The 107,260-nt window shown below is 42.7% G+C and overlaps 5 protein-coding genes across 15 annotated transcripts; 3 read left to right on the top strand and 2 right to left on the bottom strand.

The window, feature by feature from the left end:
- Positions 1 to 1,772: 1,772 nt before the first annotated feature.
- On the bottom strand, positions 1,773 to 7,789 carry MED19 (mediator complex subunit 19). Of its 2 annotated transcripts, XM_003421338.4 has the most exons (5): positions 7,436 to 7,781; positions 3,114 to 3,370; positions 2,837 to 2,933; positions 2,427 to 2,521; positions 1,773 to 2,226 (listed from the first exon to the last, which is right to left on the bottom strand). In XM_003421338.4, exons 1-5 carry the CDS (start codon positions 7,701 to 7,703, stop codon positions 2,158 to 2,160), a joined length of 786 nt encoding a protein of 261 aa, XP_003421386.2. In that variant the 5' UTR covers positions 7,704 to 7,781; the 3' UTR covers positions 1,773 to 2,157. The 2 variants fall into 2 exon arrangements, 1 of the variants encoding a protein (XP_003421386.2); XR_010322433.1 differs by lacking the exon at positions 1,773 to 2,226 and having other exon boundaries at positions 2,759 to 2,933; positions 7,436 to 7,789.
- Positions 7,790 to 8,055: 266 nt separating this feature from the next.
- TMX2 (thioredoxin related transmembrane protein 2) lies at positions 8,056 to 18,027 on the top strand. 2 transcript variants are annotated; one of them, XM_003421339.4, is made up of 8 exons: positions 8,058 to 8,297; positions 14,113 to 14,173; positions 14,406 to 14,519; positions 14,811 to 14,887; positions 15,273 to 15,379; positions 15,550 to 15,615; positions 15,709 to 15,838; positions 17,113 to 18,027. In XM_003421339.4, exons 1-8 carry the CDS (start codon positions 8,109 to 8,111, stop codon positions 17,257 to 17,259), a joined length of 891 nt encoding a protein of 296 aa, XP_003421387.1. In that variant the 5' UTR covers positions 8,058 to 8,108; the 3' UTR covers positions 17,260 to 18,027. The 2 variants fall into 2 exon arrangements, with proteins under 2 accessions (XP_023396310.1, XP_003421387.1); XM_023540542.2 differs by lacking the exon at positions 17,113 to 18,027 and having other exon boundaries at positions 8,056 to 8,297; positions 15,550 to 15,604; positions 15,709 to 15,833.
- A 111-nt stretch (positions 18,028 to 18,138) lies between these two features.
- SELENOH (selenoprotein H) lies at positions 18,139 to 20,661 on the top strand. The gene is made up of 4 exons (XM_003421379.4): positions 18,139 to 19,003; positions 19,084 to 19,229; positions 19,362 to 19,492; positions 20,479 to 20,661. Exons 1-3 carry the CDS (start codon positions 18,879 to 18,881, stop codon positions 19,460 to 19,462), a joined length of 372 nt encoding a protein of 123 aa, XP_003421427.2. The 5' UTR covers positions 18,139 to 18,878; the 3' UTR covers positions 19,463 to 19,492; positions 20,479 to 20,661.
- Positions 20,662 to 21,064: 403 nt separating this feature from the next.
- On the bottom strand, positions 21,065 to 29,156 carry BTBD18 (BTB domain containing 18). The gene is made up of 2 exons (XM_003421341.3): positions 27,448 to 29,156; positions 21,065 to 23,907 (listed from the first exon to the last, which is right to left on the bottom strand). Exons 1-2 carry the CDS (start codon positions 27,569 to 27,571, stop codon positions 21,863 to 21,865), a joined length of 2,169 nt encoding a protein of 722 aa, XP_003421389.1. The 5' UTR covers positions 27,572 to 29,156; the 3' UTR covers positions 21,065 to 21,862.
- A 6,443-nt stretch (positions 29,157 to 35,599) lies between these two features.
- On the top strand, positions 35,600 to 81,554 carry CTNND1 (catenin delta 1). Of its 9 annotated transcripts, none has more exons than XM_023540545.2 (20): positions 35,600 to 35,837; positions 58,107 to 58,224; positions 59,488 to 59,777; positions 62,061 to 62,132; positions 62,870 to 63,022; positions 63,436 to 63,971; positions 67,146 to 67,609; positions 68,842 to 69,025; positions 70,191 to 70,308; positions 70,776 to 70,929; positions 71,742 to 71,810; positions 72,788 to 72,915; positions 73,018 to 73,168; positions 74,099 to 74,291; positions 74,651 to 74,765; positions 75,342 to 75,429; positions 77,793 to 77,855; positions 78,517 to 78,620; positions 79,011 to 79,097; positions 79,395 to 81,554. In XM_023540545.2, exons 3-20 carry the CDS (start codon positions 59,583 to 59,585, stop codon positions 79,401 to 79,403), a joined length of 2,883 nt encoding a protein of 960 aa, XP_023396313.1. In that variant the 5' UTR covers positions 35,600 to 35,837; positions 58,107 to 58,224; positions 59,488 to 59,582; the 3' UTR covers positions 79,404 to 81,554. The 9 variants fall into 9 exon arrangements, with proteins under 9 accessions (XP_023396313.1, XP_023396311.1, XP_023396312.1 ...); XM_023540543.2 differs by having other exon boundaries at positions 79,392 to 81,554; XM_023540544.2 differs by lacking the exon at positions 58,107 to 58,224 and having other exon boundaries at positions 79,392 to 81,554.
- Positions 81,555 to 107,260: the final 25,706 nt, after the last annotated feature.

The raw sequence follows: 107,260 nt of genomic DNA, 5'->3' as shown, positions 1-107,260 counted from the left end.
TTACTAAGCAAATAGCACCCCCTGTTGTTGGTGCTAAGTGATCAGGAAAGAAGCCCAGGAGAGGTGAGCCTGGAACTTGGTCAGAGGATGGGAGGACCTGGAGAGGAGAGTTACTTTTCTAGGCTCATTGGCACTTAGTTTGCCCAGGAAAGGGGTCAGCCCCATGACATTGGTGGTGGTGGTGGGAGAAGATCAGGATAAGAGGTTGGCCTAGCTCAAGAAACAGTATCGAATCATTCCCCCTTCTTGGGTGAGAGGGCTTAGAGTGGGCTACTTCAACTAACCCCTCAAAGCCTCCCCCTAACTCACACAGTTAACATTATTTTTAAATCCAAGGCCGGAAGAGAAGATTCCAAAAAGCAATATTTTTCATCACATGCCAAAAACTGGGGATAGAGAGGAGTGGCAGGACTAGGCCCCTCCGATTGTCTCTTGGAGGTTACCCCTCAGCCCACCTCAGTACGGTGCTGGGTAGAGGGGGTACCAAGGTTCTAACCTCTACATAGGGGAGACCCCAGCCTCTAGACAGAGGCCCTTTTATTTTTTATTCTGATTAGCCATTTTAAACCAACAAGGAATAAAAAGAAATCCTGATCTAACCAGCTCCCCCTGACTTGCGTTATTTTGTCTGGTTAAGCAGGGTGAATGATCTCTGGTGTGAAGTCACAAAACAAACTTCAAAAGCTTTTCTGTTTGGACTCAGCTTCAGGCAGGACTGTCGTGCAATGAACTACTTAAAACAACAGGTCCTGCCTTTATTTGGAAGATTTGCCTCAGAAACTGCAGAAACATCTTTCACTTCAAAGCTTCTTGTCACTTCAAAGCTTAGAGAACTTTTGACTTGTACCACAGTTGCTCCTTAATAAGAGACTTTCGTCTCTGGAAAGTAGAGGTCATTTTTTTATGGAGCCAAAGGTGAGGTAGTGGGTGATCAAAATATGAAAGCCTGTTAAACAGGCTGACTGGACATAGTGGCATTACAATTAGATCTCTCATGTCTCTTCTAGCCTGTGCTCTCATTTTAAGTGAGCATCTTCAGACACTAGAATACAGATCTCTGAAAACCGGCCAGAACTCTTATTTTTTCACTGTCCGTAAAGCTTAAGTATAACATCTTGCTATGATACAAGATTAAAATGAGTTGAATGAGTGGTTTTCCACCTACTAATCTAGGAACAACCTTGGCCCAAAAACCTGTTCTGTGTCTTATTTAAAAAGTCAGATGGCATCAGTTCAGGTTTAATTATATTTTCAGTTAACTAGTCCACAAAAATTAAAGGGATTATCTTACATTTTGTTGGCTTAGGCTACCTTTTGTTATCTTAGGAGTTCAGAAATGTTTTCGTATCAGCCAAAGAATTTCATGGTCTTAACTAAAGGAGGAGGCAGGTCGAAATGTCTTTTAAAGAAGACGTTGCTTGCCAGAGGTTCATGCCAATTGATCTCAGGCTTCACACCTAAGAACCAACCTCGCTGAAATAAACTGGTGATTGTGGGTGCTTTTTCAGTTGGCTATTTTGTTTCTACACAATGTTGACCTAGAACACACAGTTGAGCCTGAAGATCACCCAGGCACTGGGTCTTGAATGACACTGTACTCTTTAACCTCAACATTATGGTTATGAGCAGGGTGTAATTGGCAAGCCCCTCCTCATCCTGGAGGTATTAACTTTTGGACCATGTTCCCAATCTCACTTTGGTTGTTTCCCTGCCTGCTAATGACAAGACCCAAATCCCCTCAGATCTTAGCAATGCCTAGGCTGAAACACTGATTTTCACAGGAAGGCACTTACGTCTTAATAGGCAGCCACACTTCAGTCAGTTTGATAAATGCGTTTTTTGTTTTTTTTTTTTTAAAGAAAAATCTTAACAAACCAGATCAAATTCTAAATCAGACAAACTGTACAAAAGAGACAGGGAACAAAAGCTTCCTGGGAAAGGAAGAAGAGATGTCCATGAGAGAGCCAACTGGGTTGAGCCTTACAAAAGCATGGCCCTTTTCTAATACATTGACCTCATCTAAGCACAGCAGGAGTCGGCCTCTGCCTCGGCCATAGGGGATACTCCCAAGGCAGTGTCCAAGGGGCTGGGAGGCAGCTTTTGTCAGCAGGTTCAGTACAACAGGAAAAGCTGTCCCAGCAGAGTCCAGTGGTCCTGTCAGCGAAGGCTGCTGCTGCTGCTGGCCTGGGAGCTGCCCATGCCTGGGTGGTCTGGACTGTGTCGATTCTGGGGAAGACAAAGAAGGAGGGCTAAGAGAACAACTAGAATCTACGGGCCGTGACTAAGGCTGTACAGGAAGAAACTGCAACCTACCCTGGGTTTTCAATCTCAGGTCCAACTTGAGTAAAAGAGGCCTTGACCTTGACTCAGGACAGGGGGAGACATGGGGAACCTCACTGGGCTGCAGTAATAAGCCCCTACCCTACCTTCTTTTTCTTCTTCTCTTTCTTCTTTCTTTTCCGTTCAGGATCCTCTTCTTTTTTCTTTTTCTTCTTTTTGTGATCCGAATCAGATGGTGTTTCTGTAGGAGACATTAGATGACTATCACCCGCAGAGCTCAAAATTCCCTACTGCTATGAATTCTTGAGACTACATGAAACCCTTGAGTCAGGGCCCTTGCTTTTCTCCAAATGGCCAGAAGGGCGACAGTGGCGCTGCTAAAGCCCTTGACTCACGTCCCTGCTTGCCCAATAGACCCCAGTACACTGGTTTCTTCTTCAGAAGAATTTGGGAGGCCAAGGATCCGCATGGAACTTACCGAGGGTTAGCTGTGGCAGGTTGAACCAGATTCAGGAGGTCAGGTTTGCTGGCTTTGACTAGAACCACCGCTTCTTACCTGGGGGGACAGGATCCTGGGTACGGCTCTGTTTATGCTTGTGCTTATTCTTCTTCTTGGGAGGCTGAATATGCATCAGACGACACTGCTCCGGCAACTGAAGGAACCAAAGGAAGGTCCAGGTGAGTAGAGGGATGAAACCCCCTGCTCCAATCATCTCTTCTGCTCAGTAAGTTACAAAGAACACACTTGGACAGAGAAAAACCACCTCTATACCCTTTAGAATTCCCCATTTGCCTTTTTCCTCCCCGGCGGGGGAGGGGGGGTGGGTACTCACCGGGCCAGTGTGGAGGCGGAAGCCAGCCAGCATGGTCCCTGTGATAGGATTAAAAGAGCCACCAAGAATAGGGGGCTTTTCAATGAGGGAGCGGAGGCTGCTGTTATCATGGGAACCAGGCAGATCAATCATCCCTGGCAGGTCAGGCAGGAAGTTACTTAGCTTCTCTTTCACCTTCTTTCCACAGAATTTATTATAGGCATGTTCCAGGTTGTAGTGTGTGATCAGATTGGTGCTGCCTGTCAGCTCAGTGTTGCCTAGAGGACACAGGGAGAATAACAAAAAGATTAGTTCCAAGGGAAGAGAATTTAAGTCACTGATGCAAAGGGAAAGCGAAGGACTATTTAAAAATAACCCAAGTAAACGTTCTTTTACGTGAGAATTACAAAATTTTAAATTTATTTTTAAAGTAAAAAAAAAAGGCAAAAATAAACATTAACTTATATATAATAAAACCCTAAAAAGATAACACTATAGAATGGTAGGTTGAGGTGGAAAGGAGAAAAAATAGAAACAAATCCAAATACGGCAGAGCGGCAAACTGCTGTAACCCAAAGGAGAGGCTCCGTTCTCCTCAGCCTAACCAGAACAGTAAGTGGTGCTTAGCACTCTGTGCTGAACACGGTTCTGAGTGCTTTTCATAAAACGTACCAGTGAGAAATTATATCCTGTGACATAACCAGGACAGTATTACCTCACAGCTCAGCTGTAACCAAGCTAAGGGCAAGATCTGGCCCAGTGGCTTGAGGGTCTTGCCAAGGACCTTCATTTTTTTCCACTAGCAAGAAGCGCTAATCACCTTTACATAGAAAAACAGCCAGATATTTTTAGCTACTATTGCCTTCCTCATGATACCCAGAAGTATAATGCTTTATCTAAAAGAAAGAAATATTTAATTACACGATGGGGAATTCTATCCTGACTGTCCTCTATGCCTCAGTTTCCTCTTATCTGTAGAATGGGTAATAGCTATCTTCAGTACACATTTTTTTCCAAGGTTCAAAGGCAAACATTGAAAAGTATGAAATATTATATAAATGCAAGGCATTATCAGTATAACTACTGCATGGCTTACGTTTCTCAAAGAATATAAACTTGCTAGTAGCTTAATAAGCAACCAGTGACAAGGGTGGAAATAATTAACCTGTGACTTCATATATAGTTAAGATGAACATGCAGGGTACAAATGTCAAAAGTGGTTGGTATATAATCATTCACTTGGGGAAACTCAGGTTCTGAACTGCGAGCCCCTTGAAGGCAGAGATGGTGTCTTGATTCAGATATTGCTTATTGCCAGTACAGTACACACACTGTTGTTAGCTGCCATTGAGTTGGACCCTGACTCAGGTGACCCTATGTGCTACAGAGTAGAACTGTTCCACTGAGTTTTCTTGGCTGTAATCTTTACAGAAATAGATCATCAGGACTTTCTTCCACACAGCCGCCCGGTAGGCCTGAACCGCCAACCATGAGGTTAGCAGCCGATCACAAACTAGGTGGTCAATAAGGTATTTCTGTCTCTGTAGCTCCAGACCTTACCTCATTCTTTCCCTTTTCTTCACAGCCAAGCTTCTCAGAAGAGTGGTCTACTGTGAAGGGAGGAGACTCAGTACCACAGAACCTCTTCTCATAGTCTCTGGGCGCTGTATCCTGCCATTACAGTACCCTCATTTTTCCCCTCTCTGCCAGTTCTCCTCTTTCCACATGGTTATATTTAATAATGAAGACCAAAGATGACAGCCTTCAGTATAGATTACACTTCAACATAAAGAAAACAAATATTCCCACAACTGGACCAATAAGCAACATCATGATAAATGCAGAAACTAATGACATTTTTGAGCATTTCATTTTACGTGGTTTCACAAGCAAAGCCCATGGAAGCAGCAGTCAAGAAATCAAATGACATACTATATTGGGCAAGTTTGCAAAAGACCTCTTCCAAGTGTTAAAAAGCAAAGACGTCACGTTAAAAAGCTAAGGTGCACCTCACCCAAACCATGGTGTTTTCAATTACCACATATGCATACGAAAGCTGGACAATGAATAAGGAGGACCAAAGAAGAATTGATGCCTTTGAATTATAGTGTTGGCAAAGAAAACTGAATATACCATGGACGGCCAGAAGAATGAACAAATCTCTCCTGGAAGAAGTACAGCCAGAACGCTCCGTAGAAGCAGGGATGGGGAGACTTAATCTCATGTACTTTGGACATGTTATCAGGAGGGACCAGTCCCTGGACAAGGACATCATGCTTGGTAAAGTAGGAGGCCAGTGAAAGAGAGGAAGACCCTCAATGAGATGGACTGACACAGTGGCTGCAACAATGGGCTCAAACATAGCAATGACTGTGAGAGGATGGTGCAGGACCCGGCAGTGTTTTGTTCTGTTGTACACAGGGTCGCTATCAATGTGAACTGACTCGATGGTACCTAATGCTTACTGCTCAGGTGAGAAGGCACTTTCTTTTTTTTTTTTTTATTAACTTTTATTAAGCTTCAAGTGAACGTTTACAAATCCAATCAGTCTGTCACATATAAGCTTACATACATCTTACTCCGTACTCCCACTTGCTCTCCCCCTAATGAGTCAGCCCTTTCAGTCTCTCCTTTCGTGACAATTTTGCCAGCTTCCCTCTCTCTCTATCCTCCCATCCCCCCTCCAGGCAAGAGATGCCAACACAATCTCAAGTGTCCACCTGATATAATTAGCTCACTCTTCATCAGCATCTCTCCCCAACCAATGACCAGTCCCTTTCACGTCTGATGAGTTGTCTTCGGAGATGGTTCCTGTCCTGTGCCGACAGAAGGTCTGGGGAGCATGGCCGCCGGGATTCCTCTAGTCTCAGTCAGACCATTAAGTATGGTCTTTTTATGAGAATTTGGGGTCTGCATCCCACTGGTCTCCTGCTCCCTCAGGAGTTCTCTGTTGTGCTCCCGGTCAGGGCAGTCATCGGTCGTGGCCGGGCACCAACGAGTTCTTCTGGTCTCAGGATGATGTAGGTCTCTGGTTCATGTGGCCCTTTCTGTCTCTTGGGCTCTTAGTTGTCGTGTGACCTTGGTGGCACTTTCTTTTTAGTACTTTCTTTAATCTGTGTGTTCACCCAACTTCTCTCTCCCCAGCCCTTACTTTTCTCCTGAAAATGAATCCTGCATTTCTAACTTCCAGTTAGTCAACTGCATGTGGATTCAATTCTTATTTTTAAAACTCCAAATCTTCCCAATTTCACTCATGGCTTCTCTGTTTCAATCTATGGTACTCACATTCTCCAGATACTTTTAGAAAGTAGTACTCCTCAATTTAATAATCTCAATTCCTACTGTCCTTGAGGAAGGCTCAAATTCCTTTGACTAGCACTCAAGACTAAACTCATCTTACTTCAACTTATCTTTAAGGCCTTACTAATTACTATTCCTCTATGCAAAAGTTATGATCCAACTAAATGGGTCTCCAACACGTCTTTAAAAAACCATTTTTCATATTGTTTCCTTTTAGAAAAATTCTTCCCAATTTTCCAAACAAATATTAATTCTTCAAGGTCTACCTCAAGCCACATCTTATTCATGCTATCATTTTGGACAACATGGAACATATTTTGAAAACCACCATGTAGTTCTCAATATTGTTCACTAAGTTACTGTTAGTTGCTGTGTGAGAGGCATGACCACAAAGTAATGAGACTGGTCTTGACAAAAAATACAGTCACATTACTTTATCCTTAAACCACATCTTTTGGATCCCCAGCCAAAATAAGTTCTTATAAGCAAGGACCAGTTATTAATTTCTCTCCCCTTGCCACTACACGCCCCCCCCCCCACTTAGCATTTGCACAGAACAGGTGTTCAATCACTTGTCCACTGATATAAAAAGGTACACTCAAAATGAGTAAAGCAAAAGAAAGGTTAAAGAAACTCCTGGTGGGCATCAACTACTAACTAGCCAAAGGGAAATTAGATTCTTTAAGCTTCAGCTTTTTCACCTAAAAGATGCAAATAACAATGCCTGCCGAAAAGGACCATTCTAAATAAACTTCCACGTACTGCACCAAACGCAAACCCTGAACCATTTTTAGGAAGCCATAAACCAGTGTCAGGGTCAGAACCCGGATACAGACTGGAGGTTGGTCGTGGAGATGCACCAGCCCACGAATTCATGCCATCCCAGGAGTTGCCGATGCTCAGAGCCCTTCCGGCTTTGAGCAACTGTGCAGTGGCACGCGTTGCCTAGGTTACCTCGCACCTCCGCCGGCCGGCTTATAGCCACGCCCATCATCCCCTCTCCATGATATGATTGGCTAGTTTAGGCCAGGCTTACTACTCACCTGGCAGTTCCCGCATTAGGTAGAAGGGGCCACAACCAGCCGCTGACTTATCGGCGCCAGGAGGGGCTGTGGCTGCGGAAGGGGGCGGGGCCGTGCCGGGTCCTCCGCCCGGCGGAGGAGGAGGCGGAGGCGGAGGCTTTCCGGGACCGAAGCTGAGTGCGGCTGGAGGCGGTGGTGGGTCAGCCTGAGCTCCAAAGAGCGCTGTGAAATTCTCCATCGTCCCCTCTGCCCCGACGGTGCCTCGGCTTCTGGCGTTGATTACTTTCATTGGACAATCCCTTCACGGGGCAACGCCCTCCACCTCCAGGAGCAGTTTATCACTGGATGCCCTAGGCCCCGCCTACGTTCTCCCCGCAACTACTTCCGTCGCTTTATGCGAACGTCCGGGAAATGCTATGTAACCGTATTAATTCTTCTCTGATATCTCCACCCACCGCAGTCAATATCCAATAACATGACTTAAATGGAAAGAGCGGCAGGTAGATTGACCAATAAAGTGTCAAATCCCTTTTTTCAGTCCCTTTTTACCTACCAGCAGATCCAATAGACATCTATTTCCGGGTCAATAGGCGGTGCATCCGAGACTTGGTCCAATGGGAACTTCAAGTGGTGTGGGGGCGGGTACCAGACCAGCATACGCCGGTGAGCAGCGGGCGCCGCAAGGGCCGAAAAGATGGCGGTCTTGGCGCCTTTAATTGCATTGGTGTATTCGGTGCCTCGACTTTCACGATGGTTGGCCCGACCTTACTATCTCCTGTCAGCCCTGCTGTCCGCCTCGTTCTTACTCGTGAGGAAACTGCCGCCGCTCTGCCACAGTCTCCCCACGCAACGCGAAGACGGCAACCCGTGTGACTTTGACTGGGTGAGCGACCCCTGCCTGGGACCCCGCGACCTTGAAGCTCCTTGCCCCAGCGGCCACATTTGGGAGTCCCAGGCTTCACCTTTTTGAGGACATCTGAGGTCCCGAACCTGTCACGGACTTATAGGCTATTAGAGCGTAGGGCCCGGACCGTCATTGAGTCTAAGATGGGAGTACAGGAAAGAATGACGTCTCGGAGTTGTACAGTCCGTTAGTTATAGAGCCTGCCCAGCAGCCCAGACTCTGGTCCAGGGTTTTTTCCGTCTCACTATTCATAGTCGTTAACTGCCCTGCCAAAACTTTTACAACGTTTTACAGTTTTTAAAGCTCTTTGCTGCATGTGATGTAAAGCCTCTTATTTGGGTAGATGAGGCAAGTAATAGTATTATGTTTTATTGGTGTAGAAATTGGTCTCAGCATGGTTAGGCGACTTGTCCAAGGTCATACAACTACTGAGTGGCTGGCCTTGAAACCACTCTTCTGTCCATAGTACTTGCACAGTTTCTTAACAACAACAAAAAAGCTGCCGTCAATTCCGACTCATAGTGACCCTATGGGACAGAATAACACTGCTGTCGAGTCGATTCTGACTCATAGCGACCTGATAGGACAGGGTAGAACTGCCCCATAGGATTTCCAAGGAGCAGCTGATGGGTTCAAACAGCTGACCTTTTGGGTAGCAGCTGTTGCTCTTAACCACTGCGGAACTGGGGCTCTGCATATTCTGTTAGTTATTTCTGAGTTTTGTAAACAGTTCCAGAGTTCATATTGGCGTTTGGAACCCACCGAGCGCGGATCCATGGGAGAAGGACCTGGCGATTTGCTCCCGTAAAGATTACAGCCTAGAAAACCTTGTGGGGCAGTTCTACTCTTTCACATGGTGTCACTATGAGTTGAAATTGAACTCCATGGCACCCAATAGCAACAACAACATACAATGTACCAGGCACTATTGCTGGGTCCTGAGAGTGCAGAGACAAAACTGTTAGGCTTCATGTAAAGGGAACGTGAAAAGTACGTTGGAAAGCAATATAGAAAGCCTCTTGCTGTGCTCTTGAGTAGGATGGAGGGACTGCTCAGAAAAATGAGTTAAAGCCTTATGCCCACTGCTGTATATATAGCAGGATATGTGTTCTGATGAGGGAGAGTCATCCTGAATTTTTGTCTTTTTTCCAGTCCCCAAAATGAGTCTGGACCTTTACCCAGCACCCATTCCCTTACTTTCTCCCTCCGTCCTGTTTACTCTTTTATGTTTCCTTTGCCCTTTCCAAGACTGTATTATTGATTAGTTCAAATGTGCCTGTGCTGTTTCAAAAGATCTTATTTTTATCTGGTACTCTATACCACTTAAACAAAAATGGGACTGAAAAGGATAAGAGAATAGTAGTGAAGATTTTAATAAACATGTTGTTAGTTGCCGTGGAGTTGATTCCAACTAATAATGAAGGACTCTATAGGACAGAGTAGAGCTGCCTCACAGGGATTCCAAGGCTGTAATCTTTACGGAATGCCATATCTTTCTCCCATGGAGGGGGCTGGTGAGTTGGAACTGCTGATCTTTCAGTTAGCAGCTGAGCACTTAACCACTGCACCACCAGTACTTTTTGAGGTACCTCTGGGTGGGTTCAAACCACCAACCATTTGGCTAGTTGTCAAGCGTTTAATCATTTGCGCCACCCAGCCACTCCTTTAATAAACATAGAGACCTTTTATACGTAGTAAGTCCCTGGGTTATATGAAAGTCAGACTTACTGACAACTCATACTTCTGGGTTATGATGGTCAGACTTACAACTTGTGCTTGCCCTTTAATGTTGTGTAAATTTGCCCTCACTTTGAAATGATTGAGTCAGCTCTTACAACAAATTCTTCACCATAGTCACCTTTGCTCATGCAACTTTCAAATCACTGAAAAGACTTTGAGCGTTTACTTGCACTGAAAAAAAAAAACACCCAAACTCGTTGCTGTCGAATTGATTCCGACTCAGAGTCTATAGGACAGAGTACAACTGTCCCATAGGGTTTCCAAGGAGCAGCTGGTGGATTTGAACTGCCAACCTTTTGCTTAGCAGTCGAATTCTTAAAAGAACCATATGTACCTGTTCTCACTTACCTACAAATTTGACTTAAAGACACACTTAGGATCGGATCTCATTCATAACCCTGGGACTGCCTGTCTCTCTAGAGCGTTGTCTGATAATAACAAAATACTGGAAGGTTTTATGTTCTATTATTACTCTGCCAGAATTTCTTTTTTTTAGTCACTTGACTATAATAGCCCTCCTGGCACAGTGGTTAAGAGCTTGGCTGCTAACCAAAAGGTTGGCAGTTCGAACCACCAGTTGTTCCTTGGAAACCCTATGGGGCAGCTCTGCTCACTCCTGTAGGGTCACTATGAGTTGGAATCGACTGGACAGTAACAGATTTGTTTGTTTATTTTAACTATAGTTGCCAGTTTTTATTTTCTAGGATAATTCTTGTTTTACTGATTTATCTTGGTGATTGGGAAGTTAGAGTATTAGAATAATATTAGCAGCATTAACAGATAAACTTCAAAGTTCCAGTGGTTTAACAGAATAAGAGTTTATTTCTGTTAATTAAAGGGAAAGAATCAAGCATTTATTTTGCCTTTCCTGTATGTCATGTCTTTTAGGGCAACCAAAGAATCGATAAGGGAAATTTGATTTTTTAATAAAAGAATTTGAGTTAATACAGAAGGAATGATAGAATTTAAAAATCATCTTTTAGCAACCCTGAATGAAGTAATGAATCTAGGCAGTGCTCACCTGTGGATGCTGAAATCATCAGATAAAAAGTCGATGTGTCTCCTGAAGTGATGTACCACCTGTGATGTATTTTTGCCAAAAGATTTGGATTTCACTGTATTCAGACCTCGAGATCTCATTCCCACTTTATAAGAAATATGGCAGATAGGGGATCATTATCAGAACACATGCCATGAGTCCAGAAAGTGGCAAAGTTGACAGCATCAGTGACTGAATGTCATCCGCAGATACATAGCATGGGGTAAAAAGGGAAATTAAAGAGATCAAAGAAACATACCAGTTAAATGCCATGTGTGCATGTTGCTTGAATCCTAACTTGAACAAACAACTGTACAGACATTTTGAGACAATCAGGATCCTGTGAATAAGGGCCAAGTATTAGATGAAAAAAAATTTTTTTTTTTTATTAGATGACAGCAAGAAACTATTATGTTAAGTGTGATAATATATTGTGGTTTTGTTTTTTTAAAAAAAGTCCTTATCTGTAAGAGATGCCTGTTGATGTATTTACAGGTAAGAGGATAGAGCTGGAATTTCTTTCAATTTCCCCTGCAAAAGAAATAGGTAGCATGGATGAAATAGAACCAGATTAGCAAAATGTTGATTACTGTTGAAGCTGGGTGATAGGAGTTCATTAAAGTATCTGTCATTTGTGTATGTTGGAAAATTTCCATTCCGAAAAGTTTAAATGTAAGGAACACACAACAACCAAGAGAGCTTTGCTTCACTTAGTCAGTTTGAGACCTATGCTCCTTCTGTGGAAACCCTGGTGGCATAGTGGTTAAGACTTCAGCTGCTAACCAAAAGGTCCGTGGTTTGAATCCACCAGGTGCTCCTCGTAAACTCTATGGGGCAGTTCTACTCTGTCCAATAGGGTTGTTATGAGTTAGAATTGACTCCACGGCAGTAGGTGGGTTTCTTTTTTTTTGGCTGCTTCTGTTTTCGGTCAATATAGCCTTCAGGTCATCCCGCCATCACCCAGCCAGCAGATGAAAAAGGAAAGCTGGAACGTGAGGACATGTTGTCTCTACTGCCAGGGTGTGGAAGTGACATATCACCTCTGCTCACATTCCATTCAAAAGCGCTAGTGAAGTAATCCTACCTGGATGCAAGGAGATTGGGAGATAAAGGATAGCTGTTGTATGCCCAAGAGGAAGGGAAATGGGGTTTGGAGTACGTGTAGCCAGTCTTTGCCATAGACCCCATTCTCTATCTTTAGGGAATATTCCTCTGGCTGTTGGTTGACTCTGGGTGATGCAAACGATTAAGCACTTGGCTACTAACTGGAAGGTTGGCAGTTTGAATCCATCCAGAGGCACCTCAGAAGGAAGGCCTGGCAGTCTATTTCTGAAAAATCAGCCACTGAAAACCCCATGGAGCATAGTTCTTCTCTGATGCAAATGGGGTCACCATGAGTCAGAATCTACTCAATGGCAACTGGTTTTTGTTCCTTGGTTGACCACAGTCCCTGCTCTTTAAATTCGTCTTTCCACAGTTTTAAGTTCCAAGTCTAACCCATCCAATTTTATTCATGAAAACCCTTCCTATGTTTCTTTAAGGTGTAATGTTTACCAAGGCCTGTCATATTCCCCCGCTTTACATGTCCATATCTAAATCCAGTTTTTTTTTTTTTAATTAAGGCTGAAAACCTTTTTTTAAAAACCTAAGCCCCCTGAATCTCAGCTGTAAATCAGTCTGAAGTAATGATTTGAATCCCTGTATTGTATTACACAGGAGCCCTGGTGGTGCAGTGGTTAAGCGCTCAGCTGCCAACCAAAAGGTTGGTGGTTCCAACCCACCAGCCACGTCTTGGGAGAAAGGTGTGGCAGTCTGCTCCAAAGATTACAGACAGCCTTGGAAATCCTATGGGGCAGGTTTACTCTGTCTTACAAGGTTATTGGAAACCCTGGTGGCGTAGTGGTTAAGTGCAACGGCTGCTAACCAAAGGGTTGGCAGTTTGAATCCACGAGGCGCTCCTTGGAAACTCTACGGGGCAGTTCTACTCTGTCCCGTAGGGTCGCTATGAATTGGAATCGATTTGATGGCACTGGGTTTGCTTTTGGTTATAGGGTCGCTATGAGTCAGAATCGACTCTGTGGCAACTAGCTTATTATATACATGTAAAACCAAAAAAAAACAAACCCAGTGCCATCGAGTCAATTCCGACTCATAGCGACCCTGTAGGATAAACGTGGCAAAGAAATGAACAAGATAATTCCAAAGAGTGATGACTACAATGAATACCAAGAACTACATGTATATGTAGTATATATACTACATACATATACATGTGTATATGTAGTTCTTGTTATGTATGTATAGTGTATATACTACATATATGTACATGTATACATGTAGTTTTTGTTGTTCATTGCAGTTATCACTTTGGAATTATCTTGTTCATTTCTTTGCCGTGTTTATTGTCTGCCTCGTGCTCACACAGGGCTTATATTTTAGAGGGTGAGAAAGAACTGTAAACCGAAGGTATTGAAATAGGCCTTAACAAGCTCTGAAAGGCACCTTTCAGTTCTCGAATTATAATAGAGATGCAGATTATCGCTATGGATATCGCGTGGAGAGGAATGACTTAATCAAAACCAACAAATGGAATAGCCAGATATTGTATTAATGGGATATTACCGATAAAGTTTCCCTAGAAAAGTTTTATTTTATTAGAGTCCCACTAATTTGGTTAAAATAGTATCTTACATGTGTACACCCTATCATACTTTATACAACCCTTTCATATCCATTGTCTCATTTAATCCTCACAATAGCAATTTGAAAGATGCTATTCAGTTGAGGAAATCAAAGCTCAGAGGTTAAGTGATTTGGTGAAAGGCGCCCAGTCAGGTTGTGGCAGGGTGGAACCTGAATCTAGATCTTCTGTCCAGTGTTTTTCCAGCCTCACCTGAGCTGACTCCCATTATCTGGTAATTTGGATCTCTGTTGGGTTTTATTCCATATTTGACTGCCTTGTCTTTTGGTCAGTCCTCTCGTCACGGCATTTCTGTTGCTTTGATTCTGTTGCAGAGAGAAGTGGAGATCCTGATGTTTCTCAGTGCCATTGTGATGATGAAGAACCGCAGATCCAGTAAGTGTGGCTGGCTTCTCAGTCTCTCGGGGAGGAGAGTGCCCTCTGGAGGTGTTTTCCTTTGTGTTAGGAGAGGGGCGTTATATGGTGAACTGGTCCCACGTTCCGTGCCAAGGCTGAATTTGATTCTTGGGCTTCCCACCCCCTTTTCAAACTGCCCCAGGAAGAGGGACAAATAATGGGATGTAGGCACGTGCAGCTCAGCCTGACCTGTGACATTTCTGTGTTTCAGTCACCGTGGAGCAACATATAGGCAACATCTTCATGTTTAGTAAAGTGGCCAACGCTATTCTTTTCTTCCGCCTGGATATTCGCATGGGCCTGCTTTATATCACACTCTGCATAGGTGAGGAGACTGCCTTTGTAAGATTACGTTGGATAGAGGCTTGGTTGTGGGAGCCAGATTCCAATCCCAATCCAGTTTCTCCGCACCCTTCTTGCTTTTTTCTTGCACCTAATTAATGATGTGTGTAGCTCAGATGACTAGAGCCTGCAGAGACTTAAGAGAAAAGGAATGTATCCTACATATGTTTACAAAGTATATTCTTTGGTAGCTGAAATCTTTGAGTTGGTTTGGAAGTAAACCCGCTGCCCAAGGACTTACTGGTTTCCTCTGCCATCTTCTTTTTGTCTTTAGTGTTCCTGATGACCTGCAAACCCCCCCTGTACATGGGCCCTGAGTACATCAAATACTTCAACGATAAAACCATTGACGTGAGTGCCCTCCTCCCTTCTCTGTATTGGGCCCTGGTGGGTGATTTTGTAATTGTGCTCTCTGTTCACTAGGAGGAGCAGTGGTTCCTCAGGATGGAAGTCAGGGGCAATGCGGCTTATCATGTGAGCTAGAGAAGTGGGTTAAGTGCTGTAGCTGCAAACCAAAGGGTCGGCATTTCGAATCCACCAGGCGCTCCTTGGAAACTCTATGGGGCAGTTCTACTCTCTCCTATAGGGTCGCTATGAGTCGGAATCGACTTGATGGCACTGGGTTTTTTTAGAGAAGAGGGGAGAGGGGAAGCCAGAATGAGAAATGGAACGCTGAAGTCTGAGCTTTCACAGGAGCCTGTGTGATCCAGCTCACTCTCCCTTCCCTGTGTGGCAGGAAGAGCTGGAGCGGGATAAGAGGGTCACTTGGATTGTGGAGTTCTTTGCCAATTGGTCCAGCGACTGCCAATCATTTGCTCCTATCTATGCTGACCTCTCCCTCAAGTGAGTAGTACAAGGGAGAGAGATTATGATGGAAATTGAGATGCTGCACCTCCCCGCTTATTGTTTTTGGCCTTGATTTTGTACATTGTCGCCAACCAGAGTTGTCCCCCTACCCTTCCCTTGAGCCGTTCTCTTTTCCTTCAGTATGTTAAATAATATATTCTTCTCAGGTACAACTGTACGGGGCTAAATTTTGGGAAGGTGGACGTTGGCCGCTACACTGATGTTAGTACACGGTATGTAAGGACCTGGGCAGAGGGTCTGAGCAGGGAATCTCTTTGCCTGATGTACATAGATGCATTTTATGGAGTCCTTTCTGGGCCCTGTAGGTACAAAGTGAGCACATCGCCCCTCACCAAGCAGCTCCCTACCCTGATCCTGTTCCAAGGTGGCAAGGAGGTAATGCGGCGGCCACAGATTGACAAGAAAGGGCGAGCTGTCTCTTGGACCTTCTCTGAGGTACTTTGAAAGGATGGGCATCTCGTCTGGAGAAGGGTGTGGGACAGTAGATGGAACTCAACCTGGGTTTGGCTGTCAGTTCTGCCACCTGTCCGCTGGCTTTGAAAGCATGGACTAGTTACTAGACCTCATTCGTTAATTCACTTAGCAAATTTATATTATGCTTCTACTATGTGCCAGACTTACTAGTACTAAAATCCCCACTGCTGTCAAGTCGATTCCGACTCATAGCGACCCTATAGGATAGAGTAGAACTGCCCTGTAGAGTTTCCAAGGAGCGCCTGGCGGATATGAACTGCTGACCCTTTGGTTAGCATCCGTAGCACTTAACTACTACAACACCTAAAGGAAACAGTTATTAGTAAGACTCAGTCCCTGAGGCTCTGCACCTATGACATGTAGGCCTTAGGTTCCTCGTTGGTAAGTCGGGGACAGTAACACCTGACTCAGGGTCATTTTGCAGATTGCATTAAGTAATGTACATATAACTCTCGGCACAGTGATTGGCACATAATTGTTGTTGTTGTTACATGCAGCTAAGTCGGTTCCAACTCATAGTGACTCTAAGTACGATAGAATGAATCATGGCCTGGTCCTGTGCCATCCTCACAATTGTTACTATGTTTGAGCTCATTGTTGCAGCCACCATGTCAGTCCACTTATTGAGGGGCTTCTTTTACACTGACCCCTCTGCTTTACCAAGCATGATGTTCTTCTCCAGGGACTGGTTGCTCCTAATAACATGTCCAAAGTACATGAGATGAAGTCTTGCCATGTTTACTTCTAAGGAGCACTCGGACTGTACTTCTTCCAAGACAGATTGGTTTGTTCTTCTGGCAGTTCATCGTATATTCAGTATTCTTCACCAACACCAGAACTCAAAGGCATCAGTTCTTTGAATTGACTAATTAGGCACATAATAGGCACTTATTAGTTGACTTTCCCCAGGTACCCAAAAAAGATGAAGGTTTAGGGGAGGTTTCTGTCCTTTGGTTCCTTCTTCCCAAAAGTGTGTCTAAATGGAGTCCCTGCATGGTGTAAACGGTTCATTTGCTCTGCCGCTAACTGCAAGTTCACTCAAAGATGCCTTGGAAGAAAGGCCTGGCCATCTACTTTAGAAAATCAGCTTTGAAAACCCCTTGGAGCACAGTTCTGCTCTAACACACAAGGGGTTGACATGGGTCAGAGTTCATTTGAAAGCACCTCGTTCCCAAGAGGGGCTCTTAACTCTCCCTTCCAGACTGAACCCTGATGGGTGCATCTCTTTTACACAGGAGAGTGTAATCCGAGAATTCAGCTTGAATGAGCTATACCAGCGGGCCAAGAAGCTGTCAAAAGCTGGAGACCACATCCCTGAGGAGAGGCCTGAGGCCCCAGCTCCCACAACAGTGCCAGATGGGGAAAATAAGAAGGACAAATAGGAGCCCTGCCTTGTTAGTGCCTCTCTCCATCCAGCTCCTTCCCAGGCACCACTGAGGCCCTGAACCTCTGCATCCGCCACCCTTGCCTGAGGCCGTGGCCTTTGTTGTTTGTGCTTCCCCTGTTGGGTTGTGCCTGGGTGAGGCAGGGTGCTGCTTCTGATTTTAAAGAGGCAAGCAGGGAATTGTCATGCATTGTCCAGGGAGGCTTCCCCTGCCATGGCCAACTATCCATTTAATGGAGGAGAAATGGTTTCCCTTCAGGTTTGGATTTCTTTTTGTTTGTTTCTTTTTATCCCTGGCTTGGATCAGTGTGTCAGCTGTTGTCCAGCAGTCACACATCTCTACTGCGCTGTGGTCTCATTATGCCTCTTAGTGGACCCATACAGCCTACTTAGATTAAACACTAACATATGATACCGGGGTACAGAGTCAGCGCTTAAGATTTTTCCTTACAGGTCTCAAGGACCCTTGCTTCCCTAGGCCCTTCTGGCTTGGTCTATGGCCTTCATTAAAAAGCATAAGCCTAACTTTGTCACTGCTCCCGAGGAAAGACCTTTACTCACAGAGTTTTCATCTTTGAGGGTACTATTGAATAATGCCTCAACTTCATGGGGGTTGGAGGAGGGGTATAGAGGCTTTGTATGGTGGGGCCTAGGGGAAAAAATCCTGGGCAGGATTGGGGTTTCTATTACCTCAACAACCCAATTTCGATTATCCCACCTTCATTTGACGGTTTTCCATAATAAAAAGACTGAGGTTTCCTTTTGATTGGCGTTTGTGTGTTTCTCTTGTATTAGAAAAAAGGACAGGCAAAATCTGATTCCATCAAATGCCGGGCCTTTGTCTCCAGGATTGATAAGAGTAGGGGAAAGCTAATACCTGTAAGGGAGCAGCGGCGGTTCAGTGGTGGAAATCTTGCCCTTCCGTGCGAGAAACCCGAGTTTGATTGCCAGCCAGTGCACCTCATGCACAGCCAACCCCACTCCCAACCCCCTCAGTGGCGGCTTGCCTGCGGAACAAGTTTCAGCAAAGCTCCCGGACTAATACGACTAGGAAGAAAGGCCTGGTGATCTACTGAAAAGCAGCTAATGAAAACCTTATGGATCACAGAGGTCTGATCATGCGGGTGGTACGGGAGCAGGCAGCTTTTCTGTTGTGCATGGGGTGGGTTACTGTGAGTTAGGATGTCAGTCAGCTAACAGTTTCCTTAGTCCAGAGTTCAGACCGCCTGGCGTTAGGAGGACTAGGCTATTGGCGGGTCCACGGTTCCCAGGGAGGAGGGCTTGGGGACACAGGGTTGTGGCACATACGGTGTGTTTTCACTGCCAGACTTGCCTTCAGAGCTACCTAGTCCCAGTCCCCTTCCTCTTTGTGCCTTCCCGGCACCCCCCGCCTGCAGAGTGGTTGTGCCCGAAAGTCCCGCCTCCAGACCTCACGTGTGCGCCGCAGGCCACGCTTTCCGCCGCCTCTGCAGCGGCTTCGTGCTCCGCAGCGGAAGTTTCTGCCCTTCGTCTGGGCTGCAGAGCGAGGGCCTCCGTTGTCCCGTTCTGCTCAGCGGTCAGTCTCGTGTACCCCCTCTCCCCACAATCCGCTTTGTTCCCCGCCGGGCTCCAGGCGCCATGGCTTCCCGCGGAAGGAAGCGGAAGGCTGAGGCGGCGGTGGCGGCGGCGGCGGCGGAGAAGCGGGAGAAGCCGGTTGGCGGCCAGGCGGCAGCGGAGGAGGTGGTCGTCATCATCGAGCATTGGTGAGGCCCTGGAGAGTCCTGGGGGGCCGGGAACGGCGCGGACCGAGGGCCCCGTCCCTGACCTTTCCGTTTCTTCGTAGCACAAGCTGACGCGTCTACGGGCGCAACGCCGCGGCCCTGAGCCAGGCGCTGCGCCTGGAGGCCCCTGAGCTTTCAGTGAAGGTGAACCCCTCCAAACCGCGGAGGGGCAGCTTCGAGGTGACGCTGCAGCGCCCGGACGGCAGCAGTGAGTGCGGTCCCGGGGGGGAAGGCACGGGGTCCGAGCGAGGAAAAGCTGGTCTCAGAAGCCGCGGCCACCTCGGGGAGAGAGACTGGGGAACCAGTCTCACGGTAACTGCTGTGTTCGGCCCTTTCCCAGGTGCGGAGCTCTGGACTGGCATTAAGAAGGGGCCCCCACGCAAGCTCAAATTCCCCGAGCCTCAGGAGGTGGTGGAGGAGCTGAAGAAGTACCTTCCGTAGGGAGGTTTGGGCAGAACGCCTCAAGCCGAGGTTTGAAATGGGGAGCGAGGAGGGGGAGGGGGATGTTGATGGGGTGGCTACTTGCAAAGCAGCCCTTAGTATTAAAACTCATTCCACACGGGATTTGCATTTTCATAACTCTTTTACTTGATCTCAGGATTTCGTCTTTGGGGGAATGTCCCTGCCCGCTTTTACTGGCAGGAAAAAATTGAAATGGGTAAAAAACTACTGTCTCCTGTGCCCTTCTACAAAGTGTTAGCTTCATCTTTCATTCCTTGAACCAAGCTGTAGACTACTAATGGTAATGTGATTCTCTGTAGAAGTGCAATTTATGCCTGTCCGCCGTGCAGTTCTGCATTTATTTAAAAAATCTCCGTATTTCCGATGGTGTTATATATTTTTAATTCTTTCAACAGGTTGTAAATTTTATTAGTTCCCTCATTGAGAAGTTAAAATCTTTGATAGGTGTTTTTGTATGAGTAGAAATTTCCCCCTTTTACTGGCAGAAATTTTTTACTTCATGTATGTTTGGAGCCTTGGTGGTACAGTGGTTAAGTGTTCAGCTGCTAATCAAAAGGTCAGCAGTTCAAATCCACCAGCTGCTTCTTGGAAACTCCATGGGGCAGTTCTGCTCTGTCCTGTAGGGTCCCTATGAGTTGGAATCGACTGGATGGCAACGGGTTTGGTTTGGTTTGATGTATGCTTACCCCTGTACTCCCTCCCTGGCCTGCCCCCACCCACCCAGTTGTTACTCCTATGTTCTGTTAGTTGTCTAGAGTTACTGTCAACGCTGCATTAGAGTACTGTCACTCCTGGTCACAAGGATTTGACCTTGTCTTTATCTCTAGGGCTTCATGCAGTGCTTTGGCATGTTAGGTGCTTAACCATTTGGGGGCAAGATGTGATGCTTGGGCTCCTGGGTTTGGGGGTTTACAGGTGGAGGTAAAGACATCTTCCTCAGGCTTTATGATTGCTTGGGTCCCTTCTTTAACCTTTTTCCCTTCTCACATTTGCAGCCTTCTGTCCCTGGTGATGTTGGAGCATTTATGACGGAACATGGCCAAACCTCAGTCATGTGCCTGAAGCCACGGTTTCTTCCCCTCCAGAAATGATGGTTCAGTTGTGAGGCAGCCTTCTAGTAAGGCACTGCAGAAGTTCTTGGATTTGCTTTTTTTAATAAAAGTTCTTGTTATAAAGTATTTGAGTAATGGAGTTAAAGTTAATTGTATGATAAGGGATGTACAAAAGCTAGCCTTGTGGGATTGGGCTTCCTTGTATTTTTCATAGCCCAAGGTCACTATTTAATCTGGAACTCCTAGAGTCTCTGGGAGAGCATATGAAACGCAACAACTATGATAGAGAAGTAAATAATTTATTTTTTTTTTAAAAAAGCAAATAATCTGTTTCAGTTCACTTCTTTGAAGTGATGAACACAAGTGCATCCTCTTGGGCCCCCTGCAGAGGTTTTGGCTAGACTTCCCATACAGGTAGTCCCCCGGTTACGAACGAAACCAGTTCCCGTGTCTTTTAAGTGGAATTTGTATGTAAGTCGGAACAGGTGCATATGGTTCTTAGCCTTACATTAGCACAAGAAAAGGCTTAAAGCCTTCTCAATGATTTAAAAAGCTGCACCAGGAGCAAGTGAAGGTGATTGTGATGATGAATCTGTTGTGAGTATGGGTTGGTTCAATCCTTCCAAAGTGAGGGTGAGTTTATGTAACGTCAATGGGCAAGTACAAGCTATCAGTAAGTCGGACTTTCTATACTGGCAATAGGTAAGCTCCATACACATTTTAAACCCAAACCCATTGCCATCAAGTCGATTCTGACTCATAGTGACCCTATGGGACAAGAGAACTGCCTCATAAGGTTTCCAAGGAGTGGCTGGTGGATTCGAACTGATGACTTTTTGGTTAGCTCTTAACCACTGTGTCACCAGACTCTCCATATATATTAGGTTCTGGATAAAGTCCTTTGACTACCACTTGCTAGTATTCCACTACTAACACTGCTTCACCTTCTGGAACATTTTCTCTTAACAAAACCCACACCAGAGGGTGTTCTTTCTCAACTCTTCATGACTAGATGCCTTATGGCCTGGGAGACCTGGCCTTGCCTGTTATCTATGGCCTGCTGGTGTTGGGGACTACAGCTTATTTTTTCACTTGTCACTGACTGGAATATAGATTGCAGAAAAAAGACTTCATAATTTTCTACCCTTGGTACTGCGTGACTTCTGCCTGGCTCCCAAAGCTTGGGAGGGGAGGAGACCTACAAGGAGCCAGGAGTACACCTGCCTTTTGTGCTAAAATGGCATGTATTAGTCCCTCTGCCAGTGCACCTTTTGCTAGCTAACATTTCCCACCTTCCCAGGGCCCCTAGCCTGCCCTCCTCTCTCCACTACGTTAGTATATCTACCTCTGTGTCTGACTCTGAGGAAGGGTCGGGCCATACAGAGGGAAAACTGGTAGTCCCCAGCCTCCCCTCTGCTGTCCAGTCTACCACATCAACCTCTTCCTCTTCAGGGCTAGCAGGAAGTGGCCCCAGCAGCTCAGAGTTACGAGTCCCCTCACCTGCATCTGGTGCAGGGTGCAATACCTCACCCATAGTTAGGGGTACCTCCAGCCCCTTCTCCAGCCACTTTGAATAGGAAGGAGGGAGGTCTTCATAGGACCTTTGGGGAGGGTCAAGTGAATCAATGTGGAGAACTCTCTGACCATCCAGTGGCTGGGAGCTAGTAATTTCAAGGTCTGCACTCCAAGAGCCTCCCACTGAAAGTACCTCCCCTTCACTCATCTCTGAGGGCATGACAAGAGGGCTGAGGGGCTCGACTGGCTCTTTGTTCTCAGAGGGCATGATGAGGGGGCTGAGGGGCTCAACTGACTCTTTGTTACCGACAGGTTCCTTTTCCAGTCCTGTGAGCTCCCTGGGCCAGAGTTCCATGTCTGATAAACACCATTCTTCTCCTTCAATCCAGTTCTTCCCTGTTTCTGTTAGGTGGTAACTGGGGGTCCTGCAGCCCTCAGCCTGAGGGCTCTCCAGAGACCCCATAGGTGGCTCAATGACAGAGCCACACAGCATGAAGTCCAGTATCTCCTCCAGCTCACTGGTGGCAGCAGCACTTGTGATTCGGTACTCCTCAGCTTCACAGGGCTGCCCAAGCAAGGCTGTGTCAAGTGCATAGGGCTCTCTGCAGCCAATGTCTAACACTGGTTCCTTCCCTACCAGCTCTGGACTGGACTCAAACTCAGACTTCACCACTGGGGGGTTTGGGGAGCAGCTAGCAGAGAGCAGAATGTCTTGTAGCCTAGAGCACACAGGGGAGTCCTGACACAGGTCTATTTGAGCAGATGACATTTCCTGCTCGTTAACTGAAGATGACTGAGTCCCTGTAGGCTTTTCTAAGTCTTCCCCAGGTTCCTGGATCTGGAGGCTATCTTGAGAGTCTTTGTGGGGAGGCTCCTGCACCACCTCCCAGCACGTTCCATTAACAATCTTCCGAAGTTTCACTCTCCCAACCTGCCCCTCCTCCACAGAATCAGAGTTAGGGGCCCTGCCTTCAGGGCTCCACTTCTTGCTCCCAGCTGTCTTTCCAAGACCAGAGGGGCTTGGAGGACTCTGTAGAGGACTAGCTTTCCCTGGTTTCTGCTTGTCCTCTGGCACTTCTTTTTTAATACTCCTCTGCCGCCAAAGACGCCGGCCAGGAGCCGTGGACACTGAGCTGGGTCCGCTTAAAATGCTGGGAGTTTTGGATGTACACACATCAGGAGATGGCTTTGAGCGGCTTAGCCTGATCTTTCTGGGCAACAGTCTCTCGTCCACAGAGGGGTACAAGCTGGGTGGGGAAAGAGCTGTAGGACCAAGGTCAGGGTCACTCTTATTCTCCTTAGGCCCTTGACTGTGGCTTGATGGTGAAGAGCTTTTTTCTTGAGCTGGGCAGGCTCTGGCCCTCTTTTTGAGCAGAACAGTGCCAGACAAGTTCTCTGCGTTCTGTCGACTGCTCTTCTCCTGGGGGTCCTCTTCCTTCCCTGAGGACTTTAACCTAACTGTCCCAGAAGGACAAGGAGTCTGGTTAACAGGTAGTGGAGCTCGGGGGCGGCGGCTTGGTGCCACCACCCTGGCAGAGATTGGAGGTTGCAGGCACTCCCGGTTCAGTCTGCGGCCCTGAGGGGCCTTCACCAGCTTTCCATCCTCTAGCTGAAGGGATTCTAGCTCTGATACACGGAGCTGACGGGCAGCAGAGAGCACATCCTGGGCTTCTTCTCGAGATACTTCCATCTCTGAGGTGTAGAGGAAGTCCACCAACTTCCTAAGTGTCCTGATCTTCAGGCCCCCCAGCTCTAGCACCACCTTCCGACCCTGTGCTGGCCTCTCCCGCTCTAGGCGCTCTGTGAAGAAGGGGCTGCAGGCCGACAGGATGCAGCAATGGGCTGGGACTGCCTCACCTGCAGGGAAACCCAAACACTTTATCTCACGCAGACAGGCATGTTCATGGGCTAATCAAAGACGTTATTACCCAAAGGAACTGCCCCTTCTCCCATTTTCCATGGAAATCCAGGTAGGAGAAATCCGTTCCTCCTGCCTGCCTGGAACCGTCCACCATTACCTTTTGCCTCGCTAACTTGTTTTTGTCCTTCAAAGTCTAGCTTAGACATCATTTCCTTCAGAAAGTTTTTCTCTGGATTAGGTGCTCCTGGCCACAAAGAGATAGCTATCATATCTATACAGTTGCTGCGAGTTGGAATCGACAGCAACGGGTTTTTTTTTTTTTTTATATAGTTATTATAGCACTTGGCTATCTGTAATGGAATTGTCCATCTCCTTCACTAGACTGTAAGCTCTGTGAGGACACGGACCATGTCTCTCTTCTTCACTGAGGTACATTCACTGCTTGACACAAAACAGGATCAAATACTTGCTGAATAATTTTTTTTAACTTGCAAGAGTTTAAAAAATATTTTATAGAAGCAACTTGTCTAACACAAGGCATGAGCTCTGGAGGCAGACAATCAGGGTTCAACTCTCCTGAGCTCCAGCACTGCTACCAGGCAGTAGTCTGTCTGGAGCTCCCTTCTCTCAGATCCATACTTCTGCTCAGATCTCTCTCCTGAGAGATTAAACACACAACAGCCTGTATATGTGGATGTCTTGCAAGCACTTCTTATACAACCTTTCCAGAAAATTAACTCATCATTCCCTACCTCCAAAAAGCCTCCTGTATGTTTCCTACTTTGAAATAAGGTATCACATTCACCCAGTTGCTCAGGTTTGAAAACTAGAAGTCATCTTTGATTCTTCCCTATCCTCTATTCACCTCATCTAATTAAAAAAAAAAAAAAGCCAATACTTCTTGAGTGCTTATTATGTGCCAGGCATTGTTCTAAGGGTTTTACCAGTGACCAATTCATTTCCTGTTCACTGCAACCCTGTGAAGTAGCTACTGTTATTATAGATGAGTGAACTGAGGCATATTAACTAACATGCCCGTGATTATATAGTTCGTAAGCAGCAGAGTCTGTGGGTGGTGCAAGTGGTTTGCAAACCCACCCACCCAGAAGAAAGGCTTGGTTATCTGCTTCCTTAAACATTATAGTCAAGAAAAACTTAAGGAGCAGTTCTACTCTGTAACACCTGTAACATGGGTTACCATGAGTTGGAATTGAAGGCAATGAGTTTGGTTTTTTTTTTTTTTTTTTGAAGTAGAAGAGTCAAGATTTGAACCCAGGGAGCCTGGCTATAGAGCCCAGGCTTTTAACCTCTTAAATTTTATAAATTCTCATTAATAGCTCATAAGCCATACATTTCTCTCCATTCTTAATACCACTACCTTAGGCCACCATCCTCTCCTGGATTATAACAGCCTGTCTGGGCTCATCAACAATCCAATAATTCTTCACACACAGCCAGAGTGCTGTTTCTAAAGCAGGTATGTGATCATGTCATCTGCTTAAAACCTTTCAATACATTTCCCAGTGTCCTGAAGGCAAGTCCTACTCTTCTGCTTGTGTATGACCTCCGGACCTTACACGACTGCTTTTTCTCCAGCCACATCTCCAGTGCCTACTGTGGTCTGTGCTCCAGCCATACTGAACCACTCACATCCCTGCTGACATCTCTGGACCTCTTTACATGCTGTTCTCTCTGCCTGGAAAAATCTTTCCCCACTTGCTCCTACTTCTGTTTCTCCTGCAAGTCATTTCCCTCAAGAGAATTTCCTCAACCCTACCTCTAAACTTTCCCAAATGTGTGAGTTATTCCTTTTTTGTATTCCTTCCTGTATCAGCCTATAACCAAAAACAAAAACCCGCTACCATCAAGTCGATTCCAACTCAGTGACTCTATAGGACAGGATGTAATCTTTACAGAAGCAGACTGCCACATCTTTCTCCCATGAAGTGACTAGTGGGTTCGAACCATCAACCTTTTGTTTAGCAGTGAAATGGTTAACCACTGTGCCACCAGGGCTCCTTCATCAGCCTAAACTTAGCCCATTATTTACAGTCCCATAAAAAACCCACTGCTGTTGATTCTGACTCAGAGGTACCTTACAGGACAGAGTAGAACTGCCCCATAGGGTTTCCAGGGCGTAATCTTTACAGAAGCAGACTGCCATATCTTTTCTCCCACAGAGCAGCTGGTGTGTTCAAACCATTGACCTTTTGCTTAGCAGCCAAGTGCTTAACCACTGTGCCGGGGATTATTCATTATACTGCGTAGTAATTGACTGGTTACTTAAATGTCTCCCCGTTGCATGATTTCCTAAGAGCAGGGACCTCATATATACCACTAGCCACTCCTCGAAACCCTATGGGGCAGATCTACTCTGTCCTATAGGGTTACTATGAGTCAGAATTCACTTGATGGCAATGGGGTATACATGGTATACCCACAGTAGTACAGTTTTTGGTATACACCAAACACAAACCTATTGTCACCAAATCAATTCTGACTTATAGTAGCCTTAAATGACAGAGTAGAACTGCCCCATAGGGTTTCCAAGGAGTGGCTGATGGATTCGAACTGCCAACCTTTTGGTTAGCAGCCAAGCTCTTAACCACTGTATTTGGTGCACAACAGACAATAGTTTTTTTGCTTGCTTGTTTTGAATTAAATGAATCCCAGCTCTGCACTTACTAATAGAACCAACGGGCAAGTCACTTAACTCTCTAGGCATCAATTTGCTCATCTGTGGAACTGGAACTGTATAATATTACTTACTTCCCAAGTTGTTATGAGAATCAAAGGAAATACTAAACTGTATCACTATGAGTCAGAATTGACTCGACGGCAGTGGGTGTTTTATGTGCTCTGCAAAGTGTAGAGGGCTACACACTGTTGGTTGTCAAGATCCTTTTATAAATGAAGAGACAGTGTCCCTGAGAGATGAAGTTACCTGTCCATTTGTAACTTCATTACAAAATAACAAAGCTAGGACTTAATTTAGGCCATCTGACTCCTAGTCTTGGGCTTTTTACCAGGTTCCACCTCATGCTGATTTACTATTTCAAGTATGAAGGGGAGGGGTGGGAATAAGCTATACATTTTTAGCTCTAACGACAACAAAAAAATCACCAATTTGAGGGCAAGGGGGAAAAAAACTTTAGCAACAACTTCACAAGAAAATAGGAAAATATGAAATAGCATCATCTAATGCTTATACTGTGCTTAGTACATTCAAAGCACTGTTCTATATGCTTTGTATATGTTAACTCTTCATCCTCCCAACCACTCCATTAGGATACTATCCACCTTTTATTAGAATTTCTTTGTTTAAAAAACTTTAAAATTAATTTCATTTTTCAAGAGAAAAGCCCAGTCACAATTTTATTCTTGAAAACGGTAACTGTCCCAGAAACTGTTCCTTTCTAAGTAGCTTATGGTGCTCAAAGACGATATAATACATTTTCCCGGTTTTATCCTACCCTAGCCCTAATCTTATCCTATTCTCTGGTGAGTTTTCAACTGAGTCCCTACCAGTCTCTTACCTTCTGCCTGCAGTAGGACATCACAGAACACACCAGTCTGCTGCTGGTGATGAAGCTGCAAAAAGGCTAGTCGAAGGAACCGGGGGTTCCTGTATAGGATTTTAGTGCTGGCTGGAGAATACATGTTGGTATTGTTAACAAACCTCCTAGGTTTTCACAGGTCAGATTCCTGTGGGTGAGATAATACATTTCAGAGGCATGATTATACCTAATTTGCTTTTTGTCTTTGAAATGGCAGGGACATGCTGGAAGTGAGAGATACAGCATAAAGTTGAGAAGTATCAGCCTATAAATTATGCCAAGGATATCTCAAGAAAGTAGAACATGATCACAATAGTTACATGTGGGAGCTCAGAGATAAATCTAGGTTTGAATCTTGGCTTTCCTGTTCATTAGCCTAGCTGTATGATCTAAGCCAAATGACTTAACTACTCTTGAGTCTCACTTTTCTCATCTATGTGAATGGTAATAGTATGGGAATGATAATAGAAGTACTTATAATGATAAGTGCTTACAAAGTTATTTTAAAGATTAAATGAGCCAATGCATGTAAAATTGATTGCTTAGCACAGTGAGTGCCTGGCGCATAACAACTATTGCCCCAAAATGGTAGCCATTATTATTCTCATTCACGTTATTACTGAAACTCAGCTCCTGCTGTGCTGAATACTGATACTCTTCCTGAGCACCACCTTCCAGGTCCGTGGATATAATTCTCAGTTTAACACTTTTAAAAAGACAATATTGAGTATAAAATTAGCTCCAGTAAGTCCCACACACCTTTTCTCTGAACTCTTATCGCACTAACCAGCAGAGGGTGCACAATAAAGAAGTGAAGCTGCTGGGCTAGGTGGGAAGGTCTCCACAGAAATAAGGATATTGGGCACTCTTAGTTCAGGTGTTCTTGGATAAAGTGCGCCTGTGGGACCCTGGCAATTGGTGAAGAATTTGGCCTTTAGGTTTGTCAGTCTGGCTAATTACCTGGATAGCAACAGAGCAAAGAGAGTTAAGCGCTCTACCCTTCTCAAAGCAAGCTGGATATCCTGATTTTAGGCTTAGTACACTTCCAGATTTTTACACTGAAACCCCACACTCACTGCACAGATGAATTTCTTTCCTGGCATGCAGTCTTCTGTCAGGTGGCACCGAGGGTCCAAAAAATTCAGGTCAAAACTATCAGGAAAGAAAAGATTGAAAAGGTAAATTAAGGAAAGGCAGGCTGGATGCTGATCAGAAACAGAGCCATGCGGGTGGAGGACGGCAGCTATTGCAAGGGCCCAAATTTATGCCCTGGGGGTGATTCTCCGCCCACTGGCGCCTGGCCTTGCCCCTAGACCCAACCTGGAATTGTTTTGCAGTAGGTGTTGCTCCTGTTGTCCTCTCTCTGCTGGGTCCCCAGGCCAGCCTGCCTTGCTTCCTCCCGAAGTGCAGCCTCGCACGTGGAAATTTGGCAAAGCAGCACAATGGCCAGAGCGGCTCCTCTCACCCTCCAGAACCAAGGCAAAAGGGGTTGGAGGAGAAATCAGGGCTTGAGTGGGCCCTGCAAAGCTGGGTGGCCGACCAGTCCCCGCGCCCGGCCCAACTCCTTTGACGAGACCTCTCGGCGCGAAGGTTTCTGGGAATGGAGAGTGGGTGATGGGAAGGCCCGAAATCAGGGTACGCCCTCACCGGCACCTGGCGCACAGGGTTTGCAGCCCCACCCTGACACGCTCCTACCGCTACGGGACCCAGCGCCCACATGCACCAGGTGGGGGGCGTGGCAGCGAGAGCTAGAGGCTACGCGGCCCGTGCCACAGGCCACGCGCCGCTGTCCTCGCGCAGAGAGCGTCGCCGGGCCCGACGTCCTTCCTCCTCCCCCCAGCCTCCGTCCTACGTCTGCTAAGTACGTCATCCCCATTGGCCGAGGGCGCCTGGGGGAGCCAATCAGAGAGGGAGGAGAGCTTTGGGCGGGAGGCTACGTCTTGAGGGACTTGCGGGCTGAGACGACATGGCTGGGCTGTGAGAGGTAGCGGGAAGGGCCAGCCGAAGTGGAATTCTGAAAGCCACCGTCTTTTCCCTGGGCCCTCTTAGGAACACCCTAGTAGGAGGGACAGGATACTCTATTAGGGCAGGCTCAAAGCGATTGAAGAACACCTCCTTCTTCCCCTAGGAGGAGCTGCAAATAACCTTAGTCAGGCTAAGAACTCTCCAGGCTTAATGGAAGAAAAAGCCCCCATATTCTAATCTAGATATCTCCCAAGGTCAGGGAATATTCCGGAACAAGGTCGTTGGGCTACTTTCTCAATTCAGTTTTTTTACTGATTCCACATCTCGGAGAACTGGTGACCAAGAGGGTTGCAGAAATCCCCTCAGGAGTGGCCGCTGGTGTCTGTTGAGAGGTGATTTGTTTAGCGCAGTTCCTGACTGGGAATAGCTGTTTTCACGGACGATGCTAAAAATTAAGGGATTGCAAGATTAAACATTTAGGATGCCAACCCGCGCTAGAAACCTCCTGGCCAGAGCTTCCGCTGTGCGCATTAGGACCCGGAGCCTGACTTCCGGTCCTGCCCTTCAGGTGTTGTACCCTGAAAAAAATGTCTGAATGCGAAGACACTGGTAGCATAGCGTGGTAAATCTAAACAGCAGCCCACCCTGAGGCCGACTGGAAGGAGAAGAGGCAGATGCCTAAGGAAAGGAGGACCTGAAAAGTAGAGAGGTGAGTAGTACAAAGTACTCAAGTATGTCTTCGTTGATAATTGCTATCTGACCCCTTTTCAGAAAGGATTTGAGATGGCAGACCCAAATATGGGAGGACGGGCGCACCTCCAAGTTAAGTAGTAGTTCTCCTAGTTTGAGGCCTTTTTTCTTAAGCCAGAAGAATAAAAGGAGCAGAAGATTTTCAGCTGCAGTTGTCATAGTTTAAAGAGGAAGCAATTCGTGAAAGGACATGAAACTTAGCAAGAGGAGGGCAGGTTTTAGATGTTGTTAACAGTATAAAGGAAAAAAGCTGACGGCAGAACAGTACTTGTTCATGGCATCCGTTCCTATAGAATCAAGACTTAGTTCAGTAGGTGGAGTCCCATATAGGTGAGTCTGTGGAAGTGGTAAGAAAAAATAGGTATACTATATCCCCTCAGAAATATATTGTCATCAGGATGAAATTAATTTTCAAGAAGTGGGGAAGAATCCCTTTTTTTTTCTTTCTTTTTTTAATCCTCCACCACTGTAGCTAAATTTTGTATTAGTAGAATTTCTAAGGGAAACGATCAATGGCCATTCCAGAGCTTCAAGAATGACAAACTTTGGATGATAACGTGTAGCCACCAGAGGGTAGAAAGGAGTAAAAATATTTTGTTTTCCTTCGTGTGGATGGCCAGTGTTTCTGTGGAGTTGATTTTGTTTTCATCTCTCTTCCTTGATATTTATAGTTTTAGAAGTAGATTCAGCATAGCACAGCACTTTGCATGATACAATAATTTAAATCTCTCTCAGTTCTTCCCTAATTTTTCACCATTTTAGGGTATTTTTTTTTTTGTGTGTGTGTGTGTGTGTATGTGGTGATGGTGGTAGGTGGGGAAGTTAAACTTTGAGGGTTGTAAAACCAAGCACTGAATGTAATATTTCATGCTTTAAAAACAAAGCAAAGCAACGCAAAGCAAAGCATGCAAAAAGAAAGAAAGAAAAAAAAATCCACAAACAAAAAACAACCCTGTGTCTCTAAAACATATCCTCAAACCCATTGTCTTGCCTCTGTTTTGACTGCTACCACCTTCATCTACTTCCCTATCTCTGTAACTTGACCACTGCAACAGCCTTTGAACTAGCTGACTTACTTTCACTTTTGACCCTCTTTAACTTGTTATATAAGCAGCCAAATCTTTTCAAAATGTGAGTTGGATCATAGCCTGTTGTAGCCCATTGCAGTGGAATTGATTCCAACTCACAGTGACCCTATAGGACAGAGTAGAACTGTCACATAGGGTTTCCAAGGCTGTAATATGTATGGAACCAGACTGCCACATCTTTCTCTGGAGGAGGGGCTGGTGGGTTTGAATTGCCATCCTTTTTGTTAGTGGCCGAGCACTTAACCATTGTACCACCAGGACTTCTCCTCTGACCCATGTTGTTGTTGTTAGGTGCCGTGGAGTCAGTTTCGACTCATAGTGACCCTATGTACAGCTGAACGAAACACCGCTCAGTCCAATGCCATCCTCACAATCTTTGTTATGCTTGAGCCCATTGTGGAAACCACTATGTCAATCCATCTCGTTAAGGGTCTCTCTTGTTTTCGCTGCTTCATATTCTGATCCCACTTCTCCCCCGTCCTCATTTCCAACATGCTCTGCCTGGCCTAGTATGTTTCAGCCCCACACTGCAGGGATTTGTCATTAGCAGTTACCTCTGCTTACTGCTCATATTTTTCTTCTAGTGGTTGACCTGTATTTATCACTCAAATTTCAACCTAAATGTCACCCTTTCAGAGTTTGTCTCTGACAGCCAATCTAGAGTAAGCCCCAAGTCATTCACATTCCCAACAGATTCTCATCAATCTGTTTTAAATTTCTGCATAGCATTCCATTCGACATTATCTTACTTATTAATCTTCTCTTCACAGCACCCCCCACCCCAGAATGTAAGATTTAAGAGAGCAGGAAACTTGCCTATCTTATCATTCTCCACATCTAGAAGAGTACCCGACTCAAAGTAGCTGCTCAAAATAACCCAAGTGGAACTAGTCTTTTTATTTCCTATTAACTGAGTGTAAATAATTTTTCCCTCAGTCAGTGAGTATTAATACTCGTGATGCTTTATTTGAAGATGGCTGTTTCAAATAAATTTAAATTTTACCATTTAATTATCTTTTTTGATTTGTGTATCATTTCATTTTGAATGTTATGTACAAATTTATTAATACTAAATGACTTGTCCAGAATTATACAACTAGTAAGCAAAAGAGATCTCATTCACTCATTCAGCTACTGCTAAATATGAGATATAAGGCTGAGCTCTAGGGATATACCATGAACAAGAAGGACAGTGGCCGTGTCTTTATGGACTCATCTTTTGGGGGAGAGACAAGAAAACATACTCATGCATTCACACACACATAAAAACATGGAAAAAAAAGACAAAATACTTGAAAGTTTTGAGTAATGACATGTGTAAGAAGTAAACAAGACTAATCCGTCTCGACAGTGAGCTGGGCTACTAACCAAAAGGTCAGCAGTTCAAATCCACCAGCTGCTCCTTGGAAACCCTGTGGAGCAGTTTTACTCTGTCCTATAGGGTCACTGGGAAACCCTGGTCGCATAGTGGTTAAGTGCTATGGCTGCTAACCAAGAGGTCAGCAGTTCAAATCTACCAGGCGCTCCTTGGATACTCTATGGGGCAGTTCTACTGTGTCCTATGGGGTCACTATGAGTCGGAATCGACTCAACTGCAGTGGAGTGGGTATAGGGTCGCTGTGAGTCAGAATTAATGGTAGTGGGTTTGGGTTTTTTTTTTTTAATCAAGCTCTAGAAAATTCTGTATAGAATATGGCTGTCATCTAGGAACCAATGAATAAACAAACATTTCTCTTTCTGATTGTTTCCTTTGATTATCATCTTTGGCTTTGGAACTTGCTATAGAGGACCAGGAAACCCTGGTGGTGTAGTGTTAAGTGCTGTGGCTGCTAACCAAAAGGTCAGCAGTTTGAATCCACCAGGTGCTCCTTGGAAACTGTATGGGGCAGTTCTACTCTGTCCTGTAGGGTCACTGTGAGTCAGAATCGACCCAATGGCAACAGGTTTTGGTTTATAGAGAACCAGGAATAGATGGAGAGTAGAGGTAGAAGTGGGGCCCGTGTGGCGCAGTGGTTAAAGCACTCAGCTGCTAACCAGAAGGTTGGCAGTTTGAACCCACTAGCCGCTCCTCAGGAGAAAAATGTGGCAGTCTGCTTCTGTAAAGATTTACAGCCTTGAAAACCCTGTGGGGCAGTTCTACTCTGTCCTCTAGGGTTGCTATGAGTTGCAATTGACTTGAAGACAGTGGATGTGTTTCTTTTTTTGGTTTAGAGGTAGAAGATATGAGAGAAGATTCTTAGATTATGTGTTAAGGACTATTTATTCTTTGTTATAATGTACTCATTTCCTACTATTCTTTGTTTAAAGCTCGTCAAACAAGTGCTGTGATGCATGGTTGATCTTCCAACACTTCTGAAAGAAATCGTTTTGGGCCACTACAGGCCAAATATGAGGGTCTGTAGTGGCACAGTGGTTAAGAGCTAACCAAAAGGTCAATGGTTTGAATCCACCAATTGCCCCTTGGAAACCTTGTGGGGCACTACGAGTTGCAATCAACTTGACAGCAGTGGGTTTTTGGTTTATGAGAATCTATACCAAATATGGGGGGGGGGGGAGTTAGCTAATGACTACATCAGCTTGATTAGAAGGGCACAGTCATGCTGAGGGGGAGTGGAATTCCTGTTTAGACAGATAAGGAAAGGTCAGATCATAGTTAATAGTGTTACTTTAATGTATTGAAAGAATAAATGTGATACCATGAAAGCAGATGAGGAATTTGGCCTTTATCCTTAGGACAGTGTAAGGTGATGGAAAGAGCACAGCTTTGGAGTCAGATTGATGAGGGGTTCACTTCTTCACCACATGAGCTCAGGCAAGTTGCTTAACCTTGCTAAGCCTTGATTTCTTATCTATAAAATGGAGGTAATACTATCTCCATTGTGCTGTTTTAGACATTCGAGACAATGAGTGCAAAGTGCCTCTTACATGATAGACTGTCAATCATTGGTTGCTATTATTGGGCAATGGTAAGCCATTGAAAGTTTTTGGACAGGGTAATAATAATAACTCATTCTTAATGAGTTTATACTATATGCCATACATTGTTTAAGAACTTTAACTCTCACAGTAATCCTGTGAGAGATATACAGTTATTATCCCCATTTTATAGTTAAGGAAACTGAGGCTCAGAGAGATTATCTAACACGTCCAAGGTCACATAGCAGTACACTTAGTCGAGTAAATACGTGTACTTACAGAGATAGACCTTGAAGCTAGGTGGTCTAACTGCAGAACCTATGCTCTTAACCACTATTATAGATTGTGAAAACTTTATGAAAAAGATTAATTTGGCAGCAGTCTACAGGGCAGAGTTTGAGATTCTTCAGTAAGAAAGAAAAAGGAAATCTTAATTCATCTTTAGTCACTGAATGATGGTAAAATACTAATCTTTGTCAAGCATATTTAAAAAAAAATTCAGCCCTTGCCCTTCATGGTCTTACAGTCTAAGGACATATTAAGAATATCTCTTAACTCAGAAGAGGAATACCCCTATAGTCCTTTATTCAGGTCAAGTGTCAAAAGACAATGTATGAACATCATCTTGAGCTTGGAGTTCACACTGAAATAGAATTTTCTTCACGTGAGACTCTTGGTCTTCCTTATACATGCTGTATTCCCTCTAAATATATTGCTCAGTATTGGATTCCGTTTACTTTTCCTCTCAAACCCATATTATTTTGATTTGGGGTCAAATGGGAACACAGTGATATTACTTAGCAGCCCAGTGGATTCAGCGCCCTTCTAGTTGAAACTGTAGAGACTAAACACTGTTAACAAGCCCAAGCATTTATTTTTTTCTAATTAGCTCTAATGCAATTAAACCAAAACATTGAAATTGAGAGTTTACCTCCCAGATATCCCCTCCCCATCCCATTGGCACACAGTAGTCCTGTTGTGAGGATTTGTCTCTCCTTCCCTTCCGGTCTTTCTTTGAGGTAGAAAGCAACAAATGAAACACCAGCAGGCAAATAAAATCAGCTCTTTTCTGTTTCCCCACCTGGAAAGGAAGGGAGAGGGAGCAAGAACCCAACCATCAAAGATAACTGGCTTGGATGTGCCATTCTTAGAAGCCCTTGTTCCCTCGCCCCCCGCCCCCCCGAAGCTCTGCAGTAATTCCTCGGAGATTGTATAGTCTCTGCTTTAAATATATATATATATGTATAACTTCCCCCTGTCTCTTTCTCTCCTCCTCTCTCTCTTTTTTTAATTTCCTATAATAAAGTTTCCTATTGGATAAGGTCAGCTCCCTGATTTATGCCTGGCTCCTATTGGAAGTTCTCAGGGGCTGACATCACTTAGGAAAGCGAGGGGGTAGGGCTGCCAGATCAGTTTGTCACCACCCAGGCTCCCTTGCCTTTGGCTGGGTGCAACTTCCATTTTAGGTGTTGGATCTGAGAGAAAAAAAAAGAGAGAGAGGGAGAGAGAGAAAGAAGAGCAGGAAAGATCCTGAAAGGAGGAAGAGGTGGCGAAAAATCAACTGCCTTCCTGGATTTGTCTTTCTCAGCACATTGGCGAAGCCTTGGGTTTCTTTCTTAAAGGATTGGTTTATAGAAGTCCACGTTTGAGGTGTGTGCCTTTTAAAACAAAAATGTGTTACAGAAGGGGAACGGAGGATAAACCAGTCGAATTTTTGTTTTATGGTAACCAGAGGGAATTTAAAAATGAGAGCGAGTCTGCTATGCTGAGGGGTGACTTTTAAGCAATTATCTTTTTCTTTCTACCTTCAGTACTTTGGGAGATTTTAGTATTTTAGTAATATTAAAAAAAGGCAAAATATGCAAGACCTGGAAACAAACTTCTAGGTCTCTCTAATACAAGGAGACTCTAGATCCAGAGGGGTAAGAGCAGTTCTGTAAATTTACATTTTTGTGTGTTCTTTGATTTTGTATTTTTTTTTTTTCTGGATTTAGCTAACATAGTTCTGTGCTCAGAGCCCAAACCAAAAATTGGTTTTTTGGCATGTTGCGTGTGGGTTGGGAAAGGAATTTGTCCGGGTTGGGAGCTAGTTTTACAGATGGTTCTTCATATGTTTCAGAACTTCTTTTTTTGTTCTTTTATCGTTGAATTTGTGGAAGTGGAAAGTTGCAGGGAGCTTTGCAGTATAAATGGTGGTGTTTTCTCCCCGGAGAGTTTGAACGGCCCAGATCGGTTTCTGCCCTGCTGTTCCTGGGTGGATCCGCCTTTTACTTTTCCAGGTGCGGTGGGTGGGAGCCTTACTCCTGCTAGACGGAGCCTCCCTGTTTTGCCTTATAAAAGAAAACAAATGGTTCCATGTTAACTGAATTGCCATCCCCGCCTTCCTCCTACAACTCCTTTGATGGCAGAGATTTGTGGAGGTGTTGTATGTTAAATCTGCAAATACGATAAACGTTTGGTATATGTGCTTAAAGGGATAAGGAAATTCTAATCATGCCTTTTAGTTCACCTGAGTAAAGTAACAACACACCTGAAAGTATTTTCAGCTTTGTGCTCTCTGAGAGGGCAACGGATTAAATAAGGTTAGATTAAGAGAAACCACTTAAACAAACTTTAGTGTTTAAAATGCATTTGAGAAAGCCCAAGGAGAATTTGTTTTTAAACCAAACAGAAAGTTGTTTTTTGGAGGTGAGTTTTTTGTCTGGTTAATTTACCATGAAATCAGAAATGTGTAAGAGCTGAAGGCCCATGTCTGCTTTCTTATACTTAATCTTAGGATTTGTTTTGTTTTTGCAAATATATTCTTACAAAAATACTGGTTCTAGAGAGTTATATAGGTAGCTCATGAACAGCTGAAAAGTGGGACGTTCTCTTCCTTCTGTCTCTGAAAATGCTAATCAGTCTGAAAATTACAGCTGGAATAGATACTGCTCTAATGGTAACAAGATGGGCCTTAATGTGTAAACTGCTCATTAGCTTTAAGCTGGCATGTATCTTTAATAATTCCCTGATTCTACCCCCTGCTTCCCAATTCTAGAACACTTCCTTGGATTTCTTTTTAATAGAATGAGGGTATTTCTTGAAAGATGACTCATCCTTCTAACGTTGTGGTTTCAGAGGAAACAGAACTTTGTTCCTCTTTTTGATACAATCTACACAAGGACTATAGCAAAGGTTTAATGCCTCGATCTCATAATTGTACCAAGTGCAGTTAAAAAAAAAAAGACAACGTGTACAATCTGTTGGGCTGGAGTTCTTGTTTAATATTTTCTAAATTTTCTTTCCAGTGTTCTCTTTGCCTTGACACCAGCCTAGGGAGGTTTCTTGTTGGTCTTTGGAAGGTTGGTCATGTTGCTGCCAGAGTGTCGGTTTCCCACTCAGCCTTTAGGGGGAGGGATGAGGGAATCTGAAGGAGTACAAAGGCAGTTTGAAAATAGGTTCTGGATGACTGAGTGGTGGTGATTTGGGTCTGGCTTTAAATACTGGGCTTTGTATGGAGTATCCTAGATAACAAGCGTCCAGAACCGTTTCTACCAACTGAAGGCTTTGCTTTGACTGGTGTGTAGTATAGAGCCTTTTGGGTGATAAGAGGGAATATTTATCTTTTACCTCACTTCCATTAGTTCTTTCGGGAAATATAGTATGGGGTGGGGATAAGTAAATCTTTTACATGTATATATATATATATATATATACACACACACACACATGCGTTTGTTTTGTTTTGCTCCTCGTTTTGCTTTTGGGGTAAGAATGAAGACAAATATGAGTTATGCAGATTGTCCTTTCCTCGTTTGACTCCTATAGACTGTTGGTTCCTTTGTTACATGTGTTCCAGTGGGATGGGTGCCTTCTGGGAGGTGAGAGTTCTAGTTTCTTTCTTAGGGTTCCATTTATGGAGAGTCAGACGAGAACATGATCTCTCAGCTAGCACAAAATTGGGACTATGGGAGACCTATTAAAAAAACAAACAAAACTCCAAGCAATTTCAATCCAGCCTTAGGTATATGAGGTATTTGCTCTCTAGGGGTGGTGAGATAGGATGGATACAGATAAATTAAACATAGATCACTATCAGTTGGAATAACAAAATGATTACCTCCGTATAATTTATTGCCTTCTATTTTGGTACCTGATGATCCCGTTACTAACCTACCCACCTTTTTTTTTTTTTTTTTTGAAGAACTATGGCTAGCATTTTACATGTACTATTAATTCCCTACAACATCCGTTTTTTAAGAAAACTGAGCCTCAGAGAAACTTGACGTTTGTTGAAAATCTTTACAAAGTCCATGGACTTAACCACTAATACATTGCCATTCTCTAGAGAGAATGGAAAAAACAGCCAGAACTAAAATGAGCCCTTGCTAGTCTTTGCTAGTCTTCCAGGTTGGGGTAATGTATGTAAAAGATCTGTTTTCCTTAAAGCCTATGGCGGCTAGATATGCTGGAGTGGATATTATTTCATTTTTTTGGAACAGATCTTTCCAAATATGTACCATTACTGTCCTAATTTCTTAAACTCCCCAGATATGCCTCAAAGTCATTTGATCATCGATGGAGTTTTCTTTTTTCAGAGGATTTTCAGGCATGTGGTTTGGAACGATTTTGCCAATTTGCTAGGAGAGTCTTATAGCAGGTAGTTCAGGTAGTGTATGTATTGTACTGTATTATAATTGTCTACTCATTTTTGACTTTTCTACTATAATGTGAGCTACTGGAGTGTAAAAAAAAAAAAAAAAAAAAGCCAAACCCAGTGCCGTTGAGTCGATTCCGATTCCGACTCATAGCGACCCTATCTATAGGACGGGGTAAGACTGCCCCGTAGTTTCCAAGGAGCACCTGGTGGATTCGAACTGCCGACCCTTTGGTTAGCAGCTGTAGCACTTAACCACAATGCCACCAGGGCTTCCGCTTGAGTGTAGGTACTGTGTTATCTCTGTATCCTTTTAGCACCTATCTTAACGTCTGGTACACTAAGCGAAGTGCTTAGTAAGCCTTGGTTAAATAAGGCACTTGATGAGAATCAGAGATTTTTGTGGGTCAAGGCTGAAAGGAAGTTGAGATTGGGAAGCAAAACAATATAGATTAATAAACTTGTAATTTTGAAACTTTTGCTTTAGTCTGTAGTTTCAGCCTTTCTTTCACACGTCTCCTCCCTTCTATTTTTTGAGCAAAGTTTCTGGAAATTATTGATAAACTGAAAAATTTAATTTGTCCTCAATCCTGCTTCCTTTCAGGAGAAGCAGTCCAAAGAATAGTGTAAACAGTGAGAATCCTAGTTGGCTCAGGTCCAATAAAGGAAGTGGTCAGCATACCTTACTGGATCATTGAACCCGTGAAAACCTTAAATGTATCCATTTTCTACAGGAGAGGTACTGGTCGCCAAGAACATATTAGGTGGCAGCATGGAAGTGTTGCTCTCAGCGCTGTGTTGAAAGTGTTTTTTACACTTGTTAATAAAAACATGAGTTCGAGATGATAGTTTTGAACATCAGTGTTTCAAAGAAAATATGTTTGGTTATCATTGTATTTTTTTGTTCCCGATAGAGCCATGAAGCTTCAGGAGATTTTGTTCACGAAGTGTATGGGAAGTTTATGAGTTTAAGAACCCAAATTATTTTTCGTGGGTAATTTAGTGTAATGGTAATAAGAAACTTACATAAAGGAATTAACTGTGGGTAATCAGGATGTGAATAATTACAAATATTCTTTCATGTTCTGTTCCCTGTCAGTGGGGATTAAATATCACATGAAGCGGAAATAGGGATCGCTCTGCATAAATGCAGCCGCCTCCAAGGTTTCCAATAGAGCACCGATAGCGCCTGACAGGGAGATTGTAGGAAGGGAAGAGCTACTGTTCTGGTAGAACTATCAAGGGGAAATAAGAGTGTGGGTTGATTTGTATTTAGTTGTGTAATGTACCTTTTGGAAGTAATTTTTCCCAGTTCTACTTCGAATTGCATGTTGTTCATTATTAAACATTTTGCACTGAGAATGGGGCCCATATTCACTATTTTGATTCAGGGACAGTGTCCTCTCCCCCCGCCCCCCTTCCAGGTTACTTTCTCTCCAGTGAGCCTTTTACTCTGACTGGAGTGGTGTGGACGACTTAGGTGTCAGTTATGGGGGTGCATTATAAGGACTCAGAGTTTTCTTATCTTAAAGCCCTCTTTGCTGGCCAGCAATAGGTAATTTGGTCATTACTTTCACAAAACGTGCTCCATTGTATGATGATAAAGGCAGTTTTTAACTTTTTATTTTGAAAATTTCAAACTTATAATAAGAAAGATTGCAAGACCAGCACAGTAACTCCTGTGTACCCGTCATTTACCTAGATACCAATTGTTAACATTTTGCCATGCGTGCTTTATTACTCTATTTTTTTTTTTTTTTTTTGGTCAATATGCTGACCAAACAGACTTTCTGAGAGTTCCACGAACATGGAGAGGCAAGGCAGTAGTTAAGAACATGGATGCTTTAGCCAGACTGCCTGCGTTCAAATCTTCCTCTGCTGCTTACTAGCTGTGTAGCCTTGGGAAAACTGTTTCATTTACTTGTCTGTAAAATGGCCGTAATAATATTAACCTATCTCATAGGATTTTTGTGAAGATTAAGTGACTTAATAAATGTGAAATTCATTGAACAGTGCCCAGCTCCTACTAATACCTTCTAAGTGTTTGGTGTTAGGATGGATGCTTTAAAAGAATTAAGTCATCATTTGTCTGTTGGACTAAGTGTCTTAAGATTTCTTAAAACCTGAAATTCTATGATAAATATAGACGATTGTATTGCAGAATAAATGGGCTTGTTTGGTGTATAAGCTAAATTTAGCAATAGACATCTTTGGGGAGTTGTATGGGTAGGGTTGTTCAAAACAAGGGTGGTATGGGAATGGATAACTTAAAGTGCAGTGTGAGTAGAGGGAAGAGAAACAGGCGGCAGATCTTGACAATCTTACAGTAATTTCTTTAGAGACTTGATATTTTAGGAAAAAAACAGAAATATAAGAGACGGAGGAAACACTGGTGGCATAGTGGTTGAGGGCTACAGCTGCTAACGAAAGGGTCAGCAGTTTGAATCCACCAGGTGCTCCTTTGGAAACACTATGGGACAGTTCTACTCTGTCCTATAGGGCGCTATGAGTCGGAATTGACTCGATGGCAACGGTTTTTTTTTTTTTTAATAGAACAGAATTCGAGCATCTGAAGGGTAAACGTTCCCTAATTTTCACAGAGAATGAATTGAAAAAGTATTTATTTGGGTTGGGTTTATTATTCTTAACTTTGAACGAGATTCTTTACTTTGAAGTCTCTCTGTCCAACCAGGGTTTTATAAGGTAACATTCAGTTATGGATGGTTGTAAAGGAAACAATTACATAGAAATGAAGGCAGGTTTTATTGCCCTTTTCTTGAAATAAGCCCCCCTCTTTTGTGTTCAGGAAATATCATTCTTTTTGCAGCCCTTCTTTATGGACATCTGTAAAACTGGGAGATATAGAAATTCTGAGTTATGAATGCTTCCTGTGAGGAGGGTGCTTCTAAGAAAGGGTTCTGTTCTTATATGTGGAAAAGCCAAACCATGACCTGTGGGAACTAAATATGTGTTAGATGCAACCTTGCCTGGAAACTTGTTGGTTTCTTCCAGTCTCCGTTTTTGCCCGCCTTTCAGTAACCTGTGAAAGTAGTGTTCTAAATAGTATTTAAACGAATTTCCGTTGGCATTCCGTATCATCCTACCATAGACTCCCCTTACCTGACTCCCCACCTTTTGTTACCCACATTTCACTCTACTGATTTTCCTACATTTTCTCCTTTTCATTTGCTTGCCTGTTCTCTGCCTGGCTTTGTCTTGCCTATTCTTTTTTCCCCGTGGATTGGGCTTTGTCTTCCCTATTCCTTTTTCCCCGTGGTTTGATGGTCTTCATGGATATTGCTTTGCCTTGCCAACACTTAACATGGGAGATGTTTCTGATTCGTATTCTAGAATAACTTGCACTCATGTGCTAAAAGTATAAATATTAGCGTACTGCTTTTGGTTTACTCAATTAGAACTAGATTAGGATTACAACAGTCGTAATCCAGGAAGATTGAGCGCTTCTAGTAATTCAGATTAGTTTTTATCTTTTTGATTTTCAGATCTCATTCACATTTACTAATAAAGTACTCATTTTTGTTCAGTTGACACTGGAGAAAATAAATTTACTTTCCCAGAGTAAATGAGCAATTTTTTAAGTGCTTTTCCTGTGTTGTTTGTTCTACGTTGGTATGTGGCATTTCATTGGGAGGTCTCATTGTGGAGGGAAAAAAATTTTTGTTCTAGTGAACTTATATTTTAAGAAACCAAAATATATTCTGATAGTTGAGGACATAACACATTGTTTATAGAAACTAGGTCAACCTTTCAATACTTTATCAAAGCACCTGCAGTTCCCATTTCATTGCAAGTGAAGTAAATCTCATTGAAATAAAGTAGCTGGTGTATATTCAGCACACTTAAAATAGAGTATTCTATTTTAAAAGAGAAATGGATGCCAATCTGATTTCTTTCCACTGCTTCTTTGTTGGAACGGGGGAAGTTCTTTAACCCCTCTTTCCATTGACTATTTTGTAAACCAGGACAGGGTTGGCAACTTGAATGTCTACTCTGCTGAAGGTCAGCCAAATCAGCAGATAAGGCTACCAAACCAAAACACCCAAACCCGGTGCCGCTGAGTCAATTCTGACACATAGTGACTTGATAGAACAGAGTAGAACTGCCCCATAGAGTTTCCAAGGAGTGCCTGGCGGATTCGAACTGCTGACCCTTTGGTTAGTGGCCATAGCACTTAACCACTACACTACCAGGGTTTCCAGATAAGGCTACAAAAAAAAAAAGCAGGCCCTAATTCATGGGCCTAAGATCACAATTAGAAAAAAAAAGCGTAGGGGAAAAAAAATAGTTGATTCATTTTCTAAAATACAACTCTTCATTGAAGAAGTAAAATATTTTTATTCATTCAGTAAAATTGGAGAGCCTACTATGTACCATGTTTTAGAGTACAACAATAAACCAAATAGAACTAATACTTGTCTTTATGGTGTTTACATTTTAGTTGGGAGAGCAAGTAAATATATAGCATGCCAAAGTGTGGTATTGCTACTGAGAAAAAGTTAAGCAGAATAAAGAGGATGGAAGATAAGTGCTGGAAGGGAGTAAGTTTTTTTTTTTTTTTGCATAGAGTGGTGAGGGAAAGCCTCACTTATGATGTGTTTGAGTGAAACCTAAACAAAATAAAAACGAGTGGAGTAATGTGGCTATGAAGAGTAGAAAGTGCAAAGGCCCAGAGGCTGGTTGTTGTCAGTGAGCAAAGGAGGTGAGAGAAATAGGAGACCTGTCTAGAGAGACCCTGTGTGTATGTTGGATAATGTAAGGCCTTGTGCAATATACGGTACGGAAAAGTCTCCTCACTTAGACCCCAGAGACAACAGCTGTTACTAGTCTCCATCTTTCTCCCATTGCAGAAGTTGCATGTGCGTATAGTCAGCAAGTAATTTGCATGGTAGCAGATTTTGCACAGGTTGATGACTTTTGCTTGGGAAATAATAGTAGGGTGACTACTTAGAATAAACTGTAGGTTTGGTGAATGAGATCAGAAGCAAAATTTTCTTCCCTAGAGAAATACATTTCTCCACTTTCTAATCTACATAGTAAATTTTCCATGAGTAGGAGGAGTGATAACCTGCCTAGACCTGGTCTAATTTTCTTTTGAGTACGTTTAGTTAGGCTTATGTGCTTTTGACCAAATATTACACCTACTCCACTTATTGCTTTTTCTTTTGCTCATTTGACCAAAAAGCTGCTACTTTCCCAGAGCCCTAATCACTGGGATTTAATGATTTTGGGGACCAGTTTATAGGTCAACCATATCCATGTTTCCTGATAGCTAGCGGTATGTTTCTGTTTTCCCTTTTCATATATATGTTTAGGCATAGTAGGGGTTATTAAATTGTATACTGAGCCACTTGGTGACTTGGGTAGGGTTGAGGAAGAAGTACCAACTAGTTTTTTAGTGACTGATGTTCTACGACAATCGCATATGGGAAGGAAAATATATTGGATGAATTATCAGAGTACCTGTGTTTTGAATCACCCACTTACTACTTTCCCTTCCATGATTTCTGGTTTAACTAGTCTGACCCTCAGTGAAAGAGTCTCTGTCTCCCTCTCTATCTCTTCATTTGGAGGTTAGCCCTGGAACTTGACCTGGTTACCCTCTGTTCTTCTCTTTAATTATACCTATCTAGTTGTCATCCTATTACTTAATAGTATCATCCTTGGGAGATGACCTCAATCAGGAAACATTTTTTTCCCTCCCATCTCCTCCTCCTCTGCTCAGGTAACTGTATCATCTTGCATAGGAAATATTTCAGGCAATCCCAGATTCCTCCAAATTTTGAAGTTTTTAACTTTGAAGTTTAAAATTTAAAAATAAGTGGTTGATGTTTATTACTTCAACATTTATAAATGGGGCCAAGATATTTGTGGTTGTCTCGAGAGTATGTCTTTTAATGTCATTCTTCTTTCCCAAATCTGTGACAGGAGCTTCCTTGTGGAAGTATTTCTCCGTATGGTTCTTCTAAAGACATTTTGCCACTCACTTTCTTTTACTCAAACCAGAAGTTAAAGTGACTTGCTTGGATAAGTGTCAGAGTTAACACTTGAAATCAGAGATTCTGGCTATTTCTCTTACATTATCAGTGGGGCTAGAATTATCTAGGGTCTTGAATGCTAGATTTAGGACTTTGGACTTTTGGGACAGTAGAACTGTTATATAGAAGGTTGCCATGAATTGGAGCCAGCTGCGTGGCAACTAAAAACAACAATAACGTTGAACCAATCTTTGAAAATTTGGTATAGCTCCTTGTTCCTCAGAGGAAAATTTAAGATGTTTTACAAGTAATCTGGTGGTCCAATTTGCAATATAAATAGAAATATCTTCCAGTATATCAAGTCAGGATTCTAGAGAAGGAGGCATGGATCAAAGTGAGACAGTTCTTCCTTCTCAGCAGTCTGAGTAATTTCTTATAGAGGGTTCTGAATCTAGAATATAGGATTTAGGACTGGTAATTCCAGCTATCCTTATATTTAAATCCATGCTTTCAAAGAGTTTCTATTCCAGACTGAGTAATGATCTAGGCTGTGTGGTGAACAGTAAAACATGCCCAAATAATGTATTTTATAACCAGTGCCCTTTGTGGAAGAGAAATGTGGTGGTCAGAGGGTTGTCAGGGATAGGCCAGTACAGTGGTTTCCAACAGGCTGTTAGAATCACTTTGAGGGTTTTAGAAAAACTTGGATTTCCAGGCCTCCTCTCCAGAAATTAAGGGGTGGAGGATAGGGAGGTAGATTTGGGGGACTGTATGTATACAGTATTCATCATATACTGTATATATACTATAGGGTCGCTATGAGTTGGAATCGACTCGACAGCAGTGGGTTTATATATACAGTGCTTACCTTGCTTATTGGATCATCTGCCCCTGTGTGCCACATCTTTCTCCCAAAGAGTGGCTAGTGGCTTTGAACCACCACTGTGACCTTTCGGTTAGTAGCTGAGTGCTTTAAAAAGTCAGTTAGGTTTGAGGACCACAAAACTGGAGATTTGAGTTAAATTACATAGCTTTGTGATTTCTCAGATGGGTGATTATTTTTTATTAGAATGCAAAATAGAGACAAATAGTTCACGGTGGTAGACATGGTGAGAAGGTGGTTAATTTGAAGTAATCTACCTTCGTTTCCTGTATTGTTTTGAAATTGCAGATGTCACAGCCTGATTTGGGGGTTTTGCCGGTACTTAGCATGGTATGGAGGACTTGCTTGTTAGGAGGAAGAGAAACTTTTAGACCATATCTCCACTTCCCCTCTCCATTTTGAAATTGTGGAACAAATTCAGGAGAGGATGTTAGCATTGAAACTCAGCTGGACAATTTGTTTAAAACTCAACAGGAAGGGCCAATGTCACTTCCTGTCTGAAAAGGAAGTGCTGGCTTCCTTCCCTTCCTCCTTGGCTAACTCTAGCCAACTTGGAATATGGGTGGGTTGGTGGTGGTGGGGCTGGTCACGTTAATACTATTAGCTGGCTACCCATGCCTTGGGAAATTCTTTTACTGTCCATCAAGGGTGTCTGTATAATGTGACAGGTGTTGTGCAGTTCATGTCTCCTTACAGGAAGCCTGTACTAGGTTTTGGGATTACTGTTGTAGTACGGGAAGCCTTCTAATATCTCAGACGTTCTCTTACATGCAGCCTTACACACACCTCCTCTGTATTCTCTGACATTTGAAAATAGATCAAGGAATTGTAGAGAAGAAACTGAAACCCCTTGACACTGAGGGGTAGGTTGGGGGAAGGAGAACATTATTGGGTAGAGAGGACGGGATGACAAAGGTTTCTTATTTTTAAATTGAGCCGAGAAAACATTCCTTCTAAGTGGGGCCAGTTGGCACTCTTCCTGCTATTTTAGTCCAGGCTTCTCTTTGCTACTGACCAGTCAGTTGTATTAAGTGTTTGATGTGAGTTTGAACTGTGGTCTCTGGGGTTGGGGGAAGGGAGAGTGGTGGAAACAGCTGGTGCCTTCATCAAGCCATCTCAATTACGCTTCTTTTCAGAGTGTTTGGGGGTGGGGGGTGGGGGAGGAATTGGATGCATGTTAGCAGAGTCCTGACAACTCTCCTATAGTGGGATTGGATTCTCAGGCACTCTTAATACAATGTGGGATGGCTGGCTAGTTGGAATGTAGCTAAATCTTTCCCAATCACATTTCTTTTCTCTGCCTCCCCTTCCTCCAGTTCTTTAAGGATGGGCCTGCTTTGGAGAGAGAAGGGTGTGGGAATTTGGATAGCAAAGCAGATTCATGCTTTTCCAACTATTGAGCATTCAGCTTAAGTCTTGGGCCCCTCCAGTGACTTTCTCCTTACCCGTTCATTATTCCTTTGGTTGGTTTTTCTAAATATGTCTGCAAACAACCAGAGATACAATTAGAACCAGGACCTGGTGAAGTCATGCTGAATTGTAGTCTGTTGGCTATACTGTTCTCCTTCTCTTCCCTTACACCCCAGGGTGACTGACTATATTTCTGAGTCAGTACCCCTTTTCTGTCTCACCTACTCAGTTTGAGCCAGGGAACCTGCCAAGGAACAGAAGTATTGATATGGGCAGGTCCAGTTCTATGTCTGTGGTATGCCTTCTACAACCCTCTTTTTGCTGAGTGTCTCAGAAAACTCCCCTACTAGAAAGACCTGGCGATCTACTCCTAAAAAAACTGGCCAGTGAAAACCTTATGAAAAGCAGTGGAACATTGTCTGGTGTTTCATTCTGTTGTGCATAGTGTTGCTATGAGTGGGAACTGACTGGATGGCACCTAACAGCAGCAGCTAGACTTTACTGTTTCCATTTGCTTTTGTATATCTAACCCACATTGTGGTACTTAATTGACTCTGATTTATTTGACCTGGTGTATGAATGAGGGAGAATTAGATAAGATTACCAACAATTGTAATTAAGTTTTCAGTTATTCCTTTTTTTAACATTATATTGTGATTTTGGAGAAAATTTACATAGCATATTAGGTTTTCATTTAACAATTTCTATACGTATCATTCAGGTAGGAGCCCTGGTGGTGCAGTGGTAAACTGCTAACCCAAAGGTCAGTGATTTGAACCCACCAGCCACTCCAGGGAGAAAGACGTGGCAGTCTGCTTCCATAAAGATTTACAGCCTTGGAAACCCTATAGGGCAGTTCTACTATGAGTTGGAATCAACTGGATGGCACACAACAACAGTAGCATACGTATTATTCAGTGACATTGGTTACACTTTTCACAGTGTGTCAGCATTCTCAATATTTCCATTCTGGTGGTTCTATTAATCTAGCTTCCTTGTCCCCCCTTATGTTTCATCTTTGGTCCAGGGTAAATGTTGACAGTCAGCTCTCATTTAGATGATTGCTTAAAGGAGCACAGTACTCCTAGTTTTCAGTTATTCTTGACAGAAAAAGGGAGTTAGTCTGATCTGGCGCTAGATAAGAAATCAAACTTTTGTTTTCATGTGCTTCAATGATAGTTTGCAATGGTTAGGCCCTGCTGTTGACATTCTGATCTAAAACATAGGGTTCCTAAAATATTTTCTTTTCTCCAGCCCTAGAATGGGTGACTATTTCGTGTGTTTCTGCTTCCCCCCTTCTACCGGTTATACTGGTTCCAGATATGGACTGACTCCAAGTTGTGCTGCTTCAGACGTAGCTCCTTTTCATTTACTTCCTAGATCAGGGTTCAGCCCAGAGTACTTCTGGCAGGTCAAGTCTAGTCTAAGGAGAAAAGGGGGAAAGGACTCTTGGAGAGAGGAAACCAAACCCAAACACATTGCTGTCAAAGTCGAATTCCAACTCATAGCTACCCTATAGGACAAAGTAGAGCTGCCCCATAGGGTTTCCAAGGCTGTAAATCTTTACAGAAACAGATTGCCACATCTTTCAACCACAGAGTGGCTGATGAGTCCGAACCACGGACCTTTTGGTTGGCAGCCAAGCTCTTAACCACCACGCCACCAGGGGTTCTTGGGAGAAAGAAAGCTGGGAGGAAAGATTACAAATGATAGCATATTACTAGTTAGTTGCCTGTAATGTCCCTCTGGTTGGAAAACTCTGCTGAGCCTTGTGCCTGTTTTCTGCACAGGGAGTTGAGCCCTTTGGGCAAAGGGTGTTAGTTCTTTGAATTTTTAGACTCTCTGGTTAATAGAGTCTCTCTCTCTCTCTCTCTGCCTCTTTGCTTCTGGGGTTTAGGGCTAACTTCCAACGGGATTGTACAAGATAATAGGAAAATTCTCATTTTTCCTGTTGTTGGCGTCAACCCTTATTTGGAAGGGAGACGCTCTTTTCTGACTCATATCCAAATCTATAGCCTCTGACCCCCTTCAGGGACTGTAGGGTAGTAAGCAAAAAAATCTGAGGGTGTCTTGATCTTGCTGCCCCGGGGCTGCTGCACAGTACCTAGTGGTCAGTGGTCCTTCTCATTCTCTAGGGACACCAGGGAACTTTGCTCCCAGACCTGATAAGCTCCCGCCTATCTGTGCCTCTTTGTAGGGTGGAGTCAGCTGCCTTTGTTTGTTCTTTGTGGGGCCTGCTTAGGAGTTAACTTTATGTTTGTGGGGAAAAGAGGACAGATGTTGAAAACTTTGGAAATGGGTGATAGAGAAGGTGACAAGAGGATGTGTCCTGAAGTAGTTTTCTCCAGGCGGAAATTTTCTGCTGACTGAGACCAGGTTAGTGATCAGATTGCTACCATGACCCTTTCTTGGGGATGTGTCACATGTAGCTGAACTGAATGTAACAGCAGCAGTAGCTTTAAAATCCCCAGTGCAGTGCCTCCAAAGTGGAGAAACTTGCCTACTAGGAATCTTAAAATTCCCCTCACCCCTCCAAACCCTTAGATCTGTGCACAGTATTTTTCTGCTGATTCTTAAAGGCCTGAGCTTTGTCCTATGTGGTGTTGGCTTGGGGCAGGGAGGAGGGTTGTTTTCCCTGAACATGATAAGGAATTGAGCAGGGCAAAGTGGGAGCTCTGGCTGGTGATTGGTAGACAGGATGCCCTGGAATGTGGTTGGCCTGAAGCCCAGAATCCAGCACTTTGTATTTGTTTGTTTCTGGGAGACTGTGGTCTGGTGCTACTGTGACAGGAAGTGAGAAAGCTGGGAGTGGGGGAATGGAGAGGGGCGATGTCTTTGTGGTTCTCCTGTGAAATCTCTTTGTCCCTGGAGAGCAGCTCTGCTACAGAGCTCTACTGAGAAGAGAGCAGCCTTTGTGTGGTGAATGGGTCTCAGAGCATCTAGCTACTCTGAGGGATTAGGGAGTGTGAATTCTGACTGTGGCCTTTTGCATTTTAGCACTTGAGTCATATAAATGGCCTTGACTTCTTAGGGGATCGCACTGCATTTTGTGTTTGCATCTGTTATCTATGGATCTCTAAGATTTAATTAAGAACGGAATTCTAGAAGGAGGTAGTTGTTAAATAATGTTTATTCACTCTATATATTTGCAGATACTTTCTTGAGGACTGAAAGGAACAGAAATAAGCAGGCTACTCTGGGGCTTGCCGTTCCAAATGGCACCCTACTACATACAGAGCAGGAGAAACCTACTTATTCTTTGATGTCAGTTTTGAGAGGTACCGGCAGTTCTTTTGACTGGGGAATGGTTGGTAGTTTCCTGGGACTTTCCCCCTATGTCTAGACTAAAACAGCACCTGTAGCACTCTCTGTTGCCCCTCTTCCCCCTTTTCTGCCTTGTTTTGTGTTTCCCTGCCCTCTATCCCTGCTGTGGAACAGGCATCATTTCTCACTTTGTGGATTGGGTGGCTGAGTCCTCAACTTCGTGCCAAGCTGGCTAGTCCCTGAGCACACACACAGACCCGCCTTTGATTGCCCAGGAGGACAGCTGCCCTAGAGGCAGATTGCTAACATACCGCTAGAACAATCCCTTCCCTCTGTTCTGATGCTGGCTAGCACAATCTTCCCTGCTTCTAGTTCCTTCAGTTTCTACCCCAGCTCTGATCTCCACTTTTGGCTTAGGGAGATGTCACTTTAAAAATGAGAGTAGAAATATTTGTGATTGGGTTTTCATTCCAGTGTTGAGGGTTGATCAAAGAATATGACATATAACCAGATTTCTAGAGAAGGCTTGCCAGTGGAGAAGAGTAGGTGATTTGTGCAAAGTAGTACCTCTTTTGTTTCTCCCATCTTCCTTCCTGAGTACTTGTTCCTTATAAAAAGGGAAATCTGAGGTAGATTGTAACCTACTCTCTCCCCAGGATTGAGTAAAATCTTGCTCTTTAAATTGGAGATCTAATTCCAAGTTGTGCTGCTTTAGACGTAGCTCCTTTTCATTTGCTGCCGAAGATCAGGGTTCAGCCCAGAGTACTTCTGGCAGGTCTGTGTGGCTCCTCTCATTTTCCACTGTCTCCTCTCATGTTCCACCTCCAAAAAGTTTGTTTTGGTCAACTTCTCTGTTAGAGTTAGAATGAGTTTTAACTACAGGAAACGAATTTCACACGCCTTTCACAGTATCAGGGAGAATGAACATGACTCGGAGTGGAACAGATGCACTTCTACCACTTAAAAGCTGTATGACTTTGGGCAAGATGTAAAATACTTCTGATGTAAGTTTACTTATATATAAAAAAGAGACAGACATTACCTCAGAGAGTTGAGAGGATTATGTGTGATAATTTATAGGGGGAGATCAATAATCAATAATTCCCAATTTTTCTTCCCCTTTGAGGTCAGATTTTCTTCTTTCAGATAGGAAGAGATACTTCCTTCAGCTATCTGCCCTGGAGTTGAAATAGGACCTTAATGCGACCTCTCCTTGATTTCTTCATAGGTTCACACCTTCTCTTTCCGTGTTGCTTGTCTCAGAAGGGAGGTGTACTTTAAACCAGATTGAAAGAGGTGTAGTGTTGGTCTTTTCAGGGCTTTGAGGAAGTGGAACTGAGTAAATATGACTCAGTTACATGCTTCCAATTTTTCCAAGTTATTATTAAATGATGGGCAGAGATGGAGAGAGTGCTATAGATAGAAAGTAGGGGGGTTTGGTGAGAAGCTGCTACTTTAAAAAAGGAATGTGAGCTCGGAGAAGTTGTAAACCATAAGGTTAAGCTTCTTTTCCATGGTGTATATATATATTCTGTTCTAGCCAGGATGGGGAAAGGTATAAAGTATCCTAGTTAATTTTAGGATTTTTCTTTTATGACACAAGAGTTAAATGGTACCTTTCCATTTCTATTAGACTTTTTCTCATTGTGTACCTGACTTTCCTCTCCCTCTTGTTGTAGGAAGGGGAAAGGCATTTGGCCTCGCCCCTTCATCTAGTCTGACACCTCCCTGTCTGTTTTGCCCCTCCCTCTGTTTCCTTATCGGCCTCTCCCTAAAGCCCTGCTTTCTCCTTATAAGGGTAGGTGAAGCGCCTTTGGCAAGGTTGCAACAGGGACCCAGGTAAGTATCAGTGTGTCTCAGACTCTCTCAGGATTGAGAGAAAATTCAGTGTTATCTGTCCCACTGGAGGGCCTTGGAGAACACGTGGGTAATGGGGGAGGAGAGGAGGCGGCCTGGCCTGAGAGATCAGAAGGACTTGTTAGACCAGTCTTGTGTGTGTGTCACCCATGCTCCAGAGAGAAGCAGGTTTTGTTTCTTTCCATACCCTTTCAGTTCTGGGCCCCCTCATCTAGCTGAGAGCCGCACCCTTCCTTTGCTTCAAAGCCAGCACAGTGTTTAGCCACTTAGTATGTTATAGTTTGAGGGGTTCCCAGAATACATGGTAGAGGAAAAGAGAGCAAGAAGAATATTCCATCTGGTCTCTGAATCTAGGAGGTCATGATGGTGGTGGTGATTTTTTGTTTAAGTCACAGTAAAACTTTAAGTCTTGACAGGTAACTTTGGATCAGGATGATCAAACTGAAGTAAGTTTAAGGAGTCCTTTTGTCTTATAAGGAGCCCTAGTGGTGCAGTGGTTAAGTGCTTAGTTGCTGCACAGGAGAAAGGTGTGGCAGTCTGCTTCTGTAAAGATTTATAGCCTTGGAAACCCTATAGGGCAGTTCTGCTCTGTCCTATATGGGTTGTTATGAGTCAGAATCGACTTGATGGCAGTGCGAGTGGTTTTTTTGGTCTTGGTTGCCAGCTCAACCTCTGTTTTTTCTTTTAACTTTTTTTTTTTTTTGATTGTGCTTTAGGTGAAAGTTTACAGCTTAAGTTAATTTCTCATACAAAAATACACATTTTTACGTGACACTAGTTGCTTCTAGTTTTTAACCTCCTTTTAACAAGACGCATTTAAAAATTTTTAATATATTTTAAATTTCTTTTGTGTGAAACCCCCTAACTCTTACCTAAGAGAGGGGGTGATTTGTCCAGAGAATCCTTCACCCATCAGAGTGATTCATGGTGGACACAGTGAGACCCAGTTCTTCCTTGCTTTCCTATAAAACTCCTTCAGTCAACCTTTTTTTCGTGCTCTAGATGGAGACTGGGCCTAGGATAAAGTAAATCCACAGGGAAATATCAATACCTATGTCAAGGCCAATTCTAGGATTTTGGTGAGACAATTCTTTTGTGACTCTGACAAAACGCTCAGTTGAGATCAGATTGTAAAGTAAGCAGGGTCCTCTTTTCTTTAGGTCAGAATGCAGATCAGGCCCAGGGACTTGGGAGTTACAGTGAAGGGAGAAGTGCTAGAATTACTCTTGACCATGAGCTTCAGGCAGTGGAACATCAAGTGGAGACTTCAGACTCTAATACAAGCACTCTTTATGATAAGAAGCCATAGAAAACCTGTTGACAAAATATTTTTCTTTGATTTAGAAACAGAATGACAATTTTCTGTGAGTGTGTATGGTTGGATAGAAATAATTGCTTTGAATTCTGGGGCAAATGCCAGCTGTGGCAAATAAGAGGGATTTTAGAGAAATATTTAGGTATCGAAAACCAAAAAAAAAAAACCAAACAACCAAACTCCTTGCTGTGCAGTTGGTTCCGACTCATAGCGACCCTAAAGGACAGAGTAGAACTGCCCCATAGAGTTTCCAAGGAGCGCCTGGGGGATTCGAACTGCTGACGTTTTGGTTAGCAGCCGAGCTCTTAACCACCACGCCACCAGGGTTGCCTTAGGTATCTAGAGGACCTACTTTTCTGGCTTGAATATTCGTTATGTAATACAGCTTTGTAGTGTTACAGGTGCTATCTTTTATTGACTCCTGTGGTACTCTTCAGTAGGAGACTCTGTGTTTTTTAAAAAGGAGCCCTTTGAGATCCCTGGAATGACATGGAAATGAAGTTTTGCTTATCATTGCTCCTAAAGGAAGAGCATAAATTTGTGACATTGGTTTTGATTTCATAATGAATAAATAGGAAGAAATGAGGAGGGCTGGCTACAGAAGATAAAATTTCTCTTTCCAAGAATCCAAAGACTATCTGGTGGATTTTGAGTTCTCCAAGGAGCCCTGGTATACAACAGTGCCCAGCTGCTAACAGAAGGGTTGGTGGTTTGAACTCACCCAGCGGCTCTGTGGTAGAAAGACCTGGTGATCTGCTTCCGGAAACATTACAGCCAAGAAAACCTTAGGGGGCAGTTGTACTCTGTCACATGGGCTTGCTATGAGTTGCAATGGACTGGACTGTACACAGCAACAACAGAGTTCTCCATTTCAGGAAAAATCATAGGACTTCTTTCCTCAGAGGCTTGTTTATTATCTAATTCTGGTCTTTGGATATGCTTATTTGAGCTGCATGGAGGTAGAAGAGAGATTCAGAGTCACCTAGCCTATAGGTTTTTTTTTTTTTTTTAACATGTATTAGCTCAATAAGCTTTATAACAACCTTGAAAAATAGTAGAAATTGAAGATTACACGAGTTAAAACTTCTCCAGGGTCTTACTGCTTAATTTTTAGCAGAGCCAGAACTTGAATCTCAGGTCTTTTGACCCTTCATCTGGAATTTTATATTGTTTTTCTTTTCAAGAATGGAAGAATTCTGTAGTTTATAGGTCTGCTGGAAATGGGAGAAGGGAGCATGGAGAGAGATCTGTGGTTTATTCAAAAGCCCTACCACAACACCAAAACTAGTCCTTTGTGTTAGCTCTTTGTAGTGGTATTTGAAATTAATAACAGTATTAATAGTTTTCTGTGTGTCAAAACATTTTTCTAAGCCCTTTACATGGATTGTCTCATTTAATTCTCATAACCATTCTAATGAATTTTTTAAAAAGATTTTTCCCCCATGCTTTGCCCTACTTTTTTTTTCTAACAAAAAGTTGCCATTTCAGCACTCTACACATGTACAGTTCAGTAGTATTAATTATGTTCATCATGTTGTTCAACCATCACCCTTATTCATTCCCCAATTTTTCTATCCATCCTATGTATTTTTATTTCCCCCATTTTACGGAAAAGAAAGCTGAGGTTTAGAGAGATTAAATAGTAATTTGCCCAAAGTCAGATAGCTAATAAGCAGTGGAGCTGGAATTTGAGCTCAGTCATGCTGATTTCCAAAACCTGTATTCTTAAGGTTTCAGAATCAGAATTGCAAATTATGTTTTACAGCCAGTTTGCAGTAGAACAAATCTTCATTCCAGGGACTGTGCTGTTGATAAGTGATTTTTGCCCTGCTAATTGGTTGGCATTGTCAGACTGTTTGGTCCTTGTATTTGATTCACTTTAACTTCTTTTGGTCTGGCATTCTTGCAGAAGAGGCCGAACTTTTAGTGTTGTCAGTGCTTGAATGAGAGATCCTTCTGTAGGTTCTAGGTAATAGCAGGAAAGTTCTTTCTAGGGTGTGTGGGATCCAGTAATATAGGACCTATGGTTTATTAAGAGTAAAACCAGTTATTCTCAGAAAATCTAGTTGTAGGGAAATTCATTTAATGCGTCCCCTTCCCACTTTGAGGAATTCCTTGATGTGGTCTGTTTTGTGGTGAATGCAAGAATAATCCACTTAAAAATCCTAAGTGGTAGACCTGGAAAGGACTCATAAGATTGTTTTTTGACTCTATCTGACAAAATCAATTAATGGTTTGCAGATTCTGGTCTGTAGCGTGATCTTCTTATGGTACATACTGCATGAAGAGGAATCTTTGTCTGAGTTATGAGACCATTTAGTTTGCCTGACTCCTGTTCTTCTCCCACTTACACTTCCTTTTCTTTTTTTTTTTTCCTGTTTTCCCACTTACCTCTTATATCTAGACATTATAAATAACCCTTTAGCCTAAAGAAAGATGGAAACTTTTCCCCCCTTTTCCTGTGGTGGTTGGGAAGAAAGCTCAGAGGTTATAGGGGACAGGGGCTGAACCGTCCATCATGTACTGGACTTCTGTTGTTTTGGACTTGATAGCATAGAAAGAGCACAGCTTTGGAATGGCATAGACCTGGGTTAAAATCCATAATTTGCTTTTAACTGTGAGACCTTGGGTAATTTGTTTTCTCATTTGCAATAAAATATACTTCCTAAAGGTTTTTGTAAGGATTGCCAGGGTCATAAATGTAAAACATTCAGTGATTGTTATTTCTTGTCACCTTCCCTTTCCCTTTGGTAATAAACTGCTAAGACCTTGAATAAAGAATCGAGTACTATAGCAGATGTGTAATGCTGTAACCACTGCCAGGCACTAGGGAATCACCCTGTGTCCCAGAAACACTGGTCTAGGTGGGACCCCCTGGTGAATAGAGTTGGAGTAGGGAAACCAGCTCATCTACTCCTTAGAACCCAGTTATGCTCCTGATCCAGTTAATTTCACCTACTAGTTCACAAAATAGTTTTGGGCTGAGGCATTACTTACTATTAAGTAATGTAATTGGAAGATAGAAACTAACTTTTGAAACAACATAATATCTCACATTTGTATGACATATATTATCTCATCTGATCCTCACAGCAGCTCTGCGTTAGCCTGGGCTGGTTATGGTATTGGCATCTTACAGATGAAATCACAGCAGTGACTTACCAACATTGTTGGCTAGTGGCAGAGCTGAGACTGGGACCAGTCTTCTGAGTCTTAGTCGAACCCACACAGCATCTGTTACGTTCTTTCAGGAAGACAATTTCCTCATGTTTTTAGACCTATGAACTCGATCTTCCCCAGATTAGAGGCAAGTGGTCAGCTTAAAGGCTGTGAAGATGTTAGAATGTCTCTCCAGATATCGCGTCCTGACCCGAGACCTAGGTGGTTTCTTCCTTCCTAACCCTCTTTATTGAATTAAAATTGTAGGGGCAAAAAGTGGGCATTTATGGCAGGATGACAGTTTCTCTCTGCAGCAGAGGGTTATCACTGCATGCTCCATGATAGTGATATTTTGGGGTTTTATTAGCAAAGATTACAGGGTGGAGGCTGCCAGAGTGGTAAGCTTGAAACGTACTCATGGAAGAATTTCTCTTGAGCTCAGACTTCTCATGATGTGGAAGGTTCATAGGTCATTGTACATAGCAGATAAGGGCAAGTGCTTAAAATAAAGAAATGGAGATCAAAAGGGAGCAACATTTTTTTATAAGGGTACTTATTAAAGATCTTTGAGTGGCCCCCTGGAATGTAGGGTGGGAATATGAGAAAACGGGATAGGGCTTTAGACTGAAAGGAAGAAGAGGAGCTGATAAATAATATGGAATCCCAGAACTGGGCAGGAGGGATTGGAGAGAAGGCCACTGCATTCCTGGATTCAGGGGCTGGGTCCACTGGAAGGAGCCTTAGCAATGGAGAATTCAGCAGGTGTTTTTGATACAGGAGGAGTTTATTGAGCACCTGCTCATCAGTTTCTTCTGAGTACCCTTGGCTTGTTGAATGCTGCATACACTCTAGGGCAAACAGGCACAGCGCTTGTGCTTGGTGTGGGGCTCTGGGGAGCGTGGGAAAGGGAGCTGAAGCAAAAGGCTCAGCCTAGGCTAGTCCCCACATGTCTTCTCTACCACTACTATTGCATTGGTTTCTCAATGTCTTTGTGGGCATGCTGGGACTAGGCTTTGAGGTTTCTGCCTTAGGGGTGGGGAGGAGGGGGAAGGCATTCCAACAGCAAGTCCTCCCCACCCCCCCCCACCTTGGTTGCTGGACACATGGAGTAAGTGGGTTTTTATCCACATTGTAAACTGTTCCTGGTGCTGGAGGAACTCTGACATGATCGTAGAATTGGGTTTTTATGAAAACCGTATCCAAGTCCCAGGTATGTGAAACAGAGCAAAGTCCAAAGGACATTTGTCACATTAAGCAATTCCAAGTCATATGTGAAATTACTCCCTTCCATTCCCAGAATGTCTTTCTCGCAGTTCCTCCCCTTGCTTCTTTTATTTTTATGCGTTGGGTATATTTTATTTTCCTCTCATTCCCGTTTTTCCTCCAAATATTTCTGCAGCTCTCTCCTTGCCTGCTTCCTCCTTTGCTGTGGTGGCTGGGATGCTTCTCCCATGACTTTTTGAATCTAGACTGGGCTGTTCTCTGTGTTAATCCAATCAATTACGACCTCTTAACAGGTGTGTATGGAAATAAGTTTATTAAGAATAAGAAAATATACTTTAAGTGTCTTTTTTCTCTAGGGGTTGATGAGAGAGGGTGGTGTATAGGAGAGAGGGTCTATTACAGAATCTGCCTTTCAACATAGTTTGTTTCGAATTGGCCGTTATTTTGAATTGGCCGTAAAATCTCCCATAACTGTAGAAACCTCATTTAGACCAACAGTATGGAAACAATGCCCCTTCAATTATTAGCCAGCTTCCTGCTTATATAATAAGAGTATGAAGAGCTCTTTATTTTTATAACTATCATTTATTATAGAAATAACATACATAAGCCATCTAGATACTTGGCTATTTACCCTGAGTTGGAACAAGTTAAGGGGTAAAAAGATGGTCTAAAAAAGATTCAGAGCTTTCGGCAGGATTACAGAGATGTAAGAAGTTCCTGTGAAATACTTTGGGGGACATTTTAAGAGTGGAGCCTAATGCTCCTTTCCCTACCCTCCAAAGAGGTGAAGGTCCCTGAAAGTAGTGCCCTTTTTACACGTAGAGTTTTCTCTTGTCTATTGTTAGTCAAAACATATGTTTTGCCCTCAATATTGTAGTATAATTTTGAAAGGTAGAAAGGTCCCTACATAAACATGTTAAATATGGGGGCTTATGAGTTGGAATTAACTCCAGGGCAGTGGGTTGCAGTAGTAGTAGTAGTAGTTAGATGAGAAGCTGGCCTTAATTTTGTCTCCATCTTTCATGGTAGAAAGATTTTACAACGTCCATTTCTTATTTGCATTTTAATTTAACATACTGATTTTTAGTATATTATACCTCCATTGTTCAGATTTGGCAGAGGTTAAGTAAGATCTGTACTGCTCCCTTATCTCTGGAAATGGTTTGCCCCCTGCAGGACAGTGAGTGCTTGTCTGTACCATGGAATTGTAACTTTCATTGCAGTTGGTGCCAGCAGACTTTTCTGGGGAAAAATAATCTATTTCTAATCTCATGTCATGACTACAGCCTTTAGCCACATCCTCTCTCTCCTACCAACAAAGACTTGGCTCTGGTTGTGCCTTTCCAGAGTTATTTCTGGTGGGATGTTGAGGAGGGTAGTGGGAAAAGGATCCTACTTGAGAAGACACTGGTGATGGGCTCCCAGGCTTGGTGGTGGCTTGCTTTCTGCCCTGCAGTAGAACCAGGAGAGGGCATCTTTGGCTGTGGGATTAATAATCATCTGTCTTCTCTGACCTGTGACCTTTTTTCTCCTCTCTTACCCTCTCCCGGTAGTGTGAAGTGAGGGGGGCGTTCTCCCTCCTTTCTCCTCCCTCTGTGATCCACCTTCCTTTTTACCCTGCCCTGCGGCGGCTCCGCCCCTTACCATCATGGACGACTCAGAGGTGGAGTCGACCGCCAGCATCTTGGCCTCTGTGAAGGAACAAGAGGCCCAGTTTGAGAAGCTGACCCGGGCGCTGGAGGAGGAACGGCGCCACGTCTCGGCGCAACTGGAACGCGTCCGGGTCTCGCCACAAGATGCCAACCCACTCATGGCCAACGGCACCCTCACCCGCCGGCATCAGGTAACCCCTCTTTCCATCAGACCTGCAGGTAGGACTTTGGCAGAGTCACAGTAGCTTCTTGGGAAGCTACTCTCCTGATAGTGATGAGTTGTTCAATGCCCATGCTTCATGATGAACCCTCCCTGGGGGTAATAAATAGTGACTGAGAGATAGGGAATATTGCTGCTGTGCTGAATTGGATGGACTTATCTCTGAGAAACATCCATCTGACTTCCTGTTTTGCTGGAGTGGGGTTTCTAGGTTGAGATGTGATTCTAGTAATGGTAGGTTATGTTGTTTGGAGCGGTATTCAAGTTACTCCTGTCTTGTTTGATTTTTTTCTTGGTGTTAAAAAATCAGGACACTCCTGAAGTTCACTCTTCAGCCAAAGATTACACAGGCCCATAAAACAAAGTGAGTCTAAATGGGCACACCAGTCCAGGGGCAAGGACAAGAAGGCAGGAGGGGACAGGAAAGTTGGTAATGAGGAACCCGAGGTCAAGAAGGGGAGTGTTGACATGTTGTGGGGTTGGCAACCAGTGTCACAAAACAGTGTGTTTTAATTGTCTAAAGAGAAACTAATTTGCTCTGTAAGCCTTCATCTAAAGTACAATTAAAAAAAAAAAATCCAAAAAGTAAATGCCTGCTGAGTGGTTGGGGAAGCTGGGCATCTTGTGCTCTCAATCCCAGTTCAGACTCCCTCAGGGAACAGTCTGTGCTCAGAAAGTGTGGCAATGTCCATGTTTTATGTATTCCTGTTCCATATTGTCCTAGTGTGCTCTTTTTGTTGGCTGTGTAAATCGTCTCAGAGGAAGGGTCATTGTTAATTCTGTTGGTTAGAATTGGAGAGGGAGTATCATGCTGCTGTTGAACCCAAATAACCACAGGAGCCAGTGGTCTTTGAGGTTAGTTGGCTCTGGGATGTGACTTGAGAGAGCTGGTAGTAGAAATGAGAAGTATCTTGTGTTTCCCATGTCTCTCTAGTCTGACTTCGATGTGATGTAATCTGTCTGAGGTTTTTTCTATCTTTGATCCTATGTGTGTGCGTGTAGTAGGTGTTGCCCAATAGAGTTGCATCTTTAGAGAGCTCTGTGTGGGAACCAAGAACAGTGCTCATGCTCCAATAGTCCTTTTCATTGATTGCTTAATTATTTGTATTTCAAGACAGAAGAGAAGGTCCCTCATACTGAGGAACCTTGTAATTGTGAGTGAGAAGACAGATTTCCAGTTGGGGGATGGTCAGCAATTTGAAGAAGGCTGTGTGTTCGCAGTATTCCTAGGATTTGTTAGGAACTAGAGTAGAGGGTTAGGGATGAGAGATACATATTGGAAGGGGGAGAGCAGGGCTGCTCAGGCTCGGGAAGTGGTGGGGAATTCCAGGGTTTTGTGCTGGTTTCTCTCTCTCACTTGCTCTTTCTTTATTTTTAACTTTGCTCAGCAGTGATACCACGCCCTTCCTTCTTCCTGAAAGTAATGTTTAATTTCCTCTCCCTGTAGCATTACACTCTCTATGTAAAAGGGGTGGAATGGGGTTGCGGGGTGGGGAGAGTCTCCAAAGGTGGTTGGATCTCTATTCTCTTGGAGGAGGAGCAGGCAAGTGTGTTTTTACATAGTATAATGTCATTAGATTATCTTCTTGCTGTGTAAGACAGAACAACTTAAGGATGGTGTTTTGGAATGTGTTCTGTGGCTATCATATTTGGCGGTGAAAATGTTGAAGGTTCTGCTTGTTTGGGGAGAATTGGGGTACTTGATTTTTTCTAAATACTTGGAAAGGGAGATTCTTGTCTCCTGCTTTCTTAAAAAAGCTGCCTGGTATGGGGGTTTCCAATGGTAATAGTGTGTGAAAATGCATGGAACAATAAAGAAGGCTTTCGGAAACCCCCAACCCAGTCCTTCCAACTTTCCATATATTTTTATGGCTTTCCAAAAAGATTGGGTATTTGGGAACTTATCTGAGTCTCTGCTATTTAATCAGCAAATAGTTTTTGAGTGCCTATTATGTGCCAGGCATTGTTCAAGGCACCAGGCATACATCAGTGAACAAAACGGATCCCCCAAAACCCTCTGCCGTCTTATGTTCCAGAGACCCAGTCTGCCAGAGTTCCAGGCCTGATTCCAATTTTGATGGAAGTGCTAAGACTAAGGAGTGATGTGGTTCTTTTATGAGTACTGACACAAGGACTCCAGGCCGCAAATATCTTCTTGAAAGCCCTTTTCCTGTTTGGAAAAAAAGATCATATATGTTTGATAGAGCAAAGGAAGGCCACAAACTGAATTGTATTCTTGTGGGCTATGTTTCAGAACGGCCGGTTTGTGGGCGATGCTGACCTTGAGAGACAGAAATTTTCAGATCTGAAGCTCAACGGACCCCAGGTAATTGCTTTGGTCCAAGGCCTGGGTTACTTCCTTCATTGCTTTTTACTTCCCCAGCCAGTAAGATCATATTAGTGTCTTATAAAGTCCTTGGCACACTGTAATGACCCATTAACATTAGTTTCTTTCAGTTAGGAAAATAAATCAGTAGATCTCCAAAGTATATATGTAGTTATATTTTGGAATGAACTTTAACGATCATTGGTCTTTATCACCCACTGTACCCCTCCTCCCCATTTGATTCCTTAGTTCTTGAATTCCTTCTCTAGAGAGAATGTGCCTTCTGCTTTTGCAGAAAACCCTTCCTAAAGCCTGGCTGGCCTTGAGCCTTAGGCAGCGCCTGCAGAGTAACAAAGTTGGTTCTTAATGAGATTTTCCGGTTTATCTTAAAATTTTTTAGTTACTCGGTGACATACCTTTTTGAAGGGTCACTCAGTTGTAGATGTGGCTGCAGTTAGAACTCGGAAGTTAAATCTGCTGTCTCGGTTATTTGGATGTTGATGTGCCTAAAGTTAATTCAGTTCATGTTTGTTAAATGATCAGAATTGGGGAATTATGTCTGCTGTCCTTTGTTAAAAGTTTAAAAGATGGGGACAGCCGCTCCTGTAAAAATCCCAGGGCCTATAGAAGGTGCCTGAGGAATCCCTGTCCCCAAGGGCTACTATGCTTCTCATTGGGATGAATCGTTAAGATATATGCCTTAGTAGTAGCTGCTGCTTTTTCTGTTTTCCATGTAGGATCATAGTCACCTTCTGTATAGTACCATCCCCAGAATGCAGGAGCCTGGGCAGATTGTGGAGACCTACACAGAGGAGGACCCTGAGGGAGCCATGTCTGTTGTCTCTGTGGAGACTTCTGATGATGGGACCACTCGGCGCACAGAGACCACAGTAAGCCAAGACTGATTGAAGTCTGGGAGCAGTGGAAGAGGCCTTTCTGTGGTCTCTATTAGGGAAGGAGTTTAGCACTTAATTAGGGGGTATGCAGGCCACTAATCTATGGGGAAGGCATAAAGAAAGTGATCTCTGGCCAGATAGAGAAGATAAAAGAAGAGAGATGGGGAAAATAGATGGAATGGGGAAGAGAGAAGGTATATCAAGGCCTGCAAGTAGCTTCCTTACAGGGCAGTTTTTCTGCTTGAAGACTTCCTATAAGTTGGAAAGAAAGGTAGGTGCTACATTTAAGGCATTTCTAGGGAAAGAGCTTGGAGGTAGGAGTTTGTGTTTTTTCTTAGAGTGGTCTAGAATTTAAGGTTATATTGCTGACTTCCTTCATTAGTTTGTTTTTTTTTCCTTACTTGAAGGTCAAGAAGGTAGTGAAGACCGTGACAACACGGACAGTACAGCCAGTCCCTATGGGACCAGATGGGCTGCCTGTGGATGCCTCCTCAGTTTCAAACAACTATATCCAGACTCTGGGTCGTGACTTCCGCAAGAATGGCAATGGGGGGCCTGGTCCCTATGTGGGGCAGGCAGGCACTGCTACCCTTCCCAGGAACTTCCACTACCCTCCTGATGGATATAGCCGCCACTACGAGGATGGTTATCCAAGTGGCAGTGACAACTATGGCAGTCTGTCTCGAGTGACCCGCATTGATGAGCGGTACAGGCCCAGCATGGAGGGCTACCGGGCACCTAGTAGGCAGGATGTCTATGGGCCCCAGCCCCAGGTTCGGGTGGGTGGGAGCAGTGTGGATCTGCACCGTTTTCATCCAGAGCCTTATGGGCTAGAGGATGACCAACGTAGCATGGGCTATGATGACCTGGATTATGGCATGATGTCTGATTATGGCACTGCCCGTCGGACTGGGACACCCTCTGACCCTCGCCGACGCCTCAGGTAGGCGAGAATACGGGGAGGAACGGATCTTTCCAAGACAGGGAAAGGGGTAGTAGTTCTTTCTACTTCTGAGAGCTTTTTGGGATCGGAGACATTTGTAACCTCCAACCCCCCTGCCTTTCTTTGTAGAAAGTGGCCCTGTTCTTCTCTTTTTGAGTTGACTTAGTATTGACTTGCTGTATTGTCTTTTTTTCATTATAAAAGCCATATATTCCAATTATAGAAAACTGCTTGTGATGGTTATTGGTGTATGTCCTAAAGAGTGGTCCTTGCATCCATGCCAGGGGTTTCTGCTATTACTGGCTAAGAATTGACCCCCTATTGGTGATAGGGAGCAGTACAAATGAGCCTGCTGACCCGGATCATGGAATATATACCTAATTTATTCTGGGAATTTCTTTAGCATCCAATTTGGCATTAAGAACAGAGTTGAGGGTTTTAGCTTTCACGGCCAGAATAGACAGTTAAGGGTACATAAAAGGCCCCTGTGGTTTTAATTCCAAAGTTAAAAACAAACCTTGACTTTAGGAAGTGTGCTTAGGTCTTACATTTGATTATAAAGTGAAATGAGGGTAGCATCCTTGGAGGGTGGTATGTTAGTGACTTTCTGAGAGGCCACGAAGCAGCTGCCTACACTGACTTTACTACTTATCTCTGGAGAGTCTTGGGTGATGTGAAAAAGAGAATGATTGATGCTTGGACAGGAAGATGGTTTGCCTTGAGAGAATGCTTTGGAATGAGGGTCGGCAAACCATTTCTGTAAAGGATCAGATAGAACTATTTTAGGCTTTGTGGGCTATATATCATCTTTTGCACATGGTCTTGTTTGTTTTTATGACCTTTTAAAAATATAGAAACCATTCTTAGTTCTGGGGCTATGCAAAAACAGGTTTGGCCTGCAGGTTGCCGACCCCTGCTTTTAGAGTAAACCAGAGACAGTGTTTCCAGGCAAAGAGAAATAATAAGAAACAAAGGAAGATTTATGGTTGTCTTGTTGGTAAGGGTACCCTAGCAGCTGTTGCTGAATTTCTCTCATGGGGTCATGACCTTCTAAAGCAAATGCTTTGGTGTGCTTATTTTCCTAATATACTAGATAGCTTTGCTTAACAGTGAACTAGGCTGGACACAGGGGTAGAGGCCCCATTATCTAAGCATGAGTCAGGTATCTTTTGGATACAAATCCCATGGTGACTCACCTTTATTCCTGGAGGGATACCAGACCTCAGCGATGCAACCTAGAGCAGTGAGTGGATCGCAACTGCCACTGAGGAGGTTGGGCCCAGGGTGCTGGCTGTAGTACAAGCCTGCACTTTCTGACTTCCTCATTAGAAAGAGTGCCTGGATCCAGAGGGGTGCGGGAGGCCAGGTCATTCTTTGTTGTGCATAGCTGCGGCACTTGGTATAGAAAGAGAGGGTCTGGGGCCTGATCCCTTGGATTCATTCCAGAGTGGTGTTGGATTTGGAAACCCGCTTGTCTAGCAAGGACATTAGCTGCTTCCCGTTCCAGGCCTAGGAGAGTAATAAAAGGTCAAACTGAAACAGTAAAGCAGAGTAGTAGTGGAAAAAGCACTGGACTACTTGACCTTGGCTCTAATTATGCCTCTCCCACTAGCTATGTAGCCTCAAGCAAGTCATTTAATCTTTCTGGCACAGCTTTGCTATTTGAAAAACAAAGGAAAGAATGTCATGAGCCATTGCTTGTAAAAGAAGGAAATACCAGGTAGCTTTCTCGTAGTGACCATAATCTTGGTTATGGTAGTCTGTTTTTGGAATTGCTATTAAAATAATAGTAAAAGTAAAACATGTTCAATACAGAACTTGAAAAACTCAGAAAAGAGGATCATCCATTGATAAAGAACCACTTTTAACATTTTGGTGCATATCCTATGAGTTTTTTCCTATGTATGTAAATATACCCCTGACTTTAATTTTCTTGTGCTAAAATGGAATCTTACCCTATTGTTTAGTAGCCTCCGGTACTTTTAAAACTTAGCTATATAACCTTTTAATTTTGTCTCAGTGATATTTTAAAGTAGTCTTGGTGATTTTAACAAAATGATTTGGCCAGCCGAATCACTCTCGAGTGGGTGATGTTTGTACCTATGGGGACGATTCTCTGCTCAGGCTAACCTAGAGGGTTTGGTGGCAATGGGAGTGGTTTTGTGAAATCGTCTTATTTGGAGAGTTCCATACAATAGATTCTCCTCTCTCCTGGGGGAGCCACAGTGTATGATGAGCTCACAGATAATGGGTCTCTTCCTTCCTGGTGGCTCTGAATAAATAATAGTGTGACGGATTCCCCCTCTAGTGGTTGTTGGTAGTACTGGAACAGGAAGGAATTAGCTCAGGTTTGACTTTTACCTTCAATTGCTTTGTCTTTGTTTCTGTTCCTTGTGGCTGGGTATCCCAAATGTGATACTGGTCAGTAGTCTCCATTTCGACAGAATTAGAGATACTGTCTTTGGACATTGGAGGATGGAAATGAGGTCGCAAACTACTTGTTGAAGTAGCAGAGATGACCCTGGAGTGAATTATAAAAATTAATGTTCTGGCTTATACCTCATCAACATCAAAGCCCAGTCCTGTGATGTAGCAAGAAGCCCTTTAATGTTTTTGCCCTATCAGTCCTTTTATAATTTCCAAATTAGGGTAGGGAGAATCTTGAATGTAAAGTGTGCTTAAGGGTCTTATCCCACCAGCTGTTTCCTGGTGTAAATGCCTCATTTCCTGTTTAGCTAAGGGCTTGTGAGAATTGTTCTCAGGCTTTGTTTCCTATCTTCTAAGACTTTGAGTCAGTTACTTTGGTTAACTGCTGTCCAAGGGTTTATTTTAATCTCCAACCAGAGAAGTTGATAGCTATCAGGTATCACTCAAATGCTAACTAGTTGGGATTTGCTTCTTTCTTTGTGGTTAACCTCTTTAAATGCTTGTTACTTTCCTTGCTGGCATACTCCAAAGAAAAAAAGGTAGTTGTAATTATAATTGTAGATGCCTTTAAAATGATTAATTGTTTCTATTAAAGATCAATGTATCATTCATGTAAAGGAGAAATAAGATCAGTGTATTAGAGCTGGGGTTATTCTTACCTTGAAGATGAGGGCTAACAGGAGTGCCCAGGAAGCCAGACCTGACAGCTTGATGTATTCCTCTTTTGGTTCTTCTAAAACCTTGCAGGAGTTATGAAGACATGATTGGTGAGGAGGTACCATCGGACCAGTACTATTGGGCTCCTCTGGCCCAGCACGAACGGGGAAGCTTAGCAAGCTTGGATAGCCTGCGCAAGGGAGGGCCCCCACCTTCCAGCTGGAGACAGCCAGAGCTGCCGGAGGTGATCGCCATGTTGGGTTTCCGCTTGGATGCCGTCAAGTCCAATGCAGCTGCGTACCTGCAGCACTTGTGCTACCGTAATGATAAGGTGAAGACTGATGTGCGGAAGCTCAAGGGCATCCCAGTGCTGGTGGGATTGTTAGACCACCCCAAAAAGGAAGTGCATCTTGGAGCCTGTGGAGCACTGAAGAATATCTCCTTTGGGCGTGACCAGGATAACAAGATCGCCATAAAAAACTGTGATGGTGTTCCTGCACTTGTGCGTTTGCTCCGAAAGGCTCGTGATATGGACCTTACTGAAGTTATTACTGGTGAGTTCTAGGCCTAAGGGAAACTGCTGTGTCAGGGACAGTCACCCACTAGAGCCGTTGAGAGCTGGAGGGCTTTCCAGTCTTTTTACTTTTTGTGAACTGGTGGTGGCTCTTGGCCTAAATACATCTCACAGAGTTGTTTAGATCACACAAGGTTTTAAAAATTTTTTAGAACCGGTTGCTAATGTTTAAAATTCAGGTAATTTCACTTAAAATTCTAGATTCCTGACTTCTCTTACAAATGTAGAAGAGCTAGTAACAGTAGATCTGTCTTCCTGTATAGCAGTTGTTGGGCTGAACTTACTAGGTCATAGGCGCTTCAGTTTGCAGTAATCCCCAGTACATCCTGTTATCTCTGACCAGCTGCTGCCAAATAGCAAGATGTCTCCCAAATACGGAAGCTGAGGGGCATTGCTATTTATCCATATTTTTGTAATTTCTAATATCTGCCCTGTCTTCACTTATCTGCCTGACACACGTAGACATTTGAGCTTGTGCCCCTTGCTTTAGAACAGTCGTTTTTCACATGATGAGTCGTGATCCATTAGTGTGTATTGAAAGCAGTTTCATGGATCACAATCAATACTCCGAGAGAAAGAAACAAAGAAAAAGAAATAGTATAGACCAAACCAAAACCAAACCCGTTGCTGCCAAGTCGGTTTTGACTCATAGCAACCCTATAGGACAGAATAGAACTGCCCCATAGAGTTTCCAAGGAGTGTCTGGTGGATTCAAACTGCCAACCTTTTGGTTAGCAGCTGTGGCTCTTAACCACTACACCACCAGGATTTCCATAGTATAGACCAGTGGTTCTCGGTGGTGGTAGGAGAGGAGGCAGGGATTTTGCACCCTAGGGGACGTTCACAATGACTGGAGACATATCCTGAGTAGAGGTGAGGATACTGGTAAATATTTAGCAGTAGACAGGACAGCTCCCCACAAAAAAGAATTATCCAACCCAAAATGTTAGTAGGCCTGAGGTTTTGAGAAACCCTCGTATAGATACGTCAGAGAGCATTGCTTATGGAAGTATAATTTTATGAAACTTCATTGTTTGCAATGAGCCATAATGTAAAATATATTTCTTACTCTGGGTCACAAACAAAAGTTTGAATACCACTACAAGTAATTGGGCAAGACTGACAAATGATGGAATAGGGGATTCCCTCTGGCATTCATCAAACATACTGTCTTGCATGCTGGTGAGCTATCTGACCTGCTGTCTCTGCCAGGAACCCTGTGGAATCTCTCATCCCATGACTCAATCAAAATGGAGATTGTGGACCATGCATTGCATGCCTTGACAGATGAAGTGATTATTCCGCATTCTGGCTGGGAGCGGGAACCTAATGAAGATTGTAAGCCTCGCCACATTGAGTGGGAGTCGGTGCTCACCAACACAGCTGGCTGCCTTAGGTAACAATAGGGGCTTTGAGAGTATGAAGATGAAATTTTTGAGGACTGACTTTGATATAAAAAAGAAAAAAATTTTTGAGCCTGTCACCCAGCCTTCACCCCTACCTGCACTGCATACTGTGACTCCCACTTGTCTTTCTACCTTTGTCATTACTCCCTCTTGTGTACCAGGTATGCCTGCTGTTCCCCACGTACCCTCCCTTTTGTGCCTCTTTGGACATCTAAGCTGGTAAACATTTGTTCTGTATTTACCATGTGTGAGATCAGACCTCTAGTCTGTGTCTGTGGCCCTGACCTCAGTTATCTATATTTCAAGTCAGGCCGTGATATAAATGCAACAAAGGAGATACAGACTGCTGGGAGGGTTAGGGTAGGTGGGCAAGTCTGTTTCTCCTTCTCTCTGTAATGCCCTTCCCTCCTTATTTGTCTGTTGAGGCTGAACTCAAGTGCCTTTATTTCATGAAGATGTTCCTGGTTTCTTCTTCCTGTATGCTACAAATGCTGCAGTGTGTTCTTTTTTATTTGATTTGATTTTTGTTGTTTTGGTTGAGAATATGCACAGTAAGACATACAACAATTGAACAGTTTCTGCATGTACAATGCAGTGACATTGATTACATTCTTCGAGTTGTGCAGCCATTCTCACCCTCCTTTTTTGAGTTGTTCCTCTCCCATTAACATAAACTCACGGCCCACTAAGGTTCCTATCTAATCTTTTGAGTTGCTTTTGTCACTTTGATCCCATATAGATAGTTCTTAAAAGAGCATAATGTTGAAGGCAGACCTGTTGCAATATATTCTTTCTCCTTTGGAATACTCCTTTGTGCTTGCCCCATTCTTCATTTGTTCTTCTACACAAGAGGTATCTATTCTATCTTTAATGATTTCTATTGGAATACTTTATTTACCCCTCTCCTCTTCCCCACCACAAAAAAAAAAAAAAATTTTTTTTTTTTTTCTCTTTTTCTTCCCCACCACAAATACAGATGTCCTGAAGGTAGGTAGGGACTGTCTTAATCAACTTTCTGTCATCAGCAATGTCTGTCTTATATAATAGATACTCACTATTTGCTAGAATGAATAGAAAAGGTATCGTAAATGTTGATGGATATTTAAAGAAAGATTTCTGAATTTGAGTAATCTTGAGGCCTCTCTTTCCTTTCAGGAATGTCAGCTCAGAGAGGAGTGAAGCTCGCAGGAAACTTCGGGAATGTGATGGTTTAGTTGATGCCCTCATTTTCATTGTTCAGGCTGAGATTGGGCAGAAGGATTCAGACAGCAAGGTATGTTAATGGCTGAGTGAATTTCATTCACAGCAATCACATGGTACCTGGAATGTAGAACTGTAAATTCAGATTTTCAAATAATGTTAGATACTCACATTAGCTGGGACTTAGAAGAAAGATATTCTTTAGAATATCTTTCACCTATATATTTTAAAGCTGCTTAGCTGTATTTTCAAGGTTGTACATTGTTCTAAATAGGAAAAAGTCAGGGTGACCTGTTTTGGGTCACATAATAAATAGTGGAAGAAGCCAATATATGCCCCATAGCTGGCTTTTCCATTAGCCTGAGGCTACAAGGATTCTGAGAAGCTTCAGGGTGCTTAAGAGTCATCGTGAGAGATGATGGATTGGGCTGCGCTTTTGAGGATCAGTATTTTAATACTTGAATCATGGAAACTTGTACATATGAGAAATGACTGTATGCATTCTCTTCTCTCATGAGCCTTTTATCTTATGTCCCCAAGCTTGTGGAGAACTGTGTTTGTCTCCTTCGGAACTTATCATATCAAGTTCACCGGGAGATCCCACAAGCAGAGCGTTACCAGGAGGCACCTCCCACTGTTGCCAACAATACTGGGCCACATGCCGCTAGTTGCTTTGGGGCCAAGAAGGGCAAAGGTAAGTCTTGATTTCTTGTTCCTTGCTCTTTAATGTGGGATGGGGAAAGGAACGAACTCTTTTAGGTGCAAAATACTTGCCAAGCAGTCTGGCTGGTCAAGGATGTCTTTTTGCTCTGCTGCTGCTTCCCCTGTGTTGTGTGCTTTATTCAAGGTGGTGGTGGTGTGGTTTCTGTATTAATGATTGGGTCAGTGAAGGACGAGAATTCAACTAATCTGGGGCCTTCTCCCCCATTCCTCCTTTGTGTTTCCTGTGTTTCTCTTTTCCCCTCTGTGCTTTCCTGCTTATTTGCCTGTGATCCTGTTGACATCTTTCTCCTGCATTTTTCTTTCTTCAATCTCTCCTCTGCTTTCCACCTTGGGTGACGCACTGGAAGATGAGTGGTTCTCCAGAGGTGAGTGGAATCTTTTAAGGCGCTTGTCTACTTCTAATTTGCATGTTTTGGTTTGACCTTTTCTAGTGTTTCCTTGCCTAACCCCTCCCTATGGATGCATGTAGGAAAATTGAGTAGAGGAAGACCACTGAAACAGGCGTAGCTTTTCTGAGCTCATGGCATGCTATTTATGGGCAGCAGTACCTGTTATCAGGACTAAGGACAATAGCAACAACAGTGGTTATCCTGGTCTTACCTCTCTGCTGCCTCGTTTCTGTCAGCTCCCTGCTGGAACAAGCTGGGGGCCCTGATTTTTCTTTGTTCCTCTTGATGCATCTCTAATTCAAAGATTCTGACTGAAGAATGAAAAAATGTTCCAGATTAGAGTTTTTCCTTTCTTAAACTTCTTCCCTCCCCCACTTTTTCTTAATTTCCAAAGGGAAAAAACCCACAGAGGATCCAGCCAACGATACTGTGGACTTCCCTAAAAGGACCAGTCCTGCTCGAGGTGAGTTACTTTTTCTTCTAGCCTCCAAGGGCCTCCTAAACATAGTCCACAGATACAGTGTTTGGTAGCCAAATAGCAGATTACAGGCAGTGTGTTCACTCTTCTTTCTTCTCTGATTACGGATTTGAAATGATGGTGAAGGTGTTAAGAAATGCTATAGTAGCTTACAAGAGACTGCTTGTTAAGGCAACTATTCAGATTACTTTATGATAGGGTAAGGATAAGGTCCTGACGGTAGTCTAGAGGAGCCCTGGCGGGGCAGTGGTTAAGAGCTCTGTTGCTAGCCAAAAGGTGGGCAGTTCGATTCTACCAGCTGCTACTTGGAAGCCCTCTGTCCTATAGAGTTGCTATGAGTCAGAATCAACTTGACAGCAGTGGGTTTGGTTTTTGGTTTTGGTAGTCTAGACTATGAGTCGGAATTGACCTGAGGACAGTGGATTTTGGTTTTAAGCCACTTAAATCTTGCCTATTCATTTGAATCTACCAGTGGCTCCATGGGAGAAGAGACCTGGCAATCTGCTCCCATAAAGATTATAGCCTAGAAAAGCCTATGGGGCAATTCTGCTCTGTCACATAGGGTTGCCAGGAGTAGGAATCCACTCGACAGCACACACAACAACACTTATTTGAGATGAGGTCTCTTTAACACTGATTGCCATAAATGAGCTAAATAAATCCTCTGAGTGCCCATTACCAAGCCAAGGCTAAAGTAAGCTGGGAGAGAAGAGAGGAAGGGAGGAGAGAGAGGAGTTCCGAATGATGAGTTGACATCCGTTCTGCTGATACCGTGGATTACTTATTCTTAAAGCATGGAAGTGGACCTCTTAGTTTGCTGTTGAGTGAAGGGCATAGGGAGCCTAATGGTATAGGACCATAAACCCATCAACTCAGAGTACTAAGTCTGGACTCCACCTAGCCAGAGTCTGGTTTGTAAGTGTTGATTAGCATCCTCTGCCTTCTTGCCCTTTTTTGTGTAGGCTATGAGCTCTTATTTCAACCAGAGGTAGTTCGGATATACATCTCACTCCTCAAGGAGAGCAAGACTCCTGCCATCCTAGAAGCCTCTGCTGGAGCTATCCAGAACTTGTGTGCAGGGCGCTGGACAGTGAGTACATTTTAGAAAGTAGATTTGAAGGTGGGAGAACTCAGATAGCTAGTTTTCTGCCATTTGTAATGTGTTCCACCTCTTCCCATGTGCTACTTGTAGTATGGTAGATACATCCGCTCTGCTCTTCGTCAGGAGAAGGCTCTTTCTGCCATAGCTGATCTCCTGACCAGTGAACACGAGCGAGTAGTGAAAGCTGCATCTGGAGCACTGAGAAATCTGGCTGTGGATCCTCGCAACAAGGAGTTAATTGGTAAGGAGCTGATTGAATACTAACCATTACATGCTCAACATCTAGTACAGCAGACACTTAATGATTTATTTATTGCAGTGGTTGAGGGAAAGAATTCTCCATAGTTTATGAAACCAAGGACTGGATGGAGAGGACTGCAGTTTAATGGTACTTGGAAAGATATGTGATGACTCTTGAAAGATAGATTAGAATAGCGATTATTGAGCACAGTCCCAGGGCAGTGCACACAGTTAACATACTTGGCTGCTAACTGAAAGGTTGGTGGTTTAAGTCTACCCAGAGGTGCCTCAGAAGAAAGGCCTTAGAAGAAAGGCCTGGTGCTATACTTCTGAAAAATCAGCCATTGGAAACCCTGTGGAGCACAGCTCTACCCTGACATGTATGGGGTTGCCATGAGTTGGAACTGACTGCACTGCAAATCGGTAGCGGTGATTTATTGAGCGCTTACTTTGTTACTAGGCACTGTTAAGCTCTTCTCTTTGTTCTCATTTGTAGACCAAAGATAAGGAAACTCTGAGGGTCAGGGAAGTTAAGTAATTTGCCCAGAGTTATCATAGCTAGTTAGTGGCAGAGCCCAGGTTTGTGTGTGTGTGTGTGTGTTTAATTCATAAGGACTCTATTCTGTTCATCCAATATGCCTTTTCCACTAGAGTGTCTGAAAAGACTGCATAGCACGTTTGATATTCATTATTACGTGGTTTTATTGTGAATGAAGAAGGGGAAGAAAAATAATAAGAAGAAAATAAATCCCTGGCTATTCAAGGTCCTTGTCCCTTTTGATAGGATAATCCTGTAGGAAAATGAAGTCAATTCATATGGAGCAGTACCTGTGCTTTTTGTATGATCAGTGCAGTTCCATTTACTGAAGACTCCCCATGACCTGACTGACCTTGTTCTCCCTGCACATGTGTTTCTGTCTTACTGCTATAGGTAAACATGCTATTCCTAACTTGGTAAAGAATCTGCCAGGAGGGCAACAGAGCTCATCCTGGAATGTCTCTGAGGATACCGTGGTCTCTATTTTGAACACCATCAATGAGGTTATTGCTGAGAACTTGGAGGCTGCCAAGAAGCTTCGGGAGACGCAGGGTATTGAGAAGCTGGTGTTGATCAACAAATCAGGGTAAGATTATGTCTTACAATTGTAGCTGGAAGAATTTGAGTATGAGAGGGGAGAATTTGAGTATGAAAGAGCTTTCCCCTTTTGCTTTCTAAGGTTTCCTTCCCTGTATGTACATGTAAAGTGATGAGAGGTATTGCTCTGTTTTCTGTCATGTTGATCTATAAATCGATAACATACTCTCTTTCATCAAACATTTTTTTAGTGCTGATGTTTGGAACAGAATACAGGATTTGGAGAAAACTTGATCTTGCCCATTTTGGCACTTACATTTTTATGTTACATTGTGTTGGAGGGTACAGTACTGAGCTGCTTTCTTGGTTTTATATCCAAATTCCATCTGGTGTTACTTTTCTTAAAAGGAATCGCTCAGAAAAAGAGGTTAGAGCAGCAGCACTCGTATTACAGACAATCTGGGGATATAAAGAACTGCGGAAGCCACTGGAAAAAGAAGGATGGAAGAAAACTGACTTTCAGGTAGAGTAACTCTTAAGACTATAAGACTTTTGCCTTTTTTTATTCTTGATCTCAAGGTAATACTTCTGTCTTTTGTCTTTTCTATTTTATTATCACACCAAGTCTGCTTCTGTCCCAAGCCTTCCAGCACAAAAGAAATCATTTGGTTTATTCCTCCGAAAAAAAGGTAGCGCTTACAGTTCATTTGCTGCCGAAGCAGCTCTGGTCTCCCTCTATGTCCTAACATCCTGTAAGTGCTTGTGGTGGAGATGGAGAGGTGATGAAGGGTGATGGCCTTTTTACTTTCCCCAGATCTACCATAGCCCTTTGGAGGAATTTGCCAGTCCCTGAGACTCTTTCTCCTTCTGTGATGTTAGGAGGGTTTGATGCCTTGTTATGCCTGGTCACGAACACAAATAGAAGCCATAACAACCTAGTTTGCTTCACTATATAGGGCATTTATATAACCCTTATGAGTTGCCTTTTGGTAAGAGTTGAAACTGGGAATAGGAACTTAGAAGTCTGGGCCCATTAGGGAATAAGATGTGAGTGAATTCAGTGTTCCGTGACATTATTGCATTTTATGTTTGCCTCCAGGTGAATTTAAACAATGCTTCTCGAAGCCAGAGCAGTCATTCATATGATGATACCACTCTCCCACTCATTGACCGGAACCAAAAATCAGGTACTGTATACAGGGAACATACCTCTCTCCTTTTAGCTGCCCCCTACTGCTCTGAGTCACTGCTTACTGACTAAGAATGGGGCATATGTTTATTTCCGGGTGAGCTAGGGGAATAATACTTTGTCCTGTAATGTAGAAGCTGGTAGGCTTTAGTATTAGAAAGTAAAATAGGCAAGTAGCCTGGGTCTGATCCTCTATCTTTGCTGGTGGATTTAAAGATGACTGTAACGTAAACCCTTGTTCAAAAATTAGAAAATACAGCTAACCAGAAAGATAACGTAAAATTATTTAATTCTCTTACCTGGAGGTAACGACTGTTATTTCAGGTTATATTCCTTTTAGACACTTTTGCCTTTAGAGCAGGCTCATTTCCCTTCCAAAGAAGAATCATGTATTTTATTTTGTAAAGTGCTTCTTTTTCATTTAAGTGGATATTTGTGTTCTTTATTATCTTAATCGCATTTGGCTTCTGCCTAGATCAGTGGTTCTGAGTGTGACCTGAGCATCCCCAAGACTGTTAACGTTCATACTGATATCTCAGAAAAACGGTGGTGGTGCTTACTGCTGGTGGCTTAGCATAAATCAAGGCAAGGGCACCAAGCTGAACTGGTCATTATATTCATCTCAGTGTACTCAGTGGAAAAAAAAAAAAGTCAGTTTCATGAAGCTGTAAAAATTATTAATTTCAGTAAGTCTCTACCTGTGAGCACACATCTTTTAGTATCTATTCTGACAAAATAGGAAGTACTCATAACGCGCTTATGCCGCATATCCCAAGGTATGATAGTTGTCTCTTGGGAAAGCACTTATGCTATTTGAGTTGTTACTTCAACTAGCCATTTTTTTATGGACTACCATGTTTACTTGAAAAACGACTGGCAGACGAGCTATGGTTACTCAGACTTGGATATTTGGCAAGCATGTTCTCGAAAATGAGTGCAGTGAACCTGTCCCTTTGAGGAAGATAACAGACAATATTGGGTTGCCCATGACAAAATTTGAGCCTTTTTTGGAAAACTTGTATTTGCCATTGTGAGCCTGATAACTCCTAATACTTAGATACTTTTCTAATGAAATCAATGGTGATAGTAACAAGTGTGTGTTTTTTTTTTTGGATATTGTGTAATGAAATGTGTTAACATTCGGAAGATCTGCATAACTCTATGAGCCAGTATTTTTTGAGTGACCGATGCATGATGTTTCAGATGGGATGAGGGGATCTACTCAGAGTACAAGACAGACCAATGAATTTTAATTTAACAAAGTATGAAGAGATTATTAATAATGGCTTTAGATTCCACATTGCTTCTAACATTGAAGAAACTGCTTGTTGAATGTTGGTATATGATCAAAGAAGAATGTCCACAATTATATGAAAAGGCTATTAAAATTCCTTTCCCTTTTTTAACTGTGTATCTATGCGAGGCCATATTTTCTTCATATATTTTAGCCGAGACAACATATCACAACAGATTTGAATGCACAGATAGGAGAATTCGATTATCTTTTATGAAGCTAGACTTTAAAGAGATACACAAAAACATAAAACTATTAAAAAAATTATTTATGTTAACACTTAATGGGCTTATTGTTATTTTTAAGTGAAGTTCATGAATCAAATTTCTCAGTATGGTAGATATTGATGCCTATAACCCACACCAATTAAAGCTGATAATTTTTAAGACTGTAAAGGAGCCCTGAGGCCAAGTAATTTTTTAAAATTGTGCTTTAAGTGAAAGTTTACAGTTGAAGTTAGTTTCTCATGCAAAAATTTATATACACATCGTTATGTGACCCAAGTTGCTCTCCCTATAATGTGATAGCACACTCCTCCTTTCCACCCCGAATTTCCCACGTCCATTCAACCAGCTCCTGTCCCTCTCTGCCTTCTCATCTTAACTCCAGACAGGTGTTGCCCGTTTAGTCTCATGTATCTACTTGAGGTAAGAAGCACTCTCTTCATGAGTATCATTTTATGTCTTTATAGTCCAGTCTAATCTTTGTCTGAAGAGTTGGCTTCGGGGATGGTTTCGGTTCTGGGCTAACAGAGAGTCCAGGGTCCATCTATGTCTTCTGGGGTCCCTCCAGTCTTGGTCAGACCATTAAGTCTGGAGACCAAGTAATTTTGAAAACTGCTGGCTTAGATTGAATGGCTTTTGTATTAGGAGTCTGTAGGAAAAGGTATTCCTCTAAGCCCCATGAGGGCTTTGTTACAACCCTAGAGCATAGCCTACTGCCTGGCCTATAGTGGGTACTCAGTAAAAATTTGAATGGCAAGAAGGAGGTTGGGAAGCAATTTTTATAATGGGTGTGGATTTTGGAAAGTTGATTTTTGACCTGTATACCTTTCTGACTCCATATAGATAAGAAACCTGATCGGGAAGAAATTCAGATGAGCAGTATGGGATCAAACACAAAATTATTGGGTAGGTGATTAATTCCTGCCTAAGAATATGGAATAATATTTCACTGAGGTGACTAGAGCTCTTAGCTCTTAGATTTTAACCTCTTCTTAGCAGCACCCTTACCATTTACCATCCTGGAACAGCAAAAATTGTTTGTTTCCATTTGATAGGATGAAAGAAAATTTAGTAAAACTAGATCCATCTGTTTTTTCCACATTTTCTCATGCTCAGAAGTTTTGAAAAAAACTTTTAGCGTCTCTGTTCTTCCTGTAGAATCAAGTTGGTGTCCTGAAGCAGTTATTCATAGCCCTTCGTGGTCCAACCCCAGGCTTACTCTCTTGTCTTCTCTGCATGCACTATTTCAGTCCACCTGGTCTACTTGCCAATCCATCTCTTCATTCTGTACCTCCCCCCCCGCCCCCATTTTGTTCCTGTAACCTCCTACTGGAATCTTTTTTTTTTTTTTTTTGTCATGTCGTACTTCCAGTATTTCATATAGATCGTCTTCCCAATTAGATGCAAGTTCTTTTTAAGTCAGAGACTACCAGACCTTAATGCCTTTCTGGAACATTTGGCAAAGCTCAGTTCCCACCAGAAGTGCCTAATTAATACCTAACTATTTGAAATGTATTGTGTATTAGAGAAGAATATTATATTTCTGTATATTGTTTTTTTCATCTAGATAACAACTATTCCACACTGAATGAGAGAGGGGACCACAATAGAACACTGGATCGATCCGGGGACCTAGGGGATATGGAGCCATTAAAGGGAACACCCCTGATGGTAAATTCTCTTTACATACGCTTATCCTTCTAGAAGGCTGCATGTTTTGTGAAATAGGGAAAAGAAGTACATAGTGAAAGACGACGTCATTTTCTGGTACGGGTTTTCAGGAAAAAGTAGGGGTTTTGACCCATCTTGGGATTTCTTCGGCCATTCTGTGATGCTGGAGATGGGGGAGGAAGGCTGTAAGCATGTTACTAATAGGACTAACGCTGACCGCTCTGTTCTCATACATTTCTGTCCCTGTGGCTGCCTTTTTCCGAATGTCTTGCCCTTCTCTTACTATTACCTTTGGGTTTACAAATTTTGGAATTTATTCTAGGTCTGGTACGCACTTGTGGGATTTCCTATTTCCTTACTTTCATACTAACAAATTGCATGTGTTTACAGCAGGAGGAGGGGCAGGAATCTCTGGAGGAAGAGTTGGATGTGTTGGTTTTGGATGATGAGGGGGACCAAATGTCTTACCCCACCATGGTATGTCCTTCAGCTATCCCCAAGATCATCATCCTTGAGGAAGGAGACCCCTGTGTGCCAGCAGTTTGCCAATCATGCTGATTTGATCAGGCCACAGATGCTAGTCTTGGCCACGAGGGGTTTAGGGGCTCTGCTTCTGTGATTGTTACCTCCTAAGAGGTTGGGATGTGCAGCTGGTGATTTGATTCTCCATTTTGTCTTCCTTTCCTTCTTCCAGATTCACTAAGCTCTCTTTTTTGGTTCTGTTATTCCCAACTCTTTTAACGTACTCTTTTTCTCTTTTTTTCCCTACAGCAGAAGATTTAGCACCACTATCTCCGTTCCATCTGAGCTTATAATATATGTACTTTTATTTTTTGTTGGTGAAATGGACTGATGATTTTTTCCTTTCTTTGCTGGACTATTGTGCCAACTGCCAGGCTGCCTCCTGTCCTTATAGCCCTAAGTGGCTGTCGCCTTTTCAACTCCCAACTTCTTCCAGTGAAGTTTAATTGACCCCTCACTCCAAATCCCCTCCAGTTTCTCCCAAAGAGCCTGACCCAGTTATTTGCATAGGATGCCTCAGTCTCTCCTATCTTAAGAAACTGCTGCAGTTAGCTCTTTTTGCTGGCTCTTCTTGGAACTCTTGGCCTTGTGTGGAGAGAGGGGAACAGTAGAAATCTTCACTGGAAGTCATGAGAAGAATTGGAAGTTACATGCTCTATATGTGGTGTCTAGCAATCTGATAAACTGGTGGTTCTTAATTTTTTTTTTCCTCTGGTGGGGAAGGGACTTTTTATTTTTTTTGGAGAAGGGGAGTGTGAGCACTTCCTTATTCCTAATCGCTACTTTTGAAGCAAAGAAGGTTGGCAGCATTGGCACATTCCACCTGGAAATGGCCCTTGAGTAAGTGAGGGTCCTAGAACTGGGATTAAGAAACCTTGCTCTCCTCTTCTTCGAGACAGGCACCGTAAAGGACCTACAGACTCCATCTCTTCTTCGAGCCTCATGCCAACCCTGGGCTGCTGCCGCTGCCCCTTACTGAGGCTGTTAGTATCCCTCCTCTCCCATCCTGTGATATATCTGCTGACCTGGCCTGGCCATTTGCAAGAGGCTGTTGAAAAAGGAGAATGTGTCAAGGAAGAATTTTTGGGTGAGAAGGAGCAGAAAGATGTCTTTTGGGGAGAAGAGGAGCCTCTAGGAGGAGGTAGTTGGAATGTACATGAAGCAGTTAGTCTGAAACTGGCAGGAAGCTTCAAAGCTGGCTTCCCCCCCGCCCTATTTCTCTTGTTCCTACCCTTATAATCCTGTTCCCTCCCCTGCCTGCTCCCTGGGGTTGGTTGGCCAACTAAAGGACTTGATGTACATAACTCCTGTCCCCTTTACCCTGATAAGGCGGGGATTGCCCCCGGCTTTGCCTCTTCTTTGTGCCTTTGGCCTGGGGTGCATCTCCTCTCTCCCTTCCATGTGCCTTTCTTTGCCTCTGCAGTCTCATTTCTCATGATTTTACAAATTATATTTTGTTGGCTCTCCTACCCATTATTGACCCTAAATAGCAGAAAGAAGAAAGGTGACCTAGAGAACCTCAGATTCTCTATTGGGGATTGGTATAGCCTCTAATTTCAGCCGTAGCACGCTTTCGCTCAACAGCGTGGGATTTTAAAATAATAATCCCATTCTGATGAATCTTAAAATGAGATTGGTGGGAGGAGTGAGTGGTGGGACTCCTACTCCTCAGTTGCCCAGAATTTACAGTCATTTCTGAAAGAGTTATAGGCAAGTTGACTTCCCTCCACTATACCACCCCAACACTTTCCTCCCCCAGTTCAGTGGGTATTAACAGGTTGGGCTAGAGGAATCAGCTGCTATGCGGGGTTTTTTTTTTTTTTTAATTTTAACATTTTTCCTTATTTGCCTTCTCCTCCTCCCCCTTAATCTCAAAGTTCAGTGCAACTGGAAATCTTCATCCTTCTCCTCACCCCCCTTTCCCTTACATATTGAGGCTATGGGGTAGGAGAAACGTGCACACCCCCTTCCCTTCCCCGTGCATTGAAATTCCTTATTTGCCCTTTTTTCCCTCCCATGTCTTCCCACTCTTATCCATCTTTTCTGGCAAAAAGGAGCCTTTTGCTCTCTGTGACCCTAAGAGCACACTGCACAGAGGCACTCACCCCATCCAGATCTGGCTCCACTCTTGTTTTCTCTTGTCCTCCTCTGCTCTTTTCCTTGGTGCTCTTTTTCTCGGTGGGGTGTGGGTAATAGAACAGCCATGGACCTTTGGGGACCTTTAATTTTTTTTTTTTTCTTTTTATAAAAACACTAAACATTCAGTACCAGAGAACCAAAAATCCCACCTCTTCACTGAACACTACTAAGGAGCATGTCCTCTGCTCCGTACCTTTTCTTTTTCTTTCTTTCTTGTTAATGCTTTTAAAAACAAATGAATTTTTTATATAAATAAAGTTTTGAAAGTGTGTATGTGGGGGGTCTGTGTCATTTCTTTACTTCAAGCTGTTATCTCCTCTCCTTTTCATCTGGTGACTTCCTTATGTATCTGTGTCCTTTTTCTCTCCAGAGCACCCAGAGGGTTATACCAGGGTGGATTTAGTTTGAGGTCAATCCCAACTCATATCAAGCAACATTCCCTTTAATTATATTTGAGACAGTCTTCCTCCAGATTCTTAAAAAATAGATGTGGCTGAAGTAGAGTACAGGAAGCTTATTACTATCTTAAAGATGAATAGTTGAAATATAGGGAATTATGGCATCCGTAGTCACTGAAAGGTGACTAAGGAAGAGGCAACATTTGACAAAATGTTGACTAAAGCCCACTGCAGTATATGGTCTTCTTGAACTTTACATTTATGAGTGGAAGATTAGAAACTACCAACCCCAACTGCCATCCTAATAAATATGGAAATGTAGAATAAAAAGGCCCATGTATGTAAATACTGGACATCAGGCCATGAGGTTGTTCCTCAGGCTGTACATATCCTTCAGTGAGAAGATGGAGGACAGGCCTGTAGCTTCCTTTGTGCCCTACCAAGTAACATCTGGGTGGGTAGCAGATAGTTGTTGTATTATCAGGGATTGTCTTTACTGCAGAGGCCAAGGAATAAGACCTATGGAAGAGACTTATTTTTCTGGGGCCCATATTTCCTATTATATAATTAAAAGACTCAAGAGAATTTATGTAAAATGCTTTCTGTATGCCCAAATCGTTAGATTAAAATTATATAGCTCCTCTTGATGATGGTCATGTCTCATTTTATTGAACTAGGATTTGGGAATGAAAACTTTCTTGGGCTAGTGAGACCAGGAAATCTAAGCATTGTAGTTATTACCTTTTAAGGCTTGATCTGTGTCTGACAATTACAGTTTTAGACTAGAAAAATGAAGCACAGAGCCAAAAGCTATTAGACTTTGCTTTCCAAAGAGGTTTGGTGGTCCGTTCTGAGATGATTTTTACTTATGTGGACAAAACTGGCTACTGGGGAATAGCCTTTATTTCTCTGTTATATTCTTTATTAACCACTGGCACTGAGTAAGACACAACCCTTACTCTTCTTTCTTCTCCCTGGATTAATTTATTTCCTTCAATATTTACCGAGCACCTTGTATAATAGGCATTGTTCTAGGTGTTGGATTTACGTTAGAGAGTGAAACATGGATCCTTTCTCATAGATGGTAATCCACGAGAATCCTCTGTAGTGAAGATCTGTGATCTTTTAAAAAATACTTCCTCTTTCTGTGCCCTTAACTAAATGAGGTGTTAAACAGAATGATCTGTAAAGACCCTCTATCACTAAATTTCTTGACACTGGTTTAGTGATGCTTTTGGAGCTTGTGGATGGATAACTCTTGCTTACACCAACTTTAGGAATCCTTTGGGCTTTGCTAAAATTTGCCCGTGTAGCAACCTGGTTGAGTCGCACAGGTTATTTTGACACAGATGGTCAGCTAACCGCACCTTGAGACACTGATGTGTAGTGACTTAAGGTTTCAAGGCTCACGCTAAAACCCAGGACAATGGTCTCCAAGTCCACCGGCAATAATACTAGTTTCGTGATAGATGTAGGTATATTGTGGTATGGTGATAGTCATGTCTATAGGGGATTCATAAAAGAAATAATGTTTAACTCAAAGGGAAGAATTGCTTATGGTAGAATTTGTGGTAATATGAGTGGTATGTCAGTAGGAGAAACTTAATATCCTGCAAATCATACTATATAGATAATGCCCAGGCTGCTGAGGAGTGAATCCTGCTTTGATATGGGGACTCCTAGGGCATAGAGGATCTCCTGGAGTTGCTGACTTTGAAGTGTCACCTCTGTCTACAAAGGGTACTTCAATGGGAGCAAGATTAGCCAAGAGGCCCCACTGGCCAAAGCCAGGGAGTCTATGGCTGGAAACGTTAAATCACTCCAGAGAGACACCCTACCCCAAGAAAGCACAAAAAGGTAAGCAACAAGGTATCTGTAGGAGTAAATTTCTTTCTCATAACCTTTCGCATGACTTCATGACCTGTTGACTTTCCTGTCTTCTGACCATTACTTAGAACAATTCTTCAGCCGATCCACTCAGAACTTAGGGGCAGACATGGATGGAGAGAAAGCTGGAGGAAGTGAGGTAGGATAGATACCAAAATTATTTTGCTCTGTCTGCATCATTTTTTCCTGACTCGTGTGTTTTTCTCCTTTTATGTGGTGTGAAATGACCAGGGCCAGCTATCCACAAATGAATTGAGTCAAGTGCTTTACACCTGCTACTGTAATTGTAGGATCCATATGCATAAGTGGAAGCATATGGCGACTAGTGTTTTTTTTATTAAGCTGAGTAGTAAGTGTTACTTATCTCTCGTTCATCTCTGGTCTTTATTGTTGAAAAGAACAGGTTCTTCCACTTTTATTGAGGACACAGAAAGAATTACTGTATTACCATCGTTCCTCAGATGTTTTTAGTACTAACAGACAAATAGTCTGGATGCCATAAAACACTTGTGCCTGAGGAAAGGCAAATGGGTATCTGTGGTGATGTTGTGCCAGGCAGTCTGTATCCTGTTTTTGTCTTCATCCCAGTCACTTTTTTTCCACACTTAAGGCAGGTTTAGCCTTGGTCTTTTTCAAATCTTGGACTCTGGGCTTTTTTTTTTTACAACCTGCTCTGCTGCCAGGATCCAGGTGGTAGGGGAAGGTGCAGTGTGTACGGTTGAAAATAATTTGGCTTTCTGTTTTTTGCAGTATGGTGCATTAGATGCTTTGAAAAATCAGCAGAAACAACTAAGTTGCTGGAAAAAATATGTAAAGAATACTTTAAAACACATTGCAGAGCCTGAACAAAAGTAAGGGATCCACAGATCTCCAAAATGAAGTGAAAGTTGGAATCCTAGGAGATGAGCACTGCCAATGCCAGTTTTTACTTAGAGATTTTGCCAAACTCAGCTGATCTTTTAAGCTTTTACTTCAGTAGCTATTAAGGAGAAAAAAAAAAAAGCAAAACACCAATCCCGTTGCTGTCGAGTCGATTCCAACTCATATCGACCCTATAGGAAAAGTAGAACTGTCCAATAGGGTTTCCAAGGAGTGCCTGGTGAATTCGAACTGCCGACCTTTTGGTTAGCAGCCGAACTCTTAACCACCATGCCACCAGGGATTCCATACAGAGGAAACCAGGGCCAGGAAATGAGGATCTAACAGATGAAACCCCCGTAAAGCAGATATACCCCAAAGGACTACATATACCCTCAGAGTAAAGGTGAACAAGAAGCAAACTCCACGCCATAAGAGGAGGGAACTTGGAAAGGAACTTGTCTGTCTCAACCTCGGTGCAAGATAGTCCTGGTGGTGCAAATGGTTAACACGCTCCACTGTTAACCAAAATGTTGGCAATTCATGTGCACGGGCATCTCGGAGCAAGTCCTGGTGACCCACTTCTGAAAAATCAGTTCTGCTCTGATGTGCACGGGGTCACCATGAGCTGGAACCAGCTCGATGGCAACTGGCGCAGGATGGAAGGAGAAATACACAGTATCCCTCCTGATAACTCATAACCACAAGTTGGCCCTGATGGTTTTTCATCCCAAATTTACATTACCTGTGGGGTCCAGAATTCTTGAGTGGGTAATTAAACTGGTACTCAGTTGTCACATCCTCAGATGATTTCCAAGAGTAAATGCAATTCTTCTAAGGCCTCAAAAATATTCCCATAGATGAACTTCCAAGGCAAACAAGCCACCCTGGTTAAAAATTATACAACGTACCCAAGATTAAGGCACCATGAGTGAAAACAGGTGAACAAACACAGAAGCAGATCCTTAAGTACTTCAGATGTTCACATTGTCACAAACTATAATGAAATAAACTTTTTGATTAAGGAACTAAATTTAGTTTGAAAATAGAATTAAAAAACAGCCTAGCAGATTTGGGGTGGGCAGCATGAGTGAAAACAGGAACAAAGAGAAGCAGGTCCTTAAGTACTTCAGATGTTGACATTGTCACGGACTATAATGAAATTTTCTTGATTAAAGAACTAAAATTAATTTGAAAATAAGCGGATTAAAAAACAACCCAGCAGATTTGGGGTGGGGGTGGGGGAAGCCTCGTTGAATTAGAAATGAAAAACACAAATTCGAAATGAAAAACTTGATGGATTAAATACAGTTGGCAAATTGAAGAGGAATTAGTGAGTTCGTAGATCTCAAAAAATTACACAGAGAAGAAGGATGAAAAACATGAAGGAATTTGAGATACAGAGTTAGAAGATCTAATGTCCATTATTTGGAGCTTGAAGGAGATAACAGAAAGGAAGAGGCAATATTCAAAGAGAAAATGGCTGATAAATTTTTCCAATTTGGTGAGAGGTACCAAACCTCAGATTTAGGAAGCCTAATGAATCACTTGGCAAGATAAACAACTCATCTAAAGACATCAAGATGAAAACCCAAGAAGAGAAACCCTAAGCAGCTAGAAAGAAAATACGGACCGTAGAAAACCACACAGATGAGTGACTTCTAAGCATTGAGTACGAATGCCAGAAAACAGTGGAATATCTTCAATATGCTAAGAAAAAAAAAAAAAAAAAAACATGGAAATTTACACCCAGTGAAACTTTTTAAAGAAAGGGCTAACAAAACATTTTTAGACAAAAGCAGCTTTTGCCACTTACAGATCTTCACCTAGGGTGTTTTATAGGATGTCCTTGAAGCAGGAGGAAAATGATCCCAGATGGAAAGTTAGATGCCAGAAGGAACACATCTTTCTCCCAAGGAGTGGCTGGTGGCTGGAACCACTGACCTTTCAGTTGGTAGCAGAGCTGTTAACCACTGTGCCACCAGGGATCTTTTACTGGGGTAAAAACAAACAAAACCGTGTTGCTGGAGTCGGACGTATAGTGACCCTTTAGGGCAGAATAGAACTGCCCCACAGAGTTTCCAACGAGTGCCTGGTGGGTTGGAACTGCTGACCTTTTGGTTAGCAGCGGACCTCTTTATCACTACACCACCAGGGTTTCCAGTGATTCAGAATGACAATGGAAAAAGCACTAAGCTCAGACTCTGGAGCCAGACTGAGTTCAAATCTTTACTCAGCTACTTAGCTGTGTGATTTTGAGCAAATTTCTTAATCTTTTGGTGCTTTGAAATACACGGTCCTATAGGTGCATGTGAATCCTTGGTTGTGTAGTGGTTAAGTGCTACAGCTGCTAACCAAAAGGTTGGCAGCTCGAATTCACCACAAACTCCTTGGAAACTATGGGGCAGTTCTACTCTGTCCTATAGGGTTGCTACTGAGTTGGAATTGACCGTTGGAGCAGATTTGGTTTGGTTTGGTTTTTATAGGTGCATGGAAGGGGCCCTGGTGGCACAGTGGTTAAGTGCTCTGCTGCTAACTGAAAGGTCGGCGGTTTGAACCCTCCAACCCCTCCACGGGAGAAAGATGCAGCAGTCTGCTTTTGTAAAGATTTACAACCTTGCCCTCCTGGTGGTGTAGTTAAGCACTTAGGCTGCTTGAAAAAAAAAAAAAAAAATCACGTGTATTGTCCAGGTGAGTTTGGGACCGTAGATTAGCACCTGCTCTAACTGCACTGAGAATCAACATCAGCTAACACTTTGCAGAGGAAGTTCACAGTCCACCAAGCTGTTTGATGATGATTTAGCTCGTAACTCTGGTACTGCAGTGGCTGAAAGCTTGGCTGCTAATCGGAAGGTGGGTCTTTGGAACATGCCAGTGGCTCTGCAATCTGCTTACCTAAAGATTACAGCCTGGGAAACCCTATGGGGCTGTTCTACTCTGTTCTGTAGGGTCACTATGAGTTGGAATTGACTCAAAGGCACATAACAACATAGATGTATTAGTGGCAGAACTTAGAATTGGTCTGCAAAGGGAGTGTGCATGGGAAGTGTTCCTGGCAGAGGAAAGGGCACACACACAGGGCTGGTCCTGGGAAAGACTATAGTACTCTCCTGGCTTTTGAAGCCTGATGTGGCTGGAGCCTTATCAAGGTGGGAGGAGAGTGAGGTGGAATAAGCTTGTATACCTGTTCAGATTGTGGAAGGCCTTGTAAACTACTTGCAAGAGTTTTTGACTTTACCCTGAGGGCAAAATGTTTGTTTAAGCAGTCAACTCACCAAACTACTAGCTATAGAGAATAGTATGGAGAGGAAAAGACAGGAGCAAGGCAGAGGATGACCAGTTAGAGGAAGGTGCAAAATTCTAGGCAAGAGATGATGGTGGCTTAGACTAGGTTGTAGTATAGAAAAAAGTGAAAAAATGGTCAATTTCAGGTCTGTTCAGTAAGAATCATAATAGCTTATTTAATGTTTACTGTGTGTAAGATGTTATCCTAAGTACTTTGAATATATTGGCATTTAATCATTACATTGGCCCTATAAGAAGGGAATGACTTGGGCATATATAATAGTAAATGTTTACCACAACTCTGATTATCCCCAACTTACAGATGAAGAAATGAAATTTTAGAGCAGTTAAGTAACTTGCCTTAGGTTACACTCAATGGCAAAGGTCAGACTTCAACCAGATTTGTTTGATTCTAAATTCTGTGTTTTTAACTAGACTGCCTCCAATCCATGAAAGGTAGAATTGGCAGAAAATAGGGTAAGGCCTGGGGAAGAAGTAAGGATGATTTCCTGGTGTCTGGTTGGGAACTGGATGGATTACTGATTGACACAGGCAGCCTTGAGAAGTGGAAGGCTGTATTGGAAAAGATAAGTTTGGTAGAATGCTGGTGATATCACCAGGGGCATGAAATGGGAACTGTGGTTTAGGAGAGGCTTCTTTTTTTTTTTTTTTTTCATCTGCATGGCTTCACAGTGCAAAGAGGAATAACTAGCTGCAGACAGAGTAGGGCTTGCTTTGATCTGTTTCATTTTTAGATGATATGTTTATTTTTCTTCCAGTCTTCCTACAGTGTTTGTTTGGCTCTTGGTCTAGAATCTGGATCCCTAGAGGGCATGATTCAGTCTTCCTGTTAACTCTCCTTTCTTCTGGTGTAAAACTAGGGTTCAGTGACCTGGAAACCACCTTATCAATTGGACAAAATGGGCAGTAGTTCAGATTCTTGCTACTGTCAGGCCTGTCTCATCCTGTTCTCCCTACCCGTCTCTTTATTGCTCCTTGTTCCTTCTCTTGCTTTGTTTTCCTCTTTTCTCCTTCACTAGGTTTCTAGTTGCTACCAGTGCTCCAGACCTGTACCACCCAACAGCCTATCAAGAGTCACAAATCTTTGGTTTTGTGTCTCCCTGCTCAGCAATTTGTTCCTCTAAAAGTGGTAGCATAGACGATAGGTTGAAGCCATTTTCCACCCTGTGATTGACAGAAGGAACCCACTTTATGCAAGGCCTCCCCTGTCAGAGAGGCCTCCCTGCAGAGCAGAGATTCCCAGCGCACTCAGGTTAGGGATCCTGGAGGACTGGCAGGACTGACCTGAGAATCCAGATCCCCTCTATCCATTCTTGTCCCTTACCCTGTGGCTTACCCCAGACTATTGCCACATTAACTCAAACTTCCAGGGTTCAAATGGTGCAGGCTGAGCAGCTCTCTACCTAAGAGAGCATGAATAAACACAAGCACAGAGCATGCATACAGGAGGAGATGATGTGATAGAAGAGATAATGAATGGGTGCCCTCTGCTGGCAGAACCTCGTCACTAGCCAGGACCCACCTCCAGCAAGAGGACGTGCATGTTGAGCATGTACTTCTAACACCACTCTGCCACATACCCACGATGATCATTTTTTAAAATCTTGGGTTAACCTGTAAAATTTTATATAGCTTTTTTGTAATGTAAAAATTGAAATGGTAACGGCTAAACCACACACGTGTGCACGCACACCCCCCCCCCGCCCCAAACCTGTTGCTGTTGTGTTGATTTGGATTCATAGTGACCCTATAGGGCAGAGTAGAACAGCTCTGTAGGGTTTTCAAGGAGTGGCTGGTAGATTTGAACTGCCAACTATTTGGTTGGCAGCCAAGCTCTTAACCACCGTGTCTCCAGGGCTCCAGGGTTGAAGCAGTTACGTTAACAAGGCGGGGCACTACTGCTAACCATTTATTGCATTGTAGTTGGGTGTCATCTAGTAGATTTTTGACTCATAACAGCTCCATGTGACAGACTAGAACTGCCCCATAGAATTTCCTAGGCTGTAATTTTTATGGTTCCCTGTCGATGTACTGCTGCAACCAATTAAGTGTTTTGGAATTCCCATTCTTCACAATGTTATCCATAATTTGTTATGATTCACACAGTCAGATGCCTTTGCATAGTCAATAAGACACAGGTAAACATCTTTCTGGTAATTGCTGGATTCAGAAGAGGACGAGGAACCAGGGGGTGTTTTTGTTAATGTCAGATGGATTTGCTGAAAGCAGAGAATACCGGAAAGCTATTTACTTGTGTTTTAGTGACAAAGTGAAAGCATTCGACCGTGGGCTCATAACAAATTAGGGATAACATTGCAAAGAATGGAATTCCGGAACACTTAATTGTGCTCATGAGGAACCTGTACATAGACCAAACAGAACAAGGGTATACTTCGTGGTTTAAAGTCAGGAAAGGTATGCGTCAGGGTTGTATCCTTTCATCATACTTATTCAATCCGTATGCCGAGCAAATAATCCGAGAAGCTGGACTGTATGTAGAAGAATGGGCATCAGGATTGGAGGAAGGCTCATTAACAACTTGAGTTATGCAGATGACACAACCTTGCTTGCTGAAAGCGAAGACTTGAAGCACTTAATGATGAAAATCAGACTACAGCCTTCAGTATGGATTGCACCTCAACATAAAAAAAAAACCAAAAATCCTCATAACTGAACTAATAAGCAAAATCACGATAAAAGGAGAAAAGATTGAAGTTGTGAAGGATTTCATTTTACTTGGTCCACAATCAACACTCATGGAAGCAGCAGTAAAGAAATCAAACAACGTACTGCATTGAGCAAATCTGCTGCAAAAGACCTCTTTAAAGTGTTAAAAAGCAAAGATGTCACTTTGAGGATTAAGATGAGCCTGACCCAAGCCACGGTATTTTCAGTTGCTTCATATGCATGTAAAAGCTGGACGATGAATAAGGAAGACTGAAGAAGAATTGATGCTTTTGAATTATGGTGTTGGTGAAAAATATTGAATATACCATGGGCTGCCTGAAAAATGTACTAGTCTGTCTTGGAAGAAGTACAGCCAGAATGCTCCTTAGATGGGAGGATGGCGAGACTTCATCTCACATGGTATCAGGAGGGACCAGTCCCTGGAGAAGGACATCATGCTTGGAAAAGTAGAGAGGGTCAGTGAAAAAGAGGAAGGTACTCAAGGAGATGGATTGACACAGTGGCTGCAATGATGGGCTCAAGCATAAGATTGTGAGGATGGCACAGTACTGGGCAGTGCTTTGTTCTGTTTCACATAGTATCCCTATGAGTAGGAACTGACTCGATGGCACCCAACAACAGCAAGAAAAATCTTTATGGGAGCAGCTTGCCAGGTCTTTCTCCTGAGGCGCACCTGGGTGGATTTAAACCACCAAGCTTTTGGTTAGCAGAAGAATGCTTAACTGTTGTGCCACCAGGGCTCTTTTCCTTCCAGATACCTCTTTGTATGCGCTTATATAACATATACTTCTAATGAAATGATTCTATGCATGCTATATATATTTTTCTGCAATTAGCTTTTCCTCATAAAAATATGTCATGAACATTTTTCTACTCTACTGTATTTAGGTCTACCTTATTTTTGTCATGGCTGCTTAATTTGTCATGGTAAGTCTATGCCATAATTTTATTTAGAGCCCGGTATTATAACTGAACGAGGGTTCTTGTCCTGTCCTATAAGCCGATGGAAATAAGATGGATGCCACACCACCAGTTGCAAGGGAAACAGAAAGTGGAAATTTATTGTCTGCGCAGACAAGGAGCAACGCTGTCTGAGGGGGTTGGGAAGCTTTTTATTTCCAGTGGCATCTGGGGGTTGGGTTTGGTGCCTGGAACTCTCTGCCCTTAGCCCTCCCATGTCCACATTTGGAGGCCTGGGTGTTGAATCACGTCAGTGATGCTCAGGACCAAGGACAGACTGAGGACACAGGTCTTCAGGTCCTGCGCATGCGCCAAAATCTTCGTGCAAGCAGAGGATTCTGGCACCAAATTCAAACTGTGGTTATGGCCGCAGTGCGGTCGGGCCAAACCACAGTTAGAAGCTGTGGTTTGACGGGCTGCGAGGGGGGGCGGGAAACTGCGGCGGAGCAGGGGGAAGTCTTGGCCGAGGTTTCAATATCTTCTTGTTTCTGGGCCATGTTTTGTGGCTAACGTGGAGCCCAACGACCCTCTTCCTCAGGGGACCTTTCTCCCAGTATAGAGCGTCTGTCCACCACCCATAGTGCTGTGGTTAGGATGAGCATATCCTATGTTCTCTCTGGCTTCCTTCCCCTCCCAGGTGTTCAGCCTAACAATCTCCTTGCCCCGCCTTCCCTGAAGATTTGGAAATAAGCTTCCTACTGCTCTATGCCCCTGGGCACAGATCCTAAACATTCCACACATCCCTTCCCTCAGAGCACACCCAAGGACACACTAGGTATTTGGGTTTTTTTAAAACCCAGATACCATTTGAAGATTGGGGTTGCTCTGCCTGCCATCCCCAACCTCAGGGCCCTGCTACTGGATGACAAGGGTACAGAGACAGGCAGTGGGTGCCGTTGACTCTGAGCCCTAGCCAGTCCTTTGAGGGCTGTATCCTGCTCCTAACTTGTTTCTGGTGGAATTCCTAGGAAGGACGATGGCTTATCCCGACTCAAACTGTATCTTCCCTGTACTTCTGAGAAGTCAGGCCCCAACGATGCCTGGTGGAAACCTCAGGTTCTGCTTGGCACGACTTGTCTCAGCCAAGGTGGGAGAGTAGAAAGGCGCTTATATTTCATTGCATAAGGAAAGGAAAAGTTGGGTCTGCTGCCGCCAAGACTGCTCAGCAAGGGCAAGGGGGAAGGTTACTTTTAAGGGGTTTACAAGTAGAAAGTTCATACAACTCACGTCAGCAACGTTCTTAATCATATTACGCAGGTTCGATGGGGCTTACATATAACTTCACGCATCGTGTGTTCAGAAAATCGTGGTTAAACTCCACCCGGAGGTGGGGAATTTACTATGTATGAGGTCTAAAAGGTTATTTTGAATGTCAACATGGTGCCTAAACTGGTTTCTGCCAATTTCCTTTAGTTTTGGGCAGCTGCTAAGGAGAGGGGAACCAGAATTTTAATATAAAGCCGTGGGGCGTGCCAACCAAGCTGCTTGAAGCAGTGGAATTTTCTGCAGCCTGGGGACCTCTGTCTTACTAAATTCTCCTCTCTTGGCTGAGTTAATGTCTGACTGCAGATACTTGGTAACTGATTTGGTAAACTCAGCTCTGATTGCAACATTAGTTCCTGTAGAATGCCTTGACTTCTGGCAGCCCTTGTTTTTATGATGGTTACCTCATTGCTAGTTGTTTTGTAACCTTTGTTTAGGTAAGTGACAGTACTGGGTTGAACAGTGTCTTCTCAAAATTCATGTCCATCTAGAACCTTATTCGGAAATAGGGTCTTTGCACATGTGATCAAAGTTAAGATGGAGATAAATTCATGCTGGATTAGGGTGGGCCCTAAATCCAATGAGTGTCCTTATAAGAGACGAACACACAGAAACGCAGAAGACGGCCATGTGAAAATGGAGGCTGAGACTGGAGTTATATTGCCACAAGCAAAAGAATACCTGGAGCCACTGGAAGCTGCAAGGTAGGATTCTCCTCTAGAGCCATGCAGGCAACCGTGGCCCTGCCAACATCTTGATTTTGGACTTCTGGCCTCAAGAACTATGAGAAAATAAATTTCTATTGTTTTAAGCCACCAAGTTTGTGATAAATTGTTATGCCACCCCTAGAAAACTGATACAGTGACACAGATTTTTAAAAGTGAAATCCTGACTCCATTAATTTTCCATTCATCTGCAAGTATTTATTTAATAATTACTGTATACAGATGCTGGAGCCAAAGACTATCCTTGTCTTTGAGGAATTCCAGTCCCAAAGATGGAGGCACTAAAGATTTATGAATTAATGAGATAAGCGTTATTGTAATGATGGGTAGATTTATTTAAAAGAGAGGGGTTGACTGTGCAGGGGAGGGGGAAAGGCCGGGCTTCACTGAGAGGTGATATTTAGGTTGGTTTGAGAGCGTAATTAGGGTTTCACCAAGTAGAGATGTGAATTCATTCAAATCTGAGGGAACAATGTACAAAAGAACTGAAGTGTCCAAGTAGTAGGTGAACAGAAGGTTCTCTTTATAGAAACAGCTTATCTAATAAATGAAGGAGTGATTGAAATAGAATATCACCATTCTCTAATCCCTAGTAAATGGATCTTAGGCATTGAGTATCAACAGCTGCTAACATCACACAAAGAGACAATTGGATATTATTTGCCTCTTGACAGATGAATACAATATGAAGTAGTTTTGCCAAAAACAAACGATATGACCAAGCCTCTAGATCCAACTACTATTTTATAGGAAATTCAGAGGATGGGAGGAATGTTAAATTACACCATCAAGATGCAATCAACAAATTAAGGGGAATTACAAATGACCCAATTTCTTTAACAAGTTAATTTCAGGAAGAGAAAAAAAAAAAAAGGGGAGACTGTTATGGATAGAATTGTGTCACCCCAAATATGTATCAACTTGGCTAGGCCATGATTCACAGTATTGTGAGGTTGTCCTCCATTTTGTGATCTGATAATCCTATGTGTTGTAAATGCTAACCTCTATGATGTTAATGAGTCAGGACAGGAATCTACAGGATTAGGTTGTATCTTGAATCAGTCTCTTTTGAGATATAAAAGAGAAGGGAGCAGAGAGGACTGGGTCCTCAAATCACCAAGAAAGAAGAGCCAGCAGCAGAGCACATCCTTTGGACGTGGGGTGCTTGTGCTGAGAAGCTCCTTGGCCAGGGGAAGATTGATGACAAGGACCTTCCCCCAGAGCTGACAAGAGACAAAAAGCTTCCCCAGGAGCTGGTGCCCTGATTTTGGACTTCTAGCCTCCTAAACTGTGGGAGAATAAATTTCTGTTTGTTAAAGCCGTCTACCTGCAGTATTTCTGTTATAGCAGCACTAGATAACTAAGTCAGAGACTATAGATTAAAAGAAAGACATCAGTTAATCTCAGTGAGTAGGTCATATTTGGATCCTGATTTAAGCATGACATGAAATGATTGGAAATTTGAACACTGGGTATTTGATGTTACTAAGATTACATTTTTTTTTTTAAAGATATAATGATGGTTTTATGGGTTATAATGGATTCTTTGTCAATTTGAGCATTGTCCTAAAATTATAAGGCCTGAAATATTATGATGAGGCAATTTGCTTCTAAGTAATATGGGGAAGGAGTAGATGGAAATGTAAATGAAACAAGATGGGGCACGGATATTTAATCATTGAAGCTGAGTGATGGGTACGTGGAGGTTCATTATAGTATTCTGTTTGATTTTATATATATATATATTCGAAATTCTGCACACTTAAAAAGTTTTTAAAAACAGTGAATTTGAGAACTACTAGTTCAATGTGACCAAAGCACAGGAGGAGCATGGGAACAGCAGGAAGTGGAACAGGGGGTAACCGGGGCAGTGGTGCTGGGTTCTGAAGTTCTTTCTGACATCACAGGCAAATGGGTTTCACATCCCCATGCACACTTAGAGAGTTCTGCGGTGGTGCCCCCGGAGCAACCACAGGGATGGGGGGAGGGGGCTGAAAAGAGGGGATGCCGCCACATCTATGTGTTCTAGTGAGAAAGAAGCTTTGCTCCTGTTTCATTAAATTAGGCTTCTGGGTAATGTTTCACTGAAAAACAGGTTCCGAGGCTTAAAAAAAAAATTACTTTCTTTATAGCCAGTGGGGGAACAATTGAATATTTTAAATATCGGATTTTTGTTTCAGAATTATCACTTGACCTGTAGTGCAAAGAGATGGGAAGCAAGGAAATCAGTTATCAGGTTATTGCAATAGTGCAAATGAATGAGAAATATGTTTTGAGAGGGAATTAGCTAATGAAGATTTGGTCCAGGAGGTAAACTTTTATAGTTATATTTGTAATAGTTGTTTCCCAGGGACACACATTTAGGGAGGACAACAAAGAGGAAGTAGAAGTACGCTCACACCTCATATCAACAAAGTCAGTCTCTGAGCCCCTACCAGAGCACGGGCTGGACCCCAGCTTCCTACTCTTCCTACCAGGAGAACTTAGATCCTTCTTGTATTTTCCTGGATAAGAATCACTAGTCTGGACCTGTGCACCATGACTGATCTTGTCAGGAAGTAGGAATCATGCCAGTTATTTGGGCTTGAAGTGACTACTTCCATGGTCCCTGCTCCAGTCTCAACTGCAGCTGCTTTAGATAGCCACCACCATGTCTACATGACAGCATAATAGCTTCTTTTTATTTTTGGTGAAAATATATACAACAAAATATAACCTGATCAACTGTTTTTACATGTGCAGTTCAATGATAGAGGTTACATACTCTGTATTGTGTCATCATTTTCACTGTATCCATCCCTATTGTTTCACCACCATTAGCTTATACTCTCAGCCCCTTAAAGTTCTCATTCATGTCATTCATGCTTATATAGATAATTCTTTAGAAGAGTGCAATGCTTAAGGCAAACATTCTTTATTAATTGAGCTAAACAGTTGTTTAGTTTAAAAATGACTTCATAGGATAGCTCGGTTCAAGTTTTAAAAATTGTTTTCGGGCAGTAGATTGTGTGGAAAAGAGACAAGGACTTTCCCCCAGAGCTGACAGAGAGAAAGCCTTCCCCTAGGGTCGGTACCCTGAATTCAAACTTCTAGCCTCCTAAACTGTGAGAAAATAAATTTGTTTGTTAAAACCACTCGCTTGTGGTATTTCTGTTATAGCAACACTAGGAAACTAAGACACGTAGTATGTTGCCTACAATTTCGAGTTTCTGGATTTCTAAAGCTATGCTCAGTGCATCAGAAAGACTTGACTGTGGGGTGGGAGAGGGTAGAAGGAGAGGTACTTGACAAAAATTTAGTAATCTTGGCCCTGCTTCAGACCTATTAAATCAAAATCTCTGAGGGGTGGAGCCTAGGAATCAACATTTTAAGCAATCTTCCTGGTAATTCTTGAGTACACTAAAGTTTGAGAAATTCTGCTCTCAAGACTCAGGTTATCTTCCCAAAATATCTCATATTCCACTTCCAGCTACTTAGTTCTGTCTCCATAGACTTAAACTCTGGAGTTTTGGTCCCCATCCAAAGAGAACGAATACTTTAGGGCTGAAGTAAAGCTCCTTCCTGGAGAAGCCCTATAGTCTGACAATACAGCTAGGTTTTTCTGTTCCAGGCACAGTTCTGAACTCAGAAAGCCAAGTCATGTTCCTGCGTTCAGAGAGCCACTCTTTCTTCCTTCTACCCATTTCTCATCAATTCTTTCTATACTTAGCTTCCTCCAACCCAGACTGAAATCTGCCCTGTTCTGCAGATGTAGATTTGCACCTAAACAGATGTTCTAAGGGGCTTTTGCATGTTTGCCTTACATCAGACTCATTGTTCTTGTAGGATAGCCCATAGCAGTCAATAGAGTGGTGGGGCCTTATAAGTGGGGTAGACAGATACAGTAAAAAGATTTGCAGAATTAAGACTATATTCTAGTAGGTTCAGTTACTTCCTTAAAGTTCAAAACCGATGACAGAGCAGAGAAGATCACATTGGGTAACTTTCTTATTGATTCTTTTAACTGGCTATAAATTTTTTTTTAATATAATAGTTGAAAACAATTTGTAAAGAATTTTTTTTTTTTTTTTAAAGCAGAGAATAAATTCATTATAATCCTGAATCCTTTTGTCCAGAGGCAGCCACTATTAACATTTTGGCATCTTTCTACCTAGTGTTTTCCTATTTTTTTAAATAATAGAATTCATGTAATATATATAATTTCGTTACCTGCTTTTCTTGCCTACCATTGTTTTATAAGCATTTCCCAGTTAATTCTTCAAAGCCATAGTATTTTCATGGCTACATGATATTTAGTCAAATGAATATACCATTGTTTAACTTTTGCTCAGTTGTTGGATACTTAGGTGTGATACCTGTGATACCTATGTGTATAGTATTATAAATATGCTGTAATAAACATCTTTTTTGCCTAAATCTTTGTCTTTTGGATAATTTCCTTGTAAAAGGAAATATCTTTAAGGTTCTTGATACACTACAGTACCAAACTGTTTTCTAGAAAGATTAGCTCAATGGTGATATCTGTCTTACCACACTTATGAGTCACACCACATGTCAAAAATGCTTCAAAAGGTTTGCATGCAAGCAAGATGTTACAGTTAAAAAACAAAAACAAAAACAAAAAAACCCAGTGAACTAGTTGCCTTCAAGTTGATGACGTGTCAGAATGGAATTGTGTTCCTTAGGGTTTTCGATGGCTGATTTTGATTTTTTTGGAAGTATATCACCAGGGCTTTTTCTTGTATCTCTGAGCAGACTTGAACTTCCATCCTTTTGTTTAGCAGCCAAGAGAATGGATAAATAAGACAGGATAAACAGAAATAACTTCTGGAATGTCAGTGTGAGGAGCTCTGCAGACCTCCCCGCAAAAATAAGCATAACTGGTAAAAATTATGTATAAGAAAGCCTCAACAATTTACAGTCTCTTATAATGATCCTAAGAGCATACATTAAATGAAGAAACAGTCATTCAAGAAAATCTGCTAAAACTCGAGAAGAATATTGTCAGGCGGTGGCATTTCAACCATAACCTGCTCCTTCCTCCTCTCCCAGTTCAGCATGAAAGAAACTACTCCAGGCAGGTACAGCCAAGAATACAAGGCGCCCTCTCCCCGCAGCTCCCTGTAAGGGCTTCAGTATCTTCCCAGGAGGGGCAGGCTGCCAGCAAATGCAATTCAAAGATGAGAGCACCCTTCTTCCAATCAGTCTCCAGTCATAAAGTGAAGGCTGTAGCTCAGGTGCTGCATGTTGACAATACTGGGGCCCCAATCATCTTCACCCTGCTTGTTTACAGGGAGAGGCAAACTGAGATGACCAAATTCTACCGCCTCACCCAGTGCTCTGCTCCTAAAGCAGAGGCGTCACTCAGAGAGAAGCACACCACTGGCCTCACCTTCAGCTTCAGAGCTGTGGTTTAGGGTTTTTTCCCAGGGGGAGCGATAGGCCCTAAACTAGAGAGCTATATCCTAAGGAACTGACTTTATTTGAAACAGAATATAGAGAAGTTCAAACCTAAGGGCATTGTCAAAAAGCAATGGAGGTTTTGGTAGGATTTCTAGCAATTAAGAAAAGACTGGTAAATTCGTGAAAGATACAAGCTGTGTTGTATTGGCCAACTAGGTTGCCAGAAAGAACCAAGGGAAAGAGCTAGCTTAGAATAGCCCTCCTGGGGTCAAAACAAACCTCAAACACTGACCTCAAAAACTACTTCTGCAATGAAGTCTGTATTTAATTGGATCAGACTGAAGCAATTTATGCCCAAGGGCACTGTTGAAAACAATAGAGCAATCAGCCAGCAATTAGTGGCGTTTAATAGCTGGGTGTGATTAGGGGAAAAGATAGCCCAAGAGGCCCTACTAAAAATCACTGTCATCCCAGGATGACTGTGTATGCCTAAGGCTGCATCCTCTGAGGAGAAACATCAGAGGCCTCAGACTGAAAGAAGAGAATAACAACTAAAAAATAATAGTTGGAGACATCAATACCCCACTATCAATAATGGATAGAACAAATAGGCAGAAGATCAACAGGAAATAGAAGACTTGAACACTAGAAGCCAACTAATCCTCATAGACATCTACAGAAAATTCTGCTCAACAATAGCAGAACACAAATTCTTCTCAAGTGCACACGGAACATGCTTCAGGATAGACCGTATGCTAGGCCACAAAACAAGACTCAATAAATTTAAAAGGATTGAAATCATTCAAAATATGTTCACTGACCACAGTGGAATGAAATTAGATATAAATAGTAGAAATTTGGAAAATTCACAGATATGTGGAAATAAAAAACATTTCTGCATAGCCAATGGGTCAAAGAAGAAGTCATAAGGGAAATTCAAAAATATTTGAGATGAATGGTAATGAAGACAACATATCAAAATTTATGGGGTGCAGCTAAAGCAGTACTTAGAGAAAAATTTTTAGCTACAAAACACCTATATTAAAAAGAGATTTCCAATCAATAACCTTTCATTTGAAGACACTTAAGTAAAAAGAAGTGCAAACTAAACCTAAAGCAAGCAGAAGGAATAAAATAATGAAGATTAGAGTGGGAATTAATGAAATATAGAATAGAAAAACAATAAAGAAATTAAACAAAATCAAATTTTTTGGCTCTTTGAAAAGTTCAACAAAATTGACAAGGCTTTGGCTAGATTGACGAAAGATAAAAGAGAGGACTCAAATTACTAAAATCAGAAATCAGAGGAGATGCTATCACTGATCTTACAGAAATAAAAAGGATTATAAGATAATACTATGAACAATAGTATGTCAATAAATTAGATGACTTAGATGAAATGGACAAATTTCTAGAAAGACACAAACTACTGAAGTTGACTCAAGAAGAAGTAGAAAATATGAACAGATTTATATCAAGTAGAGAGATTAAATTAGTAATTGAAAACTACCTACAGAGTAAAACTCAGACTGAGATGGTATCTGTGGTGAGTTCTATTGAACATTTAAAGAAGAATTAATACAAATTATTTATAAACCCTTTGAAAAAATGGGAGTAAACAGTTCCCAGTTCATTCTATGAGGTCAGTATTACCTTAATATTCAGACAAGAACATAGACAACTGCAGATCAATTTTTTTTTTTAGAATATAGACACAAAAATCTTTAGCAAAACACTAGCAAAACAAATCCAGCAGCAATAAAAAAGATGCACATGACAAAGTTAGATTTATCCCAGGAATGCAAGGTTGGTTTAATATCCAAAAATTAACCAATAAGGACAAAAACTACATGATCATCTCAATAGACAGAGAAAAAATCATTGAGAAAATCCAAAACCATTTCTTGATAACAGCAAGCTAGGAATAGAAGAGACCTTCCTCAACCTGATTAAAGGCACATATGAAAAACCTATAGCTAACATCATAATTAATGGTGAAAGATTGAGCACTTTCTCCCTAAGATAATAAGATAATAAAAAATACGAGAATATCTGGTTTTGCCACTCCTGTTCAGCATTATGCTAAATGTTCTATCCAGGACAATTTGGCAAGAAAAAGAAATAAAAGACATTCAGATTGGAAATGAATAGATTGTCTCTTCACAGACAACATGATCTTTTATGTATAGAAAATCCTAACGGATCCACTTAAAAAAAAAAAACCTATTAAAACTAGTACACATGTTCAACAAGTTTATAGGATACAAAATCTATATAAAAATCAATTGTATTTCTATATGCTTGAATGAACAATCAGAAAATGAAATTAAAGCAATTCCATTTACAGTAGCATCAAAATAGAATACTTAGAAATAAATTTAACAAAAGAAACAAAATTTATACTCTGAAAACTACAAAACATTGTTGAAATTAAAGGAGATCTAAATAAATGGAAACATCTCATGTTTATGGATTGAAAGATTTAATATTGTTAAGATGACTGTTGTTGTTGTTAGGTGCCGTCGAGTTGGTTCCGACTCATAGTGACCCTATGCACAACAGAATGAAACACTGCTCGGTCCTGCGCCGTCCTTACAATCATTATGCTTGAGCTCATTGTTGCAGCCACTGTGTCAATCCACCTCGTTGAGGGCCTTCCTCTTTTCCGCTGACCCTGTGCTCTGCCAAGCATGATGTCCTTCTCCAGGGACTGATCCCTCCTGACAACATGTCCAAAGTATGTAAAATGCAGTCTCGCCATCCTTCTAAGGAGCATTCTGGTTGTACTTCTTCTAAGACAGATTTGTTTGTTCTTTTGGCAGTCCATGGTATGTTCAATATTCTTTGCCAACACCACAATTCAAAGGCGTCAATTCTTCTTTGGTCTTCCTTATTCATTGTCCAGCTTTCACATGCATATGATGCGATTGAAGATACCATGGCTTGGGTTAGATGCACCTTAGTCTTCCAGGTGACATCTTTGCTCTTCGACACTTTAAAGAGGTCCTTTGCAGCAGATTTACCCAAGGCAATGCATCTTTTCTCCATTTATCCTGATGTTGCTCATTGGTCCAGATGTGAGGATTTTTGTTTTCTTTATGTTGAGGTGCAATCCATACTGAAAGCTGTGGTCTTTGATCTTCATTGGTAAATGCTTCAAGTCTGCTCACTTTCAGGAAGCAAGGTTGTGTCATCTGTAGGACGCAGGTTGTTAATGAGTCTTCCTCCAATCCTGATGCCCCGTTCTTCATACAGTCCAGCTTCTCGTATTATTTGCTCAGCATACAGATTGAATAGGTATGGTGAAAGAATACAACCCTGATGCACACCTTTCCTGACTTTAAACCAATCAGTATCCCCTTGTTCTGTCCGAACAACTGCCTCTTGATCTATGTAAAGGTATAGTTAAGATGACTATACCCCCGAAAAATGATCTACAGATTCAGTGCAATCTATCGAAATCCCAGTCAGCTTCTTTGAAGAAATTGAGAAGCAGATCCTAAAATATACATAAAATTCTAGGGACCCCAAATAGCCAAAATAATCTTGAAAAAGAATAAAGTTGGAGGACTCACACTTCCCAATCTAAAAACTTACTCCAAAGCTACAGTAATCAAGGCGGTGTGGTACTAGTATAAGAATAGACATATAGATCAATGGAATTGTAGGAGAGTTCAGAAACTAACTCTCACATTTATGGTCAATTGATTTTTGACAAGGATGCCAAAGCAATGCAACAAGGAAGGAAAAGTCTTTTCAACAAAAGGTGCTGGGACGAGATATCCACATGCAAAAGAATGAAGTTGTACGTCTACCTCATACCACATGCAAAAATTAACTGGAGATGGATCAAAGACCTAAATAAAAACTCCTTAAAGAAAATGTCAGAGTAAATTTTTGTGACCTTGGATTTGGCAATGGTTTCTTAGATATGATATCAAACAAACCACAATAACAACAAAAATAGAAAAAATGGACTTCATCAAAATAAAAAACTTTTGCATCTCAAAGGATACTATCAAGAAAGTGAAAATTTATCATGATGAATGGGGTTATATTGGAGTAGGGTGAATCCTAATCCAGTCTGAGTGGTGTGGCGTCCTCTAAAAGAGGAGAGACAGAGGGAAGATGGCCAGGTGCAAAAGGTTATGCAGTTACCGCAAGCCAAGGTATGCCAAGCGAGGGCTACCAGAAGCCAGGAAAGACAAGAAAGGAGCCTTCGGAGAGAACATGGTCCTGCTGATACCCTGAATTCAGACTACTAGCTTCCAGAACTGTGAGACAATAAATTTCTGTCCTTGCTGTTGTTAGCAGCAGTTTAGTCGGCCCCTGACTCATAGCCACCCCGTGCACAATGGTTTTTGGTACTTTGTTATGGCAGCTCTACAAAACAGTTGACAAATAACTAAGTTAGCTCCTGGCACTGCCATCTGCCAGCCAACAGTTTCATTTTGGCAGTGTTGCCATTTTATACTGTTTGTGCAATAACTTGAACATTTTATAAAAGTATACTAGAAAATGAAAAAATAAAGTGCTGATGGTAATGATTTTTACAATTGGGGCAAAGATATGCCAAAACCAGTAAATTTGATGTTTACTGAATTTAAGCAAAGTCTGACAACTGTGTTTAATTATCAAGAAAAACAACAAAATTTAAAACGCATACACAGGATGCTGTAAATACATTGTCAAACTCTGTGTCTAAGATGTAAGGCATAGATGGAGCAAATGGATGGATCTTTACAATTATGTGCAGTCGAATAATACTATGATACACAGATTTTTTTTTTCTAACATTTTTTTACCCAGTTTTCCTTCCCCATTGAAACTAGACCTCTCTGGGCACCCATGCCTCAGGGTAGAATTGTTGCAGCATAGTGCAGATACCAAAAATGTCAACCCCCGGCCTTTGAGGTATAAAATATGTTTTGGAGACTCAAGGTAGAGATAAAACTTACAGATAAAAAGCTTTTGAACTTCAAAAGCTGGATCAGTCAATAACCCAGGGCACAAACTTATGCCTTAACCACGGGCGTATAAGAATATGTAATCAGTCACAGCCTGTTTTTCCTTGCCTTCCTTTTTCTCAAAGGCAAGATAAAACTTCCCTGGCCTTGGAAGGTGGAGAGTCAGAGAACTGAGCTTACCCATTGCCATTGAGTCCGTTCGGACTGATGGTGACCCCATGTGTGCAGAATAGAACTGCTTCATAGGGTTTTCTTGGCTATGATCTTTTGGAAGCAGAAGGCCTTCCTCTCGAGGTGCTGCTGGCTGGGTTTGAACCACCAACCTTTAGTTAGGTGTAGTCCACCATTTGTGCCACCCTGGACCTTCCAGTGAGCTTAGAGGCTGGGAATCCCTAGGAAGGAATCCTCTGGCCCACCCCCTGGATATCATGCATCTCTGACGCTGCAGGGCCAGGCAGAGAGAGCCCTAGGCAACCTTCCCACAGCCCCAGAGCTTCATGGGAGAGTAGGTGAATGTGTCTGATGCTGTCTGAGAGGGAAGAGGAATAGCTGAGAGCAGAGAGAGGCTTCACTGTTTGGACATGGAGTCATGACTATGATCTTCATGGTCTGGCAATTTGAGACCAGATGGGAATGAGGATGTCACAGTAAATGCCAGTAGGGACAGACCATGACAGATCAGGCAATGTCCCTGCCTGACCTATTCCTATTACTTGGTACTCTATAAGCTGGGGGAAAGGGAAGGAGTGTATGTATGTGTATGTGAGAGGAAGAGAGGAGGCCCTTGAATTGTTGGAGATTGCCCTGAACTGACAGACAGAATGTTTCTGCTGTCTGGCAGATGAGGAGCTCAAAAGAGAACTTGCAGAGGAAAAAAAAAAAAAAAATTCTGTGTGTTGTACTGGTGAGTTTGGAGCTTTAGATTAGCACCCGCTTCAGCTAGGCTGAGAATCAAATCAGCTAACACTTTGCAGAGGGAAGTTCGCAGTCCACCAAGCTGTTGACGGTGATGTAGCTATTTTTAGACTGTCTTAGTTTCCTAGTACTGCTGTAACAGAATGTCATGAATTGAATATATTGGGAGCAGAGTTTGTCCTTTGAACCGGGGTCTCTGCATGGAGAAGCTCCAAGGGAAGATTGATGATAAGGCCGACAGAGAGAGAAAGCCTTCCCGTGGAGCTGATGCCCTGAATTTAGATGGTAGCCTACTTTACTATGAAGAAATAAATTTCGCTTTGTTAAAGCCATCCACTTGTGGTATTTCTGTCATAGCAGCACTAGATGACCAAGACAGAATCTGGTACCGAGAGTGGGGTGCTGCTGTAACAGATACCTAAAATGTGGAAGCATTTTGAAACTGTGAATGGATAGAGCAGCAGCAGAGGCAGAGGGCCAGCAGCAGCAGAGAACTGGCAGCAGCAGAACAAGGAGACCAGTGTAAGACGGCACTGGAGCCGACCCACAGAGTGAGAGAGCTGAGTGCGTGTGCAAAGGAGGCTTCCTGGCAGAGTGGGGTGCCTCCAGATACTTACTAGTGGAGCTACAGAGCTTTGGAACACTTGCCCCAGCAGGGCAGATGCGAGCATGAGGCCCAAGGAGCCGAAAGGCCAAGAAGCCAGGAAGCAGAAGCTGAAGAGACAAGGAACATAAGCTGAGCCGCCTCAGTCTCAAAAGGCATGGGCATGACCTCAGGGGTTTCAAACGGTGGAGCCATGGCCTCTTGGTGCTTCTAAGGATGGAGTCGCCACTCAGATGGACTAGGAGAATGGTGCAGCTAAAGCTGAGGGAGCAGAGCTGCCGTCCCAGTGGGCCTGGAAGGCGGAGCTGAAACCCAGGGCTGAGGGGCCTCCACTCAGAATTTGGACAGTGGGGCCAATACCTAGAGTCTAGAGGGCAGGGCCATTGTGTAAATTGTCTCAGAGAATAGAGAATTATTTTCAAAGCCTTGAGGGCTAATGTAATGTGTTCTGCTGACTTGCTTGGTGCCTGTTATCCCTTCTTTTCCTTCAGTTTCTCCCATTTGTAATAGAAATGTCTAGCTTGTGCCTGTTCTGTCACTGTACCTTTGGAACCAGATAACTTGAATTCTAGATTTCACAGGTGAAGAGGAATTTTTGGATTTTGGACTTGGAGTTCATGATATGATATGAATATATTTTGCAAGTTGCAAGGATGTGATTTTTGGGGGGCCAAAGGGTGGAATGCCATGGATGGAATTATGTACCCGCAAAATTTGTGTATCAATTTGGCAGGGCCATGATTCCCAGTATTGTGTGCTTTTCCTGTATGTTGTAAATCCTGCCTCTATGATGTTATTTGAGGGAAGATGGGTGGCAGTTGTGTTAGTGAGTCAGGACTCAATCTATAAGATTGAATTGTGTCTTGAGGCTATCTCTTGAGATATAAAAGACAGAAGTGAGCAGAGAGACGGGGGACCTCATACCACCAAAAAAGCAGTGCTGGGAGCAGAGCATGTCCTTTGGACTCAGGGGTCCCTGGGCAGAGAAGCTTCTAGTCTGGGGGAAGATTGATGAGAAGGCCGACAGAGAGAGAAAGCCTTCCCTTGGAGCTGATGCCCTGAATTTGGACTTTTAGCCTGCTTTACTCTGAAGAAATAAATTTCTCTTTGTTAAAGCCATCCACTTGTGGTATTTCTCTTATAGCAGCATTAGATGACTAAGACACAAATATCACAAGTGGGTGGCTTTAAAGAATAGAACTATTTTCTCGCAGTTCCGAAGCCTAGAAGTCTGAATCCAGGGCACTGGCTATAGGGGAAGGCTTTCTGTCGGTTTGGGGGGAAGGTCCTTGTCTCTTTCAGGTTCTGTAGCTCTGGATACTCCTGTTCGTGTTCGCATGTCTCTGTGTCTGTTGTTAGATGCAGTCAAGTCAGTTCCTACTCACAGCGACAACAACAGAAGGAAACACTGCCTGATCCTGTGCCATCCTCACAATCATTGCTGTGTTTGAGCCCATTGTTGCAGCCACTGTGTCAATCCACCTTGTCAAGGGTCTTCCTCTTTTTCAGTGACCCTCTAAATGAAGCATGATGTCTTTCTCCAGGGACTGGTCCTTCCTAATAACTTGTCCAAAGTACGTGAGACGAAGTCTCGCCATCTTTGCTTCCAAGGAGCACTCTGGCTATACTCCTTCCAAGAGAGATTTGTTCGTTCTTCTGGTAGTCCATGGTATATTCAACATTCTTTGCCAACACCATAATTCAAAGGCGTCAATTTTTCCTTATTCGTTGTTCAGCTTTCGCATGCATGTGAGGTGATTAAAAATACCCTGGCTTGGGTCAGGTGCCCATTAGTGCTTTTCAGCACTTTAAATTTTTTTGCAGCAGATTTGCCCAATGCAACACCTTGTTTGATTTCTTGACTGCTGCTTCTATGGGCCTTGATTGTGGATACAAGTAAAATGAAATCCTTGACAACTTCAATCTTTTCTCCATTTATCATGATATTGCTTATTGATGCGGTTGTGAGGATTTTTGTTTTCTTTATGTTAAGGCATAATCCATA

This window comes from Loxodonta africana, chromosome 7 (genome assembly GCF_030014295.1).
Source record: "Loxodonta africana isolate mLoxAfr1 chromosome 7, mLoxAfr1.hap2, whole genome shotgun sequence".
Lineage (NCBI taxonomy): Eukaryota > Metazoa > Chordata > Mammalia > Proboscidea > Elephantidae > Loxodonta > Loxodonta africana.
This window is presented reverse-complemented; position numbering and strand designations above follow the sequence as displayed.

Bases quoted from the DNA above. Each gene is read 5' to 3' on its own strand.
- BTBD18 (XM_003421341.3), bottom strand. From the start codon at position 27,571: ATGTATTCTCCAGCCAGCACTAAAATCCTATACAGGAACCCCCGGTTC. The intron at 23,908-27,447 runs GTAAGAGACTGG...GTTTCCCTGCAG, and splicing joins TGTCCTACTGCAGGCAGAAG to GTGAGGCAGTCCCAGCCCAT.
- CTNND1 (XM_023540544.2), top strand. From the start codon at position 59,583: ATGGACGACTCAGAGGTGGAGTCGACCGCCAGCATCTTGGCCTCTGTG. The intron at 71,811-72,787 runs GTGAGTTACTTT...TTTTTTGTGTAG, and splicing joins AAGGACCAGTCCTGCTCGAG to GCTATGAGCTCTTATTTCAA. The intron at 72,916-73,017 runs GTGAGTACATTT...TGCTACTTGTAG, and splicing joins TGTGTGCAGGGCGCTGGACA to TATGGTAGATACATCCGCTC.
- MED19 (XM_003421338.4), bottom strand. From the start codon at position 7,703: ATGAAAGTAATCAACGCCAGAAGCCGAGGCACCGTCGGGGCAGAGGGG. The intron at 2,934-3,113 runs GTGAGTACCCAC...TGGTTCCTTCAG, and splicing joins TCCGCCTCCACACTGGCCCG to TTGCCGGAGCAGTGTCGTCT. The intron at 2,227-2,426 runs GTAGGGTAGGGG...TGTCTTCCCCAG, and splicing joins AAGAGAAGAAGAAAAAGAAG to AATCGACACAGTCCAGACCA.
- TMX2 (XM_003421339.4), top strand. From the start codon at position 8,109: ATGGCGGTCTTGGCGCCTTTAATTGCATTGGTGTATTCGGTGCCTCGA. The intron at 14,888-15,272 runs GTGAGTGCCCTC...CCTGTGTGGCAG, and splicing joins TCAACGATAAAACCATTGAC to GAAGAGCTGGAGCGGGATAA. The intron at 15,839-17,112 runs GTACTTTGAAAG...TCTTTTACACAG, and splicing joins TCTCTTGGACCTTCTCTGAG to GAGAGTGTAATCCGAGAATT.